The sequence below is a fragment of the Schistocerca serialis genome, chromosome 5 (genome assembly GCF_023864345.2).
Source record: "Schistocerca serialis cubense isolate TAMUIC-IGC-003099 chromosome 5, iqSchSeri2.2, whole genome shotgun sequence".
Taxonomy (NCBI): Eukaryota; Metazoa; Arthropoda; class Insecta; order Orthoptera; family Acrididae; genus Schistocerca; species Schistocerca serialis.
In genome coordinates this window covers 556,394,185-556,538,363 of record NC_064642.1, presented here as the reverse complement: position 1 = coordinate 556,538,363, position 144,179 = coordinate 556,394,185, and the positions used below count along the sequence as shown (strand labels likewise).

Here is a 144,179-nt window from a genome sequence, read left to right as displayed (position 1 = left end):
AAACGTAGGATTGCCTTTCCTTAATCTTTCTTCTAAGATAAGTCGTAGGGTCAGTATTGCCTCACGTGTTCCAACATTTCTACGGAATCCAAACTGACCTTCCCCAAGGTCGGCTTCTATCAGTTTTTTCATTCTTCTGTAAAGAATTCGCGTTAGTATTTTGCAGCTGTGACTTATTAAACTGGTAGTTCTGTAATTTTCACATCTATCAACACCTGCTTTCTTTGGGACTGGAATAATTATATTCTTCTTGAAGTCTGAGGGTATTTCGCCTGTCGCATACATCTTGCTCACCAGATGGTAGAGTTTTGTCAGGACTGGCTCTCCCAAGGCTGTCAGCAGTTCTAATGGAATGTTGTCTACTCCCGGGGCCTTGTTTCGACTCAGGTCTTTCAGTGCTCTGTCAAACTCTTCACGCAGTATCATATCTCCCATTTCATCTTCATCTACATCCTCTTCCATTTCCATAATATTGTCCTCAAGTACATCGCTCTTTTATAGACCCTCTATATACTCCTTCCACCTTTCTGCTTTCCCTTCTTTGCTTAGAACTGGGTTTCCATCAAAGCTCTTGATATTCATGCAAGTGGTTCTCCTTTCTCCAAAGGTCTCTTTAATTTTCCTGTAGGCAGTATCTATCTTACCCCTAGTGAGATAAGCCTCTACATCCCAACATTTGTCCTCTAGCCATCCCTGCTTAACCATTTTGCACTTCCTGTCGATCTCATTTTTGAGACGTTTGTATTCCTTTTTGCCTGCTTCATTTACTGCATTTTTATATTTTCTCCTTTCATCAATTAAATTCAATATTTCTTCTGTTACCCAAGGGTTTCTACTAGCCCTCGTCTTTTTACCTATTTGGTCCTCTGCTGCCTTCACTATTTCATCCCTCAAAGTTACCCATTCTTCTTCTACCGTATTTCTTTCCCCCATTCCTGTCAGTTGTTCCCTTATGCTCTCCCTGAAACTCTGTAAAACCTCTGGTTCTTTCAGTTTATCCAGGTCCCATCTCCTTAAATTCCCACCTTTTTGCAGTTTCTTCAGTTTTAATCTACAGTTCATAACCAATAGATTGTGGTCAGAGACCACATCTGCCCCTGGAAATGTCTTACAATTTAAAACCTGGTTCCTAAATCTCTGTCTTACCATTATATAATCTATCTGATACCTTTTAGTATCTCCAGGGTTCTTCCATGTATACAACCTTCTTTCATGATTCTTAAACCAAGTGTTAGCTATCATTAAGTTATGCTCTGTGCAAAATTCTACCAGACGGCTTCCTTTTCCATTTCTTAGCCCCAATCCATATTCACCTACTATGTTTCCTTCTCTCCCTTTTCCTACGCTTGAATTCCAGTCACCCATGACTATTAAATTTTCGTCTCCCTTCACTATTTGAATAATTTCTTTTATCTCCTCATACATTTCATTAATTTCTTCATCAACTTCAGAGTTAGTTGGCATATAAACTTGTACTACTGTAGTAGGCGTGGGCTTCGTGTCTATCTTGGCCACAATAATGCGTTCACTATGCTGTTTGTAGTAGCTTACCCGTACTCCTATTTTTTTATTCATTATTAAACCTACTCCTGCATTACCCCTATTTGATTTTGTATTTATAACCCTGTATTCACCTGACCAAAAGTCTTGTTCCTCCTGCCACCGAATTTCACTAATTCCCACTATATCTAACTTTAACCTATCCATTTCCCTTTTTAAATTTTCTAACCTACCTGCCCGATTAAGGGATCTGACATTCCACGCTCCGATCCGTAGAACGCCAGTTTTCTTTCTCCTGATAACAACGTCCTCCTGAGTAGTCCCCGCCCGGAGATCCGAATGGGGGACTATTTTACCTCCGGAATATTTTACCCAAGAGGACGCCATCATCATTTAATCATACAGTAAAGTTGCATGCCCTCGGGAAAAATTACGGCTGTTTTGGTTAGTGTTACAAGGCCAGATCAGTCAATCATCCAGACTGTTACCCTTGCAACTACTGAAAAAGCTGCTGCCCCTCTTCAGGAACGACACGTTTGTCTGGCCTCTCAACAGATACCCCTCCGTTGTGGTTGCATCTACGGTACGGCTATCTGTATCGTTGAAGCACGCAAGCCTCCCCACCAACGCCAAGGTCTGTGGTTCATGGAGGGGGATAATAAAATTAAAGAAATAATTTCTTCATATCAGATGGTCCAAATGGCTCTGAGCACTATGGGACTCAACATCTTAAGTCATCAGTCCCCTAGAACTTTGAACTACTTAAACCTAACTAACCTAAGGACATCACACATCCATGCCCGAGGCAGGATTAGAACCTGAGACCGTAGCAGTCGCGCGGTTCCGGACTGAAGCGCATAGAAACGCTCGGTCACCGCGGCCGGCTTTCTTGATACAAAGAGAATAAAATCATACATTATAAAAGCAAGAGTTTACGTGCCCTGGGTAAAAATGTTACTATTTACACAGAAAATGTCGAAACGGTACTATCACCGCAATTAATATTCCTCATATGTCACACATTACAATTTTCACGATGTGTCATTAGTCACTGTGTTAGATCTGAGACGGTAGTTGCAGCATGATTTTACTTGTTGGGTCTGAACAGGTTTACAACTTCCATGACGGCTTGGGAACGAAAAATTCCGATCTATTGGGTGAGTTTGCGAAAGGCCGCGTTGCTGCTGCCAAGAAACTATTATGACTTACAGAGCTGCGTAACAGGCGCACGAAAAACTCTGAGGTTCCTGTTCCTGAGTCACTAATGGAGTATACGTGTTTCAAAGTCCGTTGTGTTGTAGGCGTCCTGCTATCTAATGGCTGAAGCCATTGTAAACAGTTTTGTAGCGGTAAAGTTCAGTGGCCGTAACCTCTGTGATGTAATGTATGTGTGTTACTACCAGGTGGCTTCCATTTCTGTCCATGAGTTTGGACAGAAATGTCTACACATATAGCGTCATAAACGAAGACAGTCTCAGGCCAAATAAAGAGGCTTAAGTCAATGAAAATGATTTTTTCGTTTGTAAAGGACAGTACACGAAATCACAACAACAAGTTGTAACAAAAATATAATACTGCAATCTTAATTGAAGAGTCCGCAGTGAAATGTCGTTCAGCGAAAGGATTTTGAATGTTTAGCTATTAACTCTGGTGTCACAAACAAGGCACGCACCGCTGCTTCAGTTTCATCTGAACTTCAGCAGATGTGAGCTGTTACTTTTTCAGCACCGATTTCAGCTCTCTCAGTACTTCAGGCCTCATTAATCCCCTATAAGTATCATAATTTGATGTGTCCTGTTCATTATGTGTACTAATAACATCACTATAAGTTAAGCAGATTCTTTTGTTTCTATACAGGGCTATTACAAATGGTTGAAGCGATTTCATAAATTCACTGTAGCTTCATTCATTGACATATGGTCACGAAACACTACAGATACGTAGAAAAACTCAAAGTTTTGTTCGGCTGAAGCCGCACTGCATGTTTCTGCCGCCAGAGCGCTCGAGAGCGCAGTGAGACAAAATGGCGACAGGAGCCGAGAAAGTGTATGTCGTGCTTGAAATGCACTCACATGAGTCAGTCATAACAGTGCAACGACACTTCAGGACGAAGTTCAGATCCACCAACTGCTGACTCCATTCGGCGATGGTATGCGCAGTTTAAAGCTTCTGGATGCCTCTGTAAGGGGAAATCAACGGGTCGGCCTGCAGTGAGCGAAGAAACGGTTGAACGCGTGCGGGCAAGTTTCACGCGTAGCCCGCGGAAGTCGACGAACAAAGCAAGCAGAGAGCTAAACGTACCACAGCCGACGGTTTGGAAAATCTTACGGAAAAGGCTAAAGCAGAAGCCTTACCGTTTACAATTGCTACACGCCCTGACACCCGATGACAAAGTCAAACGCTTTGAATTTTCGGCGCGGTTGCAACAGCTCATGGAAGAGGATGCGTTCAGTGCGAAACTTGTTTTCAGTGATGAAGCAACATTTTTTCTTAATGGTGAAGTGAACAGACACAATGTGCGAATCTGGGCGGTAGACAATCCTCACGCATTCGTGCAGCAAATTCGCAATTCACCAAAAGTTAACGTGTTTTGTGCAACCTCACGGTTTAAATTTTACGGCCCCTTTTTCTTCTTCAGAAAAAACGTTACAGGACACGTGTATCTGGACATGCTGGAAAATTGGCTCATGCCACAACTGGAGACCGACAGCGCCGACTTCATCTTTCAAAAAGATGGTACTCCACAGCACTTCCATCATGATGTTCGGCATTTCCTAAACAGGAGATTGGAAAACCGATGGATCGGTCGTGGTGGAGATCATGATCAGCAATTCATGTCATGGCCTCCACGTTCTCCCGACTTAACCCCATGTGATTTCTTTCTGTGGGGTTATGTGAAAGATTCAGTGTTTAAACCTCCTCTACCAAGAAACGTGCCAGAACTGCGAACTCGCATCAACGATGCTTTCGAACTCATTGATGGGGACAGGCTACGCCAAGTGTGGGAGGAACTTGATTATCGGCTTGATGTCTGCCGAATCACTAAAGGGGCACATGTCGAACATTTGTGAATGCCTAATAAAACTTTTTGAGTTTTTGTATGTGTGTGCAAAGCATTGTGAAAATATCTCAAATAATAAAGTTATTGTAGAGCTGTGAAATCGCTTCAATCATTTGTAATAACCCTGCAGTTCACATGAAAAATACTCTAATTCCAATTTTTTTTTAAATTTAGATTTCGTTCAGTAATTTTTCGGTTACCACTATCACTTTATTTCGATAGAGATATGTGAGTACAAAGAGCTGAAGGAAACTGACAATCGTTACGAAACCTAAGCTAAAAAATGCGTGTAAAAAAAATTAATGATTTTTTAACATTAACTTAGCGCAAACAGGTAACTGCAAAAATTAATATGCATAATATATAAACTTATTTTTCATATTCACAGAAAGCGAAATGTTGCATTTTAAGACATATCAATCAAAACAATTAAATCAAAATGTTGTTGTTTTTCCGCAGTTGCTTGCAGTATTGTTAGCGGTATTATACAATGTATTTCAAAAACGAAGCCGAAAAATGCCTTCTTCTGGTACGTATGCAGACGTGGCGACGAAAAATTTCGGGGAACCGCCCATTCATTAGTCAGTGGACACTGAAGCACCATTTCTGCTTCATATTTGAAAATCTATGGGTACATAAAAACAGCATCGGAATTGTTTTATCGTGTTCCTCAGCCATTGTATCAAGACTGGTTTAGGCTTCTTACGGTAGGACATACCTGACACCTTGCCCCATTTTGCCGTAAAGCCAGTGTTCTCTAATTCTAAATATGATCATTGGTTAATCCGTAATTATTACAAAAGATGCAAAGAAAGCTGCTGATATGAAGTTCTTTATTGCCGTGACCTAGTGTATGTACACTTGGTTGCTAGTTACGACAGAACTAAGCCGCCATCTTCAGGTGTACGGAGTACAGACTACGCCATCATTCTGCGTGCCATCGTAACTGCGGGCAACTTGGAGTACTTAGGTGGCAGGTAGCCCAAACACATGCGGCACTTCTTTATGTGCTACGCTTGTATGACTCTGTCTTGCCATGAAGACACAGCTGTATTTTTTAATGGTCCATTCTCTCTTCATTATGAGTCCGTTATGATGGCACGAATACAAACGTGCGGTTTATCGCACAGCGTCATTTCATAACCTGTACTGTTTGGATCCGCAGATGGCGGTTTATTCCTGTCGCGACTAGCAATCCAGTGTACATACACGCGGTCAAGGCACCAAAAATCTTCGTATCAAGAGTTTTTTTTTTTTTTTTGTTATTTAACTGATTGATCGCTCTCCAGCCGACAATGTGAGGCACTTATATTATGAAAGAGTTACGCGCAGTTACTGAAACGTTAGATCATAAATGAACATAATTTTGTACAGCGCGGGACGCCATCTTCCATAATTCTGCTAAACTGTTCAACTCTTTACAAGTTCAGCGCTTCCGACAAATATCTTTTGCAAGCTGGCTCTGGTTCTGAAAGAAATGGTTCTACCCAACAGTAACAGATAACGGAAGTATGTAACTCATTTACGTACTCTCCAGCTACGCTAATGGCCATTAAAATTGCTACACCAAGAAGAAATACAGATGATAAACGTGTATTCATTGGACAAATATATTATACCAGAACTGACATGTGATTACATTTTCACGCAATTTGCGTGCATAGATCCTGAGAAATCAGTACCCAGAACAACCACCTCTTGCCGTAATAACGGCCTTGATACGCCTGGGCATTGAGTCAAACGGAGCTTGGATGGCGTGTACAGGTACAGTTGCCCATGCAGCTTCAACGCGATACCACAGTTCATCAAGAGTAGTGGCTGGCCTATTGTGACGAGCCAGTTGCTCGGCCACCATTGACCAGACGTTTTCAGTTGGTGAGAGATCTGGAGAATGTGCTTGTCAGGGCAGCAGTGGAACATTTTCTGTATCCAGAAAGGCCCGTACAGGGCCTACAACATGCGGTCGTGCATTATCATGCTGAAATGTAGGGTTTCGCAGGGATCGAATGGAGGGTAGAGCCACGGGTCGTAACACATCTGAAATATAACGTCCACTGTTCAAAGTGCCGTCAATGCGAACAAGAAGTGACCGAGACGTGTAACCAATGGCACCCCATACCATCATCCCGCCGGGTGTTAGGCCAGTATGGGGATGACGAATACACGCTTCCAATGTGCGTTCACCGTGATGTCGCCAAACACGGATGCGACCATCATGATGCAGTAAACAGAATCTGGATTCATCCGAAAAAATGACGTTTTGCCATTCGTGCACCCAGGTTCGTCGTTGAGTACACCATCGCAGGCGCTCCTATGATGCAGCGTCAAGGGTAACCGCAGCCATGGTCTCCGAGCTGATAGTCCTTGCTGCTGCAAACGTCGTCGAACTGTTCGTGCAGATGGTTGTTGTCTTGCAAACGTCCCCATCTGTTGACTCAGGGATCGAGACGTGGCTGCACCATCCGTTACAGCCATGCGGATAAGATGCCTGTCGTCTCGACTGCTAGTGATACGAGGCCGTTGGGATCCAGCACGGCGTTCCGTATTACCCTCCTGAACCCACCGATTCCATATTCTGCTAACAGTCACTGAATCTCGACCAACGCGAACAGCAACGTCGCGATACGATAGACCACAATCGCGACAGGCTACAGTCCGACCTATATCAAAGTCCGAAACGTGATGGTACGCATTTCTCCTCCTTACACGAGACATCACAACAACGTTTCACCAGGCAACGCCGGTCAACTGCTGTTTGTGTATGAGAAATCGGTTTGAAACTTTCGTCATGTCAGCACGTTGTAGGTGTCGCCACCGGCGCCAACCTTGTGTGAATGCTCTGAAGAGCTAATCATTTGCATATCACAGCATCTTCTTCCTGTCGGTTAAATTTCGCGTCTGTAGCACGTCATCGTCGTGGTGTAGCAATTGTAATGGCCAGTAGTGTACATATGTTGCCTTTCGGTAGCGTGTAGCGGAAGCGGAGTGGTAGCCTGGTGCTATAAATTTTTGCTGACCTTGCTAAGTTCACTACTGATACATCAAACAATTCACAAAACGATCGTTATGTTCTATAGAGCTGCTCAGGCGTTCTAATTGCGAAAATCAAATGTAAAATCGGACACATATTCATTTCGAGACTTGCGAGTCACTGACATCGCACCATATTTTCAAGATGTACTTCATTATTTCATGGTATCTTCGTACGTTCTGCAAATACCGTTACTTATTTATCTCGACGACATTGGAAGCGGGCAAACGCAGAGCCGATTATTATCATAGGGGAGAAGGTCACGATAAAACAAACATTATAAGCTTTGGAATGTACGTCTTTTCTGGTGTGTCTTCTCCATACAGCTATTCCTAGAGGAAGAGTGATGTAGTTATACATATGCGCCAAGCGATCGATAAGAATCAGTAACATGCTCGCGGATATTCCTATCGTCAGACGGCTAATTGCGACCGCGTTACGAAAATCGCTCAAGGGTTAACACAGTTAATGTACGTGATGAAGAACGCATAACTACGCAAACAGCAGCCTCGCAAATATCATGAAGAGGTGCTGCTTTCGTTATAAAAACAAAAGAAGTATGATCACCAGAAGTATACTGCAGTGCCAACTTAGTATTCTCCATTTTAAAAATAGCATTAACATTTTTTCTTTCTTTTCCAGGTTCGTTTATGGAGCTGCTTTTCCTTGTCTGAGTTGACGTCACCCCTGTTGGTAAGCTTACCTTAAAGCCCACTGCAGACCTATAGCAAAGATTTTGCCAGGAAAACGAGTTGGAAGACGCGTTAAAATCATTCCACAACCGAAACAGTCTGGGAAAACATTCAGACAGTTACACTGTTACTTTCTTAGCATTTGTGTGTAATAAGTGTGTATACGACCATGAAATTTTGTACCATGTTTTACATGAAATTAACATATTGTGTAGTTTCTTATATAATTTTTTTATTTGCTTTAAAATTTTAATCTTCAAAAAATAATATGTGTACCGTTCTGTAAGTATAGCATAAAAGTCATGCAAAATTCCAAGCTTTTTGTCCCATATGTCAGCTTACACCGAGACTTTCTAAATTTACTCTTGAGACATTTATGGAGTTTATAGAAATAAACTACAAAAGTTCATGGTTCAAGCATTCAAAGATTCTGAGCAAAAAGTACATAAACTATACAAAACATAATTTTTAGGAAATACAATTTAAAGTTCAAACTAAACTTTCTTCTTATCACATCTTCAGAAGGCCCCAGATTTGTACTCAGGGTCCTTTTTCTCTTGAAGCCTTCGCATATGGTTTCTCGTTTTCTGCGTTCTTTTCTTTACCAGATCTTCAACTGACTTTTTACCTGCAGAGAGGTGCTGTAAATATATATTTGCTCAAGATGATCATGAGTGAAATCTGCTGCCTTACAACCCATTGTCTCTCATATCTTCATCCTCTCTACGTTCCCATCATTAAATACAAGAACTACATCATAAGTTGCCATTATGACAATTGTAGCAAATTAAAATGTGATTTTAGGGCATCGTTTCGATATGATTGAATTTAGAGACTCGTTTGGATTCTGGGTTTTGCCATGAACACGCTTTTTTAGAAGTTCAGGGTCGGCCAGAAACCATTAAGCAACAGCGTTTGTCACCCCAGTTCTTACAGAATTCTACCAGTGTTTTAAAATAGTATTTTTCTCCCGAGGTAACTTCTTTTGAATGTTATCGTATCCACACAGGATTTTGTTTAACTCCGTAGTTGCTATTCATTTAAAAGACCGCAACCAGCCAACGCGGCCCCTCCCGCCGGAGGTTCGAGTCCTCCCTCGGGCATGGGTGTGTGTGTGCTGTTGTTGCTAGTATAAGTTAGTTTAAGTAATGTGTAAGTCTAGGAACCGATGACCTTAGCAGTTTGGTCCCTTAGACATTCACACACATTTGAACATTTTGCAACCAGTCACAAGCATTTGCAGATTCTCTCAACAATCTTCAACTCCATTTAAGGCGAGAACTGGAGAACGACGCCCCCTCTTTTTTACTACCATCGGTATCCCCAGTGTCTCCCCCTCCACCACCACCAACATACAAAGAGACAACAAGGCAAATCTCCTATTATAATTTTAATCACTAAACAAAGGTGACCAGACGTCCTCATTTTCTGGGACAGTCGTCAATTCAACAGACGCATGACAGATGATATGCAGGGACAAAAACGAAAAGCGGAAACGAGGGAGTTATGGTATCAAGTCGCAGCGTGGACGCAAACCAACGAACGAGCGCCGTTCCAGCGTTCGACAGATGAATGTTTGTTTCCGTTTTGTACTCAGTAGCGGCTGCTTTAGTTTTGAGGTAGGTGGAGGCAGTATGTTTACTTTCGTCAGAGTAAATAAGGACTTAATAAGTAACTGTTCCGTACGCTTTTGAAAAAAAGAACTTGGTGTTTTATTTTTTTCTCTTTTTCAATTTTTCCTCAGTAGTTGTTTAATTTTTTCGCTGTTTGATTTGAATTAACCTTTCTCGCCATTTGCTACCCCATAAATTTTGCAGCTCTATGCAACCGCCTGTTCTTGCCCACTGGGTAGAAAGGGCCCTGGTAGTCGCTAACTTGCCTCGATCAGGCGCACAGGCTGTATGCAGCAACCGAGAGCGTAATTTTAAAGATTATCCTTTCGTTGTTATTGTCAGACCGAAGGCTGGTTTGATGAAGCTCTTCACGCTAACTTATCCCGAACAAGCTTCTTCATCTCTGCATCACTGCAACTTCACCTTTCAGTAGCAAACTGGTAATTTCTTGATGCCTCAGAGTACGTCCTACCAACCGAGCCCTTCTTTTAGTCAGGCTGAGCCGTAATCTATTCCCCATTTCGGTCCATACCTCTTCATTAGTTCATCTGTCCAACCATCTAATTCCCAATAGTCTTCTATAGCACCAAATTTCAAAAGCTTCTATTCCCTCCTTGTCTGAATTTTAGTTGTCAACGTTTCACTTATACAAAAGGCTACACCCTAGACACATACCTTCAGAAAAGACTCCTACTATGCCAGACACGATGTGGCGAAAATTTCAAAAATCGTCCTTGTGCTCGAACCTATGTCATTGTGTACTGCGACACCGTAGTTAGAGATGTACGTAATGCGTGTGCTATCTTTCACTTACTATTACCCGGTAGTCAAGCTACTGAACATCACATTGATTTATGTGACTGCAGGTTTCGCTGGTATTCCAGTGATGAAATCTTCTGGGGTTGATCTTCAAGCGAAGATTGGGCACGAAACTCATCGAATCGTGGCGGTAAGACGACGCCATCACTCAGTTGACCACCCGAGAAGGTCTCATCATCTCGTCGATGTTTCCTTGTGAACATAACTCCCCATCTGGTCACCTATGTTGCTCATTACTCACGAGAACCAGTTTCCTTTCTCGATCAATTTCATCCCACAGACTTTTTGAGAATAGTATTTCACATGTGTTGGGAAGCAAGGGGGTGATTACCACCTTTATTGGGACTACCAGACAAACAGTGAAAATTGGTGAATTACTTAAAAGTGCCTCAGCCCAGAAAGCGAGAAATTTAGGGTAAATAATAAGTACAAAAAAAAAAAGGAAGTTGTAAGAAATTAATTATATTACTCCACATTTTTCACATGAACTTAATACTTGATTTATATAATAATTTACTGTATCAGTGTCGCTTATTCAGATGTGAATAATCCACTAACAACTTCGTCATGGTATGTAGCAATTGAGTTATACAGTCTCAAAGTTATACAGTCTGAATATCATGAAGCCGTACAAAACATGTTAAAGTCGTAACGTAGTAAAAAAGACATTATTTTCTTCGTCAGTTACATCGACGCTATATAACAGGTATAAATGAACGTTATGAAGCTGAATTCACGGTTTGTACACGTTCTCTGTATGGTGTACTTGACTGACATGTGTAGAAACTGTGAATCCAGGTGCACGAGATTTATTTGAGGCGCTGAGAACCATAACTAAGGCACACTATCATTGATTTTGAGACTGTGGCATGTATGCATGGTCATGACATCTGCTGAGCTTAGGGTGAACCAGCTTTATCAGCATTACCACTACACTGTATCCATGAGCATTTGTGAAAAGCTGTGTCTCCCATTTCTCTGACATTCAATTCCATATGCGCCCAAAGCACACAATTTTACTGCTGTAGGAACGCCCACTGGCTACACTGACGCCCATTTCTTCATAAAAGCTGGAAATCTGGAAGTTCTTGAAGGAATGCCCCACCAGAACCTCATGTTCCATGGTTTCAGCATCCCAGTATGTAAAATGGACACTGAGGATTTCACAACTCTTAAGAGGTCTATCTGAATACCAAAATTGATGCTCTTGGTGACAGTGGACATTTCCGAATGTCATAGTGATGAATTTGCAACAGAATGCCATAAACTGTCGTTCGAAGTAACATATTTTTCATTGGAGTCGTGGGAAGCCACGGCTGAACGCCACACCGAGGGAGACCACGATTTGTTACTTCTCCACGATTTGTAGATACGATGCAAAATCTAGTGTCGAAATACGTAGAGGGAAGACGAATACCGAACTTGAAACACAAAAAGTCAAGAAAACTACTAGATCAAGATTGAAACACAAAGAGTTAACAAAACTACTACAATTGGTTCAAATGGCTCTGAGCACTATGGGACTTAACTGCTGAGATCATCAGTCCCCTAGAACTTAGAACTACTTAAACCTAACTATCTTAGGGACATCACACCCATCCATGCCCCAGGCAGGATTCGAACCTGCGACCGTAGCGGTCGCGCGGTTCCAAACTGAAGCGCCTAGAACCGCTCGGCCACCCCTGCAGGCAAACTACTACACTTCATGCCCAAAGTGAACAGACCGTTCTATCTGAGCCTCAAGCCAGAGATGATAACGAGGGCCATCAAGTGTGTATGTGGTACTTTTAGTATCCGTTCTTTACGTTCTGAGGTTCGAATCCTCCCTCGGGCATGGCTGTGTGTGTTTGTCCTTAGGATAATTTAGGTAGAGTAGTGTGTAAGCTTAGGGGCTGATGATCTAGCAGTTAAGTCCCATAAGATTTCACACACTTTTTTTTTTACGTTTTGAGTCTACTTTCACATTAATTACGTACTGCACAACAGCCAACAAGAAGCTGCTGTCACCAGCCTTTATATGAAAATGTTGTGAATTTTTATTTGTAGTACTGTTCGTCCCCGGTAGCTGAGTGGTCAGCGCGACAGAATGTCGATCCTAAGGGCCCGCGTTCGATTCCCGGCTAGGCCGGAGATTTTCTCCGCTCAGATACTGGGTGTTATGTTGCCCTAACAATTATCATTTCATCCCCATCGACGCTCAAGTCGTCGAAGTGGCTTCAAATCGAAAGACTTGCACGCGGCGAACGGTCTACCCGACGGGAGGCCCTAGTCACATGACATTTACATGAACAGTAATAATACTTAATATTAATTAAAATTTTACAACATAAAGTGAGTAGGTACATTTATTTATAGGCAATGTAGGCTGTTGAGACGTGGGTAAAACGCAAGTCATATCTATGAGACCTATGGTTTTCCTATAAATTTGATTTTTTCAGACATCTATTTTCCTCAAAACATTGTGCTTTGGGCCCTTATGGTTCTCAGCTCCTCATTTCTGTCCGTTACATACCGACCACCACTTGAAAAAGATTTAAGAGTTGAAATCAGAATTGCAGAAATTGTAGTAAATAATGCAGTCCATGGCCAAAATGCACTCCTTTTTTTAAAGGAAATACAACATAGTTGGTAACTGGAACGTTTTATTTCAATGAACAAGAGAAACTATTTCCATTCGCAAGCCCGTGAATGCCCCTATTGACTGCGGAGTTTTCTGTATTGTTAGGAGGAATTGCGAGACGCCTAGAAGGATGCTGCCGGCAGTTGGAGGCATTGTGGAGAGGCGCGGCCGGTTGTTTTTCAGCAGGCGGCTGCAGGGGTACGGCTTCGTGTCGCCGTGTGGTGCGGAGCGGCCTTGGCTGTGTTTTGCGCGACAGCGGCGGGGGCTGCCCTGGTCTCTGGCCCGCCAGCCTTCCACCTGCGGCGAGGCCACTGCCAAGGAGACCGCACCTCTCGGCACCGCCGAGTCACGAACTCCCAGTCCTCATGCTCTGCTCATCCTTTTGCTCTGCTCACACCAAATTCCACACTACGCTATGTACTACTGCACGTTTCTTCCTAAGTCAGTGGGTCCCACTTTCCGCAGAAGGTAAACTACGTCCCTTCGCGTACAGACCCGCACGATTATAAGGGTTATTGTTGTCTTCTTCGGTACGAAGACTGCTATCATACAGCTACTCTGTTCAAAATGGCTCTGAGCACTATGGGACTTAACATCTGAGGTCATCATTTCCCTAGAACTACTTAAACCTAACTAACCCAAGGACATCACACACATCCATGCCCGAGGCAGGATTCGAACCTGCGACCGCAGCGGTCTCGCGGTTCCAGACTGAAGCGCCTAGAACCACTCGGTCACACCGGCCGGCAGCTACTTTGTCCTCTGCGTTACTACTGCAAGCTACGAACGGCGTTCAATAAGTAAACCAAGACCTATTTTTCTCGGCCAATTTCGCTTGGAAAAACGCGGAATTTGTTGTCGGACATCGTGAAATACTCCTGCTTCAGCCCGTATAACTTTATAAAGTTACGCTATATGGCGGCGCTATAATTAACCTTCAAAATGGCGTCTGTAATATGCGTACATTCCAATCAGAGTTCTGTCAGTGAGTATCTTTTGGAGGAAAACCAGAGCATCGCAGATGTTCATAGGCGCTTGCAGAAAAATTATGGAGACCTGGCGGTCAACAAAAGCACGGTGAGTCGTTGAATGAGGTGTCTGTCATCATCGCAACAAGGTAGCGCAAACCTTCCGCATTCCGAAACTTCCTGGCAGATTAAAACTGTGTGCCGGACCGAGACTCGAACTCGGGACCTTTGCCTTTCGCGGGCAAGTGCTGTACCGACTGAGCTACCCAAGCATCACTCAAGCCCCGTCCTTCCGCATTCCAGAGCGGCCGCAGAGAGCTGCTACACCTGCAATTCTGGAGCGTGCGGACACTCTCATTCGATATGATCGACGAATTGCAGTCTCGCTGCACAACTGGACGTCTCTGTTGGTAGTGCTGACACTCGTCCACCACTTGGGGTTCTCGAAGTAGTGTGACCGCTGGGTTACTCCTCACCTGACAGAAGACCATGAAGAGTATCTCTGCGGAATTGCTTACGCGTTACGAGGCTGATCGTGACAATTTTTTTGTCGAACATCGTCAAATTCGATGAAATGGGTTCCTTAATTCGAACTGGAAACAAAACGGCAATCCATGGAGAGGCGCCACACCACCTCTCTGACGAAGAAAGAGTCCAAAGCTGCACCCTCAGCCGGCAAAGTCGCGGTGACGGTCTTTGGGACTCTGAAGGGGTCATTCTGTTGGCGTCCTGCCTCACGGTGCAACGATTATCTCTAAAGTGTATTGTGCTACTCTCAAGAAACTGAAGAAACGACTTGATCGTGTTCGTCGCCAGATAAATGAAAATAAACTTCTCCTTCTCCGTGACAACGCATGGCCTCACACAAGTCTGCGCAGCCAAGAGCAGCTCGCAAAACTTCATTCGACCATTCTTCCTCAACCACCCTACCGCTCGGGTCTCGCTCCTTCCGACTTCCATCTCTTTGGCGCAATTAAGCAGCGAGAAGCAGGTGGTCGGTTGGTTGATCTGGGGGAGGGGTCAAACAGCGAGGTCATCATCGGTCCCATCGGAGTACGGAAACATCGGCAAGGAAATCGGCCATGCTCTTTCAGAGAAACCATCCTCTCATTTGCCTGAAGCGATATAGGGAAATCACGGCAAACCTACATCAGGATGACCGGACGCCGGTTTGAAGTGTCGTGCTCCCGAATGTGAGTCCAGTGTGCTGACTACAGCGCCACTTCGCTCGACGGGGAGCAGTACGTGGATGATGGGGACAATGTTGACACAGCAAGACATTGGCTCCGAAATCGACCATTAGAGTGGTACCATGCAGGCATACAGGCCCTCCTGATGAGGTGCCGTAAGGCCGTCGCATTGAGCAGATATTATGTTCAAAAACAGGGTTTTGTAACCAAAAGAATGGGGATAACATGGTGTATGGGAATCCTGAATAAAACCACCTGCCCCCCCCCCCCCCACACACACACACACTCTTCTCGCCCTTAGGTAGTTGACGAGCCCTTGATGCCTCACCATGTGATCCATTTACTAATGGTTTCTTTAGTCATATAGTGCTAAAGATACTTTCTCCCCAATTCCATACAGTACCTAATTACTTGAGAAACGATCTGCCCATCTAATCTCCAGCATTCTGCAGTAGCACAGCTTTTCAAAAGCTTCTATTATCTTCTTATCTGAACTGTTTATCGTCTTCGTTTCAAATCCTTATGTGAGTAGACTTCGAGAGCTTTCTGGAAAGATTGTCTCATAACACTTCAACTTTTATTAGCTGATAAAATATAGGAAGGTAGGGCAGAAGGTGTGTTACTGTGAACAGTTCAGTGACCGGGTTGTTCTAATCAGAATCGACAGCAGACCAACATCGACAACGATAGTTCAGGTATACATGCCGACGTTGCAAGCTGAAGATGAACAGATAGAGAAAGTGTATGAGGATATTGAAAGGGTAATGCAGTATGTAAAGGGGGACGAAAATCTAATAGTCATGGGCGACTGGAATGCAGTTGTAGGGGAAGGAGCAGAAGAAAAGGTTACAGGAGAAAATGGGCTTGGGACAAGGAATGAAAGAGGAGAAAGACTAATTGAGTTCTGTAACAAGTTTCAGCTAGTAATAGCGAATACCCTGTTCAAGAATCACAAGAGGAGGAGGTATATTTGGAAAAGGCCGGGAGATACGGGAAGATTTCAATTAGATTACATCATGGTCAGACAGAGATTCCGAAATCAGATACTGGACTGTAAGGCGTACCCAGGAGCAGATATAGACTCAGATCACAATATAGTAGTGATGAAGAGTAGGCTGAAGTTCAAGACATTAGTCAGGAAGAATCAATACGCAAAGAAGTGGGATACGGAGGTACTAAGGAATGACGAGATACGTTTGAAGTTCTCTAACGCTGTAGATACAGCAGTAAGGAATAGCGCAGTAGGCAGTACAGATGAAAAGGAATGGACATCTCTAAAAAGGGCCATCACAGGAGTTGGGAAGGAAAACATAGGTAAAAAGAAGGTAGCTGCGAAGAAACCGTGGGTAACAGAAGAAATACTTCAGTTGATTGATGAAAGGAGGAAGTACAAACATGTTCCGGGAAAATCAGGAATACAGAAATACAAGTCGCTGAGGAATGAAATAAATAGGAAGTGCAGGGAAGCTAAGACGAAATGGCTGCAGGAAAAATGTGAAGACATCGAAAAATATATGATTTTCGGAAGGACATACTCAGCATACAGGAAAGTCAAAACAACCTTTGGTGACATTAAAAGCAACGGTGGTAACATTAAGAGTGCAACGGGAATTCCACTGTTAAATGCAGAGGAGAGAGCAGAAAGGTGGAAAGAATACATTGAAAGCCTCTATGAGGGTGAAGATTTGTCTGATGTGATAAAGAAGAAACAGGAGTCGATTTGGAAGAGATAGGGGATCCAGTATTAGAATCGGAATTTAAAAGAGTTTTGGAGGACTTACGGTCAAATAAGGCAGAAGGGATAGATAACAGTCCATCAGAATTTCTAAAATCATTGGGGGAAGTTGCAACAAAACGACTATTCACGTTGGTGTGTAGAATATATGAGTCTGGCGATATACCATCTGACTTTCGGAAAAGCATCATCCACACAATTCCGAAGATGGCAAGAGCTGACAAGTGCGAGAATTATCGCACAATCAGCTTAACAGCTCATGCATCGAAGCTGCTTACAAGAATAATATACAGAAGAATGGAAAAGAAAATTGAGAATGTGCTAGGTGACGATCAGTTTGGCTTTAGGAAAAGTAAAGGGACGAGAGAGGCAATTCTGACGTTACGGCTAATAATGGAAGCAAGGCTAAAGAAAAATCAAGACACTTTCATAGGATTTGTCGACCTGGAAAAAGCGTTCGACAATATAAAATGGTGCAAGCTGTTCGAGATTCTGAAAAAAGTAGGGGTAAGCTATAGGGAGAGACGGGTCATGTACAATATGTACAACAACCAAGAGGGAATAATAAGAGTGGACGATCAAGAACGAAGTGCTCGTATTAAGAAGGGTGTAAGACAAGGCTGTAGCCTTTCGCCCCTACTCTTCAATCTGTACATCGAGGAAGCAATGATGGAAATAAAAGAAAGGTTCAGGAGTGGAATTAAAATACAAGGTGAAAGGATATCAATGATACGATTCGCTGCTGACATTGCTATCCTGAGTGAAAGTGAAGAAGAATTAAATGATCTGCTGAACGGAATGAACAGTCTAATGAGTACACAGTATGGTTTGAGAGTAAATCGGAGAAAGACGAAGGTAATGAGAAGTAGTAGAAATGAGAACAGCGAGAAACTTAACATCAGGATTGATGGTCACGAAGTCAATGAAATTAAGGAATTCTGCTACCTAGGCAGTAAAATAACCAATGACAGATGGAGCAAGGATGACATCAAAAGCAGACTCGCTATGGCAAAAAAGGCATTTCTGGCCAAGAGAAGTCTACTAATATCAAATACCGGCCAGGAAGAAATTTCTGAGGATGTACGTCTGGAGTACAGCATTGTATGTTAGTGAAACGTGGACTGTGGGAAAACCGGAACAGAAGAGAATCGAAGAATTTGAGATGTGGTGCTATAGACGAATGTTGAAAATCAGGTGGATTGATAAGGTAAGGAATGAGGAGGTTCTACGCAGAATCGGAGAGGAAAGGAATATGTGGAAAACACTGATAAGGAGAAGGGACAGGATGATAGGACGTCTGCTAAGACATGGGGGAATGACTTCCATGGTACTAGAGGGAGCTGTAGAGGGCAAAAACTGTAGAGGAAGACAGAGATTGGAATACGTCAAGCAAATAATTGACGACGTAGGTTGCAAGTGCTACTCTGAGATGAAGAGGTTAGCACAGGAAAGGAATTCGTGGCGGGCCGCATCAAACCAGTCAGTAGACTGATGACCAAAAAAAAAAATTTCTCATTTTCTGAAAAGCTCTTCTTGGTATTACTAGTTCCTGTTTACTTTTAATACCCTCTCTACATCAGCGATCGTCAATTACTTCATTGCCGAAATAAAATAAAAAAAACCTCATTTCCTAAACTAAGCTGATTATTCGACTACATTCCATCACCCTTGTTTTACTTTTGTGAATGCCTATCATACAATCATATTTCAAGACACTCTCCATTCCGTTTAACCGTTCGTTCAAATCATTTGCTGTCTCTGAGAGGATTACAATGCCATCGAGAATGTAAAACATTTTATTTCTTCTCCCCGAACTTTAATTCCCTTTCAGAATTTCTTTTGCGGTTCGTCTAGTGCTTTCTCCACGTACAGATTGAATAACTTGATTGAATTTTCTCATTTTCACAGTACTGAAGGGTGATCTGTTTTAAACGTTAAAAACCATTCAACAGCCAAGATAGCATAAAATATTTCTTTATTTAAGACAACCGATTTCTACAGACTTGCTGTCATGTTCAGGTCTTAAAAATCTTTTTGTTTTAACGTGTTCATTTTACGCTTAACCTCACGCACAAGATGTTCAGGTGGCTAAACGTCAACACATTATAGAAGGTTTGTCATCACTGAAATATTTAAAAACGTAAAGCACCTCGTGCAAAAGCCCATGTCCATATACATATTCCTCGCAGTTGCTTATTACATCGTACAAACACGGTACACAATATCACGTCTGTTTGCAAATGCTGGGTATATTCTAAACCGTGGGAATCTACTTTAAAATGTGCTTGACTTAGCCACTTGACATCTTGTGCGTGATGTTCATCGTAAATTGAACGTGTGTTACAAAAAATGATTTATAAGACCTGAAGATGACAACAAAGTCTGTTGAAACCGGTTGTCTTCAATAACGAAATATTTTATGCGATCTTGGCTGCTGAATGATTTTTAGAGATTGAATAACATCGGGAATAGGCTGCAACCCTCACTCATCTCTTTCTCAGCTAGTGCCTTCCTTCCATGTTTATCGATTCTTTTAGGTATAATCTTGTTCGTGTAAAGTCTTGTAATACCTTTAGCTTCCGTATTTCATCGCTGACACTTTCGACGTTTAGTCTCCAGGCTCGCAGGTCGCGCACCGCCATGTGGTGGCTACAGGCGGTATTGCAGCCTTGACTAGTATGCATGCGCAAGCATATTTGAGCGGCTGTTGGTCTTCGTAGCCAACCGGTCAGTGTGTCAGACCGCTTTACGCAGGTACCAAGTTCAATTGTCCGTAATGATAAGGGTTTCTCATTGGTGGGCGAAACTGCACGGGCTGCAGTCAGCCTCGTGATACCAATGGAGAATGAGAAATAGCTGCTCCAGGGTCAGGAAATCTAAGGCCGGGAGAGTGGTGTGCTGGTCCCATGTGCCTTCATGCCACACCCAAAAGACGCCTTACGACAAAGGATGACTCGGCGAGAATTTGACGTCCCCTGGTCGTTTCCGTCTGACAGCGGAACTATTTTTTTTTTTTCTGACTTGATCGTCTGTGGGGAACGTTTGCGTAACAGTTCAACCAGCTTTTGAATTGTTTCTGATCATGCAGGCTTGAGTAGTCGTCTGTGCTTCAGTCAGAAACCAGTTCCAAGTTTGTTTCCGTATCGACTGCTTGCCAAAGAACCTCAATCATATAATCATGATTCGCTCGAGGATTTTATCCGAACATATGCAAGCCATGTCTGTGTCGATTAAAGTGAAAGGACTAATAAGAGTACGTTCGCAGCTCGTGGTCTTACGGTAGCGTTCTCGCTTCCTGTGCATGGGTCCTGGGTTCGAATCCCGGCGGGGTCAGGGATTTTTGCTTTCCTCGAGATGACTGGGTGTTGTGTTGCCTTCATCATCATCATTCATCCCCATTACGGTCGGAGGAAGGCAATAGTAAACCACCTTGCCTATTCGGCGGTGCGGGTCTCCCGCATCGTTCCCTACGCTCCCTATGGGACATCATCATCATCAATAAGAGTACGGGTGACGCAGCGTATGATCTTCGGCTGTCGAGGTATCACTGTATCTGCCTGCCGACAAAGACCCGGTCTTCAAGATAATCGACTCATTCAGAACACATTTCAGGAGAGGAATGAAGTTGTGGTTGTTTCTGTGTCTGGGAATAAACCCGCGCTTTGGTATTATCACTAGTTCAGCATTCCCTCCACAAAATATGCACGTCCATAAAAATATCTATCGCTTTCCTTACAAACGCAACATTTTCAGGCATCGTTGCGCTGCGTCTCGGATCTATAAACTTGTTATCCATTACGTTTACAGTTGATCTGGAATGTTCCTCCCATCTGAGGATTGTGTTACGACTCGGAACAACTCCGTATTGGCCGAGATTGAATTGTACGCGAAACATTCGCTGCGTAGCTGTAACGGACTCATCACTTCTAACGAAACTGTCATAGACGCACAGACGATGTTGCGTGTCCCACTGCTCCACTGTAACTGAAATGGAGTCTTGTGTGGTGAGGAATTATCCCCACCACGGTCTTCTCCCCGCGCAGCGCTCTCTGTACATAGTTCATAACCGTCTGTCTTCTCTGTGTCCCTCAGTACAAGGTGTCGTATCAAAGTACCAGGACTCTCAAAGTGTTCTGTAAGGGGTAAACTTATGGAACCCCTGCAAGAGGGCCGCCCGCAATGTCCTCTTTTGCCAATGGCATGCATGGGAAGCATGGCGTCAGCACATTGCTCTCCCAGCTGTTACCAGCTTTCCAGACCTTGGAATTGCTGCTTTTTTTTCAGGTAGTTTATTGACATCACGAGATTTATTGCACCCCGTTTCAATCCTCCCACCACGCAAAAATCTCTGGCGTTACTGGCAACTGATCCCGGATCCTCTGCATGGCAGGCAGACACGCTGACCGCTTAGCTACGTAGGTGGACACCGTGTCAATAATGAAGCATGTTTTTGTGAAGTCTCTCGAAAGCAAAAAGTACAATCCGTTTCTCACTGATTTTTAACTGGTTTCCGGGTCTGTTTTAACTGCGCTACATGAAGAAACTTCACACATTTTCACAGTGTATGCGAACGACAAAATAATTTTGTATGACTGGTGGATCAGAGAAAGCGAATGCTCAGTGAGATTAGAAACAAGACCTACTTTGGTTGAACATTTAGCACGCTAATTAATAAAAACGTGGGTAACTTCCAATGTTTTATCGTGTATCAATGTAACATTCGCACTGGAAGAAAAAAGTACCTTAAACATAACAGGGCGTAAGCTTATTTCAGTGTAGTCGCAACAATTGGTGAATGTGCTCAACTGCCAATGACTATTCGCTCAACGTGAGTTTGTTTACACTAGACTGAACTTTCGTTGAACGAAATACAGGACAAAGCATTGTACGAAAAGTCACCTTTATATTCAGCTCTGGACTCCAACTTGGAGCAAACAGCGACCGTATTCGAGTTTTGAAAGCGGGAATCAACAAACATGATTGCGCATCAGTCTTGGTCCACAGTTTTGGATCCAAATGTTGTTCTATATGACAACGGGGTACTTTTAACTCTGAAGCCCCCGTAATCAGCGAGTTAGTTCTTAAAATTTTCAGAATAGGCTTATTTCCTGGTTGCATTCCTTCACTAATACATTTTTTCACGTTGAAATGAAATGTCGTGTGGCTAGGGCCTCCCGTCGGGTAGACCTTTCGCATGGTACAAGTCTTCTGAGTTGACGCCACTTCGGCGACTTGCGTATCGATGGGGATGATATGATGACGATGAAGATAAGACAACACAGTCTCTGAGCGGAGAAAATCTCCGACCCAGCCGGGAATCGAACCCGGGCCCCTTTGCTCAGCATTCGGTCGCGCTGACCACTCAGCTATCGAGGCGGACTTCTCAAAATAATAACACCAGTTTAAGTGCCACCTAGACTGTTCACCAGCTGACAACTGTGTGTACTATTTTAATGGTGTATGTAATTTACTAAAGGCATATGTCTAGTAGACTACAGCCTACAACCATACATTTCCTTTTAAAATCAACGATCGTTGTACATTGTTATATGTTTTCTGCGTCTTAGTCGTACTGAAATTATAGCGAGTTTTACAACAGATGTGTTCCGCTTTTATTTACAAATATTGTCGGTGGTGGTTGATATCTGGTACTCTTTTAGATACACTCTGAGATCGACAGGTTTTTTCCACTTCGTTAGCAGAGGCTGGGGTGGAAAATCTTTGCATTTTCACCCTTCGCGATGTTTCTGCTTCTGGGTGCCCGCTTTCTTTTATGCTGCTTCTGTGTTCTTTGCACATCAGTTCACTTTTGTAAAACTTTACACAAGTTGTCTTCATAGAAATTCTCACTGTACTTTCACGTGTTTTGCCTGTTGCCGTTTTCATACGTACAGTACGTAGCATTGGCAGCCATCTTCGATAATGAGCCAGAGTATCTCATCATTCTGCGTACCATTATCGCTCTTCATACATGTGTTCCCATGTCAAACTTCGCTCTCTGCACTCATAGTTGCGTGCAAGACATGACAGTACTAGCCGTGACTACTTTTCTTATCTATGCCTGTGAAGTGTTTATGCTTAGATAAATGTAAAGTGCTGTAGGTTAATAAGTTTCAGTGTAAAGTACCAGCACCTATCGCCATGCGTGATGATATTACTGTACAGACAACACCACAAGGTAGCAATCTGAGGCTAAGTCTAGTGTTCTCTGCTCGGTTATTAATATAGACCTTGGACAGCAGAAGTCTTATCACGCCACTGTGAAGTTCTCATAAGGCTACTTCTGCACCTGTCGGTGAGTCCACGTCTAGAATAAACTGCTGGCGTTCTTCCTCATATGAAATACTGCTACAGTCTATAATTCACACAGTTGCAGGTATCGCTAAATGTTACAAGTACCATTAAACATTCAGCAAATTTGCTTAGTTAATTAAAGCATTTTAGTTGTCTGAAGAAGCATTACCAATAGGGAGAAAGTAGAAAGCTCTGAGGTATTTAGCGAGTCATGGAGCGCATATCGCATAGGCATATTAGACGCGTTGGGAGGGGGAGTATTCATTGCATTTGACAAACAAAATATTGTCCCTATTGAGATCTAAATTGAATGTGAGAGAGAAGTTACTTGCTGGAGTGGACAGGTCTAGGTGAAACGAAGTTGATCGTTGGATATTTTTACCGGACACTCGATTCCACTGCGACAGTTCCAGAGTCGCTGAAAGAAAGCGCGTAAATACCCAGACCATGCACTACTTGGGACGCTATGGATTCATTACGGAGTGGGAGAGGGGGTACAGACAGACGCTTTTGAGTATTATTTTTGAACGCGTTTCCCGAAAACTTTCTTGAGCAGTTAGTTCAACAGCCAGCACGCAGTGGAAATATTTTAAACCGTAGTTAGTGATCATGACGTCATGATAGGGTCTACGATTACGAAAGTTAATAAATCAGTCAAGAAGGCTAGGACAGTGTTTGTTAGAAAGAGCAGATTAGCAGTTGTTAGCATTTCAGACAATAAATCAACATCATTTATTTCCAGCATGATGGATGCAGAGGAATTATGGGCAAACTTTAAAGAGATTATATATCGTGCTCTGGACAAATATGTGCCCAATAGGTGGATCATGTCGTCAAAGACGTGAAAATCTCACGGTAAAAGATCCGGACTGTACAGAGGATGTTGCAGTGTTTTCCGACCAAGTAACTGAAGCGTAGCTTTCGTCTGAATAGCAGTGTCGGAGGCGGACGATATCGTGCAAAGGTATGATTCCATCCGGCAGCATTCCGCCATCCCTAGAGCAAACGACAGAGCTAACATAGGAAATATGCCACATCTCCTTCATCAAAGAAACCCAAAGTTGTTCATACCAGTTCCGGTAAGGTCACGATGATCTCCTTCTTCAAATGTTGGGCCCTTCTGCTCGTCAAGTTCCGCGAACGTGGAACCACAATCAGTGCGCAGCGCTATGAAGACATGCTACAGAAACTGCGACGCACCATAAAGCTGAAACGCCCAGAAATTCTGTCGGACGAAATCATCCTGTTGCACGACAATGCCCGCCCCCAAACTGCCAATCAGACGAAAGCTTCCTTGAGCTATTTGGATCGAAAACACTGCGACATCTCTATACAGCCTGAATCTCTCACTGTCTCATTTTCACATCTTTGACGACCCAGAAAAGACATTGATAGACGTCGGTTTCGGTCAAACGAGGGAATGCAAGAGAGCGTCCAGTTGTGCACTCTTCAGCGACCGATCGCGTTCTTTGAAACAGGAATTGATCGACTCCCAGTGGAACAAACGTCTTAACACGCGTGGTAATTATTTTTGAACGGAGCCATTCGGTGGTCCCGTTGTGGTGGGTGCTTGGTATTCATTTGACTGCCTCTTATACCTTTGTATGGAAGATGACTCTCTGGTAATCTCAGTTTTTTGAGAATCAGCTACCGTATATGTTGGAGCTGACACGTTGCTCGTCACCTCAGAAGGGACGGAAGGGAGACTTAGGAGTTTCAAGTCCTGTCGACGACGAGGCTATTAGAGACAAAGCTTAAGCTCGAACCGGGGAAGCAAGCCGAAAGAAATCGGTCTTGTTCTTCTTAAACGAACCATTCGAACATTCGCCGTAAACAGTTAAAATTGATGTTGATGTGGTCATCAGTCCTGAGACTGGTTTGATGCAGCTCTCCATGCTACCCTATCCTGTACAAGCTTCTTTATCTCCCAGTACTTCCTGCAACCTACATCCTTCTGATTCTGCTTAGTGTATTTATCTCTTGGTCTCCCTCTACGATTTTTACCCTCCACACTGCCCTCAAATGCTAAATTTGTGATCCCTTGATGCCTCAGAACATGCCCTACCAACCAGTCCCTTCTTCATGTCAAGTTGTGCCACAAACTCCTCTTCTCTTCAATTCTATTCAATACCTCCTCATTAGTTATGTGATCTACCCATCTAATCTTCAGCCTTCTTCTGTAGCACCACATTTCCAAAGCTTCTATTCTCTTCTTGTCCAAACTATTTATCGTCCATGTTTCACTTCCATACATGGCTACACTCCATACAAATACTTTCAGAAACGACTTCCTGACACTTAAACCTATACTCGATGTTAACAAATTCCTCTTCTTCAGAAACGCTTTTCTTGCCGTTGCCAGTCTACATTTTATATCCTCTCTACTTCGACCATCATCAGTTATTTTGCTCCCCAAAAGAACAAAACTCCTTTACTACTTTAAGTGTCTCATTTCCTAATCTAATTCTCTCGGCATCACCCGACTTAATTCGACTACATTCCATGATCCTCATTTTGGTTTTGTTGATGTTCATCTTATATCGTTGTTTCAAGACACTGTCCATTCCGTTCACCTGCTCTTCCAGGTCCTTTCATGTCTCTGACAGAATTACAAGGTCATTGGCGAACCTCAAAGTTTTTTTTTTTTTCTTCTCCATGGATTTTAATACCTACTCCGAATTTTTCTTTTGTTTCCTTTACTTCTTGCTCAATATACAGATTGAATAACATCGGGGAGAGGCTACAACCCTTTCTCACTCCCTTCGCAACCACTGCTTCCCTTTCATGTCCCTCGACTCTTACAACAGCCATCTGCTTTCTGTACAAATTGTAAATAGACTTTCGTTCCCTGTATTTTACCCCTGGCACCTTTAGAATTTGAAAGATATTCCAGTCAACATTGTCAAAAGCTTTCTCTAAGTCTACAAATGCTAGAAACGCAGGTTTGCCTTTCCTTAATCTTTCTTCTAAGATAAGGCGTAAGGTCAGTATCGCCTCACGTGTTCCAACATTTCTACGGAATCCAAACTGATCCTCCCCGTGGTCGACTTCTACCAGTTTTTCCATTCTTCTGTAAAGAATTCGCGTTAATATTTTGCAGCTGTGGCTTATTAAACTGATAGTTCGGTAATTTTCACATCTGTCAACACCTGCTTTCTTTGAGATTGGAATTATTATATTCTTCTTGAAGTCTGAGGGTAAACAACGGAAAACCACAATATGGATAGCAGGAAGAGGAGTTGAACCGCAATCCTCCAGAACTCGACCCCTGTGTCTTCACCACGGCGCCTACTAACGTAGTACGTCGCTCCCAGTTGAAATATCTAATCTACTTCTCAGTATTTCCGGAGTTCTTTCGCAACTGGCATCCGTTGAGTGGTGACGTCTACCGCGTCCCTAGCAACGCTTCCTTCCATGCACGGTACAATGACTTATCTGTGGTGTATCTATTTATACACTTACACGAAACCATAGTGAGTAAGTAATGCTAACTAAAAAACAATAGGTAGGTGCGAGTAGGACTGACACGCTGAAAGAATGGAAGGTCGTGTGGCTAAGGCCTCCCGTCGGGTAGAACGTTCGCCTGGTGCAGGTCTTTCAAGTTGACGCCAATTCGGCGACCGGCGCGTCGATGGGGATGAAATGATAATGATTAGTACAACACAACACCCAGTCCCTGAGTGGAGAAAATCTCCGACCCAGCCGGGAATCGAACCCGGGACGTTAGGATTGACATTCCGTCAGGCTGACCACTCAGCTACCGGGACCGGACACTCACACGCTGAAGGTTCGCTACAAACTTAATTATGTACAAGGATAGGAACTTAAATAGTGGCAACTATTTATTCACAACCGACACAAAAGAGTTACATGTTTTCACCTGTTACTGTCCTTCAAAGTAGTCACCGGCGTTGCGTAGAACCCGTTGCCAGCGATGTGGAAGGCGTAGTATACCGTTAGCAGAGCCTGGTCTGTTGATGGTACGAACGGAGCGGTCTAAAGTTTGGTGATTCTCGTGTACGACTGTGATGGTGTTATCCTAACGCATTACGTTCCTCCACGGCAGACCGTCAGTGCACAGTATTGCTGTTCGTTTTCGGAGTATCACCTGCAACCAGCTTTGCGAAAGAAGCGGCGACACTTTCTGCGCAGCCCACCCATCATTTTGCACGACAGTGCGCGGGCGCATGCAGCGCAAGCTGTGGCTGCTCTGTTAGGTCAATGGGACTGGGAAGTACTGTACCACCTACCATACTCTCCGGACTTAAGTCCTTGTGACTTTCATTTGATTCCGAAGATGAAGGAACCACTTCGTGGCGTTCGCTTCAGAACTGTTCCAGAGATTCGACAGGCAGTAGACCGCTCCATTCGCACCATCAACAGAACAGGCTGTGCTAACGATATACTACACCTTCCACATCGCTGGCAACGGGTTCTACACAACGCTGGTGATAACTTTGAAGGACAGTAACAGGTGAAAACATGTAACTCCTTTCTATCGGTTGTGAATAAATAGTTGCCACTATTTATTTAAGTTCCAACCCTCATATGTAGACAGCTCATCTATTTCGAGAATCGAGATTCTCAACCATTTTTGCCTTTATTCGACATTGATACTGGCAAGATATCGATCGTAGGGATTCCAAAATTTTCGAGAATGTTTTAATTTCAATAACATAAGTGACAAAGTCATGCACGAGGCAGCAGACCATTGTTATAATAATCAAGCAGTTCTCCATTCAGGGTGGATCGTAATGATAAAAATTAAACATCGGGCAAGGAATGACTTTATAGCCTATATGACGCGTTTCGGAATTTACCAGTCACCAGATATCCAGGAGCAATTACTGCATTTAGATTTGGCGTTTCAAGTTGTATGTGAAACAAACAATCCCAGACCGGTCTTTGCAACGGGAACCTTCGACTGCACTGATTTAGAAACTTGTTTTTTGCATCGCTAAGGAGCCTTAGGACTTAGATTCGACATAAATTTCAGCGTAATATAACTACCCAGACGAACGAACAGACAAAAAGATAAGAAATGGTAGAAAAAATTCGCGAGGTACAATTCCAAATTTACACTTTATTTTTTCCTTTTGTTATACTGTGGAACCTTCCTTTTTGCGATATTTCATGATTCTAGGACAACGGGAAGTACCCTATAGACTTTGATGAGTTTGCGGTTATTAAAATTTGTGACGTAAATGGCTGAATCTTTCGACTGCACTCACTTAGAATTTTACGTCTCCAAGGGACTAAAGACCCCAGTATGTGACATAAATTTCAGCTTGATACGTATAAACGTTCGTGAGAAAAAGGGTTTTTAACATTCAGACAGACGGACAACAAACGATCCCATAAGGGGCCTGTCTTTGCGGACTGAGGCACGGAACCCTAAAAATAGTGTCACTCATATTTATTCAGTTTTAAAGTTGTTAGCGGTTTTGTTCATGGATTATCTGCAGACAAGAATGCTGCGAAGTGAGCATTTGAGTAATATCGAATTGTGTCAGCCAGTTTGAGTAGACCTATACTCCGCATTTGTTTGATACCCTTCAGTACTTCCGCGATGCCCAAGTAACTGCTGCCGTAAATTGTTTTCTGTTGCTACGGATATCTTAGATGGTAAGACCAATGTTCGCTAAAGTCGAGGTTCCAGTTTCGAATCGCGGTCCGGCTGGAATTTCTCATGAAGTTTCAGGTTTATTTAGACCTGCTCGTAAGCGCTCCATAGATTGGAATCAGTTTCGTAGCAGCCGCTAACCGCTTAGTATCAGGGGATATCGAAATAAAAGAAAACAATGAGACGCTTTACGGAAGTTGTCCCGGAAGCTAATAGTGTATCGCGGAGCTTGTACACTACACTGGGCTGGCGGTTGCCGGCTCCTGCATCCTCATTAATTAATCGCAAGCCAAGCGCGTACCGCTGTAGCTGTCCGAAGTACAAACTGTTTTAGGGCTGCTGGTTCTGGTAACTGATGGATCGCCCAGGGCTTGAAGTTATTATTTAATTAGTAGCCAATAAATTAGTATTTCAGATCGCTTTACGGTGGTTGTTGATCAGTCGTTACAGTGATCTAGAAAAAACTATTAACTGCGAAGTCGTAGCGGGATATAATATTTGAGTCGTTAACTGGTGTTCTTCAATCAAATACAAATTATTATTTGTGGTTTGTGTTCACTATAGTGGCTTCAGTATGGTTAACTGCGGTGCTTCTCACTTTCAGATACTGTCTTGCTACACTCTTTCCCAAACACCAAAGCACTCAATATAAATTACCAGCAGTGGTAATATTTGACGCCCTGAAATACCCGTTAAACTGAGGAGCGTCGTAACAATTTGTTTCATTTTTCTTTATTTAGTTGGAAATTAGAACTAGCAAGTTGATAAGACATGTTCTCATAAGGTAAATTTTGAATAAATTTTCGTTGAATCGGTTTCAAGTGAATCAGACACAATTTATTCCACAAAGTTACTGTACAAGTTGCAGCCACACTTTAACTGAGCCAAAATGCTGCAACAGGAATTGTGGCTAGAGTAGAAGTGGTTGTTGTGTTGTTGTTGTGGTCTTCAGTCCTGAGACTGGTTTGATGCAGCACTCCATGCTATTCTATCCTGTGCAAGTTCGTTCATCTCCCAGTACCTACTGCAACCTACATCCTTCTGAATCTGCTTAGTGTATTCATCTCTTGGTGTCCCTCTACGATTTTTACCTTCCACGCTGCCCTCCAATACTCAACTGGTGATCCCTTGATGCCTCAGAACATGTCCTACCAACCGATCCCTTCTTCTAGTTAAGGTGCGCCACAAATTTCTCTTCTTCCTAATTCTATTCGATACCTCCTCATTAGTTACGTGATCTACCCATCTAATCTTCAGCATTCTTGTGTAGCACCACATTTCGAAAGCTTCTATTCTCTTCTAGTCCAAACTATTAATCGTCCACGTTTCACTTCCATACATGGCCACACTCCATACAAATACTTTCAGAAACGACTTCCTGACACTTAAATCTATACTCGATGTTAACACATTTCTTTTCTTCAGAAACGCTTTCCTTGCCATTGCCAGTCTACATTTTATATCCTACTTCGACCATCATCAATTATTTTGCACCGCAAATAGAAAAACTCATTTACTACTTTAAGTGTCTCATTTCCTAATCTAATTCCCTTAGCATCACCCGATTTAATTCGACCACATTTCATTATCCTCAATTTGCTTTTGTTGATGTTCATCTTATATCCTTCTTTCAAGACACTGTCCATCCCGTTCAGCTGCTCTTCCAGGTCCTGTCCTGTCTCTGACAGAATTACAGTGTCATCGGTGAAAGTTTTTATTTCTTCTCCATGGATTTTAATTCCTACTCCGAATTTTTCTTTTGTTTCGTTTACTGCTTGTTCAATATACAGATTGAATAACATCGGGGATAGGCTACAACCCTGTCTCACTCCCTTCCCAACCACTGCTTGCCTTTCATGCCCCTCGGCTCTTATAAGTGCCATCTGGTTTCTGTACAAATTGTAAATAGCATTTCACTCTCCGTATTTTACTCCTGCCACACTCAGAATTTGAAAGACAGTATTCCAGTAAACATTGTCAAAAGCTTTCTCTAACTCTACAAATGCCAGTAACGTAAGTTGGCCTTTCCTTAATCGATTTTCTAAGATAAGTCATAGGGTCAGTATTCCATCACGTGTTCCAACATTTCTACGGAATCCAAACTGATCTTCCCCGAGGTGGGTTTCTGCCAGTTTTTTGGTTACAAATTAAAATTTATAAATTTGTGGTAAGACATTATGGGACCAAACTGCTCAGGTCATCGGTCCCTAAGATTACACTACTGAATCTAACGGAAACTAACGTACTCTATGTACAACACACACACTCACTCCCGAGGGAGGAGTCGAACCTCCGTAGGGAGGAGCCGCGCGGACCGTGACAAGACGCCTCAGACCGGGCGGCAACCCCGCGCTGCGAGCTGGTTACAGAATATCATTTTACATTTATCATTTCATTTTTCTACAGTATTTCTATTGTTTTTGATTCAGATCCTAGGGGCTGATTCGTTGCATCAGACTGTCTTCTGTTGCCGACGGCTGGCGACTTGGAAAATCTGGTATCCGGTGTCGATTTCTACTACCCGGCACAGACATACGTCCCTCGGCCTCCAGAAATCCCCATCACGAACATGAAACATACAGACAGCCAAAACATACATTTGTAGTATTTCAGATGAACATCAAAACACACGAATAATTCTATTAATGTTTTCAATATTTATCTCAACGTGCCTTCCCATGTATCGCGCGGCGTAAAAGATCCCGCGTGATACAGTACTTATAAGTACTGTATCCTTACAGTCAGCGCTCTGTAAAACGTTAGTCACGTTTTGTGAAAAGACTGTCCAAGCGTTCCAGAGTACTGGAGAGTTTCAGCCATTTAGGGGGAGCGTCTGGGACGCTGTCCGATCATAATCTTCATCAATAACTGAAGAGAGCGGTACGGATACGAACACTAAGTGACCGGCGTATGCTGTTATTTCCGAAAAGGAGTCCTTGTTCACTTCCGCACCTGCACTGCTCTCCACTACGAATTATAACAGTGTTTGGAATTTTTATTATCAAGTGCCACCACGCTGCTTTACATGGCAGCAGATGGCGCATTGCACACGTCATGTTCAAAAACTGCGAAAACGGTGGACTTCATCATCTGAATAGTATTGTAATAGTCTAGGAAACGTGGCTTCATTGTCACGTTTTCTCAACGAAGTCGCATAATAAGCCAATGGTTGTAGACAGTATTACACTTGCAGCAATCCGAAAATCTCGCTCCGTTGTAAAAAACAGGGACGCTTAAAAATTACCTAAGATAGAATCAACTTCTGGTTACTCCAGTTCGACAACCCGACACGATTTCAGTCCATATTGTGTATCTTTCCTAAATGTACTACTACTACTACTACTACTACTACTACTATCGCTTGCGCCTTGTCCTGCGGCTACGCAGGGTCGGCCAAGGTTAATCGGAGTTGTCATGGAAAGTTTAAGGGGTGGCCGTAAGCCCTTCCTGCTGCCACCCCGGAGCCCCCAGGACAGAATGAGTGTACCACAACTGTCTGTGTCTAGTGGAATCCATGAAATAGTGGGAATGTGGTCAGATGTCTGCGAGCTGTGTAACTGAGGCGGAACGTGGGGCCCAGCCCGGTATTCACCTAGCGGGATGTGGAAAACCGCCTAAAAACCACATCCAGGCTGGCCGGCACATCGGCTCTCGTCGTCAGTCCGCCGGGCGGATTCGATCCGGGGTCGGTGCGCCTACCCGAGTCCAGGAAGCAGCACGTTAGCACTCGGCACTCGGCTCCCCTGGCGGGTGTATCTTCCATAAATATCTCTTCCCAAATATTCCCAACTGGGAACTGCGAACCCCTCTGTCGCCACTCACACTAGGGTATTTTGCTGGAAAGAACATAGTTCTACAACAGCCCTCTCAGCTCCCATGAGTAGCCAATGAAAGGTATAAAAAAAGGTACAGTTTCTATGAAGTTGCGCTCTTAATTTCTGTGTGGACAAAAGGAATTTTAGCAGTTTCTACAACATCACTAAGAGAAGGGACTGCTTATAGAGAAAAACTCGATTCCGAGTAAGAGAATACCTGTTAAATATTTACATGTGTGTTAGAATGTACACGGATAAATTACGATGGACGTCCAGTAAGTAATGCAGCACTTTTTTTTCTCGGCCAGTTTCGGTTGAAAAAACGTGAAATTCGTTGTGGGACATCGTGGAATATTCCCGTTTCAGCTCCTGTAGTATCATGATGTTCCAGAATGTGGCGTCGCTTTCAAAATGGCGTCTTTAACAGAGGTGCTTTTCAAACAGAGAGCTGTCATTGAATTCCTTTCGGCGGAAAACCAGGGCATCACAAATAATCATAGACGCTTGCAAAATGTCTACTGAGACCTGACTATGAACAAAAGCACGGTAAGTCGTTAGGCGAAGCGTCTGTCATCATCGCAACGAAGTAGCGCGAACCTGTCCGACCCTCCGTGTCCAGTCGGCCGCGCACAGCTGTGACACCTGCAATGTTGGAACGTGCGGACTCTCTCATTCGATATGATCGACGGTTCACAGTCGAACACCTCGCTGCACAACTGGACGTCTCTGTTGGTAGTGCCGACACACTGCTTCACCAGTTGAGGTACTTAAAGTTGTCTGCCTGGTGGGTTCCTCGCCGCTTAACAGAAGGCCGTGAAGAGCAAAGAAGGAATATCTGTGCACAAGTGCTTGCTCATTACGAGGCTGTCGAACATCGTCACGGGCGATGAAACATGGTTTAGTCACTTATAAACGGACACAGTACGGCAATCCATGGAGTGGCACTACGCCACCTCTCCTACGAAGGAAAACTTCAAAGCAGCACCCTCAGCCAGTAAAGATATGGACGACGATCTTCTGTGACTCTGAAGGAGTTATTCTGTTCAGTGTCCTCCCTCATGGTGGCAACGATCGCTTCTGAAGTGTATTGTGCTGCCCTCAGGAAACTGAAGGAACGGTATCAGCGTGTTCCTTGTCACAAAAATACAAACGAAGTTCTCCTTCTCCATGACAACAGATGAGTTCAAAAAATGGCTCTGAGCACTATGGGTGATAACATCTGAGGTCATTAGTCCCCTAGAACTTAGAACTACTTAAACCTAACCAACCTAAGGATATCACGCACATCCATGACCGAGGCAGGATTCGAACCTGCGACCGTAGCAGTCGCGCGGTTCCGGACTGCGCGCCTAGAACCGCTAGACCACCGCGGCCGGCCCGGCAGTCGAACCAAGGTCCTCTTCCCGTAGGTTAACCCTCGCAATACCGGTCGATTGAAGGGGGGGGGGTTGATTTGTACCCAGTTTTTGAAAAATATTGTAAATTAGTCAGTTTCTTTATACTCTATAATTTTGAAAATAAATAATGTTCATAATGAATTCTTCTACTTGATCCCATAAACGTTTTAAATTTTTCAGTTAAACTTAACCCAAAATTTTTTGTCTCAGTAGTAGATGTTCTTTTCCCCAGTGAACGTCATATTTAACATTTTGAGGTTAAGGGCCTTACATAACAGTATCTGTTTAAAAATAATATTGTGAGAATAAGTCAACAACAGTTAACGAAGTTTGCATTTTTAAAATCTTGTTTTGTGGTGAGAACAAAGTGACCCCCCCCCCTGTCTTGGTAATGCGCGTTGTGAGAACTGCGTTGATATGCTCGGGTTAAAAAAAAAAGGTTCAAATGGCTCTGAGCACTATGGGACTTAACATCTGAGGTCATCAGTCCCCTAGAACTTAGAACTACTTAAACCTAACTAACCTAAGTACATCACACACATCCATGCCCGAGGCAGGATTCGAAGCTGCGACCGTAGCAGCAACGCAGTTCCGGACTGAAGCGCCTAGAACCGCTCGGCCATAACGGCTGGCTGCTCGGGTTAAATGACGATTGTTGGGACACGGAGGGCTTCCGGTCATAACCGCGAAATCATGGCACAGGATAAATGCTGTGAAAGGATGAGATTGAGAGAGAGAGAGGTTGAAAAGGAAGGTGAAACAGGATGAAATGTATTCCTTACAGCAGATCCTTAACGCGTAAGCCTTTAATTTGTAATCGATAGATTTGTGATGCATAGCTGCTCTTGAGGAGTTCAGAGTCTCTTTTTCTTACTTTTCGACAACGTATTGGCCTTTTGTAGATACGTGCTACGTAACGATAAAAGGTGTTGTTAGATTGTTCTCAGAAGTGTTATACTATTTCGCTTGGTGTTAAGCACGGAATATGAATAGCTTTACAACATTATGTTTCGATGTGGCTTCGAATTCGGCTCCTCCACAACGCCAATCCTTCATTCAATTACTATTACAGTTCCCTCGGTCTGTGGCAGATACCCCAGAACACTCTGTATTGTCATTCTCATCTAAGCGCACTAATCAACGTTGATTGCAATAATAACCCACCTACAGGATGTCAACTTACATATAAATCAAAATGAAATTGAAGGTAGCAAATCTACGAAACTATTAAGGAATTTCAGTAGTTGAAAAATTGATATGGAGACGTCGCAAAAGTAACACGGAGCTTATGACCCACCTGTTGTCCAGCCGTGTCATCCGTTTAACACAATATGCTTCTGTACTGCCTGATCCTATTATCTGTTTCCTTCCTGACTTTTATACCTTGTTTTCACGGAGTCGGCATGTGAAACTGGATTTGGCAATGGTAGACGGTTGTGGATGCTCTTCCTGCCGTCCACTACTGCCCATCCCCTCCATACCCCTGAGGACAGAAATTGTGTACCCAGTCTGTTTTAGTCCAGTGTTACCCATGCGAAAGTGTGAGAACGTTTTCCCGAATCAAATGAAACTATGAGGTTTCAGAGACCATTTCAAGTCTCAAACATCTATGATGTATACAGGGTGTTTCCGTAAGACCGTTCAGAAATGAAACAGGGGGGAAACTGGGGTCGGAGAAGCCTGATTAAGGAGATATGGAAGTAAACTTGTCTACCGCTTTGTCTACCATTACCGTTTTCCAGCTTATTTACAACTAACACAATTACAAATTTACACATACTGTGATGTTTAGCCGGCCACTGTGGCCGAGCGGTTCTAAGCGTTTCAGTCCGGAGCCGCGCTGCTGCTACGGTCACATGTTCGAATCCTGCCCCGGGCATGAATGTGTGTGATGTCCTTAGATTAGTTAGGTTTAAGTAGTTCCAAGTCCAGGGCACTGATGACCTCATGTTAAGTTCCATAGTGCTTAGAGCCATTTGAACCATTTTTTGTGCATGTTTATTTACATGCACATTCTTTATTTCCTACAAGTAAACAAGGAGAACGAGCCTGATTCCTAGAAAGTCATGACGCAGGTTTTTTTTTTTTCATCATCAGTCTACTGACTGGTTTGATGCGGCCCGCCACGAATTCCTTCCCTACGTCCTCAATTATTTACTTGACGTATTCCAATCTCTGTCTTCCTCTACAGTGTTTGCCCTCTACAGCTCCCACTAGTACCATGGAAGTCATTCCCTCATGTCTTAGCAGGTGTCCTATCATCCTGTCCCTTCTCCTTATCAGTGTTTTCCACATATTCTTTTCCTCTCCGATTCTGCGTAGAACCTCCTCATTCCTCACGTTATCAGTCCACCTAATTTTCAACATTCGTCCATAGCACCTCATCTCAAATGCTTCGATTCTCTTCTGTTCCGATTTTCCCATAGTCCATGTTTCACTACCATACAATGCTGTACTCCAGACGTACATCCTCAGAAATTTCTTCCTCAAATTAAGGCCGGTATTTGATATTAGTAGACTTCTCTTGGCTAGAAATGCCTTTTTTGCCATAGCGAGTCTCCTTTTGATGTCCTCCATCATTGGTTATTTTACTGCCTAGGTAGCAGAATTCCTTAACTTCATTGACTTCGTGACCATCAATCCTGATGTTAAGTTTCTCGCTGTTCTCATTTCTACTACTTCTCATTACCTTCGTCTTTCTCCGATTTACTCTCAAACCATACTGTGTACTCATTAGGCTGTTCATTCCGTTCAGCAGATCATTTAATTCTTCTTCACTTTCACTCAGGATAGCAATGTCATCAGCGAATCGTATCATTGATATCCTTTCACCTTGTATTTTAATTCCACTCCTGAACCTTTCTTTTATTTCCATCATTGCTTCCTCGATGTACAGATTGAAGAGTAGGGGCGAAAGGCTACAGCCTTGTCTTACACCCTTCTTAATACGAGCACTTCGTTCTTGATCGTCCACTCTTATTATTCCCTCTTGGTTGTTGTACATATTGTATATGACCCGTCTCTCCCTATAGCTTACCCCTACTTTTTTCAGAATCTCGAACAGCTTGCACCATTTTATATTGTCGAACGCTTTTTCCAGGTCGACAAATCCTATGAAAGTGTCTTGATTTTTCTTTAGCCTTGCTTCCATTATTAGCCGTAACGTCAGAATTGCCTCTCTCGTCCTTTTACTTTTCCTAAAGCCAAACTGATCGTCACCTAGCGCATTCTCAGTTTTCTTTTCCATTCTTCTGTATATTATTCTTGTAAGCAGCTTCGATGCATGAGCTGTTAAGCTGATTGTGCGATAATTCTCGCACTTGTCAGCTCTTGCCGTCTTCGGAATTGTGTGGATGATGCTTTTCCGAAAGTCAGATGGTATATCGCCAGACTCATATATTCTAGACACCAACGTGAATAGTCGTTTTGTTGCCACTTCCGCCAATGATTTTAGAAATTCTGATGGAATGTTATCTATCTCTTCTGCCTTATTTGACCGTAAGTCCTCCAAAGCTCTTTTAAATTCCGATTCTAATACTGGAGCCCCTATCTCTTCTAAAGCGACTCCTGTTTCTTCTTCTATCACATCAGACAAATCTTCACCCTCATAGAGACTTTCAATGTATTCTTTCCACCTGTATGCTCTTTCCTCTGCATTTAACAGTGGAATTCCCGTTGCACTCTTAATGTTACCACCGTTGCTTTTAATGTCACCATAGGTTGTTTTGACTTTCCTGTATGCTGAGTCTGCCCTCCCGACAATCATATCTTTCTCGATGTCTTCACATTTTTCCTGCAGCCATTTCGTCTTAGCTTCCCTGCACTTCCTATTTATTTCATTCCTCAGCGACTTGTATTTCTGTATTCCTGATTTTCCCGGAACATGTTTGTACTTCCTCCTTTCATCAATCAACTGAAGTATTTCTTCTGTTACCCACGGTTTCTTCGCAGCTACCTTCTTTGTACCTATGTTTTCCTTCTCAACTTGTGTGATGGCTCTTTTTAGAGATGTCCATTCCTCTTCAACTGTACTGCCTACTGCGCTATTCCTTATTGCTGTATCTATAGCGTTAGATAACTTCAAACGTATCTCGTCATTCCTTAGTACTTCCGTATTCCACTTCTTTGCGTATTGATTCTTCCTGACTAATGTCTTGAACTTCAGCCTACTCTTCATCACTACTATATTGTGGTCTGAGTGTATATCTGCTCCTGGGTACGCCTTACAATCCAGTATCTGATTTCGGAATCTCTGTCTGACCATGATGTAATCTAATTGAAATCTTCCCGTATCTCCCGGCCTTTTCCAAGTATACCTCCTCCTCTTGTGATTCTTGGACAGGGTATTCGTTACTTGTCCATAAAGTGGCTTTACCGAGCGAGGTGACGCAGTGATTAGCACACTGGACTCTCATTTGGGTGGACGACGGTTCAATCCCGGGTCCGGCCATTCTTATTTATGTTTTCCGTGGTTTCCCTAAATCGCTTCAGGCAAATGCCGGAATGGTTTCTTATAAAGGACACGGCCGACTTCCTTCCCTCATCCGATGGGATCTCCCTATTTGGTCCCCTCCTTCAAATCAACCGATCGACTGTAACGTGGCTTTGTTGTATCGTATTTGCCTTGTCCCATGACAGAACGTGGTATGAATCAACGACAGACCCATTCATTACTCGGTGCTGTTCAGAGATGTACAGTACAATACGATGAAACAGTACCGGTACAGTTTCGCAGTACTGATACTCACCTTATGTACGGGGAAGTACGTTGCAATACTCTCGCTGCTGAAAGGCATCGTTCGTCACAGTGAGCGTTTATTTCTCTCGATAGACAAATTCGGGAGATTGGTTCATTGGAAAGAAGAAACGACGGACATGGCAACACGAGAACCACTTCTACATCCGATTTTCAAGAGGAGTTGCTAGAACGTGGCCGGCCGGAGTGGCTGAGCGGTTCTAGGCTCTACAGTCTGGAGCCGCGCGAACGCTACTGTCGCAGGTTCGAATCCTGCCTCGGGCATGGATGTGTGTGATGTCCTTAGGTTCAAAATGGTTCAAATGGCTCTGAGCACTATGGGACTCAACATCTATGGTCATAAGCCCCCTAGAACTCACAACTACTTAAACCTAACTAACCTAAGGACATCACACAACACCCAGTCATCACGAGGCAGAGAAAATCCCTGACCCCGACGGGAATCGAACCCGGGCGCGGGAAGCGAGAACGCTAGATGTCCTTAGGTTAGTTAGGTTTAAGTAGTTCTAAGTTCTAGGGGCTGATGACCTCAGATGTTGAGTCCCATAGTGCTCAGAGCCATTTGAACCATTTTTTTGCTGGAACGTGTTTCGTGATATTGCACGTGAAATGGGTGCTGCATATACCAGCGTGTGGCGAGTGATCCACAAACAACAATTACACCCTTATCACCCACAACGAGTACATGCAATGCCTGTGACTGACTTTGCACCGAGGGTCGCACTGTGTCAGAGTTTGTCCCAACAATGGATTGATCGTCCAGATTTCGTCCAAATCGTGCTGTTTACTGACGAGGCCAAGTTTGATCGTGATGGTATTTCGAACAGCAGGAATAGCCGTGTGTGGGATAAGGAAAACCCCCACGCTGTAGTAAGAGTCACACTATCAACTACATTTTGCTGTGAATATCTGGGCCGGAATTTGTAGGCGACAATCTTACTGGGCCATATCTTCTACCTGGCCATCTGAACAGCCACCTGTACTTCGTGCAAAGAGTTCTGCCTGAGTTGTTGGAGAACGTCCTCTTAGCTGTTCGTGAGAGGATGTGGATAAAACATGTCGGTGCGCGCCTTACTTCAGTGTCGACGCCCGCAACCATCTGAATGCTACAAAGGGTGGTTCATTGATAGTGACCGGCCCAAATATCTCACGAAATAAGCATTAAACGAAAAAACTACAAAGAACCAAACTCGTCTAGCTTGAAGGGGGAAACCAGATGGCGCTATGGTTGGCCCGCTAGATGGCACTGCCAAAGGTCAAACGGATATCAACTGCGTTTTTTAAACAGGAACCCACATTTTTATTACATATTCGTGTAGTATGTAAAGAAATATGAATGCTTTAGTTGGAACACTGTACGGACCACCATAGCGCGCCTCTAGGGTATTTCATGCAGTTGCGCCAAGGAACTGTGGCAGGGTGGTGTAGCGGTTTGTTCTTCCGCCCAATGAACAGGAGACCCCAGTTCGAATAGTGATCTTGGTACAAATTTTCATTCGTCGCTTCAGTCTGCATATATGCATTATAAAATTTTTCCTAATATTTGTAAACTATGTAATAGAGGCGAGACTCGGGTTCTAGCCAGGTATTCATCTACAGGGATATGGAGAAGCGCCTAAAAATCACACCCAGGCTGGCCAGCACGGGCGCGGATTTAATCCGGGGCCAGGGCGCCTCCACTAATCCCGGAAGCGGCGTGCTAATGCGTGCAGCCATCTGGGCGAGTTGACATGACACCGTTATCAAGTTCTTAAAATTAGTATGCCATTAGGCACCGCCAAAAATACCAAGCTAACAGCATATTAATTCTAAGAACTTGATAAAGAAATCATGTCGTTCTGAATCACGTTGTTTTAAATAAATCGTTCATTTGAACAACTGGTGCGTAATAATCTCTATACTGATAGAGTAAAATTATTGCACCATAACTTCACATCAGTTGCAAAACACTCCTAATTCAAAGCTTTAAGACATGTCTATTCTGAATCATGCTAGTCGAACTGAAATAGGAGCGTCGAGAGTAAACGAAACCATTACACTTGCCCGACGACCGATTCAAACTAATGGAAAATAAAATATTCTCCGCTGTTGAAATACCAGAATACCTTGGCCTGTCTGCAATCCACGCATTTCAAGGTTGTATCGAGCTTCTTCCAGAGTAAGTTGCGTAAGTTATTTTTGTATGATGCAGATGCTACAAGAATATTTGCATTTTTCGTCTCATTGGAAGTAAATTGAATAGACACACCTTCAAACAAAATAATTAATCGCACGACAAGTGCAGTAATTATTATGAAGTATTTTCCCTTGGATTAAAGCCATCCGCAGTAAACAAAATTGGACATCCTTACGACATTAACAGTTAGCATGACGGTACGAATTTATTGTTGATTCTATTTGATTTTTGCACTTTTGGGAAACGATTCCTCCGGAATGTTTCCATTTGGCAGCAAGCTATCTGCATACACCAAACATAAGTCAGTTAGGGACATAATTAACACATGACAGTACATAACAGAGATTTTCTGATTATCGTGTTCGCTCGATATATTCCTGTGCTCTAGCTACATCAACTTTGATAAATACCAAAAGGGAAGTATATTTTATTGGAAGTCAGCATTTGTGGATGTCAGACGATACGCGTGTTTGATTAGAAATAGGCTAACTGTGATTGGTTCATTCTTGGCTGCAAGAGGATCAATATTTCTAAAGTTATTTGCCAGTATAGTCATGCCGTTTTCATAGGTGTCTCCACATACAAGTGTTATCTGTTAATATCTTCAGTCCGATAGTAAGTTTTGACTCAAACATTTCTGCATATTACTGTAGGATACTCGGTAGCTAAAACTAATGTCCAGCAGTATAAATCGTTTTATTACTGATCTCTCTCTCTCTCTCTCTCTCACGCACACACACACACACACACACACACACACACAGATACATACACACACACACACATTTTTTAAACGGAGACCTGATAGCATAGACATAGACACAGTCTGAAAAAAAAACAGCTATTGGGTATTTTTTTATTATGAACCTCTTATAAGTGCTTCCAGAGTCATCCCAGAGTGTAAATTTCGTCTAAATGTCAAATCCTAGCAAGTAAAAATAAATATCCATCCAAAAAGGGGGCAAAGGAACCCTTTCGGTGTGAATTCCGGGTAAATGACGTCATACAGTGATAAGAACATATATGTTGCAATTTTTATGTAGTTATAAAATTTCGAAAGGACCATCACTAACGTTGGAAAACAGAGCAACACAGGCTTTTATTTCCATGGACAAATTTTCATGCAATTTAAGTTACGTGTGTTATGGCAGGAAATTTGTGAACTTGAGTCGTCCACAATGAGCTGCAGAGATCCGCACAGATAAAAATTTAATTTGTTCAGTCTGATGATGGGGATTCTGCTATTCCCATTTATTTCCAGGGCGACTAAAATTTGACGGTTAATATGGTGAGATGGTGAAAATTTTGATAGCTTCATGTACAAACATTCTGTTCAACTATCTTCTCTCTTATGAATGGAGACATTCCAAAGCACGTATGTTTATTATTGGATGGAAGATATGCACACTCCAGCTGAAGTCGTCCATATAAACATTAACATCAACGCTCAGAAGGCAGTCTTATCCGTTTGCATAAGAAATACATAATTATGTGTCACGTTCAGTGGGAAACAGCTCTATCCGAAGAAACATAATTTTTAAGTAGCTACGTAACTGTTTACTACAAAAAAGACCTCTTACCTGAAATGCAACGATTTTCGTCTTAACTACTGACATTTCGCAAGAATAAGTTTTAATTTTGTATACCTGTCGTGCACTACGGAGTAACGTGAGCAACAAAGAAAGCACATAACCCACCGTTATGGCATAAAGTTAAAAATTAATCTAAAACAGGTGCAGAACTCAGCTCGTACTCAGCACGTGAGCTAAGGTGCAGGGAGCTATTCGTATTTTCGCGATAAACGACGAAATAGGTCTTAAATTTCATGACAAATGACTCTGGATACATGTACTCTTAGGAAATATTCACTACATGATTCGGATCTCTTCCAGTCGATGCTTAATTCACCCGTACGTGTTTCGTGGTGCAGGAAGTTTACTGGGGGGGGGGGGGGGTCACTTACCCCTCCCTGCCTCTCGCTAGACACGTCCCCATCTGTAGACCTCATTTTATTAACCTTCACAGTATCAAGGGGGCAGGGGTACTTTATGTCCACATTTTGAAAATATTGTAATCTCATCAGTTACTATGTTTTAAAATTTTGAAAAAAAATATTTATTGTTTCTAATGAATTATTCTACGAGATTCCATATGTGTTTTGAAGTTTTCGTTTAAATTTAACCCAAAAATTTAGGTTTCAATAGCAGCTGTCACTTTCCCCAGTGAATTTCGTATTCCGTATTTCCAGGTTCAGGGCCTTACCTACACCTCAATATTTGTTTAAAAGTATTTGAGAGTGAAAGTCAACTAAATCTGATTAAAAAAAATTATGGTGGTCATGAAGTCGGGAGTACACGTTACTGGAAGTGCGTTGATGTTGCTAAGAGGTGCTAAAAGGTATTTTCAGACTCTGGGCATTATTTAAACATCAGTACCTCTTTAAAAAGTATGTTGTTAATGAAATTCAGCGACAATTAACTTATTTTGTTTTCAATATTCTTCGGGTGGTCATAAAGTACCATCTCGGTAATGCGTGTTGTAGAAAAAGCCTTGGTTTTGCGTGGGTTTAACCCTACAAGCGAAAACGATAGCCTTATGATAAGAACATAATTGTTTGATAGTCTTAAGCGAGTGGAAAAAGATGTATTAACTACTTTCGTCGGATTCCAAACTGATGGTTGCACTCGGGAGCTGTTAAGTGTTAACCGTCAAACAATCTTTCGAAGTGTTGCGTATCGAGCAGCTTCTGTTTCCAGAGATTGTTTGCGTGCGGAGGCGCGCTGTCAGTGCTGCCGCCGGCGGTGCGGAAAGAAAACAAGGCGGCATCTGAGCGTCCCCCTGGTGGGGGCAGGCGCGGCGTGTTGAGTAACAGCGACCACGACACGACGCCGCAGCGATCGCGTAGCCGCCACACTCCAGTCAGTCCGAACGAGGCTTCGGTTCAGGCACAGCCACATACACTAAAGTACTCGAGCGCTGGAATCTAGGTGTCGCAGCTTTCGCTCTGTCATTTGCTCGCTGTTGCGGCGGTAACGAGTTGAGTGGTCGCAGCTGTCCTGTCCACAGTGTACGACGGCTGGCGCAGGATTGCGGACACACCCACAGGCGTCTTCTTCACTGGCCGTTCGACGCTCTTATGAGGACATAGACGCGCTAGCTCACACGACCAGATGTAAGTGTCGCACGCTGAAAGCGCTCATGGTTGTAGATCTCGTTGCGGTGGTAGATAACTCGGTGTTTGCTCCACATACAGGCTCAAGGATAATTCTTGTGTTACTGGTATTGCTCGCCAAATAATGCAATCATCGGAGGTCGTGTTCACGTAGCCTTCATAATGAAAACTCAGATTTATCGATACCTGTTTCACTTTCACCTTAATATTTGTAAACGTACTAATAAACTTATGTCCTCTAAATAAAACGGTTGATATGTAGGTGGTCATGTTTCTTCAGTAAGTTTACATATACCATAAATTTTGCGTCGTATTAGAATGTTTTGCTCAATATATTTGGGAAAGACTTCTCAATATGTCTAGGGCGTATGTGAACCAATGAAAGAGTAGCTGCAGCTTACAAATCAGTGTATAGAATTACTTGTTTCAAATTTAAATCATGCTTATCAGTAAAAACAGGTTTAGCACACTTTTTTAAATTACTGCTATCTGTGGTCTTCGTAACATTTTTAAGCGTTTCCACTGAGTAAGATTCCTACATAACTTTCGGTTGGTAGCTTAGAGGTTACTTACTTTAGAATACTACGGACAGTTCCTTACTAATTCTACAATTATCCTGGGTCATTCGATATGATATGCCGACTAAAGAGGAAATCTAAAGACTAACTCTAAACTGGTAAAGGAGTCGGGGGCCCATTTTCGCAGGCTGCGTTTGTCGATGAAATCTGATTTTCTATTTCACCTGTTGGTTTTCTTGGATCTTGAAATTACAGTTCAGTGTTTCGGATGGCTTGCTCGTGAGACTAGAACTTCCCAACGTGCAGGTTAATGCGTAAAACACCTACAGAGAACCATTCGGTAGGAAGACAGTTTACCAGACTGCGTAGTCTTTGGTGTACACATCGCACATCACAGCGCTGGACTTTGCGGTTGAGACAGTATGCCTTGTTGAAAACTTCATACAAATTTAAACACTTCTACGACAAAATCACAGCAGTGATGACATGTGCCTGTCATTGACACTGGAATAGTTTAAAGTAGGTGTTTGGTAATATAATGGCAATTTGTAATACTACTTATGATGACGTGCCATTCCACTTGTATTTACTCGTTAGAAGTGTTATGGTCCTCGCGGAATAACGCGTTTTTGGCATTTGAATAGCTGCTAGTAGTAAATACAGCCCGAAGCGATGATCTAGAATGTGGCAACTTTCTGCACTGCAGCATATTAGTCTGTACTAGAAACTAGATATAGGAAACAGTCTGATTTTAAACCAGAAGCCTTATTTAAAGTGTCGCATTGAAAAATAATTCCAATTGTAACGATTGAACTAATAGTACAAAAGTCAGTTTACGAACTGACGGCTCGTAGCGAAATCGGAGCGCTGATCAGTGGGAATGTTAAAAAGCAGATGAAAACTAATGTGAAGCATAAAGGCTTAAATACTTACTAAGGAACTTGCTTTCCCTTGGACAGAAGCGTATTTCCGTGTCAATGATTTCCTTAATGACTTCCCTCGGTATCTCTTACTGACGTTATGCTTTGCCTGTCTAATCTTATCCTTCTTCATCGCAGTGGTTTCTAACGAACTAATATTCCGTATTTTAGATGAGATACGTATAAAATCTTCGGTAAGATTATTAGTGTGATACGTATATCGACTGTAGAGTGGATAAGTTACCACCTTTGTCGGTTGAAATGTAATGCGAAGTCCGTTTGCCGTCTTCTCCCTGCTGGTCAGAAGGGCAGTAAGGAAGTGTGGGTGTACAGTTACTGCTTATGCGGCAGTGGAATGAGCAGACTGTTAGCAGCGTCCTTGAGACCTGTCAGCGCTCTGGTTACCGCTAGCCTTAAACCTGACAGCTCTGCGTCTGTGGACTGAGGTCTGCACATACTATATGTAAAGACTCGCCGAACAGTCGTCCATTGGCCCAATGCGGTCAGAACACGATAGATGAAATCGAAGCAGCTGCAATGAAAGTATTGACCCAGAAGTTGAGGTGCCAAATAAATGAAACCATTTATCATATGCCAGATATGGTGCTTGGTGAACCACACCTTTATATTTAAATAGGAGTAAGTCATACATTATATTCAGATCGGGTAATTCGTGCTCATCTTTAGAATCTGACATTTACTGGCACCATACAGTGCAGTACTTCCTCCAGTATGAATTCATCATCATCTGTAGCATTGTTTAATAGTTTCACGGATAATACTGCCGGAAGATGGCTTTCGAGAGTGTACCGAGAATAACTATCGCTGCTTCTGCCACTGCAGAGATAACGAACTTCCGTGCTTGACTTCCTGTCGTTCGTGTAGGGCGTATCCGAGCTAGTTTCCTCGGTGTTGACGAGATGTGTATTCAAGCAGAAATAAGCTTCTTAATACAGCTCACACACTAGTTGCGATTTTCGCAGTAGACTTGAACGTCAGATTGCTGGAAGACGGTCATGATCTTCAATGAACCGACAGTCGCACTTAATCTTTGTCTTGACGGGACACGTGTCGCATATGAAGAAAACTTTAGAGGATCTAGTTCTAAAAGTATTTGTCATAGCAGTGAAGTAAGCCTGATTTTCTGTTCCATTCTTCGCAGAATCTCTTTAGGAAACGAGCTTCCCATTAATTTCAAGCCGGTCGTAGGTTCATTACGTTAACGATTTCCGGAATAATCTATTGTGGCACTTCACTGTTCTAAGATTTTGTCGCAAGTTAGGGCACGAAATAGACTATAATAAGGAATCCCGAAGCAGTGTTATTTTTTTTGCATTTCAGAAAGTTTGCTTGCATACTGTTAAGAGACTGTAAGCTATCTGTACACGTAAAGACAAACCATTGAGGAATATGCACCTGATGGGAGCCACCAGCAAATTGAATAGCAGGGTTACCTGATGATCAGTTGCCTTTGTCATACGAGCTGTGATAAAAACGTACAGGGAAGCCCATAGAAGAGTTGACGTTGAACGATAGATGGATGAAATGGGTGTAATAATAGCTGGTATGCCTTAATAATGTTCCGCGGATATACCCTATCGTCACATATATTTATATATAAATTAATAGAAATAATAGGAATTTTACGTATTAGCGCTTCGACTGAGGGTGTTCATGTATTGGGTACAGCATTCTTTTCCTAGAGTAGCAAAATTTTAATCCCCCTGTCCTACTGAGTTACCTGTTTCGCAGCTTTCCTGTGTTACTTCAGGTTAACTTCGCCACCCTTCCTTAAATCATAGCCTTAAATGTGTTGGGTGGTTACTTCCTTCCGCATTTTTAAGCCATTTCGAAGTTGTCAGAGGTATCGTGTTAAATGTGCGTGATTGGCGATTATTGACAAACGGAGCCGATGATTGTTGCAAAGAGCTTTTTTAAACTCCAGACGTGCTTGGAGTAAATACCGTGCGATGTTGCCGCCGGTCAGACTTGAATAATCAGCGGTTATGGCAACATCGGTGAATCGCCTGCGGTTTTCCTGTGCTCTTCCGAAACAGGAAGAGGCGTCGAGCAGCAGATGCAGGTGTCCGGTTCGTGCTCATCCTGCGCGTAGCTGCTGCGATGTGTCGTGGCTGGTGCGTACAGTCAGCTGGACGTAAACTCACTCGGTTAGGTTAAAAGCCGTCTCTCGAAAAGGTTTGGTCACGGACATTCTGCTTAAAGTGGGTAAGGCGACCGGCCACCAGATGCCACTTAGTGGCTGACACAAGTATGGTTTTGCGTTGGTGATAATCGACGTTATAGCCCACGATTTTAAACACTTTCAGAACAGTTTTCTACATAACTAAGTTATTGAAAGCCGTTGATCAACTGTCTCCAGATAATTTGTGACTGTATTGCACTAGGACTCGCAAAGTGCGCTGTTAGACCAGCTAAATCCTGCGTGGTTTCAGCTAAACGTACTCTGCGCCGAGAGTAGATACACCCTCCGTCAGTTGTAGTCACTGTTGATGCTGCCTCGGTTTCCAGCCGTATTTTACGAAACTCTTCCAGCAAGAATAGCAGAATCCAAAAACATAAACTAACGTTGGGAGCGTCTTACTAGTATAATTTTATTCAGTAACAAACTAAAATCCAGACAAGGTAATATTTTACTGCGTGCTCTTGTCAGAGGCAGTGGTATGTAGGCCGGTTACTGTAGGAGTAATAGGAATGAGTAGGAATGTTGTCTTAAAATGCTGACGACGCAAGACTCTGCGCAAATAGTATCGATCTGCCACAGTGGACTGTCACACGGCAGTGTCATGGATTCGTGATGCACGTTACGTGGACGGTTATCTGTGTCGTACACGTCCGTAGCAAGTAAAGTGAAATTAAATTGAGACTAATACGATGCGATGAGTAAAAGGAAACATTCAAAACATTTAGTAAACACTCGTGATCGTGATTCATAATTGCAGTTACTGTCACAACGTAATAACCTATGTACGTTCCCAATCGGTAGTAAGATCGGCAGGGGAAGGCGACCATTTGATACTTTACGATGTGAACAGCGCCGATGTTCGCTGAGAAATGATCAGACGATTTCTGATACACATCGAAATTGCCTGAGAGACTGAAATCTTCCGTTATTTTTAGTAAACTTTTCAAGTCGTCTGAAGTAAGATGTCATATTTATTATTCTTAAATCACTTGCATGAAGAGTAACAATTTGTAAAATAGCACTTACGTCTTCTCGCCTAAAAATTCGTTTCATAGTTATTTCAGTTTGAGAGTTTCTTCTATGGATCACTTTCGCAGGCATCGTGTCCGACCTGGAGAAACTCCCGCCACACTACTCGACGGGAGAAAGAGGGCAGTGTATTCTATCTAATAAATTACTGCCTTATATCACGCAAAATATTAGAGACCACTGACTTTTACTTCCGTGTATATACCCAAAGCTATCACCAGCCATTCTATCCCTTTGTGACAATTTTGAATTAATAAAGTTAAAATGTGTAAAACCGTTCGTTCTACTTAGGCTAATAAAAAGGTCTGATTCAAAACGGCGTGCTTCAGTCGCTAGGTCGTTTTACGTAGTAACGTATGAAGACGCCCAGAAAATTTGCCCGGAAATCAACAAAGAAACCATGATCTGTTGCGATGTCACTGGCCATAGTACCTGCTTAGATACAGAAAATTAGTCAGTGTGTATGTCTCCAGAAAAATGCACGCAGTTCCAATATGTTATATCAAATATTTTACTTGAAATAGTCATAGCTTAAAATACGTAGACTCACTGTTTAAGCCATAAGCTTCAGTCCCGAGGTGTCGTCCTAAACTGTCAATATTGGCTCCTAATAAAGTTTGACGACGATTGCTACAGCTTGTTAAGCTACGAAGATAGCACGGTATTGCAGCTTCAGTTTTCTGTTAAAATGTACCAGGGAAACGCGGATTTAGAAATAACCAGGTAATTAACTATTTTATAGTAACTAGGTCGTTTCGCCAAATTACTCAGGACAGTTGATACAATTAGGGAGCATAAAATACAATTCAAGCGAAAGTTAGCTTTCTGGAAAGTACTAGACTTAATAAGTAGTCAGTTTAAAGAAAACTACCTGCAGGGAACTCCATAACGAATACTAAAACCAACATGGATCAGGCTGTCAGATGCTAGATGTCACATCGCATTGCCGTGACAGGTTCAGTAGTGCCGGCAGTGTATTGGAATGGGTTTGGTAAAGATAAAAGGAGCAACATGAGCTGTAGTCTGATGAACATGTCTTTGCACGAAATGCATATTTAGTATATATTCCACCAGTCGTAATGACGATGAAACCATGTAAATACAACAGTTGAAAATGTTGTTCTTGGAATAAGTAGCAGAAACAGAAAAAAATTAAGATTGGTAACTGTTGTAACAAAAATATTTAATGAAGCACGTTGAGACGGAGAAACAATACGTACTAGTGTCTCAGGATGTTAATTGGATTTATGGTGTCGTTACTTCATAATTCTAAAGATACATGATGCAAATACCCAGAGCTTGTTGCAGTCGTGAGTTTACTTAAACCTAGATAAGTGCAAGATACAGCGTCCCCCTGGACTACGTCCCGCGTGATATCATCCGGACTATGCCCCGCATTTTCGTTAAGGGCTGGAGATATCGACTGCGCCCTCCTTGGCGCACGCCAGCTCCACGACCACAATCACCTTGTAGGCTAAGGTGGTTAGGCGTGGACAGACGGTGGCGGACAGCGTCCGCTGCGGCTACACGTGAGTGCCAATGATCGATAGTTTGCGATCGCCGTCACGTGACCCTGTTGCATGTGATCCTGGCGGATCAGGGCACTGACGTAGGCGGAGGTGCTACCTACGGAAACGTGCGGGAAGCGACCGGGCTTCCGACCTACGGCTCTGTGCGTTTACCGTGAAATTGGGTTAGTGGAGAGTTAAAGCCACGCGCTGGTCCGAAAGTGTAAACAGTAAACAAACGCGTTGCGCCGCAGACCTTGGCGGGAGCGGGAATTCTTTGCTGCTATAGAGCTGCTCTGACCAAATGACTTAAACATCGTACTACAGCGATTTTTTCAAGCTCCCGTCGTATTCAGAATCCTACAGTTACCTGAAACTGTGTACAATGGTTTTTCGAAAGATTCGTGGATAATGTGTAAGCATATTGTGCTGTTACGCGTCGCATATACAGTAAGGTATGTCCCAAGACAATCTGAGATGCAGATACAGCTAAATAAATGTGATCGGAAATTCCTTAGATTATCTTTTGCTACTGTAGCTATTTGAAAAATTCCTAAAATCTTCACCGTAAAGCTATCGTTTCACAAATTGAATGAAAGGGTTGTTAAAGTGGCTTGTTTTCGTACTGACATGTTTAGAGGTAATACAGGATGTTTTAAAAAGAATGTACGTATTAAAAAGTATTATTTGGTCCAAACTATCGAGCGCTGCACCTCGGCTCGGCTATTGGAGAAACAAATACATAATCTAGTTTACATTAATAGCCGCTAGATGCCAGTTGTCTTCTGTTTTGCTTGGTAACCGTCATACGTTTAAAATAGGTATCTGCAGCAGAAATCATTTTCTGTTCTCGAGTTTGCGAAGCGCAATTTCGTGATCACTGTGCAAAGACGTTTCCTGTTTCGGTACCAAATTGATCCTCCGAATGGTCTGAACATTCGGAGATGGTATCGACAGTTTCTAGATACAGGATGTTTATGTAAGTTCTGGCCGCCCTCGTGTTCCTGAACAAAATGTTGCACGAATTCACTGGTTTCCAACGTAGTCACCGGATTTACACCCTCGGACTGCTTCCTATGGGGTTTCGTTAAAGACAACGTTAATGTACCAACACTCCCGCAGAACCTGGAATAGTTGAAGAACCGGATCCGTACTTCCGTAACATCAGTGACTGACGTGCTTGCCTGAGTATGGGAGGAATTTGAGTATCGATGTGATATTAGTGTAGCTGATGGACATATTGAACATCCGTAATCTGAACTTGAGAGGTTCTTAAATATGTGTAAAGTTTCATATTCGCAAGTTTCACAGTTCCATAAATATATGCATTCGAAATACGTATATTTTTTGAAACACCCTGTATATTACTGACGCTAATTCTAACCACTGTTTCCTTACACAGTTATAAAAACTTTCGCACACAAATTTTGACGTATCTAGTTCAGCTTACTGACTTCACCAGATACCCCATTGGAACTAGATTCTGTATAGTCTGGACTTAAATAGTTCAGTCTCTAAAGTCGGTGTAATTCGCTAGGATTGTTTTACATCGTGGGTACTGTTAAACTTAATACAAATCTAGCATAAATGGAGACTGGTGAAAAACTAATTCTCCTCAGATACCGCGATTTACATCACGTAGTGATGAATTTACTGTCATCAGATCCCCCTGTCCCAATAGAAAGATATTAAATGGAACTCTGCAGGGACAAAACACTTAGAAGGGAAACTAATTGGCTGTCATTCTGGGCGACAGCGGTAGTTGAACAACTTTTTAACGAATGGAACATAGCTATATGGCACAGTTCGTCACAAAGAAAGTATTGAACTTCTACATAGAGGTAGTTCGGAACTGAAACAGCGAAAAAATGCAATATATAGTATCAGAAGTATACTTAAAAACAATGATTTACAGTCATATAAAATAAGACTTGATTTGTCTTGTTAAACTCGGCAACTGTTTCCTGCTGTGTAATTGCATACATGCGTTAATTTCTGCTGACACTGAGTAGACATCATACTCTCGTTGGCCATATGTCTCTAATGAAGACAAGTATTTTACTCATGATACCGTTTTATGCAGGGAACGCGTCTGTCAGCAAGAAAAGATACCTTTTGACACGAACATGAGATACTATTCTGACGATTAATTTTGTCGGACTAAACGGTATATAGGGAATCCTGGTTCTGGGGAGTGGGTTGGAAACAGCCGCCTGGCCATTAACGATGATGATTCGCAGATTTTGAAAACTAAGGATGAAATCATTAGATTTTAAGAGTCGTCACTTTCTCAGTGCCCATATTTGCTAGATTTTGAGTATGACACATTGACTGTTTAACATTTTCATCCTAAATTGTTTTAAATCTCCTACATCAAGCAGGGCAGACAGATCTGCTAAGTGATTAGAAGTGCCAGGACAGTAGTACACGAGGACACGTCATTCAGATGCGAAGGTGCACATGACAATTACAGCAGACACCTAACGCTAGAGAAAGTTTTCCACATGGCACAAGCAAGACGAGGACTGGTACTTCTTAGTACTCTTCCTAGTGTTCTTGTCAGGATGCTTTTCGCGTCTACGGACTAGAAAAAAGGATCTTCGTAGCCAGATAAGAATGTGAAACACACACACACACACACACACACACACACACACACACACACACACACACACATGCGTAGCGTAGGTTACCTTCTTCCGCAGCTAGTCACTCCCCCTTCCACTCAGAAATAGTGTGAGGAATGAGAAACCGTGTAGACGCATGCGTACAAGGTATGACCAGTCTTCGCAGTCCGTAGGTTCAAATGGTTCAAATGGCTCTGAGCACTATGGGACTTAACTTCTAAGGTCATCAGTCCCCTAGAACTTAGTTCTACTTCAACCTAGCCTAAGGACATCACACACATCCATGCCCAAGGCTGGATTCGAACCTGCGACCGTAGCGGTCGCGCGGTTCCAGACTATAGCGCCTAGAACCGCTCGGCCACCCCGGCCGGCAGTCCGTAGGTGAGATACCCGTTGGTGGCTGGCTGGTGAGTTTCGTAACTCATTTGCCACTGTAAGAGCCATCTAGCGGCAGTTTGGAGTGGCACCTGTAAAGTAATGCGGAATGGATTGTTTATGAATCAGCAAGAGTGAAAACAAGGGGAGGACTACACGCTCATGTGTACTAACGCAGGACCAGAGGCTTGCAAGTGAACTGTGTATAGTGGCAGCAGAATGTTCGTGCAGTCTGTCACAAACGCGCCTGCAGTCTCTGTAATTTCTTAGCAGTGATTTACGAAAAGACCGTGTTCTTCCCTCAAGGCGGCTCGCCCATGTTACTCCCTCTTACTCCTCCCCTACCTCTACTTGCTTCTATGACTGTATATTGTTCACAATCGGGCTCCCCTGGATTTCTCTCTGGTATCCTTCTGAGGATGACTCCTGTTCGGATACCTACAGGATGTAGGGAATGATACCCTTACAGTTCGGTATTCAGCTAAAAAACAATCAGGTTTCCTTAAAGGACTAACTTGGTTTCGCTTATTGTCGTAATAATAGATTGTTGATCGAACCTGGTTCTAACAAATTTAGGAGCAATCGCCGGCCGCTTTGGCCTAGACGTTCTAGGCGCTCCAGTCCGGAACTGCGCTGCTGCTACGGTCGCAGATTCAAATCCTGCCTCGGGCATGCATGTGATGTCCTTAGGTTAGTTAGGTTTAAGTAGTTCTAAGTTCTAGTGGACTGATGACATCAGATGTTAAATCTAAGTGCTTAGAGCCATTTGAACCATTTAGGAGCAATCATTTGAATTGCTCGTTTTCCTTTAATCAAACCTGGTGGGGATTCCAAACTTCAACGCAGCTCAGAGTACGTCACCCTAGTGTTATTAATGAGGTCTCCTTTACAGATCAGCTACACCCTTCTAGAAATCTCCCAGTAAGCAGCAGTCAGCATTATCTACAACCGACTTTAAATGGTCGTACGCCTAGGCATTAAATCCATATGAATAAAGCAGCGCAGCACTAGTGCTGCATTCGAACATTCCCTAAATGAGCATCTATCTCGGGGTGCTGTTACAGCCAGAAGTGCCTTACAGACATCGCGCTTACGCGACTCGGTGTTTGTTTCCGTGTTGGGAGGAGGAAATTTGAGCGGGCAGCGCGCAATGTAACAAGTTGGTGGCAGAAACTGAGAAGCCGGCCAGAGCAGAGGCGCCGTCGCGTCGCAGCGTACGGTTACAAAGCCGTTCACGCTGCCTTTCCTTTGTGGGTCGCCTCTTTGGCCAGCCGACACGCCGTGCTGCTTCGTATCTGGTGTCGGGCCAGCGGCAGCGCCCCGCCTGGCTCTTCACTTACGAGCAGTCTCAGCTTCCTCGTTTTCGGTATAGTGCGACGTACATAGTTTTGCAGATTCATAAAGCTCACTGCAGCACTGACTCTCTCCTCAAATAATGAAACTAATGTGAGGCGGATTTCACCAGTGTTCTTTAGTATTGGATGCAAACAACAAAAATTTGGAAATATTTAAATTGGTGCACTTCAGCTCTTAAGCTGTTGGAACAGCCTCAGTAACACACACCCAAAGAGCTTCAGCGTTGTACTAACAAGGGAACTTCCCTATCGCACCCCCCTCAGATTTAGTTATAAGTTGGCACAGTGGATAGGCCTTGAAAAACTAAACACAGATCAATCGAGAAAAAAGGAAATAGTTGTGTGGAACTATCAAAAAATAAGTAGTCCATGTGCAACATAAGCAACATCAAGGATACTGTGAAATCAGGAGCGCCGTGGTCCCGTGGTTAGCGTGAGCGGCTGCGGAGCGAGAGGACCTTGGTTCAAGTCTTCCCTCGAGTGAAAAGTTTATTTTCAGACAGATACACAGATTATCAAAGTTCAGGCACTCACACATAATAAACTTCGCTCTCCAAAATTCCAGGACATGTTCAGATTTGCTTGGACATATGCAGGATTTGACGGTCTACACAAGGAAAAATTTGAAAACGTTTGAAACATGTTTTGACAGAGCACAGGGAAAATTGTGTGACTGTGATCATTTCTTGCAGTTTGTGACAAATGTTTTCATCACTCTTTTGGGGAGTGATTATCACATCCACAAGAACCTAAATCGAACAACGTAGAAGAATCTTTCTACCCATTCGTCAAGTGTACAAATTAGGTGGGTCGACAACATATTCCTGTCATGTGACGCACATGCCGTCACTAGTGTCGTATAGAATATATCAGACGCGTTTTCCTGTGGATGAATCGGTTGACTTATGACCTTGCGATCAAATGTTTTCGGTTCCCATTGGAGAAGCACGTCCTTTCCTGTACTAATCGCACGGTTTTGCGGTGAGGTAGCAAAACACACACTGAACTTATTACAGTGAACAGGGACGTCAATGAACGGACAGATCATAACTTTGCGAAAATAAACTTTTCACTCGAGGGAAGACCTGAACCAAGGACCTCTCGTTCCGCAGCTGCTCACACTAAACACGGCACCACGGAGCTCCTGAGCTCATGCTATCCTTGATGTTGCTTATGTTGCGCATGGACGGCTCAGTTTGTATATTTTGCTCATTTTTTTCATAGTTCCACAACTTCTTCCTGTTTTCTCGATTGACCTGTTCAGTTTTTCAAGGCCTATCCTCTGTGCCAACTTATAACTAAATCTGAGGGGGGTGTGATGGGAAGGTTCCCTTGTAACCAATATAAAATGAAACACTTTAAGTTCGAAACGTCCAAACAAATTCGGCCCAAAAATAAGTGGCTGACTCAGAGTATAATTAGCTGCTGTTGCGTAAAGTGGCTGCACTCATAAAGAAAATTTGGAAGTTCTTAGCATTTCAAATTTTTCAGAGAGGTTAAGGCGACATAACTGGGAAACACAAATATCGTGATGTATTTTCGTAAGGCAGTGCAACGGCACTAAACATAAGCAGAACCGCTTACTGACGGGAAACAATACGATATACTAAACTCTAAGTGTTACTGCTAGTTTAATAAAGAAAATAAAGGGTGAAGTGACAAACGTTCTGCACGTGATGTGGTAAACAGTCACGAATTAATACCTTGAACGTGAGATAATCTGTGGAAAACGTATGGATCATAGAGTAGAGCTTGGTAAGAAATGGAAGTTTCTGAGGTTTCTTTTTTGAAGTTACTGGCTTTGGGGCTATGCCCATCCAGCCATCTCCATAGTAATGTCAATGACGACGATACGAATGTAAGTCCTGAAGGGAGAAAATCTCCGACCGGCCGGGTATCTAACCCGAGCATCTTCGCTTATCAGCCCGCCGCGCTAACCCGCAGATGTGGAGCGGGCTTCAGGTCGCGTATGGTGGTTTTAAATATGGCAGAGACAATACTTCCACACCTAAATAGCCGCGCAATCCGTCTGACGTCGCATCCGTGGGGCACACCGGCGGATAACCTGTCTTAGATCGCCGCAGATTTGCCCTTGGGACGTAATGAACATACTTCTGTCATGACAGTACAGGGAGGAATTAAACGCACCGGTTTAAACAGTCGACGACCGTAGTCAGTGTTATGCGGTCACTTCAGATCTGACTTTTACGTATTTCTTCAAAAACTCTGTTGGGTGCACGGCATGCTGAAACTTATGAAGCAGCACATACGTAACTAGTCGTATTTTATGGACCATATCCAAGAAACTTGAGGCGCCACGTTGACAAGAAAAATGTTAGCGTCTTAAACGCGTTGCTGAATGAAAGCTGTGAACGGCAGAACGATGTCAGTCGAGGATTGACATTGACTTCGTCTGGCACGAAGGTTGGCTGGCGCAAGGTCATCCGCAGGTTTTGTCCTTCGTAGTGCCTCAAACATTGTGATTCCGCCGACGTGACTTTAAACTGTTACTCGAGTACTCCCAATGCCGGTTCGCGTTCGGACAGGAATGCCAAAGCGTGCGTCTGTGGTTAAACGTCTTCACCGTTCACTTACTGCAAGCACTCCTTTCCACGAAAATACGCACTATTCTATCAAATCAATTTTGACTACCAGCCGTGCTTGCTGATACTGTTGTCAACTCTTTGTCAGGTACTCAAAGCAGAAACTAAAAAAGTATGCCTTATCACTTTCTCTAGAGATAGTCAATACTTCATTTTAATTAAGTATCCAGACGCAAACACTGTCATCCTAGGGTGCAATATTACTTGTACGTAGATGAATTTCATAGTTTGTATCTATATTTCACAAAAGTGATGTCGTTCCACAAAGACGGTGACCCACACTATTACCTCATAGGCAAGAGTACAAAGTTTTATCCAAAATAGCCAAACGCCTTTGCCACAAAGCACAGAAACGTTCTAGAGAAAACATTTTTTGTAATTGTCGTTAGTTGGTCCGTTAAACTGTTTAATTTTGTGTTCAGCTAATACGGATTCCACTGAAATGCATACATGTAGATGCTGTCTCCTTTAAACACTGTCTCCGTTTTCCACTGACCTCGGAGATGAACCGTCATCTCTTTCGCATTCGTCTCCGGTATTAGACATAATTTCAGTTGGATGTTTATCCGTATATTTCAGAAATTTTTCGTACAGTGCAAAACACGAAAGTACTCCTCATAAATATTCGCAAAAAATCAGTTCAGTTAAAATTCATACACGGGTTTGAAGTAATTAAGTTTTTAAATATCTGGACACTGTCAGAGAAATAACCCTAAAGCCCTTAAAGGAGTTTTCAGATCACTTCTCTCAAAGTCGCCTAACGGTGTGTAAGTGTACGTGCACTTCGTGTAGCCCTTAAACTTGAATTTCCTTTGCCAGTCACGAATGGATTGCGGGAATGACGTTTGATAGCAGGCGTCCCTGAGTGCTGGAGTTTCAAAAATTTTATCTTCATGGTCTTTCCGCGCCATACACGAAGGAGAAAGTAATATATTGACTTGTCTATGAACGTATGCACTAGGATCTTGAACAGTAAACCACACCGTGATCCAGAAAGCCTTCATTGCAGCGTCTGCCGCTAGGATTCCCTAAGCGTATCTACCGCTTTAGTGCTCATTAAATGAATCTATTTCTACTAATTCTGTAATAGTCTCATTTTAAATGTGTGCCACTAGCTGCAGATCGAATCACTTACACTTACATTACAGTGAATGAATGATCGGATGGCGTTGTTGGCTAGGAGGCCCCTTTCTGGGGAGTTCGGCCACCGTATTGCCTTTTCAGTTGACGCCGCTTCGGCGACTTGCGAGTCAATGATGAAAAGGGACACACAACACCCAGTTCCCTGCCGGGAATCGAACCCGGACCCCCTGCGTGGTAGGCGGTAATGCTACCGCTACGGAGGTGGACTTCATTACAGTATTTACTCCAGATAAAAAGTCCTTCCGTTTCGTACTGGGAGGCGTCATTGCATTGTAGCCGCGACCGAAATCTAAGAGCTATTGATGGACCCAGTTTGAATTAAGGTCGTGAGCCCTACTTGGACCAGCGAGGAAACGTTAAACATACCACTACTCCAAAACCAATAATTAATGCCCTCTAGCTATCCAGTGGCGTCCAATAAAATGAAAGGAGCTGACGAATGAACTGGAAAACGTAGTTAGCACACATCTCATATCTACTACCTGTAGTCAGTTGAAGATGTAGAGGACAGGGTTATTTAGTTTAAAAGTAAATATACACACAAAATAGCAGTAGAAAGGAACATATACTTCTTGGCTTCAATTAGAACTCGCGAAGTCTCTTTCGGTAACCGTCGCCTCTCGTTAGCTAATCGCTCCACTTTTGGATTGAGATCGGCCAGTTGGTCTACAAGAAAAACTAGTCATCCGAAGCAGTGGCGAGTACGGGCTGCATTAGAAAGCGTGACGGAAGCAGCTGAGAAATGCCTCGCAGAAGCACCGTTGCTGCGCGACTCTCGCTCCGAAGTCTAAACTGCATACCTCGTGTGTCTGGCATCCTGCCATCGCTGTATCGTTCTCTTCGGTAACATTCCACTGGTGTCAGTTCTTGTATTTCACACACCTGCAGTACTAAAAGCCTAGTAGTAGGCATGTTCTTGCTTTCTTCTGTTCTATCCCTAACTCTTCAATACAACCTATAGGTTCATCTTCGATCTCTCGTCGCTCATTCCACGATTGTGACGTTTTCAGGTATTTGCGTGTTCTAGATTCATGTGGTTAATTTAGCGCTTAAATACTGTTAAAATTATCTAGCTGAAAGGATCTCACGGCATACATCGGTTAGCGCATATAAGATACTAATGTCAAGAGAGCACTGGTGGTCCAACGTACCAGCGTAATTGTTTGTATGGGTCACCACCGAACGAAAACCTTACGTGCACCTGCAGGGTATGTCAGCTCTCTTCAGCGCAATTTTTAGCGAATTTGAGAGAATAAACGCTTTACAAACAAATCTTTCTTTTACAGTTTGCGTTTGCTTCGCACAGTTCTGCTTTCTACATCTACATTTATACTCCGCAAGCCACCCAACGGTGTGTGGCGGAGGGCACTTTACGTGCCACTGTCATTACCTCCCTTTCCTCTTCCAGTCGCGTATGGTTCGCGGGAAGAACGACTGTCTGAAAGCCTCCGTGCGCGCTCTAATCTCTCTAATTTTACATTCGTGATCTCCTCGGGAGGTATAAGTAGGGGGAAGCAATATATTCGATACCTCATCCAGAAACGCACCCTCTCGAAACCTGGCGAGCAATCTACACCGCAATGCAGAGCGCCTCTCTTGCAGAGTCTGCCACTTGAGTTTATTAAACATCTCCGTAACGCTATCACGGTTACCAAATAACCCTGTGACGAAACGCGCCGCTCTTCTTTGGATCTTCTCTATCTCCTCCGTCAAACCGATCTGGTACGGATCCCACACTGATGAGCAATACTCAAGTATAGGTCGAACGAGTGTTTCGTAAGCCACCTCCTTTGTTGATGGACCACATTTTCCAAGCACTCTCCCAATGAACCTCAACCTGGTACCCGCCTTACCAACAATTAATTTTATATGATCATTCCACTTCAAATCGCTCCGCACGCATACTCCCAGATATTATACAGAAGTAACTGCTACCAGTGTTTGTTCCGCGATCATATAATCATACAATAAAGGATCCTTCTTTCTATGTATTCGCAATACATTACATTTGTCTGTTAAGGGACAGTTGCCACTCCCTGCACCAAGTGCCTATCCGCTGGAGACCTTCCTGCATTTCGCTACAATTTTCTAATGCTGCAACTTCTCTGTATACTACAGCATCATCCGCGAAAAGCCGCATGGAACTTCCGACACTATCTACTAGGTCACACTATCTACTAGTTCAGCGCTGTGACTGCAATACTAAACTTTCCTGATACTGGCAGTTAAAACCTACTACTCTCCTGGCTTCGGGAAATGAACCGGTAGCACTTGAACTCGTGGATTTAGTGTGCCGTGTGCTTACAGAGTTGGGTGATAGACAAGCCAGAACATGGTCCCAATGTATCTCCCTTCGTATCACTCTTGACAGGAGCCTGGAGTATTTTATCCAGTCAGATCCATGTCGATAGCAATGCCGACAGATAGGGCTAAGTGGCTCATTGCAGTTAAGTCTGAAGCGGATCGCAGTTGAACAGATTACACTGAGGAGATAAAGCGTAGAAACACGGCGAAAATCTTCCACACTCTTCATCTGACAAGGTACGTGGGAATGCTGCAGAAATGTTCCTCTGTATGTAACCCTTACCACAGCACTGATGCAGGAAGTGGAAAACGTCCAAAGAAAGCACGTGAGCTTCACGGTAATACAAAACTAAAGTGGTAGACGCTAAAAGACAGTTGTGAACCAAGGCTAGCGAAAAGAGCATGAAACTAAAATCAGATTAGAGCTCACGTGGGACATGAAGTCGTTCTTCCTGCTGCGTCGCCCGAACAACACAGCCGGGATAAACGCACGACAGGCGCAAAGGTGATAAATGGTGCCATTGCTGTAGACAGTCGCCACTTGCGCGAGTTCAACCAGCACCACGGGCCAATTGCAGGCCGAGTACAACCCGCCAGTGACCGGACGACGGACAGAACCCTACTCGGAAGATGGAACACCAGCTCTCGCCCACTTAGCGATCACCATCCAGGCCTGAGACAGGGCAAGCCGTATAGTGAACTCTTAAAAGCGAACACAGTTGTAAATTGCATTTGCTGTGTATCGTGAAGTGTACTTACTATTATTTGTACGGTCATTGAGAGCCCTTTTTGTGTTAAATTACATGCAGTGTTGCAGATTATTCGACAGGTCACAAAGATATACAAACTTTTGACTCGTTTGTATGACTTTGTAACTAATTTGTTCGAGTGTTGCAGAACCTTCGTTCTCCTGTCCTGTTACCTGACCGAGGCATAGCTGTCTAATAGTGAAATGGAGAAATTATTAGCGGTGCACGGCACCAGAAATCGTTTAACGAACTCACAAACTGGGCTTAAGGCGGCAGTGGCAACTAGGCCTCCACAGCAGTAGTGACAAGGATTTACAAAACTTCCTGCATACCATTCCAATGTGGAAAGAGACTGGCACGGACATCTGACAGTGTACCCTCTGCCAGTTACCTACAGAATATAGATGTGCAGGTAGGGATGGAAAAATTCATAGTCCATCGTATCCGGTACCGAACTTCATATACGATCACCCGAAAAAGTGTTAGGCGTCGTGACTCTACCTGGAAATTACGAAATGGAACCGTTTACCGTGGGGATTTACGAAAGCGTTCCGGATTGCGCTCGTGTATCGTCTACAGGCAAGGCGCGACCTCGACAAGCAGTGAGATACCAGCGGAGCGGAACTGACCGACGAGAGCGCGTGAAGGCCGTCCGATGCGATGGCCGTAGTTAAAACGACGGGACGGGAAGGGAAACACCGGCGCGCGCGTCATGCGCCCGCGCTCGGCGACGATCGCCAGCGTTCGGCAGTCTCCGGCGGCGGCGCTGTATATGGCGACGTCCCGGATGTGGAACCGGTTGCTGGCGGCGCGGCCGTGGGCGGCCGGCCGGCCGGTTGCTCTCGCTTTCTGGTGCAGCCCGGACCGCAAAGCCCCTAGTTTTCCCTGTCGACCGCGCCGCGGTCGACCTGGCCCTCGCGCCGATACTCTACCATCGATTTTTTTAGCTGTTACGAAATACCTTAAGCGGGACATGGCTAGCACGGGCGCTCTGCCGGGTGGCGTGGCCTGTCAGTATAAACACACCGCTTATCCACTTAACCCGTCAGCGCAATGCGGCTTACGCAGTTCAGTTGCGGCTTGCGTTACACGCTTCGTCCAATCTAGCAGTTGCAGCTGCACTCTCAACAAATTCTTTTCGCACATGGACTTTCGTCAGAATTTTCAGACAGTTGCAGTTAACTCCCAGTGTTAACTATTTTATTACACAAACATTATTTCAGTGCTTTTTATTGAAAGTTTTATCCTGGACTCTTAACACGTTACTAACGGATTACATGAGCCTTGTTATGACGGGCATAGGTTCTTTACGTACTGTGCCCTAAGTTTTTTGTTAGTTGTAAATGAACTCTTTCGTACGGGCAGTTACAAACCACAGCCAGTTTCGCACCACGAGAATGAACAAAATACAGATGCCAGTATCAAACTACCTAAAGTCTAGAGGGAAAAAGTATTCATAGCGGTCAGGTAGAATCACAGCTCTCAATTTAAAAAAGTTACCTCTACTTCCATGCTGAAACTCGTTTACCATGTTTCCGAACCAGAAACGAGTATGATGCTAGAATAAAATGGGTAGGTAAACAGGTTGAGACACAGCATCGCAAAAAATGCAGTATTTCTGCATTAAATATCTCTACTTAAAGGGCGGCCCGCAGTTTCTAGACTCGTTTCTGTGGAGAGAGGCAAAAGAACTGGTAGTTAATTAGTTCAGGGGGTAGATAGAAAAAGCTTTAACCCTAAATTAAGAGTATGTTCACATTTCAGTGAGTTTCGTATGCATCACTTGCTAGTAATGAGATAAATGTGCACTTCCACAAGGTACTGTCCAATAACCTTACCATGTTTCTGGTTTGTTACTCGAATGTAACCAGACATAACATGCATGAATTCCATCTTGAATACGATTCCCCTAAACAAACTTCGAAGAGAAGCAGATTTGTCACACCGCTGGTAAGGAGCTTAAAATGGATTTGGAACATATCCCCCTTAATTTTCTCCACATTCAGGCAAAAACGTCGGCTCTGCACTTCAGTTGTGATGCCCAAATAGAAAGATTATTAAATATGATGGCCAGACGTCAAGTGTTGAACCTTGATCACACACACTTCAAGCTGATGAGAGCTCGATATACCGTTAATGGGCCAAGAACAAATCTGCATTACGTGCTGAAACGAGAGTATAAGAAAACTCGTTGCTATGGCTAATATTCCTAATCTTCTGATCGGAATTAGGAGTTGCAGCGCAACAAGAAAAACGACTAACGGCTTTCATCCAATCCCTTCTAAAGTATCACCAAAAGTTGGGCATTGTAGAGACACCTATGGGTGTAAGACGATTAAAAAGTGTTATTTCATCATTGTTCCTCTTTCGGCAAAGGCTGTACATGGAATGCAGAATAGTGGACTACATTTGAGTCTTCAGTCTTCATTTAAAGCACAGGACTACAAAGACAAGGTACTATACGATTCACATGGTCCCACATAAATTTACTTTAAAATTGAATGACGTGTAATAGATGTATGGAGGAAACTTCTTACGACTCAGAAAAATCATTACATCATGAGATGGTTTGTCCCTCTCACAATTTCTTAACTCTAGAGTATAAGCCCTGTTGTAAACTTCCATGCGAAAATCCCGTAAGAACTTCTGCACCTTCCGCGCTACCGCCGTAGAAGTCCAGTATTTGATAGGTTTTGTACTAGAACCTTCCATTACATTCAAAAAATAGTGAACTAGTTACGAGCATCTGTGGTAGCGCTTTTTTTGTTGTACCAGTTACGATTAATTTTCCGATTTTTCGAAAGGGATCTGTAGTACCGTTGAAGAGTTAGTTCTACATACTAAACAAGGTAGATGTATCAACTGTCATTTCAAATCTGTAGGTCAAAACAAGTGTCCGCTTCGCCAGAAAAATGTTTACTTGCTGTCTGTAAATTCACTTCAGCTGTGCGTTTCCTGGGTCGCACACAGAAGTGATGCTGTCAAAATTACCGTCAGGAGAAAAGAGCTTATTTTCAGTACTAACACTGCACGTAGCAACTGTGAGGAAAAGTCTAAAAATGAAGTGCATGTTTTCAGCATTAAGAATCAGTTCTTTTCTGATGACAGCATTTCCTCCTTTAATAAGAAGTAAGGAATGTAGACATTATTTTTGGAAGGGGATTTCTCAGCCTAGTCTCTTTACAGTTATGTTGCATCCAAGTTTATTTTTTAATCACTAAGAGAAATATTATCAAGCTCTCTAAAAGACGGCTGTCTCGAAGATGACCTCATAAAATACCCGATACAAATTTCTTCATATTTATGGAAAGACTAAGTGGCAGGAAGTCAGGTCGAGACATTACTACGGAGAGCAGTTAACGCAATTTGGTGCCTATACCAGTAGGTGAATGTGCTGGCACATTAAAAAGTAAAAGCTGTGTTTTCATCAAACGGGTCTGCGTTGACCGCTTCATGTCGAAGTAGTCCAATATCTCACTAGTGTCATGTGCTCTTGTTTTTCCTTCCTGTAAGCAGTTTTAATAGGATGTTACTTCCGTTAGTCAAAGCCGTGACTTTCAGCCTGTGGGACTTGGTTCGCCTGTCATCGAAAGCAATGCACTGTACAGTGTTGCTTTTGTTCTGGGGTGTAATGAATCCAGGTATGGTGATGGTGACAAGTCGACGTAAATGTCGATCGGATTTCGCTTGAACTGGACCCAAAACTACTTCGAAACAGAAAGCAGCAACATGGTCTGCCGATCAATTGAGCCGATACTTCGCAAACTTAGACGCTTCGAGAGAATAATTTTGTGGACTTAGATTTCTTCAGTAACGTTATTAGCGAGTGCTGGTAGATCCCGACAAACTCATGTTGGATGACGTTTAAATTCTCCAGCCATTATGTCTAATTTTTGGTGAATGGTCAGTACAAATAGCAGCTAGTTCAACTTTTATTTCGTTGATGTTATCTACAAAAAGGCAAAAGCCAAATGCTGAACAATATACACTTACATATTCAGCAAGCTACTACATAGCATTTCGGGGTACATCGTTTAAAATCATATATATTGCACTTTCGTGTATTGACCGGAGGGGGGGGGGGGGAGGAGGAGGAAATGACGTGTATGGCCCTGAACACGCCCCAATCTCTAATCATATTCTCACGATCCCTACGCGAGATAAACTGGTGGCAGCATACTGATAACGTGTATTTGAGGAAGATACGGCTATCTAGATTTGCTCAACAGGGTTTCACGAGAACGTAGTGCTTCTCCCAAGGATTTCCATTTGTTTACCGGCCATTTGTTAAACTTCACTGTGGGCTAGGATTATACCGGCTATAGTCGTGGTAGCGAGTCCGTGAGTTCGTTAGCTATTGTTATGAGAAGTTGATATGGAATCCATACACTGGTCAATAATCCAGTAGAGTTCGCACAAGCGTCTTGCTAATTTACAGGTTCTGCACATTTTACCGAAACTCATGTAGCAACTCCAAAGAATTCCAGTCGCCTTCCCTAATATCAGGAAGTTATCGTTCCGTTTCATACGTTTTTTATATTACTCACATACTTTAACGCTAGGGTAGGATCGGAATGTTAATCACTGATCCTGTAATCGGATAAAATCGTCTTCTCCGTTTCAAGCGCTCTGATCTATTAACGTTTAAACAAAGCAAAGCTCAGCGTTGTGACCCTGATACACCAACCGGGACGGACTGACTTACCGCCGTGTTATCCTCAGCCTATGGCGTCATTTGATAACGTTATGGAAGGACGTGGGATCAACACACCGCCCTCCCGACCCTTCTAGGCTTAGGAGACCTTGGAGCTGTTACTCCTCATTAAAGCAACTCCTCAATGGGCATCACGAGACTGGATGCACCCCGTACCAATCCTCCCACCAAGGTAGTCCCTGCATGTGTGTCGCTAAATTTTCTTACTATCGTCAAGAGGATACTTTCTCTGTAGCATCGTTCGCGGACAACTTTATAGTGCTACTGATGCTAACTGAATCACTTCAATGTATCCAGAAAATCTTCGGACGGGTTTGATGTAACACGTTACGAATTCCCTTCTGCGCCAACCTCGTGAGTAGTGCTTGCACCCAACTTTTTATTTGTTGAATATGTTCCAGTTTAGCTTGTACTCTCTACAGCTACCTCTAATACGATGGAAGTTACTCGACGTCTTAAGGCTTGTCGTTTCATCCTGTCCTCCTCGACAGTGCTGCCATATGTTCCTTCAAGATACGGAGCACCTCTTCGTTACGTCTTACCGTCGACCTAATTGCCGACATCCTTCCTTGCCGTAACTCAAATGCTTATGTTCTCTTCTTTCCCGGTTTCCTAACAATCCACGATTCAGCCATGCTTTTCTCCAAAAGCACCATTTTTAAGATTCTATTCTCAAATTAAAACCTATGTTTGACAAGACTTCTCTTCGCTGGGAATGCCCTCTTGGCCAGAAATGTCCTCTTCGCTTGTGATAGTCTAATTTACATCTAGTTTGTGGTTGGTTCGTGCGTCACCTTACTTTGCTTCCGAGAGAGAATCCCTTCATTCTACGTCGTGGTCACGAGTATTGACAGATTTACTACTAATCTCTCTCATAAACTATTTCCTGTTAGTTCAGTCGTTCTTGGGTTAAATGTCTGTACTTCGTCACTAAACTGTTCATTCCATTTAACATATTTCGTAATTCTTGACTTCATTTTACTCTGGATTTTAATCCGACGTTTGAAGCTTTATTCCCAGCATTACTTCATCGCTGTACAGATCGAACACTAAAGAAGACGACGTCCCTGTTTTAAACCTTTCTTACCCTGAGCAAGGTTGTTGTACTGTGCGCGGCAAATTAGTGGCCTGGAGAACGGAGTTACAGGCTGCAAAGAAACACGGTAGGGAAAAGGAAATAAACTACTAACGTGACTACAGCAGATGTTTAGTGGCAAGGTGGTCACTCTTGGCACTTCGATTTTGATCAGCAAGCTGCTGAAGGCGGATCGAAGCTAGACTGCTGGAATTGCTGAAGTCTCATCCAAAATGTTCTGCAATTGTTGATAAAGAGGGTTGTTGCTCTGCACCTTAGATTTGAGGGCTCCCCACACAAAGCAGCTGCACGCCGACAGATCAGGTGACCTGGGCAGCCAGTTAAGGTCGCGAACACGTGACCTCAGGTAAGTCAGGCGTGAAGATCGTGTAAACGTGCTCAGTATCGGCCGGCAATATGGACAGCTGCTCCAACCCGCTGGAAGTAACTGTCTTTTCCTCTTCCGTTACTGCTGCCACTCATCGGGCCACTTCAATCTGCCCCATCCCGTACATACTGTGTATTACTACTTTTCCCTGCAGCTTTCACGAAATTCTCAATTCCAAACATCTTCCATTATTTCATATTGCCGGACGCTTTTCCTTGTTCGACAAAGCCTATGGTGTTCCCTCCTCAGCACTATCTCCATTACAAAGCGCTACGTCAGAACGGCCTCCGGTTCCTTTAGTGTTAATAATGCCAACCAGATTGTCCAGTAACCGGTCCTAAATTTTCTTCCCCGTCCTTCACATTCTCATTAAATTGAAGGCGTGAACAGTTAGTCTGGTGGTACAATAATTACTTGCCCTTGATATCTTCAGAATTGTGTGGATATTTTTAGGACAGTAGGCCTTTGTCTTGTCTCACAAATTCTACAAACCGACTCCGGATAATCGTTAAACGTGTGAAGTCGTATATTCCACTGGGACAATGACTTCAATCAAGTTTCTTTGTAACACGGGAGCGTGCAGTATTATGTACTGGGTTTTAGTAGTCACACTCCTCGGAAAAGACATAATTGCGTAGGTAGGCCGTCAGATCGTATCTTCGTTGGAAGTCGGCTTTCGGAAATACAGGGTGTTTCGAAATGAAAATGCGGGTTTAAGGCTTGGTATGATTTATTACAGTCAGCTTAAAATTATAAATAATACAGCAAATTAGTTTTGGTTGTATACTTGTGCGCAAAGGGACGAGTGTCGAACGACGAAGTGACTGCAGAATGTGTCGAACGATCGCGTTCCTCACGCGTAGCCACAAGAAACTGTCGGCGGACTAGTCGTGAATTAGCAATTCGTGACGCATGTGTGGTGGCTCACAAGGAGAGGGTTACAACTGCGTACTTCCGGTTTGGAGTTGTTAAAAGCTCTAGAACCTGCACGCAACGGCTTACGTGCCGACTTTGCGAACGAAACGTTGCTGCACGACTATCTGGATCGAGTAGTCTTCAGTGATAAACATTTCGCCTAAATGGAATAGTAATGCACATTATATGTGCATCTGGGGTCATCAAACCCCGTGAAATAGATGAAATGACTCTCCTAAAGTGTTCTACGTGCGATATCGTGGTGGAGAGTTGATGGGTATTTCCTTCTCCGTAAAGTAACTTTAACTGTCTCCCTTCCCTAAGTTCAGAAAAGCTAAACCATGACACTTCATTTGGCAGCAAGATGGTGCACCGTCTCTTTGGCTTAACTCAGTAAGTCAATGGTTAAAAGACGTTACATCAGACGGCTAGATTGATCGCAAGGGACCGGATGCCACAGCTTGTTTCACATGACCTCCACATTCACAGACCATACGATGCCACGCGATTTTTACTTCAGAGGGTTCATAAGTATCGTGGGTATGTACACTACTAGCAATTAAAATTGCTACACGAAGAAATGCAAATGATAAGCGGGTATTCATTGGACAAATATATTACACTAGAACTGACATGTGATAACATTTTCACGCAATTTGGGTTCATAGATCCTGAGAAATCAGTACCCAGAACCACCACCTCTGGCCGTAATAACGGCCTTGATACGCCTGGCCATTGAGTGAAACAGAGCTTGGATGGCGTGCACTAGTACAGCTGCCCATGCAGCTTCAACACGATACCACAGTTCATCAAGAGTAGTGACTGGCGTATTGTGACGAGCCAGTTGCTCGGGCACCATTGACCAGACGTTTTCAATTGGTGAGAGATCTGGAGAATGTGCTGGCCAGGGCAGCAGAACATTTTCTGTATCCAGAAAGGCCCGTACAGGACCTGCAACATGCGGTCGTGCATTATCCTGGTGAAATGTAGGGTTTCGCAGGGATCGAATGAAGGGCAGAGCCACGGGTCGTAAAACATCTGAAATACAACGTCCACTGTTGAAAGTGCCGTCAGTGCGAAGAAGAGGTGACCGAAACGTGTAACCAATCGCACCCCATACCATCACGCCGGGTGATGCGTCAGTATGGCGATGACGAATACACGCTTCCAATGATGCGTTCACCGCGATGTCGCCAAATGCGGATGCGACAATCATGATGCTATAAACAGAACTTGGATTCATCCGAAAAAATTAAGTTTTGCCATTCGTGCACCCAGGTTCGTCGATGAGTACACCATCGCAGGCGCTCCTGTCTGTGATGCAGCGTCAAGGGTAACCTCAGCCACGGTCTGAGCTGATAGTCCATGCTGCTGCAAACGTCGTCGATCTGTTCGTGCAGATAGTTGTTGTCTTGCAAACGTCCCCATCCGTTGACTCAGAGATCGAGACGTGGCTGCACGATCCGTTACAGCAGTGCGGATAAGATGCCTGTCATCTAGACTGCTAGTGATACGAGGCCATTGGGATGCAGCACGGCGTTCCGTATTAGCCTCCTGAACCCACCGATACCAAATTCTGCTTGGATCTCGACCAACGCGAGCAGCAATGTCGCGGTACGATAAACCGCAATTGCGGTAGGCTACAATCCGACCTTCATCAAAGTCGGACGCGTGATGGTACGCATTTCTCCTCCTTACACGAGGCATCACAACGACGTTTCACCACGCAACGCCGTTCAACTGCTGTTTGTGTATGAGATATCGGTTGGAAATTTTCCTCATGTCAGCACGTTGTAGGTATAGCCACCGGCGCCAACCTTGCGTGAATGGTGTGAAAAGGTAACCATTTGCACGTCGCAGCATATTATTCCTGTCAGTTAAATTTCGCGTCTGTAGCACTTAATGTTCGTGGTGTAGAAATTTTAATGGCTAGTAGTGTACCACTTAATCTACCCGACTTCAGAAATAATTTTCGCAACAATTACATCAGTTCAAGTTCGGGAAGAACTCGCCTGTGATTCCATTTGACGAATGGTAATTATACTGAAGACTTGTAAAAAAAAAAAAACGGTTGGAGTTGGTCTCTAATTCGATGTGTTACTGATTGTAGCAGGTTGAGTGCAATAAATGCTAAGAGTACATAGCCTTCAAACCTGTAGTCTTTCTCAAATACCCTATACAGTGTGCTCCACGTTATGCTGGCGAAAGCTTAGTACCCTAGCTTAATTTTAGGCAGACAGCGGGACAGGGGAACGCGCGTGGGCTCGGGTTTGGCTGGGAGCATGCGCGGGTCCGCCATCGGCCGTGCCGTGTCCTTGGGTAGGCCGCAGCGCGCTGCCTCGCCTCCCTGCGTCAGATGCGGTAATCACACAGCGGCCTCATTGTAAACACGGCACAATGCCGCGTGCTGTCCCGGTCGTAACACCGACCGCATGCCGGCCGTACTCCTTCACATGCCACGCGGTGCTTAAGCAGTCTTACGTATTCCGGCTGCCTGCGCATTTGCCGCGTAACTGCCTCTGTGGGTGGTCTGGAAACGAAGTCTATGGGCCGAAGTGTAGGTGTCTTCAGTTAACGGCAATGTATGGTAGTTAAAACGAGACTGCCCATTAGCATTACAGTAAGACTTTATCCATGCTGTCAACAGCAGCTGTAAACTGTAGAGCAAACCAAAGACTGCGATTCATTGGCAGAACACCTAGAAGGTGCAACAGGTCTACACCACGCTTGTCCGTCCTGCTCTGGAGTACTGGTGTGCGGTGTGGGATCCGCATCAGATGGGACTGACGGATGACATCGAAAAAGTACAAATAAGGGCAGCTCGTTTTGTTTTGTCGCGAAATGGGGAAAATGTCAGACATGATACGTGAATTGGAGTGGCAATCATTAAAACAAAGGCGTTTTTCGTTGCGACGGGATCTTCTCATGAAATTTCGATTACCAGTTTTCTCTTCCGATTGCGGAAACGTTGCAACCCACCTACATAGGGACAATTTATCACAATACAATAAATCAATGCTCACACAGAAAAAGTTCTGCTCTTTTTTTCCCGCGTGCCGTTCAAGGTGGAACGGTAGAGACGGCTTGAAGGTGGTTCATTGAACCGTCTGCCAGGCACATTATTGTGAATAGCAGAGTAATCACGTCAATGTAGAAACTCAAATTTTCTTCCTCCGTTCTTATATTTTGTGATACTTCCATTATGAGTACCCGGTGTTGTCCGCGTATGTATTCCTATTTTATTTGTTCCTGTCCTCCCCCCCCTTCTCTGACCGTCCTCTTCCTCCATCTCTCCCCCCCCCCCCCTCCCCGGCCCCCCTTGCTCCTTTACGTTATCACGCTCGCGCCAATAGGACTCAGGAGGAGACAGGTAGTTCTCACGCCTATAGTATTTAGTTCCATATTATAATTCTGTATCAAATTTGCAATCGTTCCAATGATGAGCTTTTTTACACGTCGTTTTACTCACAATCGCACATGTCAAATATTTTTGACATATAACACGTTCCGTTCACGTCTTAGTTTCGCGCTGCATCATGTTAACGCCGCTCATTCTTTCTGACGTATTTCCTGAAGCATGTGCTTCACAATGACATAATTTTGTAGCTACACACAGTAGTATTTTGCCTGTATGCCAGATACGATGAGAACAGTTAGGACTGAGTAATTAAGCAAAATGTAGTCTTCCATGCGGCAGTTCTACTGCATGAAGAGCGAATAAGTAGTAAGCGATGAACTTTCATTTTGTTTGTATTCAGCAAGACAGTTTCTTAAAGCATTTGAAACTGTGAAATTCCTTGCTGGTGTCTCTAAGGTATCACATTGCCAAATATTTAGTGACGAAAGTATGGCTCTTCGCGCGTTATGACATACGCTGCTTTCTCGCCCCCAACCCTTTTGTAGGATTAGCGGTTCTTACCTACATGGATTATCTGCAGGCAGTAAGTGATACCAGTACAAGGTTTTCTTGAAATCGGTCCAGTGGTTTAGGAAGAGAATTGGGACGCACGTACATTTTTATAAAGTGTGTGGCTTTAGCAAGTAGTAATTTCGCCTCCTGCAGTACCATGAACGTACACAACTCTCTTCGTGACTGCCTGACGGACCATTTACCACAATCAGTAGCCCAAATTTTAGTTGAATGCCCCTTTTGGCTCTGCGTGCTAAGTACAGACTCCCCCGCACTTCACCTTTGATGTTGGCTGACGATTCTCGGACGGTCGACCTGGTTCTCGGTTTCTTCCGAGAAAGTGGTTTTTATTCTGTTTTAAGGATTTTAATCTCGCTGGTGTTGGGGCATCTCCCACTGTAAGCCGTGTTTGGATATTCCTGACTCCCCTCCCTGCCAGAGATCCTCTTTTCTTCCCCTTCTACTCTGTTTTTATCATTTTTTAGGATTTGTTAGTCTCCTTTTCCCATACGCACTCCTACATCCTAGCGGTTGCACCTTTTAAGTCGCAGGTGATCTTGCTTCTTCTGCTTCAGAGGTAGGATATTTCCTGCCTCTAGCATAGCGTTGGGTTCGCTCTCTTGCCGACTTCCCTCATTTTTTTACCATTAACATGACTGCCCTTTTACATTTTTAGCCTTTTTCCTTTTATCGTTCTGACTTTTCTGAGATGTCACTCTGAATGGACCACATTTGAAAAAAGGGACTGATGACCTTTCTGTTTGGTCCCTTCAACCCCATCCATCCAACCAACCATTTACCACGTTCGGCTCGTCGAAAAACCGTGTAGCAGTTAGATACGTCACCTTAGTTCGTTCAGTCGGACTGCATCGATGAGACGGTGGCAAATGTCTTTCCGACCGCTGCCAGAGTGGAACAGACATTGCGATAGCTATCCAGGGTCTTCGAAGGGTCTTCCAGCGTCTCAAGCACCATCCTTCAAAGAAAATTTATCTTCAAGGCAGCTTCACGCTAAGGCTTGCTATCTAATTAAACACAATATGGGAGAATGCAAGTGGCGTTACGTCTCCCCCTTGGGAGCGTACGCCGCCTCATCACAGGTATGGTCCAAAGTTCATAGTTGACTACGCTGCTATGGATAAAACGACGTCCTCCATGATACTCCTGACGGTGCTTCTGTTCTTTCTGAACATTTTACGTCTGTACTCTGCAGACTGTGAAACGAATGGCAGAGGGTACATGCCATTGCATCAGTTAAGAGGGTTTTCTCACGTTCCACTCAGAGGAGACACTGGACAAATGTCTGTACACTGTAATTAATCTGATACTGTCCCCATACCTACGGTAGCTTCACGTAGGGGTTGTATTGCATTCCTGGATTCATAATTTGGGGCTGATTCTTGAAACTTAAAGTAGTCTTTCTCGCAAAAACTCAGTGTGTGAAAATCGTTCTTTCAGCAACTCTGACTCCCATGGGTCAAACCTGTTAACATTCGTGCTTCTCTGTATACGTTAAGTACCCCCCGCTAGTATTTGTTATGAATCTCCTGTGTAGGCGGATGACTTTCCTCTAGTATTCCACTTACATACGAGTCTGCTACCTACTTTACCCATAAGAGAGCCTGAGATATCGTACATTTCGTCTGTATCAAGTTACACACAGGTCTTTCGCACGAGTTCAGATGGCAGTTGTGCTCCACTGATTAATTTAGATATGTTGCTCTTCACCATCTTGCATTTTCACTTCACACTCCCCCGACTTCCCTACTCTAGTGAATAAACTTGCTGTTAGAACAATTTGTGTTGTAGCCTAACGGTGGCAAGGGCCTGCCCAGAAGACACGATTTATGAAGTAGACTAGCTCTCGATCGGTAAGTGTAGGGATAACTGCCCAATAGTACATTCGACAAAGACATTACCATTTCATTATTCTTGACTCCGGAAGTTTTTCACCCTATTTAATGATTCCTTTCAATGTGCGCCGTGCTTTGGCGACACTTTGATTAAAATGGTAGAGTATTTACTTCAGAAACGGAGATGTTTACGTGGGTTCCTTCACGTTGTTTTGACACCACTTAGCATAAAAGTTCAGATTTTTCCTCTCTTAATTTGCTAGTATTACTCAGTGGAAATATGGTAACATTAAGAGCTTTATATTGACGGAGCCATCCATTATCCACGTTGACGCTACGTCTCGTAAGAACCATGATGATCTTCCATTCTATTGTAATTTCTGGTGCTTGTGCTATCAAATCCTTTTTCTGGAATTTTGTCTACGGGTACTTCGAGCCGGAAAAACCTTCAGGTCCATTTCCCAGCTGACGTTACGTCCGTTTGGATTATCTCTGGTCAGAATTAAGAAGCTGAGGCTTCATACTCTGTGCATTGTTTCTGGTGATAAAAGAAAAAATGGTAAAATCGTACAAATTTGGTCTGCGTAGACGAAAACGTATGAAATATGCAGTCCTACCATCTTCGATACGCGGTTGTTTGATGTGCTTGTTGTAGTCATTCCAAAAGGCTAGCTATTTATTTAGTTAAATGAGTTTCCTTAACCTTCTCCGTGAGGTTTTACCCAGTCACGTTTAGAAAGATTTGGAAGAGGCTCATGAAGCATTTACAAGCTAGGGATAATCGCCTTAGCTCATTTAAAGCATAACTTCTCTCACACGAGAACTAAGTAATGCGTTTAGTTCGACTGAACAGAAATATGAAATAGTCAGCGAATAACACACAAGTGGATGACTGAGGCGAAGAGTTCATAGTCCTCTGATACGCTCCGCAGATGCAAATCTGAAACTTCGATGTCAGCTATTCATGTTACCGCTCGCTGTACAGGATTATTACAAATGATTGAAGCGATTTCACAGCTCTACAATAACTTTATTATTTGAGATTTTCACAATGATTTGCACAAACATACAAAAACTCAAAGGTTTTTAGGCATTCACAAATGTTAGATACGTGCCTCTTTAGTGATTCAGCAGACATCAAGCCGATAATCAAGTTCCTCCCACACTCGGCGCAGCATGTCCCCATCAATGAGTTCGAAAGCATTGTTGATGCGAGCTCGCAGTTCTGGCACGTTTCTTGGCAGAGAAGGTTTAAACACTGAATCTTTCACATCACTATGCGTGAAACTTGCCCGCACGCGTTCAACCGTTTCTTCGCTCACTGCAGGCCGACCCGTTGATTTCCCCTTACAGAGGCATCCAGAGGCTTTAAACTGCGCATACCATCGCCGAATGGAGCTATCAATTGTTGGATCTTTGTTGAACTTCGTCCTGAAGTGTCGTTGCACTGTTATGACTGACTGCTGTGAGTGCATTTCAAGCACGACATCCGTTTTCTCGGCTCCTGTCGCCATTTTCTCTCACTGCGCTCCCGAGCGCTCTGGCGGCAGAAACCTGAAGTGTGGCTTCAGCCGAACAAAACTTTGAGTTTTTCTACGTATCTGTAGTGTGTCGTGACCATGTCAATGAATGGAGCTACAGTGAATTTATGAAATCGCTTCAATAATTTGTAATAGCCCTGTAGTTCATAAAGGTTGGCATATAGCCAAAAATAGCTTTCCTATTTGTGGTCGAGTACTCACGATGTACATAAGTTGTTATAGATAACCAATAGTCCGATCATTTTTGAACTGTGTAAAATTTGTAGCGCTCAGATCTCGAGGTCCAGTACTGATATGACTGACATCTTCCACAGGTTCGGACGCCAAAAGATATACATGCATATAGTCTTAATGTGGTAAACAAAACATCATCGCTTATTTTCACGAAACACAGCATACTGATGAAGCCGAAGACCAAAATATATGTGAACCGTTAGCAGGCAGTAAACTCATTTTGTTAGAAGACAGTCGTAAAATTCCCATTTATTAGACAGATACAGAGGATGAACATTAGGAGAAGGTCAGATGCTTAGAAATACAGACCAGCTATAATTTCAGGCCACTGACCATGGTGATTATTCGAATAACATTGTGATGTGCTGTTAAGAGGGTGGGGATTGGGGGGGGGGGGAGCTTCGTCACTTCTTATTTACGGTACAGAAATCCACTGTTATGTATGTAAAACGGAAAGAATAACAGCGGAATTTGGTATGAGGTAAAGCTCAGGTACCTACATTCAGAAAGTTCTATCTAGTGTGTCCGATAGTTCTTGGCGGTTTGTCAGAACATCGGAAACGATTACTGGCCCATATAATAGACTTCCAGACAGCGATCAACCGCACCCCATCTCCTGAGAACAGCATACTAATGTACGTAGGCACTGGTATTCTTTCCCTTCTTAAAATGAAGGGAAGTCAGTCTTCAGCTTCGATGTCATAAAATCTGAGGAAAGAAGTGCAACTAAACCTTTCTAGAAAGGTAGGTGTTCAATTTGCTGATAGATCAAACAAAAATTTCCTATGGAAAACTACAGAACCATCACAATCAGCAGGATTATATTTTTCTGCGTCGGAGCATACACAGACGAGCATGTAATAACGTGGACAGCATAAAATTTCCTCTTGTATCATTAGCCTTGTCCAGTTTTATGTGCCATAAAGGGTTCTCACTTCCTGCGCCAATGTCTTTTCGTAATGAAACTTGAAGACTTAAGTTTATGTATATATTTGTCTTCCTCCTAAAACTTATACCTTCCACTGAATTCTCTAGCAGCACTGGTAACTTCAATGTCACTCTCTCCTGTTTCTTCTCCAGAGTTCTCCCAGTGCCAATTACGCAAAAATTATTCAGCTCATCAGTACACCTAACCTTTACCAGCCTACTATAGTCTTCAACGCTTAAATTAGCTTTCCGCGCCTCTCCAAACGCCGTAATACCCATCTGTATACGGCTGTACTGGTTTTTCACCAAGACAACTACGGCGCTATGTTCTTAAGCGAGGATTACTAGTTCCGGCAGGGTTAGCCTGCTTACTATGCCATAGTTGCTTCTCCCTTGAGCATTTTCTCTTAAAAGGTAGAACTCATTTACTTTCTCCACTACGTGGTTCCCGGTTTTGCTCATAGCGGATTTCCGCTGTTCATTGCTTGAGCTCGTCTTTCACGCACAATAGGTAGTTGGTAACATTAGACACCTCTTTTTCAGAGCTCAGTAACGTCATCCGCAAATCTTACCGTTGATATCATTTCACCCTGAATTTTAATCCACTATTGATCATTTATCTCCGTCAATACTTTTTCGACGTATAGGTTGAACAGTAGGGGTGAAATACTATCCCCGTCTTCAACCATTTCTAATCAGAACACTTAGTTCATGTTCTTCTAGTCTTATTACTCTCTTGGTTCTTTTACAGGTTATATATCACCCGTCTGTTTCTCCAGGTCGACAAATAATTAGAACGTGTCTAGATCGCGAGCGAGGTGTTGCAGTGGTTGGCTCACTAGACTCGTATTCGGGAGGACGACGGTTCAAACCCGCTTCTGGCCATCCTGATTAAAGTTTCCCGTTATTTTCCTAAATAGCTTCAGGCAACTGCTGGAACGGTTCTTTCGAAAGTGCACTGCCGGCTTCCTTACCCATCCTTCTCTGACGATGGGAACTAGCTGTTCCGTCCTCTGCCTTACGTCAATCAACTATGTCTAGATTTTTCTTGTCTTGTTGCCACTACGAGCCGCAGACGTCAGAACTGCCTCTAGTGTCATTACCTTTCCAAAGACCAAACTGATAATGTAATAAACCCTTAATTATCCTTTTCATTCTTCTGTATATGATCTTGGCAGAAACTTGCATGTATAACCTGCTGAGCTGATAGTGAGAATTCTCGCATTTCTCCGAACTTCCTGTCTACGGAATTTTGTGGATCTGAAAATCTGGTGTTATATCGCCAGTCTCATATTCTATGGACCAACCTGAACAGGTGTTTCCGTGCAGTTTCCCCCAGCAATTCTAGAAATCTTAAATTATTTTAATCCTACACCTTTAATTCCATTTCTGAAATTAATTTCCACTTCCTTCAAAGCTTTAAAGTTCAGGTGTAATAGTGAACGCCGTTTAACAGTTTTTAGTCCTGGCCAAGACTTTTCCGGATGCTCCAAGGCAAGTTACGTTGGTGGTTGCCCACACTACGTTTAGTCGTATGTCAGACGAGTAGTACAGTGACTTACGCACTCGGCAGATTTTTTCGTGAAACACTCGCCAGAGCGAGGAAGTAGAGGCAGTGCAGAGCGGGTCGCAGCTAATTGGAGGTTGCCCGTGGCGCTCGCAGCCCGCGTTGGCCGCTGTAGGCCGAAGCCCGCGAAGCACGCTCGCTTGCCGGGCTTCCTCCACTGGCGTCACCACAGCACACGGCGCCAGCTGTTACAGACGCTGTCGGTACTGCCAACCTACCCAACAACTCCTATAACGCATGGAAGCCAAATACATTCCGCCCAGTGTAGCCTTGAAAGCATCGTAGTCAAGCGTATTTGAAGACGCGAATAATTGAAGGGGTAACATACTTTGCGAGTAGTTTTATGGATGGGAGGCAGTAGTCAGAGGCTTAGCGTTTTACCTAAAGTTTAGTCTCGTGCTGGGGATGAGAGGCTACAAAGACAGTTTCAAATTCAAATAAAATCTGAAAGCCTATCTCATCGGTATCAGAGCAACTGCCTCATCAGTTCGGCTTACTGAGATCGTTTAAATTTCAAACCGCCAAATGACACACTTAACGTGTCACTGACGTCGATTATTTTAATAAGACAGTAAGATACATCAGTGTTTTGATCACTTTGTCGATGGTTAGCATAGTGCTACTGCATTTTTAGGAGCGAGCGAGCATGACCGCTCCCACCCCATCTCCTTGCATCTACGCCTGCGTAATAGGCTTCACACAACAGATACTAAAATTTGTAAAGCCACGAAAAGTCCATTTTTTAGTTAAGTCAAAGCGGGTTGTTAAATTCCTCTGAACGAAGAGACCTCAACAAACTAGTTACATGAACATGAAACGCTGAATATAGAATCCGTAATATCTGTGTGATCAGCAGTTGTTAATTACGAGCGACTTGAACGTGAAAAATGGCGTGAGCCATTGCGTGAAGTTTTTCATTCAACAGCGAATAATTTGTTGTGGCGTAGATGAAAGTGCCTAAGCTTTATAAAAGTAAAGCACACGACTTAATTTCGTGTGATTAAGCCTAAAGTTAATCCTTTCTTTTAGACTTAGATGCTATAAAAGTATAGATACGAATGAGGCATATCTCAAAGACCCATTATCTTTACAAAAGATGCTGATCAGGACATTACAGCGTCGTAAGTTCTTTGCTTGCCAACAAGATGGCATATTCTGCCTCCCCCCACCCCTAGTGCTAAAGCCAGTCTACAACCGAAACTTGTAACATCTCAGCCCCATAACATTACGGAGAATTTCCTTAACTGTAGGTAACTGGTTCCACATGGTATACCAATGTTATTCGAGCAGTTACAACTTTGATGTTCCACATCATCGTGGAATTGCAGATGGCTGTGCGCCCTATCCGTGGCACGAATTGGCGCAACTGAAGAACTGCTGTCCTTACGGGTTCTGATTACTGCATCCGATTGGAAACTTGGCTAAGAGAACAGTCCTGAGACTGTTTTCGGCTTCATCAAACGCCTAGTACAAGAACTTGATACTGATCACTGGAACTTTCACGACTTTCCTGAGGCCTAGGCTCCTCTCGGGCATGGGGAAAACGGTCACTACATCGACGGCCGTTTGCACCTGTTCGAAATGTTTTTAATTTCCAGTGAAGACGTAAAAAAATGAAAATAATTCATGTACTGATCAAGAAATGCCCCTAAACTTCGTCGTGAGTACCTGCCACATTGTTTGGCAAAACTGTTGCCTAGACTAATTACGGAAAATTGCGTAAACGTTAAATAATTTTTGGGAACTGCTGCTCTTTAAGCCAACGGCTGCCCTCGCTTCATTCATCCAAAAGTAAATGTATATCGTTGGTTTTCCTGTCAGCCACTAAATACTCAAATAGTTATGAACGATAAATTTCTGTAACCATGTAGGCTGCTATGAGTATTAACAATACGCCTGTAGTTCAATCTCAGCTGTACAGAAATTGCCAAGTTGTCTGTAACAGAGCATTTTATAAATGATGGCTGTATATCTGCGATAGGTCTAGAGCTCAAATAACTCCCAGTAGCATATCTGGTTAGGCAAATCAACTACGTCCTTCAGAGACGTTCATTAAGCAGCAGGCCCAGAGGATTGCAAAGTTAAGAAGGAATTTAATGTTATTTCTCAATGGCAAAAACTGCAATTAGCGCTGAACTCGATTAGTTCTGCATCAATTTTACATCGTCACAAATAAGAGGATCAGGAAGAAAACTTGCATGTTACTCCACAACATACTTGCAGCGAGTATGCCCCTGCGTTTGAGACGCACATCATTTTCCACATCAGCCAATGTCCATCCATTACAATAAAGTTTCACGGACGAAAATAACTTCATATTCCCCTGTTCTGCTTGCATTTTGTTCCTCTATCACACAGCTGAAGTTTCCTCTTCACACATTCTATACATCCCAAAACCAGATGGCCCAGCGTCCAACGTAAACGCAGGAATTGGTGTATTCAGCTACAGAAATCCGACGAAGAGCATAAAGCGACTACTTCAGCTACGTAACGAGCATAAATAAACCTAAACTGTAAAGTGAGAGCGCCCACCGAACTAAGGATTGGAAAATTTCTCCGTAAAGTTTTAGCGGGTAACGTCTGCACATATCGCCATGGAAGTAAGGAAACGAGTGCTTCGGTTCGAAATTTAAGTGTTTTTTTTTTGCAAATAATTCTTGGGTTAATCAGCTGAAAGAAATGTGGGGTATTTGACATGAAATGGAATTATGCCTCTTAAAACACGAGCGCACGAGCGTTTGGAAGTAGTAACTAGCTTCACGTGTTGAAAGAATTTTTGCATGTTACAGCATCTTCTTCGAGCGGAGTCCCGAACTATGCCTACTACGTGTAACACGAACGTCTATGCGCCCAGGGCACCGTAAGGAATACATAGTCACTTTTACGTTGTGGAACTACGCGGAAAACCGCACGGTCTGAACACGACGTGTCAACTCGTAGACAAACAAGCGGTCCTTGGGAGGAGTCTCTAAAATTATCTTTGCGGTCAAGGCCGTCGCGCCGGGCAGAGCGGTCCAAAGGCGTTCGGCAGGGGCTGAGCGGCTACCCGCAGCGCACACGCACAAGGACGACCGGCCACGCCTGCTATTCCGCCTATAGCACCAGCGCTCTCCACTTTCTGCTCAACTGTGCGACTGCGCCGGGGAAAGGAAAGGCACACAGCAACTCGCCAAGGAACGCGGTGCTGTCCCGTTAAAGCTAGTTATCGCACATTAACAACTCGAAAGAGGAAGTAGCTAGCGATCAACGCTACAAGTGTTTCCGTGGCAACTTCAATCTGTTGCAGTGAGATATATTCTTAAAATTGTTGTGGACTTAGTCTTCCGATAATGTGACAGATTTGTTACAGGCGTCACATAGTGGAAACAAACTCCCTAAGCATGTCAGGTCAGCATCTGTAATCAAGAGTAGAGCATGGCCCAAATCTACTGGATTCCGTAACACGCCCACGAATGGCCAAACACCGCTCTTGGCTTCATTCTACATGATGGCGTAACATGTTTGAAAAGTGGTACTGTTTCCATTTGAAGACTGTTGGTCTCACTGGTTTTCACGTTGGTGGCATATGGCGCTTGGGACCTGCAAATGACTCTTTCCTGCCTACGTGGCCAGCTCATGCTACTTCCCAGTTATATCAGCTATTACCTTCATACTACGCTGAATGGGGACATATGAAATACTATTGTGACGGCTATATAGCTGCTGCACTAAGGAGTCACGAGCCGTGTCCGACTGGACCGCCAATTACTCGCTTTGCACGAGGGAATCCATAGCGGCCGTGCGCACGCGAGGGTGGGTCTGTTTCCCACGAACACCTGCGACTCAGAGCCCGCCCACCACTGTTTACAGCCGGACAATGGCGGGCAAATACTGCTCCACACTGCCGTCTCCCTACAACGGGTGCGTCGTGGCTAGCAAACCCACCGTACAGGTATACTGTAAGTTATATATGGCTGGGTGTTTTTGCAAGCTCAAGTCTTTCCTGAAAGTTTTACTGATTTCCTGGGAGCAGCTCCTTCTCATTTGCATTGTCCAGCCATGCAGATAAAGGTTCCCGAAATTACCTTAAATAGTAAAAGGCGAATACCAGGATGGTTTCTTTCGAAAGGGCACTGGAGATTGTCCTCCCTAGTATCGCAGAGAGGACGTTAAATGTTAATCTTGCTTCTCTATACATGCTGAACTGCTAGGAGAATGTGTTCACTCAAGATTATATCCAAGAATTGCTCTTCAGTGGAGAGAAGACAACGTAGGAAATGGACACTGATAAGCCAAAACATAGTAATTGCCCACTGCGAGGTTGAATGGTGGTGGTGGTGGTGGTGGTGGTGGTGGTGGTGGTGGTGGTGGTGGTGGTGGTGGGGTACGGGCATGTGACACAGCAGAGAAAACACTCAAGAGGAAGACAGACGAATGGGAAGTCATTACAGCAAAGATACGGGCCGAAAATACGGAAATGCACCGATATAAGCGGTCTAGACAGAGGGCACATTGTTGGGGCGCAGTGGCAGGAAACGAGAATGTCTGAAATGGCGGCGCTTGTCAACTGTTGACGTGCTATGGAAACAGGCCAAAGAATGGTGAAATAACGAGTAGGGCACATATTGGACCACCACGTCTCATCACAAAACGTGGTTGGAGGATCCCCCGCTGTGTAGCGGTATATGGCAGATCCACGACAAAGTAAAATGCTGGTACAGGCACAAGTGTTTCGGAGCACACCGTTCAAAGGTCATTGTTGAATATGCAGCTCCACACGACCGCAACGTGTTCCTGCGTTCACCCAGCATCGTCAGTTTCGGTCGCAGTGGGCATAGTTTTGACCGTGGATCAACAGAAACGTGTCGCCTGTCGAATAGCATTTTTGTTACACCAGATAAGACGATTGGGCTCATTACACGGCGTCATCCAGGCGAATGGCTACACGAAATGTGCATCACGCCACATGTGGAGACCGGTGAGGGCGAATTACGCAATGAGTACACTGAACTGAGTTTCGATGGGATCTGTGGTGGTAATCGAAGGCATGTTAACAGTGAACTACGTGAGCATTACTGTGCAGCACATGCATAGTTTCATGCTTGAAGTCTCCCCCTATGGCGAGGACATCTTCCAGCGGGATAACTCAGTGTTCAAAAGTTAGAATCGTGCTACAGTGGTTCGCAGGGCATTATAGTGAACTCAAATCGTCTTGACCAACACATCCGCCTGATCTGTACCACTGTAACATACCGAGCGCCAGGTGCGTGCCCGTAAACAACCAACCCTCAATTTACGGGAATTACTTGACCTGTGCATAGGTATGTGGTGCCACGTACTTCTGAAAGGTATTGTCAAATCCATGCCAAGCAGAATCGCTCCTGTATTGTTCGCATAAAGCACCAATGTATGGAAACTCTGAGAAATTAAGCACCTTCAAACGCCTTCCAACGGCTTGGACGGCTTACTCTAGCCCCTCTCGTCGCAAGGAGATAAGCTGCGTATTGGGCACCGTCGTTGGTCAGTCATATAAGTGGAGACCCCGGACCGCTCTGCGCCTATTGTGACGAACCAGATAGTGCACCATTTTCTGGCTTAATGCCGTTTAGGTTTTAATGTATGTTTGCCGTCTTAATTACCGGATTTTAGCAGATACAAAACGAGCTGTAGATTGCTTTATACATTCTAGTCGGCAAGGGACATTTAATTTTCAAACGTTTGAGCAAACTCAATGGAGGGATGTCGTTTTTAGGTTCCGAGTATTACAGACGTCAAATTCATTCCATAATTGACCTTGAGTTACTACAGGAGCGCTTACGTCCTCAGCACGAAAGAAGAAACAAACATCCTACCTGCCCATCAGCAGGATTTGTGCCTGCTAGAAGCAAATTGGCACAAACATTGTGTCAAGCAGAATTTGCTGGAATTCAAAAACCTCAACGTGACACCAAAATTCGCAAAACGCCAGTTCGGTCACACGTTAGTTGATAGACGGCACAGTAACTGTTAGTTGAAAGATTCCTTTTCAAACGGCCCAGAGTATAATTTGAAGAAAAGAGATAACTCGGTTCCAAATAGGCCACGACATTAATGTTCGCGTATAAATGAAGCAAAATTGAAACGGCCGGTGGTATATTCATACATTGTACAAAACCATTTAAAAAAGTTCTGACCATTGTTGTGGTACGCCGATCGTTGGCGCGAAGCGTGTTACAGCGCTCCACTTGAATAAAACAGCGAGGGCCATTAAACGCCTCCCCAGCTTAGATGTAAACACGGCAGCGTCGAAGAAACCAGCCGGTGTTTCGGGCGTCGTGACACTACTTTGCTGCGCAGTTGCAACGGCGCATCGCCAGTGCCCGCGTGTCGACCGCAACGCCATCGTGCGCCGCGGCCTCCAAACTAGCCTCACTCGGCGCGTTCCCTCTCGCCTATTCAAGTCCCCAGCCCGTGGGTGGCGACGTGTGACTCACAGCTCCCTCGGGTTTTCCTTCAGTCAGTGGTATGCTAGTTTCTTCACGACACTCATATTTGGTACCTTGCAAGTACTTCGTATTCCACGTGCTCATGTATTAGGCATGCAGTGCAGCAGGTAACAAAGGGGTAACGCCGCAACTTTGCGTAACCGTGAGGAGAAAAGCAGATGCCGTAGCACAGCAGAAATGTCCGTGATACAAGCCAGATAGTATTTAGCACCCATGTAACGCGTTAAAATACTTCATATATTGAAGAGGCGCGTTCTAGGAAAGCGGAAGTGTTAACATAAAAACGTAACTTTCAGCATGTATGTGAACACCCAGCCAGCAACATAAACGTACAGAAACAAAGGTACGTAACTTAACATACAAATTTTCGACAGTCAATCCTCTTGCATCATGTCACGTTGAAGTTCCGTACGCTCAACAAGGTAGACTTACATCTTAATATCGTGTCGGACGTGAAGCGCAACAACTTGGCAGAACATAAACTCAACAAATCGTTGAAGTTCCCTGTAGAAATACTGAGCCGTCCTCCCTCTACAGCCGCCCATAAGAGTGTTGCCGGCGTAGGACGTTCCGCACGCACTGGAGTCACGATTGCGCCCCATAAATTTCTCTCGAATTTTCAACGTTCTCCAAATCAATCGCGACCAGTGGTGGCCCGATGTCATGGGCATTGTCATCGATTAACATTCCATTGTTGGGAAACGAAATCCATGAAAGGCTGCAAATTTCAAAGTAGCCTAACATTACCATTTCGGTTCAGTTGGACCAGAGGACAGTACATTCTGTAAACGCCGCCCACATCATTCTGGAGCTACCTCCAGCTTACACGGTGCCTTGTTGACAACTTGGGCCCACAGTTCCGTGGGGGTGTGCGCGCCACACTCTAATCCTACCATCGGCTCTTACCAACTCACATCTATATTCACCTGACATGTGGACTCACCTTAAAAGACCACTGTTTTCCAAAAGTCTATGGTCCAACTGATATGGTCACGAACCTTGTAGACGTTCGGCAGCTGACGTCGTGCTCTCGCAAAGGCAGTAAGACAGGGCGTCTGCTGCCATAGTCCACTAACGTCAAATATCGCCGCACTGCCATAATGAAGACGTTCGTCGTACGTCCCACATTGAATTCTACGGTTATTTCACAAACGCCAGTTGCTCTCGGTCGTTAAGTGAAGGCCGTCAGCCACTGCGTTGTCCTTCCGGAGGGGCAATGCCTGAAATTTGGTGTTCTCAGCGCACTCAAGACACTGGATCTCGCAATACTGTATTTCCTAAAGATTTCCGAAATGGAGTGTTCCATCCGTTTAGCTCAAACTACCATTCCGCCTTAAAGGTTTGTTAATAACATTCGTGCTACCATAATCACTTAGGAAACCTTTTCAACTAAGTAAAAACGACAGCTTTTCCTATGCACCACCCTTCTAAACGTTCTGTTCGCGATACTACCGCCATATGTATGTCAATCACAATGCCATGTGTTTTCACCTCAGTGTAAAAAGCCGTATGCAGGAGCATCATGTTTGTTACCTGGGTTCCAATAAACATAGATGGTTCACTTTAGTCAACAAACACAGTAGTAAGACTGTAGTTATTCGAAGAGAACGATCCATAGTTACTAATCTTGCTCTAGATTTTGATTATTGCGTCTTAACAGGGACATATAGCATTCTTAGTCCAGAAAGAGTATGCGAATATGCCAGTACAGTGTGCATGCTCCTGTAGCGCCTGTGGTTGGACGTGAAGGGTATGAAGTTTATCGTCCCAGAATTTATTTACCGCTACCGAGTTCATTCCGTCGTACTCCCTGCCTACGTATTTCGGCGTCGCTTCAGTTCCTGGGTTTAACGAGTGATCAAAAGCAGATAAGTAGCTCTCATCAGAGGTGCTAATTTGATTAGATTCTCTTCGCCATGAATTGTTTACTTTCTTGTGCAATATTGGATGTTAGTACATTGAAGTATCTCAAATCTAAGCGTTACCCTAAATTCAGGACGTAATGATCTGATCACTCACTTTTCGGCGTGAAGAATCGCTCACTGTGTACCAATAAACTCGGGTATAATCCACTTTCAGAAGCATCGTGCGGAATGGCGCGATGTTTAACGCGCCATATTGATACTCGGAAGGACGCTGGGGCAAATCTTCTTCCTGGAATTCGTACTAAGGATTTCTGTGGTGTCTAACTCGTTTCAGCATCATTGTAGTTATGTGAAGGGGCACGCCTAATTTCCTTTCATGAATGTGCAGAGAAAACTGACACCTAGGTTTAGAGCATTACGAAAATGTTTCAATCAGAATTTACTTAGCTTGCAGAAAAATGTTCTCGCATGTAACTCTGAGAAGGGCTATTAGCTGTAGCTTTCCTTTATGATACACATCAATTTTTAAAACACTGTATTTGATCTGGGAAACTATCTAGAGGATATGGTATATGAATGGCAAAATACTGCACTATCTAAAGGTCGCTTGATGATCATAAGCGTGACAAACTTCACTGCAGACCCTGCGGTGTTCCACTTCGTCGGCTACCGCTAACAAGTGTCACCGAATAGAGATATTATGCAGCCTGACCTTGGAAACACAGGACTTGATACTGCTTCCATGTGTGAATAAAGCAGTCGCTATAAATCCTTCACCTTACATTTAACCTAATGATAGGTATGTAGGTGAACAAACAGGGCAGTCAGTCATCACAAAGGAAAGAGCCCATATTCATCTCTTTAACTGCAGTGTATTTTGGATTAAAGATTAACGAGGAACAGCAAATGCATTTTAAGCACCGAAATCGGGAAGAGAGCGGACTGTCCAGTATAAAATTCACATTTTTACTAAGCACTAATCACAAAACGTCAGGAAAATGTTAAGTGAAGCACTTGTAACGGAGAAGAGATCCTAGCAATGAGGTGCAGCGGTGGAGTCTGAAGGCGCGTTACCTACCCTACAGGCGGCGGCTGGCGGTTGTCCACCAAGTCCTCCGTGATGGACGCGGGCGTTACTTGATGACTGTTCCAGGACACTGGCAATAAGGCGGAGTTGGGTTGCAGAGTCTTATTTAAAGACTCGATCCCAACAAGAGAACAGCAGATTCAGCGTTGGCACTGTTCCGTTGTCATCTTAAGAGGTTGTTGCTGCAAAAGCCATGTCAGACCAGCTAGTTCTGAGGAAACTCTCCAGATCTGTTACTTCGCCATTACCTGCATAGTCGTAACTTCAAACTACCTCCAAGGAATGCATCCCAGCGTCCTGGCGTCATTGAAACCAATGCGCTTCTGTCACTGCTGTCCCGGTGCCTACCAATAAGTTCAGTTGGAAAGGTCAGTTGAAAAGTAACCTGCTTCAAAGCAACTCTTTAACAGAGGAATAGTGCTATGTAATTAGTCTTTTCGTCTTGGGGACACAATACAAAAGCAGGCAGGTTTTTATTCCAACTCGTACCTTAATTCCCTAAAACGTAGTATCACAGTCTCTCGAAAATCACCAGTCTTCTTGGTTGTGTGTTAGACACGACACTCACGAATCTCTCTGTCAACGCAGTTATCTTCCCACTCATGAGTATGTAGAGCTCTTTGAATGACACTTCACACAGCCGAAGGGTTCATCATACTGACATGCCACGTAAGCTTAGTTATGACGTACCCCTACCTCAAAGACTAGCCGATGATGCATGTTACCTTTAATAGCGGGGACTATAATAAAATCTAAAGCCTTTACTCAGCTCGCTCGCTTTGGGAACGAGTGCTGACGTGGTACCACTTAGTGCACTAACTTCGATTGGCCCTCGGCTTCACAGCACCCCTGAACCGATGCGTAGTACGACCACTTTCACTTCTTGAACGTACACAGTTCATTCATTTCTAATCGAGCGAGGTGGCGTAGTGGTTAGCACACTGGACTCGCATTCGGGAGGACGACGGTTCAATACCACGTCCGGCCATCCTGATTTAGGTTTTCCGTGATTTCCCTAAATCGCTCGAGGCGAATGCCGGGATAGTTCCTTTCAAAGGGCACGGCCGACTTCCCCAATCCAATGAGACTGGTGACCTCGCTGTCTGGTCTCCTCCCCAAAACAACCCAACCAACTCATTCATTTCCTTTTTAATGCATCTTAATGTTTCACGCGAATCCCTCTATTTTATTTACTGATAAAAATAGTGGCGAGCGTGAAGGCCTCTCACAGCCTATAATACTCTGCACAAACAGGAGTCTAGCATTACGATGCGCCCCTTCCCTCACCCTCCCTTTTTCCTTATAGATCTATACCTTCGCCAATAGTAATACTGAACGTATCGCTTCTGATCAGACTGGTGAAAGCGAAACATAAATTAACCGGGAGAACACTATTAAGGAATTAGACTAGATTGCCGCAATCATTCACCACATGGCAATAGCATTTTGATTTTTTGCAGTACGTTAAGCTTAAAATTCACATCTCTAAAAACAGTTAAATGAAACCCTCAAATTCTCAAGAAAATAGACGTGGAAGTTTCCAGACTACGTTCAATTCCGTAAACGTAGTTTTCAATGGGCCACTTGCTTCTATGTGTAATGCTCGCTTGTCGTATGGACACCCCCAGGGAACTTCACAAAAATTGTCAATTTTTAACAAAGGCGCATTATCTAGATTTTCCGTAAAGTATGAAAAAATAAAGATGAAAAAGTTCGGAAGTGCTCAAAACCGATATTTTCGTTATTTTTTAAGATATTTCAGTTCAGTTCGAATAATTAAATGATTCAATGATTTATCAGATTTATGCTGATTAACATCTATCATTTATTATGAAAAATGCGTTTCATTTGTACAGATAAATTTAAAACTGGGGCAACCACAACTAAATTACTTACGTGATTGCTTCATACTTAAAGTGAACTGTTTTACAAAAAACAGGTGTTAAAATTATTAAAATAAAACTGAATGAAAAGTTGACTGGTCCGCCGTATTTGTTCAGATCACTTACAAACGCACAAGAGTACTTATGCAACTTCTAAGTTGCATCTTCTGGTGTAGATATAAATGCTATGTCGTAAGTTACATAATGCGGCAGTGTAACAGTAACAATGGACGTGGTTAAGTAAAGATTTAATCATTTGTTAATAAAAACCATCGTCAACGACTTTCATCACTGACGATAGTCTTGGTTGACGATTTTTTTATCAACTGGGGAATTCGGAAATCTTTACGTGACCGTGCCAATTCTTATACTGCGGCATTCTGTAACTCTGGACATGGCATTTACGTTCACGCCAGGAGATGCAACTTGAACATTGCGAACCAGTTCTGTGGTTGTATAAATGACCTGAACAAATAGTTACAGCGGATCATTGAGCATAATTGCATTTGAGTTGTTTCAACACAGCGTTTTAAAAAAGTCCATGTTCCATTGTAAATGAAACACTGTCCATGGAATTATTCCGTTGCAAATATGAATCACTTCCTCATCGTCGTCGAAATGTCTTCCACGAACGGCATATTTAATGTACCTAACATCAGCTAGCTGCAATATGTCGGGTGTGACAGCCATGCATGGTCTTCACGACCGCTGCCAATCGTAGAGTTCCGCCGAATCGCCTTGTGATAACCTCACCCTCCGTGCCCGGCGACTAACTGTACTTCTGTCGACAGCAGATGCTCCATAGACTGTACACAAGCGTTTGTGAATATTCCCCACAGTTTCTTTCTCTGGAGTGAGAGATTCAATTATGGGACGTTGCTTATAGCATACATAACATACAGATGTTGTTTTGAAACTGTCCTGCACCTCGCTATCTGTCAGAAGTGACGGAAACTAGACGTGCTCAGTCGGGAGACCTCAAATACATAAGTAACGTTTCACATTCGTAGCAGTTCTCGGCCGAGAAAAAAATGGGGTTTATTACTTTCTGGGCAACCCTCGTAGATTCAGCTAATTAGTGATGGCCGGAAAAATATTGGAATTTCAACGAACTGCTTTGTCATAGTGACAGAAGTTCTGAACCCCATGGTCCATTAATGAAGTCATACCTGGACCTCTGATCCTTAACCCTGTGGCGCATAGCGTCCACTACAGTGGACAGCCGCTAATGGTCGCTTTTTGACATTTTAAATCAGTCCTCAGGCTCCAAGTGCACACAGTTAACTGCAGTGGACACTCCCTACTGGCGTTGCCCTGCATGCATTTGTAGCCCCATAACCGATTGAAAACGCCAGAGAACTCACCATTAAGTTTTCCAGTGCAGTGAAATTAATGCACCACAGCGTTAAATAACAACCACAATTTAGCATTGAAAAAGATGAATGCACGGATTTAAACGGTGAGGCAGGTTAGCTTGATCCATTAACCGACAAAGCGCTGGCCGGGCCAGTGGGCAGAGTGAGAATCCGCGGTGCAGAAAGGCACGGGGCACAGCAGCTGGGCGCGAGGAATGGGGGTGCGGGCGAAACCGTGTCCGTCCGTCCGTCCGTCCGCGCTGCGGTGCGGTGCTGCAACGCGCGCACAGGCTGGCTGGCTGGCTGGCGGAACGGAATGCCTCGCCGGCCGGGCCTCGCCTGCACTGTTGGGATGGTCGTTACCTCAGCCAGCCCACGCCGGCCTAGGATCGGCGCAGGGAGCTTTCTAGCTCCGGGGGTGTCGCAGTGGGGCAAGAAATACCTCGTGCCTGCCTGCCTGCCTCCCGCCCAGACGTCTGGCGCTATGCGGCGCTCTCTTAGAACACTTCACCGGGACATCCGTTACGCGAAAGTACGAGGCGTGCAAATTATCAGGGAAAGCCACACGGTCACCAAACTATCGTGTACTCCTTGCGTGTTCATTGGTCATTACGACCTCTCGCAGTGATACGGAACGATACATTTCAGTAACAGTAAATGTTTTGAGTGAGAAATGCAACATGCCGGCTATTTATGATGGTCTTAAGCTTGACTTGGTTGTTTAAACATGTTAAACACACGGGGTCCTAGAATGTCAAATTTCCCAAAAACCTCGGCAACAGACCTAACGACATGGATCAATGCCGGTAATGTCTACATGCAGTCGAGATGTGAAGACGGCCTAGTTCGGCCGAAATCGGTAATAAAGATACGCAATTCTGCTCATGACTGTCATCCTCCCCTCAGTACAACAGTAGCTATGGACTCGGAACTTGTTACAATGAGCAGTACACAAATACTGAAAACTCTTAAACGGCCGGCCGAAGTGGCCGTGCGGCTATAGGTGCTCCAGTCTGGAACTGCGAGACCGCTACGGTCGCAGGTTCGCATCCTGCCTCGGGCATGGATGCGTGTGATGTCCTTAGGTTAGTTAGGTTTAACTAGTTCTAAGTTCTAGGGGACTAATGACCTGAGGAGTCCCATAGAGCTCAGAGCCATTTGAACCATCTTAAAAACGTTCCACCTTGCGTATCTTTCTGCACCAGATCCTCTTTCCCGTATATCCGGCTTTTATTTTGGATGGCGAGTGAGAAATGGCTGGTAAATATACAATTAATAGTAACACTTTCAGTCGCTTGTTAAATGCTATTGATTAAAATACAACAAATTTCTGTGATACGTTGCACAGTCATCAAGCCCATCCATTCGCAGAAACTGGACCTGTAACTAATTCCTATACTGTCATAACAGCAATTAAAATCAAACTAAAAGTCCAGACTTGATCATGCATGAAGTAACCGCTACACAACTGACATGGATTACGGTCAAAGTGCTGTAACCCTGCTAGCAGCTGCCTGTAGCGGGAATTTTGTGCATGAGCAGGTCTACAGGCACGGTTCCTTATGCCCAATTGTCAGTGTAGAGAAATTCCTTACAGGTCCGGTGTTTGCCAATAGACGGGTCTGAGGGACGCTGTGTAACAAAGCGGTCGCGTTTGTATTACTTCAGTAAAACACACGGCTGCCTGTGTTAAAATTCTCAAATCTTCTCTCACTAGTAAATTTGGAGTCAGGTGCTCACACGCAGTCTTTCTTAAATTTCCCACCACAGTGAGAGTTTGGTATTAGCCCTATTCCATTCATGTCGCCATGACGATTCATAATCCCTATGACCGTGCTTCCATTAGTAATTGTTACTCTGTATGAATTTTCCAGTTTTCTAAACTGGACAAGAATAAAAAAATTGACAATTGTGTACAGATCATGCAGATCATTTTCAATAAAACTGTGCAGATTCCTAGGCGGCAAGCAACGCCATCTCTCAACCGTGTGATAGAACACTCTACTATTACTTCAACTACAAATTGTTAAAACCAGGAAATGGAAATCTGCTACTGAAACACTTGCTGGGGCTATTGCTACACTTAAAGGAAAAATAATTTGTTGGTCCAGAGGCACATCTCCAGTAGGGGTACAAATTAAAATCCCCACACCGCAGTAGCATATCATTCTGCCAGACGAGCGAAAACAAAATAGCGCTGATACTTTCACCTTTCAGCATCTGTAAACTGAGAAATAGCAAGTGCAGTGTCCACTTCACCACAGGGCTGCGCAATTTTATTACGGATCCTCTACCGCAGTGCAAAGATAAGACTCGGATTTAATGGGTACCGTGACTGTAGACACTAAGCAGCAAGCAAAATCATAGTTACCTGACTTTCTACGGTGATTAAGTTTTCCTACTGAATCCCCAGTTTCGTGAGAATAAGAACAGAACTGAAAGACCATGGTTTTTCTTGATTATTGACGTACACACTTGGTGCGCAAATATGAAGTTTAATTTCAGAAAGAAATCAGACTGATCATGGAAAAGTGTCACAGCCCTTGAATGGTGCAACTAGAATCTGCGCACATTCAGCATTTGGGTTTGCACTTAACGTGTGAAGTGGAAAAGCTCATCTCACCAGGTAAGTAGTGTACAGGCGACGGGTTTGTCTGCATTTAAGTCAGACGACGGGCAAGCTTTAAGCAGCCTGTGAGACTTAGTTGCTTCCTCCGACCGTAACCTGAAATGTAATTGATAACGTGCTTCGACATACGTGTTAGGCGGAATGGCATGCTTCACAAAATCGGAATACTCTCCATGTCACGCTGACCTGCATAAAACGTAAGTCATTCAGAAGTCGTTTCTTAGTGACAGACAGGAATTTATCTTAGGTGTTATTACAAAGCACGCTCTAGGCGTTTTCACTTAAAGCTTCACCTAGTCATCGTCCACCTGTTGGAGTCGGCTTGTTCTGCGGCGAAACTGTAATAACTATAGGTTATTCTCCGATTACTTTGTCGAGAGGTACGACTGCTGCCAGTGGTAACCTGTGGTATCATTGGGCTCTATGCTAGTCGATACGGTTTCGGTTGTCAGCATTCTCAGCTTATCAGTGGACTACTCGGCTTGTAGACTAGTCTGCTGGAATATTTGGTTCGGTGTTCCCCAGTTCACAGCAGCAAGGTATGGTGACGACTCAGTAAGAAGACACGGTGTTCGGGGCGTCAGTTGCACTTAACGTAACTCTGAATTTTTGCACTGCCACCTTTTTAAGGTGCTTGCACGGTGGTTGTAGTCGAAGATGCACTCCGCCGTAGCGCAGAGATCGCACCACCTGTCACTGAGCAACGGCGTGTGGTGCGCCACAACAGCGAAACTGGTTGTATCGTATGCCACATCGAAAGGCTTCACGGAATACTTGTCTCTTGGTACTGCTACATGTGACTCAAAAATATTGTACTTGCAGAGAAACCGTCCACCGTAAGCGCTGGTTTAACAGAACAGTACCTACAGGCAGTCACTATTAAATATATATGAATATGGAACTGGTGATGAAGTACGTGAATGAATGGCCAAAGTATTATTTATAACGGATGTTACTAGTCGGTAAGGTCAACTGCTGTGAAGTGCGCCAATAGGAAAATTCTTAGACATTAAAAAACTTTATTTGGCGGAGGAAATGGTACAAAAACATGACGCGTCATTAATAAGCAGATCATGGCGTTTTACTTCATCCTTCACATTTTCTACTTCGACTGCTTGCCTATCAATGCACCCGTGTTTCCACTACTTACACAGGGTCTTTCGAACCTATTGACCACTGCACCACGGCTCGCCTGTCCAAGTTATTCATAGCCACTAGATGTAGATCTGCTTGCTTGGTTACCGTCACAGGTTGCAAAATGGCTACTCTGCAGCAGAAATAATTTTCTGCTTCCGAGTTTTGCGAAATGTAATTCGGTGATAGCAACGCAAAGACGTTCCAGGTTTGAGGTAGCAAACTGATCCTCAGAATGGATAGGACATCTATAGTTCAGGATATGTACGTAAAGGAAAGTGAACTGGTGGCCCTCATGGTCAAGACTACAATATCGAACGAATTCAAACCGCTTTCCAGCGTAGTCGTACGAAATCAACTCATCGTGCCAGTCGAGAATTAAAACTGCCCACAATAATAATTTGGAGTGTTCTCAGTAGTCAGTCGGTTCTAAAGCCAAAAGTTAGATATCAAATGCTCGACGTCATGGGTACAAACGCAAACGTATATTTCCTGAACAGCTTCAGAATTCTATTGGCAGGAGAATTTCCGCCAAAGCATCGTGTTAAATGAAGGGACTTTCCACCTTACTGGGGAAGTAAACAAAATTTCGACTTGGGAGACTACAGAACCAACCTGCATACACACTGAACACGTAAGAGATTGCATGGGGGCTTAATGAAATACAATGCAAATAATTTTAATTTTAGTCGCTGTCTGTCCGGTTACGAAGTCTCGTAACCGGTTGGCCCTGAGTAGTATTAGTAAGCAATCTGACTGCATAGAATAACAAAGAATGAAAGGAAACTTCCGTTAACACAATTAAGTCCCCAGCAACTATAAAAGCTACGAAACAACTACGAACAACAAAGCACAAGTGTAACTGTTCTGTGTGTGGAAGTGTGATTCAACGTACACATCTGGCACTGTTCTTCCTCAATAATACAAGATATTTTAAATACCATTCACACTGAATTAATTAAATAAAACTGAAATACTATAGTTGCACATAGAAACCCGAATTACAGTCTAATACATGAACACAAGCCAGATGCCTTGTTGACTGAACCTGTGACCAAGAGGCAATGTTAGTTAGGAAATTTAAAAAAATGTTTTTTACCTTCATATATATTGACTAAAAATACTCTGATCATTACAACATCTCCATTCGAACATCTGCTGTCTAGCCCATCAAAACAACTGCACACGACATGGCCTCAAATAATACAGCTATCAATATCCTCTCAGCAAAGCACTAACCACCACAACTTCTGAACAAGCACTGCCAATGGAGGCGGCTGAATAATGCTGTTTGGCGCAATCTCTGGCGCTGTGACTCAGTGTAGCAACCTTTCAAGAATCACCCAGACTGTCTTTTGTGCGATTTGCTGTCCATCTGTTTACAGGCCATTCTTCGGTTAAAACACGGTTAATGGTCAGTTGTAAGTTACAAAGCTGGGTATTGCCGAGGCTGAACGAGGAGAATGTCATGTCTTTCAATAAGACGGGCACCCTGTCCCTGAAGTCGTAAAGTGCGTGAATATCTAAATGCATCTCTACAGAGCAGTAGAACTGTCTAACAGCCGACGACTTAGCAGTTCCAATCTGGCTTCCGCGGTCAGAGCAATTCACGCCCTGTGGTTACTTCTTGTGGCGTTGCACGAAGGACAACGTTAATACACTAGCACTACCACAGAACATGGAAGAGGTGAAAAACCGGATCCGTGCTGCCATAATGTGATAATGGACAAGTTTACAACAATGTTTCGGTTCAGGCATGCTAGCCTGTTCGAATTTAGATTCCAGCTGAGCTTTCACCTCCACTTGACTCCAACGTTCCTTTTACATTAAGGTGTACATTTGTGTGTTCTGGGATATTCGTTCTGGCGTCCTTAGAATATGTTTATGCCATTTCTTTCTTACCGTAATATGGGAAGAATTTGAGTATTGACGAGATACAGTTAGTGTCGCTGGTGGTTGACATACTGAACATATGTAACCTAAGCTCGAAAGATTCGTATGCTTCCCAAGTTTGTGTCTTATAAAATTAATAAATTAGTGCGTTAAAAATACATACTTTTTTCTCCAACACTTTGTATAATGAAAATATATTTTCAGCTTCCATGCACATTGTACCCTTTCTCTTCGTCCACATATTAAAACATTCTTCGTTGTGAGATGCCTAGTTCCTGTTATGGAAGACCAGCCATGTAGCGATAACATATAATAATGTAACAACCGTTATTCTGATATTTTGTTGGCAATTAGTTTCGCGTTTCACTCAAATCAATTTCAGGCCAGTTGCACGAATGACAAAGTACCACTCTTGCATGTATAAGACAAGGCACCAACATTCTTATGATACCGTACGTATCTGACCTTCACAAGCATGTGTGCTCTTCGCAGCATACAAGCTCATGAAGTTCGGGTATCTGCAGGACCAGATAGGAATATTGGTGCCTTGTCTTCGACATATGAGTGGCACTTCGTGTCAATCGTGCAACTGGCCTGAAACCGAAGTGGGTGGAACGTGCAAGCCGGTTGCTAATGAAAACAAAAGCAACAGCTGTTGGTACAGTATTATTGTGTACCTTTGACCAACCGCTGTCTAAAGCTCCTGAATCGAAGATGCAGTTAAATTTATGTGCCAGTAAAGTCCCTTAAAAATTCTCATCATTCATGCGAAGAGACTCCTAATAAATGGTTCACATGGCTCTGAGCACTATGGGACTTCTGAGGTCATCAGTCACCTAGAACTTAGAACTACTTTAACCTAACTAACCTAAGGACATCACACACATCCATGCCCGAGGCAGGATTCGGACCTGCGACCGTTGCAGTCGCGCGGTTCCTGACTGTAGCGCCTAGAACCTCTCGGCCACTCCGACCGGCGAATCCTAATATTAGTGATTAAAATTGTTCTGGTTATTATGCCGCGTAATTACTAAAAACGATTATTATTATTATTAACTAAAACAGACGTTTCGGCCGAATTGCAACGGCCTTCCTCAGGGTAAGACTGCAGTTGTGCCCTGAGGCAGGCCGTTTCAATTCGGCCGAAACGTCGGTTTTAGTTTATTATTGTTCGTTTTTAGTAAACACGCGGAGCAACACCCAGAAGAGTTTTAATCACTATGACACCGGCCGCGGAAGCCTACGTTTTTAAATCTTAATATTGCCTGTGTAACGTAACGAAATGAGATCGGTTGCATTAAGTGTATTGACTTCAGCAGTGTCTCGTAGCCAGCCTGGAACAGTGGGGACAAACTGGGTAGCTGGAGAACCGTGCTAGGCGGCAGGCGGTTTCCTTTTAGTGCGCGGGACGGCGCTGTGAGGTAATAACGTTAGGGTGACCGTCGCAGAGCGACCTGCAGGAAATCGGGACGGAAGGAGCAGCGCAGTGCCACGCGGGGCCATGCCGTTCCCGCTGTGGCAACGGCGGGCGCCGGAGAGAGCGGCGTATTGCATAACGCAGCAGCGCCGCAGCCGCCGCCGCCGATTTACAACATAAACACGGCCGGGCTTTATTCAGCAGCGGCCTGGCGCCGGTTACACGCTCGTTAATCACTTTCGTCGTCGCTGGCCGCGCGGAAAGGCACGGCTTTCGCGCCGGCCTCAGCTTTTTGTGCGCTCCTCTAGGACGCCACGCTGTCTCCCCATTGGATGCGGTCGGCGGGTAGCGGGCCGTTAGACACCCGCTAAAAACCCCTTCCTCCGTGCCCGAGTTGCAGGAAAATGTGAAGCCTGTCCTGAGTGACAAGGAGTGACTGCTAAGAAATCAGTTCAAAAGTTTGCTCGTCGTGGGTCATCCTCGGTCGGACGCAGATTATTCAAGCAATGCTTTTCCTTTGTCGTAGTTCGCTGGGTTAAGTGGGCAGATCTTCTGAGAAGAAATCTGTACAAGGATGTGGATCAACTTTCACGTGAAATTATCACATAATATATGTCTTGCTGATGATCTTTCAGAATTGGTGTGAATTGTAAGCCAAGACACTTGCAATTATTTTCAAGTTCAATTCAATTTTGTTTATTCAATTGTGTACATTGTCACTGTGTTGCCGATAACTAAATTGAGTACACACTCAAAGGCCAAATAAACTGTCGTTGGTCATCCATCCGCCGCACTAAAATCTCCCGTAAACCATACGTCTACATGCTGTCAACATATTCAGCAAACCAGTGTGAAGTGAATAGCGCAGAGTACTATGCATGGTACCATACGTCAGAGTTGCTTCCTGTTAAAGTATGGAGCACAGGAACAATTTGCTGTAATTAGTCACATCGTTCCATAGCAGGAATGTTAAATGGGCAGATACGACATGGCCATTGGAAGCAAAAGGTATAGTAGAGATAAGGTTCCAATATGATTGCTTTAAGAGCTAAGAGCATTTGCTCATCTTACCTACTGTGAAGTACAGCTCTTACGGTATGTATTTTAGAGCCCATCTTTAATAAGACCATTTCTTAATTTAAATGGTCTTCTCTGTAATCCCTGAACGTTGACCATTCCTCCTGAGACTCTCTTCATACAGGGATTAAGCATTAGTGTATTCACTTTAACACTTGCTCCAGAAATTTTGCAGATGGGAATTCACGGGATAATGTGGTCCATGAATCAAATGTGACCATCGCCATTTTTATATCTGTTGTTAGTCCTAATTTGTATAGGTCTCACTCAATTCAGCGTGTCCTTAAGATGAGATGTAAAAGTGATTTGCAACCAGTGTCCTTTCTAGATTGACAGCGTTTACTTGATATCTCGCCAATCGACACACATCTGACACCTATCTGACCTAAAACTGAGCCTATGTGATGATTAAATTTCATATCTGTAGAATTTCAGTACCCTGTATGGAGTGGCACTACTCAGCTGAAACAGTTTTGCGAAGTATCGTGTGCATTTAAAAGGTTCTGACGTGTTTCGTCTTTGAACGAGATGGGCTGTAATCGTTCAGTTAAGCATACAACTAAAGATTTCCCTTGTCCATTCCAAATGTAGAGCGCGTGCTCTTTCTGATATATTTTGAAATATTGGCTTAAAGACACTGATACATTGTCTAAGACTTAAGTACTTCCCACGCACGGGTTCCTGGGTTCGATTCCCGGCGGGGTCAGGGATTTTCTCTGCCTCGTGATGACTGGGTGTTGTGATGTCCTTAGCTTAGTTAGGTTTAAGTAGTTCTAAGTTCTAGGGGACTGATGACCATAGATGTTAAGTCCCATAGTGCTCAGAGCCATTTGAACCACTTAAGTACTGTTTAAGTTGACTCATTTCTTATTCAACAGTAACAGTAATTGCAACCTAAACATAAAAAATTGTAAACCTACAAAAAACAGAGCAGCGTGACTGGGAGGCTGTTCTCATCGCTTTCAAACACGAGTAAAAACAATGTAACCAGTCAGTAACATCGATGTTCCCTCACTTCAGTGAGAGTGTAAGTTTGACAATCCAGAAGCACGTGTTAACTTTAAGTGAAGATAGTTCCTGTTGGGGTAAATCTATCTTCAGTTAATTTGTTAGATACGGTTCTGTCAAGTTTCCATGAAATAAGTTTGAACAGACGACGTCTTAGGCGTCATTGCATTAAATCCTTTTCTTCGTTGTTCCGTTGCTGAACGTCGGTTACATATTTGTTGTACACATTATGTTAGTGCAATGTTTTGGTAATCGTAATCTGATACTTAATGATGCAAGCATGCATGACGTTAAAGAAATCCCACCGGAACTCCGGCAGAGTTTCCTACTCGCATGTGTGTCTAGAGCGGCAAAGGCGAATATTCCAAAAACATGGGGAAATCCTGACACTGGCGGATCAGCTGCAGGAATCTCGTAGCACAGACAGGGTCCGCCCCGTAGACATGCGCCCTCAAGTGGCCTTGTGCGGGAACAACTTCAGTACGTAGAGGCCGTGTCTGCGCGAGATCGGAATCCGTTATAAAAACGGGAAAGTCTGGAGCAGGGCAGCTAGACTGGCCTTGTAGGAGTTGGCGCCCTAGACGAGTAATCAGGCATAGAGCAATGCGAGGGAATCTATTAGCATACGCACTTGCGCCTTGAGAATATGATCCGGAAACCAGTGGGCGATCTATTCAATATTGATTACGCGTGTGATAAGATGTTCTCAACAGCTCAGCCACTGGGGCAGCAGGTTGTCGAGCCTCGCGGTTGTAAACTGAAAAGCGATCAGTGCCTGTGCTGGGGCAGTGGCTTTTAGTCCAAGAACGCTTAAACTGCCGTACAGAAAGAAGAAATTAGCCAATTAGTACTTTTGTGCATAGTGTTGTATTTATGTAGACTTGGTTCCCATGTATTACGTTTGTCATTAAATTTCCAATGACAATATGTTCACGCATTTAATGGAAAATAAACTAACCAGACGTGTCCACGCAATGCGTTGCCACTGATTTAAAAAGAGCTCTGTACACGGATTATCAAAATCTCAATCTTTGGGAACAGCCTGCATGTGCTCTTTGTGGTCTAGCTCAGTAACCAGTAGGGACCTGCCTTATCGAAGTTAGCGGACTGACTATACCCTGGTCGTTGAAATAGTGTAGCTTTTCCAGAGCGGTGGCTGAGCCGAACTTAAGCTTAGCTGCTACGGTATTGGGATACGGCAGTGCTAAAACAAAAGTCGTATGATAAGCTTGGCTGCGAGACAAGATAGCTAAGATCAGCCATCTTGTTGGAATGTCTGTCCTTCCTGCCCAATGACGTCTCTACTCCTGATGTTTAGTGTAGATGAGGTGAAACCTGGTGCAGGCAGCTAGCCTACCCTACTCCTTATTTAGTGGACCGCCACGCTTAAGGTCCGCATCGGAAGAACGGGCCTGTCACATTACTTCACTTCGTAACCCTGCGGAGAGGTAGGAAGTTTAATTAGGAACATAGAACAGTTTCGTTGATGAGCAGCTTCAGAACTTTTCCCCCTACCCAGCAAATACGGACTACGAAAACTATCACCAGTATTCTGAGGGGTGTTAGTTGAGTCGAGTGGAACTGCACAAGCGTGGATTAGCTATGTTATGCGTGCGGGTGGAAGAGCACTGGAGAAGGTTACTTCATACGTCCAGCAATCTCGCTAACTTCATCACCAGGCGCTTAAGTAGACGAGTCGCGGGACGACAAGAAGTCAGATAGTCCTTAATGATTACCCAGCAGCGATGTCGCCAGCATCTGGGCCATGAGTCTGGTGAGGGGTCCACGTAAAGCAGTGTACTGGAGTGTGGCACGAACACGATGTGACTGGTAATGGTCGGAACTGATTATCAGTCCAGTGGGTCTGCCCCAGTAGTGGGCAGCGCAGTATCATCACGTATCACGCGGCTGATCAGGTTTCGCGGCGCCGCTCCCCGCGGATGCCCTGGCAACAGCAACAGTCAGTAACAGTAAAAGTAACAGAATCCGAACCGGTTCCCGCAGGCGGCGCGGCCGGCCGCTAAACGGCCTTGACACGAGAGAAATGAAACAGCCTTGCCTCGCCGCGGCTCGCCGGTCCCCTTCTAAGCTGTACCAGGAGCGGCCAACCGCGCGTTTCCACCGCGCCGGTCCGATCGCGCGCAGATTGTGCCGCCCGAGCTGCCAACAGGGGCGCAGCCGGGCTCACGGGGCTTCTGGTTCGTTCCGTAAACGACTGGGCCCGTGTTCATAAATCAAGACTCGATCAAGCAAAGTAAATGACCACAGTGAATCTTCTCCGTACATAGATGAAGAATCCTGTCTGTGCTGAACAAAGTACCACCAAACTACACGAAAAAACGGGTAGGGAACACCGCTTGTGACGCTCTTCGAAGAGCGATCCAGCGGTCTTCTGCTATAAAAATCCACATCTGTACTATGGGCAAACTTTGGAGGGTATGGGCTGGTTCTTGATGAACCACTGTAATTTAGCTCTTCCTGCGGCAGTTGAGAATGGTGTGCGAAATAAACCATTATTGGTAAGTCAATGTCTGCGCTAGAACATCTTGCTATCTTATCTTTTGAGGATAAGATACCTGAACGTCTATTGCAGGCCGTCGGCTCCTACCCGTGACGTCAGAGATCCCAGACGCCGCTACTTCACCGCTACGGAATGTGGTGACAATGACGTCACACATTCTACACGCAGACGAGAAAAACCGCATTAAGCAGAACGCAATCTAAACAATTAGAACATGAAATTAAATGGACAACGGCGGGAACCGAGGGATTTTGGGCGGGGGCCAAACACCACCTCCAATATGAAATAGGGAATGTTGCTATCAATGGGCCACCTAAATAACATGTGTAATAAATATCTTCGGATATTGCATTCCAAATTTTCTTCAGAGTGTAAGTTGAAAAGGATCCTTTGGATTCACTGTAGTGCACACAGAAATCACTGTTAATGAAATATGTGAGATAAATTAATCGGCCCAGTCAAAGAACTGCAATTATCAACTGGGCCAAGCAGTTTCCGTGATCGGGCTACATCGTAACAGTTGATACTACACACATCTAAGTGTGAATACGTAACACTTGATTTTTCGACTCTCTTGTTGGCAAGTGAAACAGAGTAACATGCATTTTAAACAAAGGACACTAAAAATAAAGTCCTCGTCAAATGTTGACATTTGGTCAAATGTCAAGTTGGACTACCAGAAAAACTACAATGAAATGTTAGTTTAATCTGCTTCATAGTGGCCCCCTTGGGTCTAACATTGGACAAAATTCGAGGTGGCCCATTAAAAGCAACTCACACTGCCCAGCTAAAGCTAGTTTCCGTGGATAGCACGTTCTTTATATTGTAAATATGACAAGAGATGCAAATTGCTTATACTTCAAATCTTTGTCGCAGAAAACTGATCAGCATTACCATATCAATGACACTTCAGTTATTATGTCATTTAAAAAAAAGTAGTACAAACCTCAACTTTCTTCACTGTTGGTTTGTGCATTCGTGGAACAGGCTGCTAAACGCTCATGTTTGCCAATGTCCACAGAGAAACAGAGCCGGTTCATCGATGACAACCTTACCATTACCCAAACGAAAGTCCAGTAAGCCACCATTACACTATAAAACTAACTTCAAAGCCGACATTAAACAGTGGGGCGACGCCAGTCCCACACAACGTCCATTCCAAAAACGAAGGGCAACCATTACGACACGTAACGCAAGTTGCCCGCGGAGTTAAAGCCGACGACCGATGCCGCACTTGAAGGTGAACCTGGAAATAAAAGTACGGGTAAGCGATGTATTCGTTCACTTTCCCAGTAGCACCTCAAACCTCTTGGGGCTCCACGATCGCTTACTAAGAAATAAACATTTTGCCTCACAGGTCGATGGTAGGCGGAATGTGTCAAATGCCGCGAACGCTGAGTTGTAGTGGTGGTGTGGGCGTGACAGTCGGCCAGAGCATGTTTTCCTTGGAATGGTGGGAGTAAGTGTCCTGTGATGCCTCGGCTGTGTCCCGACCACCACGGGTTAACCCTTAGTGAAACATGCTGAATCGCAAAAAACGATTTTACTGAAGTTTGTCTGAAGATCGCAGATTGAAAAAAATATTAGATCGCGTCAACCGCGCCTTCCACACATTGGTTGGAAATTAGGACTATCTAACAATTTCCGCAGCGTGTGATGGTCTACATCTGCTTGATTACTTCATTCATAATAAAATCCCTGGCAGGATTCAATGAACCACCTTCAAGCGGTCTCCCTACCCTTGCACTTCAAACGTCCCCTTTGGAAAATTGTTAATGACTGTGCTGGTAAACTTCTACGTTATTTGATAGACACCTGAGTAAAACTCAACTTACTCACAGTTCTCTTATTCTGATCACTAAACTGACAAACTATTTTTAGCCCAATGCGATCTGACTTTAAATAGTCCCTACAAAAAAATGGCCCTGACTAACAACCTATACCTTTCACGAATCCCTTATCTCACAATCTTAGTTACTCGAACTACTGCAATACAGCCAGCGCCAACACAGCCAGCTAAATAAATTTCAACTACTGAAGGCACTAACTACTGATAGGCATAGTTCGCAATGATTTTGATGGAGAACAATGTATTTACCTTAAAATTTTCAAAAGTCGTCATATATATCTCAATACGTGACATCCATCTTTACAAATTTCCTTTCCCCGCCGGACACACGTCCAGATCGTCCGCTTATAGTAACCTTTCAAAACACACACACACACACTCTCTCTCTCTCTCTCTCTCTCTCTCTCTCTCTCTCTCTCTCTCTCTCCGCCCCCACAGAACACTACGCAAGCGAATATTCCAACCAGCCACAGACTGGACACGGCACAGACAGTGATTTTCGTATAGACTGCTATGTGGCGCTACCAACATAAAAACCTAAACAGCCTACTTACACACTCTCGAATGGCCCGCGGGAAAACGAGCACTCACATTTTTCTTTGCGAGCCCGGATTTATTTTATATTTTCTCCCTATGTAGGTGGGTGCCAACAATGTTTTCGCAATCGGAGGAGGAAAACTGGTGATCGAAATTTCATTAGAAGATCCCGCCGCAACGAAATACGCCTTTATTTTAATTATAGCCACTCCAATTCACGTATCAGGTCTGTGGCACTCTGCTATTTCGCGATAATATGAAAGAGCTGCCCTTCTTCGAACTTTTTAGACATCATCCGTCAGTGTCACCTGATGCCGATCCGAAACCGCACAGCAGTACTCCAGAACGGGACGGACAAGCGTGGTGTAAGCAGTCTCTTCAGTAGACCTGTTGTACCTTCTAAGTGTTATGCCAATGAATCGGTCTTTAGTTTGCTCTACCCACATTATATGTGATCGTTCCAATTTAGGTTATTTGTGATTGTAATCCCTAAGTACTAGTACTTCGCAACCTTGAGATTTGGTTGACTTACCGCGTAATCGAAATTCAAAGAATCAGCCATAACCAATAGTGAGGCGAAAGTAGTCGGCCTCATATTGTGCCTAACAATAATATACCGCTCATATAGTGTAAAATATCCAGACATGGAGCATTGCAAACACCTCTCCATCGCGTTTAACGCCGTTTAGAAGTACTGTTACGTTGTATAAAACATACTCAGCACCACACTGGTTAGAAACGACACAAGACAACTAAAGTTATCACTTATCTATAACGTGACGGTCACATGAAAGACATCTCGGGCAGCTGTTTGGTTACTAATAATAGACAAAATTAAATCGCGAGTGACTGAGGATATCGCAGAGGTGTAGGAAACTATGCATGCCTTACTCGTCAACAAATATGGCAAAACCATGAAGCGTCAAGAATATTAGAGCACTTGCTTTCATTGTGAACGCAAATGGTCACTGAGACTGGTTTCTAATTATTCTAATCGAGCTCGTCGCTTGCACCGATGTTGCGGTGTGTGGCGCCACAGGGCGCAACTCGTTCAGCGGACGTCGGCTGGCGCGCCATGTGCTCCGCAACAGGTCTGGCAGGCGGTCAGCCAGAGGCGCGAATATCTGCCGCTTTCGTCAGCGCTCGCGCGCTTGCGCGCCGGCAGATGAGACGTTACGAAATACCCCGCTAGCCGCCCCGCTGCCAGCGGCGCCCAGTTCGCTCTGCGGCGTCCTCACCGGCGTTAATCACCGCCTGCTTACTGCGGCCACGCTGGATTGCTTTTAAACTGGGTTCGTTCTCTCTCTCTCTCTCTCTCTCTCTCTCTCTCTCTCTCTCTCTCTCTCTCTCCCCCTCTTATCCAAGGAGATTATCCCCATATCATGGTCCATTTTATTTACTGATACGCCAATGTAAATTTCGTTAAATGAAACCATGTATAGGATGGTTGTAATTAAAGTGTAGCTACTCGCACAGGTCCAGTGTGGGCTGAAATTATGGCACGGCAGCGAAACTCTAATGCGTAACCGCTAAACCGGTTTACGCTGGAAAGAAAAAATAGTGTTGGCCAGCAGGTGCGAATCTGGTGCCGTATAGCATCCAATCGACGGCCCCGCTGCTCATACTGAACGAATTCTGCAACAATATCAACACTACGGATTTCTCACTTGTTCCATCTTTTCTGACCGTGTCCTGTTATGTCCGTTACATACAGGAACTCTTCCATACGTCTTTCTTTCCATCACAACTCCAGATTTGCACATGGACGCCGAAATGGGCGTAACTTTCTCCACCGTAAATGTTCCGCACCAGCGTATTAGAATATCTGAGAAGTTCCTCTGCCATACTGAAATTACAGTTCCCGCTGTACTTCTGGAAGTAGCTGTACTTTGTTTGTAACCTTTGCCCTCATGTAGAACTCTGGCAATATTGCAGCGGTTGGAAATGTGTATTTCCCTGTTAACTTAAATAGGTTATAAATTTCGAAACGTTCCTTCGTCTCGTCCGCAAATCTGTCTAGCTGCTAATCTATGCACGTTTGATGATGCATTAATGTGAACATTAACACTCACGGGCAGATGTGGACGAGTTCTCTGCGGCGTTAAACACACTTTCCATTCCCTAATCATAAGGATAAAGCCAGTTGGTTATGACCCACTGGAGAGCCAGGGGTTTCATAGGCAATTGCTAGAAGAGCAGGTATTGGGGCAAAGGAAATACGGGTTCAGAGTATGTAAGAGATGTCCACTGGAACCATTTCTCACAACCGAGGGAAATGTACCGGAAATCTTGGTCACAACCGGTGGATAAGAAACATTTCGAGATCCAACCACAAGAGTAGAAAAATACACAGTAAACGGATTACTGCAGCTGACTGGAAGCAACTTCAGCCAGTAATCACGTCCAGGGTGAAACAGGATAACAGTTCAGCCAGTAGGGCAAGTGACCAATTCATTAAATTTCAGAGGAAACCATTCTTGCACCCAAATTGGAGTAACCACTCTTTGATAGACTGTCACCTCAAGTCAGCTAACTGCTCCCTGCTCCGATCAACCTCCTGCTGCAAAAGTGAACAGTGACGCTAAACTAAAAAAAACTAGATGACTGCGAGTAATTCCACACCTGCAGCCATGAACTCACTTCAGGATTTTAAATTTTTGGTATTGGAGAAGTAATGCAACGAATGACTAATTCCAAACTTAAAAAATGGTAAACACTTACAGTTCATCTGCCACAGAAGGCACAAGACTTAACTCATGCACTAGCAGGATGGCTGGCTGCTGTCAACCTCCCCTCCCCAGTCATAGGATGTCGGAACAGGCTCCGCCGTCCTGAATAACAAAATGCATGATCCTATGTCTACTAGGCCAAGAATACCGAAGGAACTTCAACACTGGTGACGCAGAGCAGCTTTCTCCCTCTTCACCAATGTTAAGGAAAAGTGCGCTACACGTTTGCCTCTGCAAAACACGTAACAACGTAAGTGGTAAGCCTGCCTATAGCGATTAAGCGTATTGGAGTAATCCAGTGGTGGGTACAAATCGGAACAGATACATAAAACGGATGTGGAAGGTGAACTGAAGGAATTCATAGGGACAATTGTGAAGTGTAGCGCATCTACAAAGACGGCGAAAAGAGTTGGTGGTACTCTGGAGTAGTAGTACTACGATTCATAAAATAATCGTATACGCCTGCTGAAAACAAGAGGTAGTTCTAAAATGCTAATTATCACCACGAAGAAAATTATGTAATTTCGGTTTGTTTGAAATAAAAGCCCGTAGCACGTCACTACAGGGCCCGAAATAAAACACCGCAGACTACTGATAAATCGGAGTATTCCGCGGTAATGAGTTTCTGGCAGCAACGGAAATACAGCAGCTGTCGTGTCGATCTGATCACTTAAACTGCTGTCAGGACTGCGTGACAGCTGCCAGATTTACACTGCTGCAGGGAATGTATTACCGCAGAGTACTCAAATTTATCAATGGTCAGAGTTACTTTGTTTCGGGTTCTGGCAACGTGTTATAGTACTACGACGCGGGGTTCCCGGTGCATAGTGACAATGCAAATCAGTAAGTACAAACAAATTAAATACGAGCCGCCTTAAAAGGTGATAACCTGCCTGTCGTAGGTTAGAGTAACTAAGGCAAATATTTAAAAGTTTGTATAATGCATCAGCTGCGACCTTCTGGGAGGGTAACCACTAAGTCCTGAAAGGTATGCACTGATTCCGATGAGAATGACTAAAAGAAATGGCAGTCTCATTATATGGCACAGTTTCAGGCACTCGTTATTGTGAAACTGAAAATGAGGTTGGAGCAAATAAGGAGACGCGGTTTCTATACCGAAATTACAGTAAACCACAACTTTTAAAGAGACAAAATATGCTTAAGAGCCGCTGTAAATAGGCTTGGAATATTAGTGAACTAAGTAGAGGGTACTGGCTATTCGGGGTTTTGAGTTGTACACAGGTGCTGAAGTTAACTTCTTAAACTTAAAAGCACATTTCACATTGAAGCATGGAAGTTTCCGCATAACTAACATCGCCATACCGAAGTACAGGATGCAAAATGAAGAATAAGTGTGTCCCTGCCTGTCTAGAGATTTGCTAGGACTCTTTCTCTTCCAGTGCACATTAGTGGCCCCAGTGCAAAATTGTGGAGGCACATGCACTAGTGAAAGGCTGTACCGTGTATGGATGTAGTGAAGCTGCTATCTTGCGAAAACATGTGTTCAGTACATTAACTGAAAAATAAGTGTAGGATTAGTGCATGTTTAGAGTTGAACTTACATAATACACACTGGGCAGGTTTTACCAACAAACTAATTACTTTAAGGTCGCCAAATGTGAAAGGAATGTCTCCAGTTCGATGATGGATTTGCCAGAACGCGGAAATAGTTTCTTAAATTTCTCAATCCGTGAAGCTTAAGACTGTCTTGCGAACACGTAAGAATGGTGGATTCATAAGTGTGCAGTGTCTAAGACTAAGGTGTTTGTAACCTAGTGCACGTCCGTATTGAGTAGAAATAATTTCAATCGAAAAAAAGAACGTAACATTGTGCAAATACGTTCTTCTTAACCTAGAAAAGCTCTTACGGTGATAGTTTGACAGTGACGACAGAGGGAACTACATCATTAAGTTACTGAATGAGCGAGCAGGCACGCCATTAGGAATCCAGAAAATACTAAGAGGGCATACTTACCGGTAGTTACCATGCCAGGTAGACATCTTGGTAAAGTTAGTATTACCTTTTCTGATTTGTCCATAAACTTCATACACATAATTACAAAATCGGATTGCACGTAGACTCTTTTGTTCCAACGCAGATCTCAATGTTCACGAGATCTGCATCGTCGCCAAAGGCTAGATCCGCGTACCTGGAAAAAGAGGTCCTACTTTCATAGAGTAAATTGTCGCTGCTTTAACGCACGATAAGCTAGAGTGAGCTTGCATACTGCTACATCTATCGCAAGAATAAATCGTAGGCCGCTGATTTCGTATGGTTCATTTCAGGAGGCACTGCATGCGTAACAATGCAGACTCCTATAGCCACGCAATGTCGAGGGCGCTTCCGTGTCCCCACCCTAAGCGAAGCATTGCTCCATCGCGGGTAGCGATGGCTTCCTTCCTCGGTGGGTGAGAATAAACACTACTGTACATGCTAGTGAAACGGTTCTTGGCAGGTACGACCAACCCCGTATTGACGCAGGAAAGGTTAAACGGCCACACGTAGCTACGAAGTACCAGCGTGTAGCAAAGAGCGTACGCCTCTTCATACCTACGCTATGTCTGCAAGCTCCATTACTATCACTACGATAATTTACATGTTGATTGCTATCTGGCATGTTTCTCAGCCCCGTCTACACCGAATAACGCTGAATTGGGCACAAGTGACAGAACTGATAAGTTGGTTTTGGATTCTAAAAATTAGAAACGTTACCGTGATGAAACGAAAGCTCCCTAGACTGACACAAAGCTACAATGAATATTTAAAGTTTGTATAACAGAACAGTAACAGTTCAGATTTTTAGAAACTTGTAATTTTATTGTGTAAGCAGAGAAACTAAAACTTACGTTGTCGTGTGTTGAAGCAACACCACTGTTTTGCTTCACTATAGCACAATGTACGGTATTGAGAGGCGAAATAGAATTCGACTAAATTTTAGCGACTGAGATGGTTATTTATGAATTACACACACACACACACCTACAGAGCAGGACTTGACACACACGAAGAAAATGTCAGATGGTTCAGGATTTTATATAAATGTTTACACCTTCCTTATTCAATGTATCATCTATCGTCATACCATTTCCTATGCTCTTCGCGAAATGTGTTTAACAAGAGTTCAGTTAATTATAAAGAAAAGTGAATCTGCGATGCCATCCTCGAAGATGTGGCTTCTTGTTAAGCTTGTACACGTTCAACCTTTTGAGTCCCAACAATACGAAAACAAATTTAACATGAAATATTATGACGAAAGTTATATTCTTCATAAGTGTAAGCAACAACTAAAAGAAATTGGCGAATAGTAAAAAAATTGTTCTAAGAATGCGGTTTCATTTTGGAACCGCAGGGACATCGTCTTCAAGCACCCATCATTTCATGTGATCAATTCTGCAAGGACCGATAATGCCTAAAACAGAGGAGTCGTAAATTAGCAAAACTGGACTTACTGATATGAAGTTCTATCAAATCTGCGTTTTGCCCCAGTGATCCGTTTGAAACCAATCATGAAAGCAGTCCTGCGAGCACCAATTTCCGTTACAATAACTGTAGACGTGCTTCCTTTCGCTGTCAATGATCTCAATATGGCCGCTAAAAAAACTTAACACTTCCCACTTAAGTCTCGGCGTCGACTGTTGACTTAGAAGCTAGTACTGTACCATTGCCTCAGTGTACCACTAGCTGTCTGTCTTGCAGCAGCATCGATGATTCTATGCTGCAGGCACTGACACTTAAAAAGTAGTTTTAGGCAGAAACCGAGCGTTAACTTTAGCTGTCGGCAACTGGATTGAAGGTAAAAGCACAGTGTTCAAATGTAGTTGGTAAGATCATTCGGGAACTTGCAGGTACGATTCGGCGGTGTTCAGTAAATTCCCTCCTTAACAACAGTGCACAAAATACGAGGGTGTCGGGGAGCGAAGCCGGAAGCTACCAACACCGTACCACGAGCGACAGAGACGAGCCTGGGAGTTAAGTATTCGTTGGGCTGCCGGCAGCTGGCTGTTGCGTGAGGATGGGGCTGATGCGGCGCGGTTATCGCATCCGCGAGCCGGCTTTAAGGCGTCAGCCGAACTGCGTGTGAAAGTGAGCTGAGGTGCATTCCTGGGCGGTTGCGCCGCGGTGGCGGCGGCGGCCTTGCCCGGGTCGGGTCCCGTTACCCGCAGACCGCCGGCCTGTCTGCGCAAGGCCGAGGGTGCGCGCCGTGGCCAATTGCCGCTGCACCGCCGTCAGCCGGGTTACTGTCACACGCCGGACACTGCCGGCTTCATCACGTGCTACGCGGAGACGCGCGCTGAGCGTGTGAGTGACAACAAGAAGTGCGGGTGTCTCACTCCCCCTGACCACTCCATTCGTGAAGCCCATGGCGTGTCTCCTTGCCTGTTTGCAAGTGCTTGCAGCGGAGTCTAGTTTAAAGAGCACAAATGAGCTGTGGAATCGCGTAATCTTTCCGATACATTCTAGTGTAATATAAGAGAAACGTGAAGTGTACATTTCTGTAATGAGCTTTCCGTTAGTGCAATAATAAAAAACTTCGTTGTTCATATAGCTAGTACAAAATCAACGTTGCGTAACCTAAAGACAAATTTGCATACGTGCAATAGGCTATTATACCGTTGAAAATGGGTGTTCCTGAAAAGCATAGACCTTGGTGAAAAGTTTCTTCAGGTCGTTTCCAAAATGCCATCGAACTGTAGTCTATTAACTTACGAGCGAACAGCCGTCACAGTGGAGAAGTAATTTTTTGCGGGAGAACCCTGCAACTGGCTTACAAAAGCACCCAAAGTGAGCTGCCGGTTACGTGTCCAGCACTTCGGCGTGCAGTGACCCACCTAGATTCTGTTCGTGGGTTCTTTAATAGCGTCAGCCAGTTGACTTGGTATATTTACAGACAGTTATTCAGAAGTGGTGGATAATTGCTCTACGTTGGAAGGATATATAGACTACAAAGAGTAAAGAGTTACATCATCTCTAACGTAATTACAGACCCGAAAAACTGTTGGCTATGTTTAGAGTCCCACAGGGATGCAAGTTGCACGAAAGCCAGTCTTACCACAATATGACGTTCCAGAAAGTAACGTGAAAATAAGCCACAAGCTCCACTCGAACGGCTACGAAAGTGCGCTCACAATTTGGTATCCATACAAGCCAATATAGAGCTATAAAAAATCGGTGATACGACAGACTTCGACATGAATCAAAAACATCGTCCTGACCTTACGAAAATTGCTTATTCCAATCAAACTGAGCGCCATTCTCCTTGGCATATGGTTGCTTGGCACAAGGTAGAAAGAACTGACGTAACGGACAGGTGATGCAAATTAGTCATAAAAGTAAGGAAATTGAGCAAAGTGGGAAGTTCACTTAACAAGATGGTAAGTCACGGATGGTGCCCTGTATACGTGTAGACTTCGTATACACAGACGCCGTCAAGCCCGCTTATTTTTCAGCCTTAGCACAACTGTCGTGCTTCACAAAAATTAATACTTCTTACTCCTTAAATATATTTGACGGAAAGAATAGAGCCATCAAGTGAATATTAACTATTGAAGATGCTTCAGAGTAAGTTGTCCATGTGGTTACTTCATTAAACTATCAGTTTTTCCGAACAGTCACAGCGCTGGGGGCAGAACCAGTTACTAAATAGGGAATACGAAAGTAAAACATGAAAAATATTTACTTACCAAAGTGGTTACGAAGGCTTTATGTAACACTTCACTATCATGCAGGTGGTACTCCTTTAGCAAATACATACCTTAAAGAGCCTCTGCCAGAAAGGCAGTTATAATTTTATGTTAACAGATAAGCACTTCTGTAACATACCGAGAACGTGATTATTACTTCCTGAAGCGTCTTAACAATTTTTAGCCTGCTTTAGTTCTGTTTTAAATTCCGAAATGAATGTCCTAAATAAGACACTGAGATAATACAAATTTCATTTATTGCGTAGTAAGATACTAGTTTCACCATTAATGTCGACACAGGGAGTAGTGAACTTAAGAAACATGCCTCTGTATAAACGTTACATGACGTGCAGTTTAGAAACTGTTTATTAATGTAATTTCGGAAGAGAATTTTCCACGGGGAAAAATAATTCGTTTGGGTCTCATTCAGACGTAGCTGTAAGGGCCTGTCTAAACTGGTTTCCTGAACGTGCCGCACCAAAGCTTCCTTTCAATCAGCAGTGAAATAAGGGTTTTTAAAGTCTTTCGCCAGCATTTGCCGCATCTGACTCTCAAAGACTACTTAATCTCCCTCACGTAAATAGCGTTTTTAGGTAGTGAAGAATGTGAACGAATGCCGGGGTCGTTTCTTGGGAATGGGTGTTGTCGATTTTCTTCTTCCAACGTATACCTTAAGATTCTGCTTTCAACAAAGTTAAATTCTTACTTGATCGTTCGTAACATACGGCAACTGATCGAAGGAAGACTTCGCCAACAGAATACATCAAAGTGCAATGGTACCAAAAAGTAATGCCGACATTTCACTAAGTAGATGATTTTCTACGCACTTACTGTCAACGTACATACAGGAAACGTGAGTCCAAGTAAGTCTAAGCTAGGGCAGATGTTGGACAAATGCTTAGTGTTCCTGTATAAATTTTGCTGATAACTTCGCCAGATGTATTGTCATTCAACAAGTTCTGCGTTCACATATTGATCCCATTACTCAAACGAAGGGCTTCGTCCTTAAAAACGCACTACTACATAAAGTTGAACAAAAATTTCATACTGTTGGACAATGTGACATTCTTAGCGAAATTCGAACCAAAACTTTCGAACTGTTCTTATGAGGTGTATTTCTTCTTTTCTTGGACATCATCAATAAGTGTTGATTCATTAGCATTTTCGTACCAACATTTCTGTAAATGGGATGTCCTTTAAGTGTCACAAGACAACTGCATGTTCAGAGCTGCAGCCATTTAGACTACTTCGAAATTTCTCTTACTACCTATACAATAAAATTTATTAATCTTTAACACCTTCAAAAAATCTTCGGTTCTAGAGTTGTCTGAACTGCTTATGGCCCATCGTCTTCTTCCATAAGACTAACACAAGACAGATACCTTGACAGGACTTCCAACGCTTAAATTTCTGCTAAATGCTAACAAGCGTTTCTTCTTCTGAAACGTTTTTCATTCCTAGTTGGCGTTTATAATTTTCGCTTCATCAATCTGGTATTTTTACACCCAAATGGCAAACTCTCCTAATTTGTTTCGACTCCTAAACTGATTGGCTCAGTAGGGCCTGATCTAATTACTAATTCTATTACCCTGGCTATCTTAAAACTTTATTTCTAGACGTTACTCATTTCAACTGCCCTTCAGTCGTCTGCCGTCTGAGACATGACGATATTGTAATTTTCAGATATTTTTCTTCTCCTTAAACTTTAAAGAAAAAATCGTAGAGGAATTAGTTCCCCTTACTCTTCGCTTAATGTACAGATCGAGAAAAGGGGTGGATGAAATGCAACCTTCTCATTCCCTTTTCAGCTGTTCCTTCCTTTCTTCCCATATCCTTACTGTTAAAACTAAAGTTAGGTTTTTGTACAAGTTGGGGGACAATTCCTCGCTTCTTGCATGTTGCCCGCAGTACATTCAGAAATAGTGCATTCCAGTCAACATTGTCTGGATCTCTCGAAATCCACAACTATTACATAGGTGTACCTTTCTTCAGTGCGTATTCCGAACACGTCGTAGGGTCAATATATTCTCATGTGTTCCTAAATTTTCTCCGGAATAGTTGATCTACTCATCATTAGAGCGCGCAAGGGCTGCAACTAACATCCGAGAAACCCGCGGCAGAATCACGGTTTGTGGGTCTTCGAGCTTGGTTCCTCTGTAAACTATGAACGTGGGATGAAATGAAATATTCTTGGTTTAGCCAGAATCAACCAGCGACCATTTGTATATCCGTTCGAACGTCTTACTGTGCCCATGTCACAGTATAATTAGCAAGATTTGAACGTCGAATCAGTTGGCGCCCGGACACATTTGATAATCGATTAATTCCTTTCGCAACAGATTGTAATTTGCACCACTCAATGGTCAGCTAATGGCACTATTCCTATGTACACCGTTCGGATTTTACGTGCCAAAAAACTTTTTCAGGGAGATGACACGAGCCACTTGTATTCTTCAAACTTCTGCGAATCTGTTAAAATTTTCTAAGAACGTAGACAAATACGTGTACTTAATGGTCGTTCTGTGAAGGCTTAAACCGTTTGCATGATGTAATCAGCACGGTTCGAAAGACCATAAATGAACCTATACCTGATCGTGCGTCACCAGTCAACAAAGATGTAAGTTTGTTGCCAAGCTCTGGCGGTCTACCGTCAATCATGGTGGTGTTCGTAACCAGAACGAAAAAAGCTATCGTGGCACCAAAAAAGGCAAATGTTGTGAGCAGAGTTAGAAGTGAAAAAGGAACTAGGTTTAAGACTTAACAGCTTAAGATGCTTGAAGTCAAAGTAAGTTGACATACGTGCGGTTTTTGTAAGACAATTCTATTCCCCCCAGAACAGTGACACCCTCTTACCCCTGTTAAACATACAGGGTGTTTCAAAAATGACCGGTATATTTGAAACGGCAATAAAAACTAAACGAGCAGCGATAGAAATACACCGTTTGTTGCAATATGCTTGGGACAACAGTACATTTTCAGGCGGACAAACTTTCGAAATTACAGTAGTTACAATTTTCAACAACAGATGGCGCTGCGGTCTGGGAAACTCTATAGTACGATATTTTCCACATATCCACCATGCGTAGCAATAATATGGCGTAGTCTCTGAATGAAATTACCCGAAACCTTTGACAACGTGTCTGGCGGAATGGCTTCACATGCAGATGAGATGTACTGCTTCAGCTGTTCAATTGTTTCTGGATTCTGGCGGTACACCTGGTCTTTCAAGTGTCCCCACAGAAAGAAGTCACAGGGGTTCATGTCTGGCGAATAGGGAGGCCAATCCACGCCGCCTCCTGTATGTTTCGGATAGCCCAAAGCAATCACACGATCATCGAAATATTCATTCAGGAAATTAAAGACGTCGGCCGTGCGATGTGGCCGGGCACCATCTTGCATAAACCACGAAGTGTTCGCAGTGTCGTCTAAGGCAGTTTGTACCGCCACAAATTCACGAAGAATGTCCAGATAGCGTGATGCAGTAATCGTTTCAGATCTGAAAAATGGGCCAATGATTCCTTTGGAAAAAATGGCGGCCCAGACTTTTTGAGGATGCAGGGACGATGGGACTGAAACATGGGGCTTTTCGGTTCCCCATATGCGCCAGTTCTGGTTATTGACGAAGCCGTCCAGGTAAAAATAAGCTTCGTCAGTAAACCAAATGCTGCCCACATGCATATCGCCGTCATCAATCCTGTGCACTATATCGTTAGCGAATGTCTCTCGTGCAGCAATGGTAGCGGCGCTGAGGGGTTGCCGCGTTTGAATGTTGTATGGATAGAGGTGTAAACTCTGGCGCATGAGACGATACGTGGACGTTGGCGTCATTTGGACTGCAGCCGCAACACGGCGAACGGAAACCCGAGGCCACTGTTGGATCACCTGCTGCACTAGCTGCGCGTTGCCCTCTGTGGTTGCCGTACGCGGTCGCCCTACCTTTCCAGCACTTTCATCCGTCACGTTCCCAGTCCGTTGAAATTTTTCAAACAGATCCTTTATTGTATCGCTTTTCGGTCCTTTGGTTACATTAAACCTCCGTTGAAAGCTTCGTCCTGTTGCAACAACACTGTGTTCTAGGCGGTGGAATTCCAACACCAGAAAAATCCTCTGTTCTAAGGAATAAACCATGTTGTCTACAGCACACTTGCACGTTGTGAACAGCACACGCTTACAGCAGAAAGACGACGTACAGAATGGCGCACCCACAGACTGCGTTGTCTTCTATATCTTTCACATCACTTGCAGCGCCATCTGTTGTTGAAAATTGTAACTACTGTAATTTCGAAAGTTTGTCCGCCTGAAAATGTACTGTTGTCCCAAGCATATTGCAACAAACGGTGTATTTCTATCGCTGCTCGTTTAGTTTTTATTGCCGTTTCAAATATACCGGTCATTTTTGAAACACCCTGTATGATGAGCGGTGCGAGAACACACATTTCTGCTTCTACTGCACTCAGAAGTTTGTGGCGTCTCACTCTCACTGCAGCATAATCTGGCAACGTGACTCGTATATACGGACACTAAGGCAGCCCTCCATCTCGATGGAGATGTGCCCGCTACCTCGCAGATATTGATTTCAGTGTTAAGAGTGGCGAAGTTTTGTGAACTGTCAGGCCTCATCCCGAAATTTGATGGGAAAGGAGGCACTGCTCCATATGTGGGGACCATGATACCAGCTTGTTGAAATATCGTGAGGGCGCTGATGACCACGATGCTGAGTGCGCCTCTCACTTAAAATCATCAGTTACTCAGTGGAGCATTCTTTGTGCTGTTACATTTTTGCACGCTCTTCGAGAACACCCTGTATATTGCTACTTAACACGATGCATTACACGTGGCACGGGTATGGATACTGAAGAGCAAAAAAACGCAAATATGTCCACTTGTTTTGGTTTACACAGTCTCCGAAGCTACCAGATAGTCGAAAAGCTAGTTCCCTTCCTTCGCACCCCTAACTCTGCCCAAGACACATCCGCCTTTTTTTTACCACGGTACGAGCATTTTTCATTCTGGTCTCACTACTGGCCGAAGCGATTGTTTCGCGTTCCTGCGTTCAGCAGACTGTCACAGTCGCTGTGACAGCTGTCTACAGTTGGGCCGTGCTTCGCTCGAGACGCGGTTGGTGTCGCGAGCGGCACGCCGGCTGTGGGCGACGGCGCGCTCTGGCGATGCTGTAAGTGGAACGAGTGCAGCGGCGCAGCTGCAGGCGAAGCGAGAGCGAGAGCGCGGGTTGCGCAAGCGGACAGGTACAGTTAAGCCGCCAGGCCAGCCACTCACAGCCCGCTCCGCCGCGGCTAAGCATACACTCGCCCACTGCCTGCCGACCGGCCAGTTACCCGCGTACTCTGCTCTCCGCGACTGTCCATAGATTCCACTCCCACGCCGAAAAAAACTTCGTTAATATACACTACAATCTTTGAAATTCGAAGCTCGACAGATTTTATGGTTAATCGAACCAATCCGCTCCCTTTGAAAGAACCTCCATAAACATAACATACAGTTTCTGGCGCACATTACACGAAACGAATGGCATTACATGCTGCCCACACACAATAAATTACGCAAAGTCAGTCTAGCTAAAGACTTTGCTGAGTCCCGTAACTTACCTGCAAGTGTAACAGCCATCTAGCAGCCGTTCGAAAACAGGGCAAGTCGGACTGTCCGGTATAATCTGCTCCCTTTCGTGAAACATTGTAGCTGTGTGCGGAAGTAGACTTCCCAGGTCCTTTGAGCGCGCAGGTAAGCTGGTTGACTGTTGTAAGCGGCCAGCAGGTAGCTCGAAGACTGCAGCGACCAGATACAGGTCTATCCCAGCCAAGGACCTCAGCTCGCGCGAAACTTGTGTACTTAGATACTGCTGAATAGCCCCAGTAAAGTAATACGGAATGAAGTGCTTCTATATCAAAAAGGGTGTTCAAAAATGGCTCTGAGCACTATGCGACTTAACTTCTGAGGTCATCAGTCGCCTAGAACTTAGAACTAATTAAACCTAAGTAACCTAAGGACATCACAAACATCCATGCCCGAGGTAGGATTCGAACCTGCAACCGTAGCGGTAGCCCGGTTCCAGACTGTAGCGCCTAGAACCGCACGGCCACTACGTCCGGCAAAAAAGTCTTCGGTCCAATTAGTGTCACTGGAAACAAGGGGAGCACAGTGTGCCCTCTCGCACTATTTGCTCAAAACTTAAATGTACTATCGCAGGACCAGATACTTCCAAGCGAACTGCTTACAGACTTCGTAATTATGATCGAAAGGAAATGCACTTTGAATGCTATTGGACATTGAAATTTATCGTTAGTGAAAGTTAAGAATGTGTGCCAAACAGGGACTGGAACACGGTACGTCTTTGACGATATGTTCTTCGTGTAATTACCGTACCTTCTGATGAAGTCACCCTTAGAGGTGACGAAACCTGGTCAAGGTATATAGAAAATCTATGCAACCGATTGGCAGATTTTTACATATTTTACATGTTTTTCAAAATTCTTGAACGGTCGAAGTGTTAGCCTTGCCCATCCGGTTACGGTCCCTGGCACTGAAATTTCGGAACCACCAACCACCACGCACACTAGTGACCCAGTGCCCCTGCCCCTTTACCTTCAGTAATTGCAGTTATTCGCCGATTACCGTAAGAGTTACTTCGTGCATATAATCATTATGCTGCCCCGTCCTAGGTTAGAATTCTGTGATCATCTTGTCGGACATGCCTGACAGAATGCAACATTTTTGATCCTGCAGCCTTAAGCGATTACGATCTGAAAAATAGAGGCGACATACGTATAATCAGGGCGAGAAGGCCCAATGATCCCTTCAGTGCAAGTGTACCAACACGCTCGAACTCTTACGGGAATCAGCAATTTCCTGCGAGTGACAAGGTGAATAGGCAGGAGTACTGTATGGATAATTAGGAAATTTGTGTGTCGAGGACCGTGTCCAGATGACCGAAGCGGTAAGGGCCATCGGTCATAAAAACAAAGAAATCCGGGTTAGTCCCGATCCGGCATAAGTTTCCATCTTTATCCGTTCACGTATTTCAGTGCCCAGTACCACCTAATGTCATTTCCTCTGGGTCATCATATAACATTCTTCAGGACGTGGCGGAAAAACACACCATATGTACAACTTACTTAAAATTTAGTTCGTTCAGATCTTTCCAGCAATCTCTTCATACGACAGATCATGGGTCGAACTGTAAAGTACTAACGTTCAATTACGTGTTTTTGAAATTCGTATTTGCGTGTGGTGTGTTGAAAAGTGGCAAAAATATTAACTTCCTTTTACAGGTGGAGCTATTAATTTCTATTTTGTAAAGTACTGCCAGTGCTTCGAAAGTACAATAACCTGAATCCTATTTTTCGTTTCTAACCCTTACTTACATTTCCTCTTCATTTGTTACCCATTTCTTTCGTGAAATCTAACTACACTCGAAATTTTTGAAGGCTTTAGAACGTCCAATTATCCAGTCTACTGCATAAAGGTTTCGTGTTTGCTAAGCAACCCAGCGACGAAATTTGCCTTTCCGTTGGATCTTAGCTCTTCCTTCTCAAAGCAGCTTCAGAATGGTGTCAGATCCTTACCGCAATACTGACAAATAGGATGAACGCGTCTGATAAGCAGCTTTTTTCGTGGACGAATTAAATCTCCTAAATTACATTCTAATGACTTCCAGCCTGGCATATGCTTCGCAGTATTTTAACGTAGAGGTTTCCAGGGATCCATGAATTGTACGGTGATGTATCTTGCCGCCTACTGACGTACACGCCGGAGATAAACTGCCACTACATTCACGAATAGCTATGCGGAGCTTCACATGTTGTCCAGTGGAGCACAAATGTGCGAACAGCGCTGTACCTCAACCTGAGAGTACTCTCGAAGTTGAATTAGTCTGTCGATTTGGTTCCGTCAAGACGACAAACGGTAACACAAAAAATTCTTTCGTGGTGATACCACTCCATTGCTTACGATGTTCGTAATTGCGTTTGATACATTGGAGCTAGCAATTTTCATCCTATCCACTTTTCAGTGTTGAGTTCCTAATGAACTATGCGACGACATTTCGAACACGATCTTCTCAAGGTTTCAGCAAATTCAATGACTCATTTTACTTAAAATACTGGTACTCTGTACGTCAGACCTTCCTGTTGGTTTCGTAGTTCGAAACCAGTGTCTTTAACCTAACATTAGTTCCTGGTGACGACGCTATATAAATACTGCGGTTCCTTCTGGAGGTCTGCATTAGTATTTCTGGATAATAAGAAACGAAACGAAGAACTGGAAAGACTTGGGGGGATTCGAATGTCCATCTTCTTCCATCCTTAAGGAAGTCACAGAAATTAGCAATAGAAATCAAAAGCAATGTACGTGGTATCCCAGGAAGAATGGCCAGAAGTCAGGAATGAGGAACGACCATTCAAAGGAAAGTCTAGTAAACATACGCTCTGAAACGCATACTTTTCAAGCGCCGAGTACTACTTTGTTTCCGATACTGTGAACCACACCTCCTGCTGAAATAGTGCTTGTCTCTTGAAGTATGCATTTCAGAGCGCATGTTTACTACACTACTTCTATTAGAATGACAGTTGCTGTCACATAGTTGATAATTCCGCCCAGGATACCCTCACGAGGCATATTATAATTCAGACCTTCGTTGAAGGTATTTAAGTATGCGTGATCGTGAAAAGCTAAGCACAATCTTGAAAAACAAAATTCAAATAATACATTGAACTATGAAACACATTTACTGGTAACATCGTTACAAACAAGAATGGAACACATGTAGATTGCAGCTCTCACGAAAACTGAAACTAGCAACGAGATAATTCAGCGTTCTCTAAACTTTCTGCTTCATAATATGCAACGCGGGAATATTTACTGTTATTTCATAAATTTAGTAACGTGCCACAGATAAAGTAGTCCGTCAGAAAATTGGTCCTCCGCGCGCTGAAACTTTAACCTGGGGGCTAAAAATCCGCAGAAAGCCGATACTCTGTGTTATAAATTACTCAATGATGTATTTGGTAAACATTCAGAACTTGTCTTAAGAGATCGGGGAGCGAACCTTCGTTAAATGCTAAACTAAAAAACTGAATCCGTTCAGAAAACGCTTATGTGGGTAAATGCGGGCTGCCGGTGTAAGCTAGTTCACGTATTTCACTAGTGTCCAGAAGCTCTCCAGCACTACGGAACGTGTCTTGAAAGTCTTGCAAATGCAGCCTGGAGAGTCAAATGGCAGATTTGCCAATTGAGCTGTAAGCGGAGAGGCAATTGGATTATCTGCGATAAGGTTCGTTGGCCCTTCTCGTTGCCAACTGAAGCAGAATCGGTGGAGAGCTTGTCAGAGCAGTGACAGATAACCGTTAGGGTTATCTCGACAGCAGGCAGGCGAAGGTCTGCCATTGAATCACTTTTACGTTCATACAGTGGTCTTCCAAGAACGGCTGCTAGTTTTATCTCCCGCCAGCTTTGTAGCCTTCCACCGACGTTACGCTGCTGATTAATCATTTTGGGGTTGCCTGGTCATTTGAATTTTCGCCAAAATTCAGTTCATTTATATTCAGCACATGAACAGTTTAAATGCTTATATAGAAATATTAAGTGTTAAAGTACCACACGCAGAGGAGCAGATCAAAAATGGGCTGAGTACCAGGAAAGTGATTTTAACCCCAACCTTGATTTTACTTCGTTGAGTTAAGAACAAATAAACAGGACTCGATAGAATATTTTAGTTACTGCCGCTCGTCCAGAGACGGAAAAGTGTGAAATCGTTGCTGCTGTCGACTATGGGTTCTCGCATCAAATAGTAAAAGCAGCAGCGTCAAAGACGTCTAAAAGGCCAAGATTAACTCTAACCCATTAAAAGTTTAATAAGGAGTGCTAATGAAATGAAATTTCTCGCACAGGTGCCAAGTGAGCAAATAACTATAGTTTTGTGATTCTTCGACTTCTCCCGGCGTATTTATTGCTCGAACAGTCCACGGGTGTACTGCCGCTCGACATTATGGAACGGCAGTACACCCGTAGACTGTTCGAACTAACGGTTTGGTCATTCTTATGACAGCATGTTGACTGAAAGTAGACTTCCGCGTATTTAGTCACAGATGTGCTGTTGAATAAACGGCTCTCCAGTTTCCAAACGTGCGCAGTAATCACCGTACCATAGGAAATGTAAGATAAAAGTATCCTAGTGCTCCGGGAAGTTTCCATGGAGAGAGCAGACGAGCTACTTATCAGATAAAAATTGGGGTCTTGCGTGATACTTCAGTGACATGACGTTGTTTGTTCGCTCACGTATGGACTTCATTAGACATCCGTTACGTGCCTGCATACAGAAATTGTGCAAAAATATTTCCCGAACAGAAAAGTATTTCGCAAGCTGGTACCTCTAAATCTTGTTCGCTGCACCCAATATCTCAGTGACGGTATAAATAGTGCACAAAATATGTTAATTCTTCGCTGGGGGTAGGTGGAAACTGCTGCATGGGCAGGGGTGAAAAATTCTGGAAAACCCCCCGAGAACTACTGCTTCGCATGCAAAGTGTTATGGGAAATACTCTTTACTGATGGCTTGATGGCACTGGATGAACTTAGAACAGTTTACCGGTTTCAACCCTAATACCAGAAATAAGATGGAGTAATCGGAAACTGACCCGAGACTACTGACGTCACTGGTATTACTTGTCCGAACACGGTCGCTGACTGCTTTAAAAGGGAAGAAAAACAAATCATAGCTAGTACCATGATAAACTTCAAACGGTACGAGGACTGGATTGATAGAACTCTGAACTGCTACAGCCTTATTAACTTGGAATCGCGTTACTGTGATCAAGCCAGAACCGTCAAACGAGAGTGAATGACAAATTTCAGTATTGCCGCCAGTGTTCGGTATCTGCGGGCAGGCATTTTTCCTTCACTGTGTTCAGTTCTGAAGGTCCATTGGAGACGAATGAGGTGAATAGGACGAGGGCAATTGAGAATTTTTAATTACTGTGCTGGTAAACCCCGTATGTTTGATTTTCAAACAGCTGAGCAGACATTTCTCTCTTTACTTATTCTGATCATCACTAAACTGACACACAATATTTTTAGCGCAACGCAATCTGACTTTCAATAATATCTACAAAAGAGTGGCCCTGACTAACAATAACCTAAACGTTTCGAGTCACTTACCTTACAAAAATCTTCGTTACTCGAACTACTGCAATACAGCGAGCGCTAATACTGCCAGCTAAATAAAGGATTATAACTACTGAAGGCAGTAACTACCGGTAGGTATAGTTAGCAAATGAAAGATTTTGATAGAAAACACCGTACTTACATGGTTTTTCTGACGGACACGTCCAGATCGTCCTCTCTCAAAACTGTCATCTCTCTCTTCAGACATCCACCGCTGTTGGCGGCTCACCTCAAACTGCGCAACGCTACGCGCTGTGTTGACATCACACTACAATAGCAAAGTCTCCAACAATGCAAACCAGCCACGGACTTCACACAGCAGAATCAGATTTTCATATAGATCGCGACGTGGCGTTACCAACATAAAAACCTTAGATAGTGAATAGACAAGCAGTCGTCAATGTTCAGAAATAGATGTGACATGCTTGATGCTGCATTCCGCAGGGCGAAATTGATTGTAGAGCTCTTTCCGGCGTCGCTAATTATAACGAACGAAATGCTCCTGCACATTTTTGTATAGGAAAAATGCAGTGAAGTAATGCCACTTCAGGTACTTTCCAGCGTGCTTGGCAGGTGTTACCACTGGGAGATATCTTTTAAAGCCTTCCGTGTCGTCCTTTACGGCTGCGGCTGTTGCGACGCCTCCGCAGATGGCAGTGACGTCAGATTGGAGTTTCGGGGGTGGGGAGGGGGGGTGAGGCACCGCGCCGCTGCACCGCTGAAGAGTCCTTGCTCCGGTCTACTCTACGCCGCGGGCAGCGGCCGGACGCCATGTTGAGTGACGTCAGGCGGCCGTCCTTTCACTGTCCGCGGCGTTGCCTGGCAACGGGCCTGCCGTGGCGCGGCGGCGGTGGCGGCGCGGTGGTGGGGAGCGCGCGGCCCCTCTGCCTCCACACCTGCGGCAGCAGCCAGTCACCGCCGGCCGCTCGTCGACGTCGGTTGACGGCTGGTTGCGCTCTTCGTGTGTCCCGTCGCGCGGCTCGCCGCTGTCCGCCGACTCGGCTGCTTCGCGCGCCTGACAACCACTGCTGCGCCCGCGCTCCCTTTCGCGACAACGCCGGAGCTGGGATACGTACGAAGGCACTGCGTTCCGTCCTACGGCGTCTAGTTCAGTAGACGCTGGTCTGTGCATGGAATTGGCACGCTGCTGCTCCAGCTGACAGTCGCCTTGCGAGCAGTTCACTAAACACGGTACATACCTCATTCATCTTCCTGATTCGTGTGCTTAATTTTTTGGTGCATAGAGGTTCTGTGACGCAACGTTTAAATTTTTTAGAAATTTATTCCCGAGTCTTCATCGGTTAAGCAACAACACTCCTAATACCATTGTCGTAACGCTGTACATAATCGCGGAACTTACTTTCCCCTGTGCTGGAACAGACAAGCTTCTCGTCACCGTAAAAATGTTGTCCGCGTCTATGGACTTGACTCGTTGTGTGCTCATCGGTACACTTGTCCTACTTCGTGTTAGTGCATAACATCGTTAGTACAGTACTCCTAAGAGCACTGTACGTGGTGCGGCGTGCTTTTCACTTTTTTGTGAGCCATCTGTTAGAGGATTGCGCGCGCCGTGGTGGGCCAGTAGCCGCGCTGTTACGTAACAGTGCTGCTAGCCTGGACTGTGATTCACGCCGCTATTGCTGCATGGCTGGCGACTCACGCTCTACATTTAAGCTGAATTTCTCTTCATTACCTACAGATCAACAGAAGTCTTACAGAAACTCGTCGAGAAGAGGTCTCAAACTTTTGTCACTCGTTTACTAAATGGAGAAATTCACGTTGATCGTGTCAGTGCAGCAGAAACGAGACATCAGTAAACTCATGTGGACAATGGGTCTGAACACACTATAGCTTTGTTGGTGACATGAGTCCGCTGTGGACGTGCGAAAACGACTTCAAAACATCGCTAGAGCTGTCAGCTGTTGCCACCGCGCAAATTTTGTTTTTAGAGACAATTGCACAAATAACCAGGACTTGATGAAACGAATGTTACACCATCTTGAACGCGTCTTGCTATCTGGCACGATACGTAATGTTACCGTTATCTTCGCATTGTGGTTGGAGACCTGCATTTACTCCCAGTCCTGTACCCAAGAGAAAGGCAGTAATACAGTCACGGCATTGTGCGAAGATAACTTCCGTAACTGTTGACTCTGTAAATTGTAATACGGGTCAGTAGGTTTCCATTCACTTTCGACTCAGCGAAGTAGTCCGTTAAACAGTCGGCTTCTTAAAGGTACTGAAACAGTAATTGCATTTGTAATGTTTGCCACTTCATTTTGCGAGCAAAACAGTGATTGGTTTAGAGTACTCCAGAGTGTCTAAATGTTCAGAGGTTAGCCAGCTGCAATGGATGAAAACCTGTACGCTATCGTACGAGAACGTTCGTACAAAATCGCTGAGAGGTTGCATTATATTGTTAAGCATCAAACTGAGAATGGTTTTAAAATTTCCAGTAGGATTGTAGATTTGTAGTGACAGCGTATCAAGCAAATGTAATAATGACTCCAAAACATTTTTTCAGACACAAGGACAGTTGTGCGTGTAGTTCCTTATCGGCCTTTATTTCTTTAATTTTCTGCTGACTTTATGGACAGCCAGAAAATTTAACAAAGATCAATGTTGGCATTACAATCAATCTTCCAGGAGTGTTACCTTTGCGTGTGGTTTCGCTAGTGTTAACCTTACTGCCTTAGTTTTCATTTAAGCAGTTTTGTTGGGCAAAGTGCTCAGTTCGACAAAGTTCGTAGTCTGAAATGGTAACTAACTATGCTCCGAACACGTTAGTAATCGGTAGCCCATTTCTACATTTGTTACCATTTTTGTTTGATTGCTTCTAGAATTACTAGGTTTTTAACCTCGTACGCATAAGCTGCAGTCTAGATTGCACTGGGCTGTGGACGTCCTGAGATCAGTTACCTGATGGTTTAAAACGTCAAATACGGTCGTTCAGGATATTTGGCATAAGGGACCAGTTACCAATCTGAGTATTTCAGAGTTTCGAACACGTCAGACCAGTAAATGAATCCAAAGCTGTCAACTAGTTGCAGCTAAAGGTGATTTTATTCGACCTCTTGGTCATAGTTTCGCCGCATGTAATCCCGTATTCTGAAATTCATGCAACTAAAATTTCACATTGAGAAAAAAAGACTTGTGTGGTTTATTTCTACATTGTAACTAATCCTACATGACAAGCCCTTACCATAGGGGCCAACATGTTTAATAATGTATACAATGAAGCGCACTAACAGCATATTTTCATGGAAAAAATATTGATAATTTTATTATTAGGTGTTTCCCAGTGTGAAATTTTACTTAAATTTGTTTCTGAAGTCTGGTTTACATCTGTCGAATACTTGGTCAAAGTTTCAAACTGGCTGACTGCTTTGCATTCATTTAATTATCGGAATTTTAGATCATAACATGAACAGTTAGATATATCACATAAAACACCATGAAATTTCATGGCTAAAGGAAACTACAAATATCCGTGCTGGAATGAAAAACAGTATCGTAATGGAGAAACAGCATTAATAGGAGGCATTACTTTCGAATTCGTCGGTTTGAGCCTGCTCGAGGTTACACGCCTGCTGGGCTGACACTAACCTCCGAAGCTAGGCACCGTCCTCAGATACGCGCTATGCAGTACAGGATTTGACAATTAAAATACAATGGATCATTAAGATATTTTAAATCAGCTCAACTAAACGATGAAAGTTTTTATGAAGACTGGAACCTCCGCCGGGGACCAGCCGCACATCACAACATTTCAGACGTAGAAAGATCGCCAGATACATGACATAAAAACGTGACACAGACATGTTACTCTCACATTTCGAAGTGTGGTAAAGCATGAAAATGGTTGACACCGCTATAGTGACACATAAGCGGAAAGCGACCATGTTGTCTTCTAAGTGTATGTGTGCGTTTTGTTCCTTCATCTGTCAGTGAACCGTTCATGCACGTTTTCCATGTATCCACCCTTCTGCGAGGTATTTTCATTTTTTACTCATTCACAGCGATAGTCGTGCTTTCGACATTCAAAGACAATCGTCAGACTCAATAGCCAGGATCTGATAAAGTGTTGCTGATTAACGTAGTCAAAAGTATTTTTTATTTTCTCTCCATTTCTGATGTTACAGCCCCGTTTCCATTATAATTGACCGGGCTGTTACGCCGAGGTCGGTTGATGAATTCTGTGTCAATTCCCAACCTTTCGTCTCCGACTGCGAGAGGCATCTTCAAGGGTGTCCGTAGCTCGATGGAAGGACCAACACACCCACTGGCTCAGCGAGTCAGTAGCGAGCCGGTGGGTGTGTTGGTCCTTCCATCGAGCTACGGACACCCTTGAAGATGCCTCTCGCAGTCGGAGACGAAAGGTTGGGAATTGACACAGAATTCGTCAACCGACCACGGCGTAACAGCCCAGTCAATTATAATGGACATATTTCCGGCCGCGAAAGTCTACATTTTAGTAGCCCCGTTTCCGCAACGCAAACAATGTTTTTCCCGAAATCTCCCGACACTAGTTTCTTCGCCCTATTGTGACTGACGTGCAGCACTAACGTGAAAGGCAGCAAAATATTGTACCACCATTGGACGTTAATGTCGCAAACACTTGCTATAGATTATGGGCGTGCGCAGCGCTAGTAAGCAGTGTCTCCTGCAGCGATGCTGACTGGTGTGTTTTCTGTCGGTTGCAGTGTGGCTCCTTGGAGATCGGCGAGGAGCGTCGTCGGCGCGTCAACATGATGGAGACCCTGAGCCAGGTCAGCGAGAACTCGACCGGCGGCAGCGGTAGCGGCGGCCAGCAGCGGCTGGCGGTGCTCAGCTACGAGCAGGTGCGCCGCCTCAACGACGTCATGGACGAGGTGGTGTCGATCCACGGGCGCGGCAACTTCCCCACGCTGGAGGTGCGCCTGCGCGACCTGGTGACGGTGGTGCGTGCCAAGCTGGAGGCGGAGACGGGCGTCCGCGTGCGCGACATCCGCCTCAACGGCGGCGCCGCGTCGCACGTGCTCGCCACCGAGTCGCAGCCCTACAACGACCTCGACCTCATCTTCGCCGTCGAGCTGTCGGGCGGGCGCAACTTCGACCGCGTCAAGACGGCCGTGCTGGGCTCGCTGTTCGACCTGCTGCCCGAGGGCGTCAGCCGCAAGCGCATCACCACGTGCAGCCTCAAGGAGGCGTACGTCTCCAAGATGGTGAAGGTGAACCACGACGGCGACCGCTGGTCTCTCATCTCGCTCGGCAACTCGCGCGGCCACAAGAACGTCGAGCTCAAGTTCGTGGACTCGATGCGGCGCCAGTTCGAGTTCTCCGTCGACTCGTTCCAGATCGTGCTCGACTCGCTGCTGCTCTTCTACGAGTGCAGCGAGCTGCCCATCGGCGAGAACTTCTACCCGACCGTCGTCGGCGAGTCCGTGTACGGCGACTTCCAGGAGGCGCTCTACCACCTGCACAAGAAGCTGATCGCGACCAGGCACCCGGAGGAGATCCGCGGCGGCGGCCTGCTCAAGTACTGCTACCTGCTCGTCAAGAACTACCGGCCGGCGCAGCCCGACTACATCAAGACGCTCGAGCGCTACATGTGCTCGCGCTTCTTCATAGACTTCTCGGACATCAACCAGCAGCGGGCCAAGCTCGAGAACTACCTGTGGAACCACTTCGTCGACGCGGACGAGGAGCAACTCAAGTACCAGTACCTGATGCTTCTGCACAGCGTCGTCGAGGAGTCGACCGTGTGCCTGATGGGCCACGAGCGGCGGCAGACGCTCGCCCTCATAGAGGAGCTGGCCTACCGCGTGCTCTTCGCCGAGCAGAGCCGGCTCCTGGCGGCGCACCACCAGGCGGCCGCCCCCGCGGCCACCGCCCCCGCCGCCCCCGCGCCCACCGCCACGCTGCTGTACACGACGGGGCACGGCCACGTGTTCTACGCGCCCGTCATCCCCACGTGCACGTGCGCGGGCGGCGCCGCCGCGGCGTGGATGGCCGCAGCTGCCGCCGCTTGCTCCTCGTGATGTTCGCGCTCGCGTTCGCAGCTGCGCGTTCGCGTCCACTGCCGCCCGGAGGCGGTCGCAGCCGCAGCGGCGGAGCTCTTCTGCAAACTGTGAACGCGGCGGCCGCCGTCCGCCCCCGCACTCCGCCGGCTAAGGAGGTGCCGGCCGCTTACCGCCTCGTACCCAGAAACTGTGCGACGGGAAGCTAAAAAAAAAAAGCCCATAAACTGTTTCACGAGTTAGTCGTGACCGTGACTACACGTCACGTTGCGGCACTGAACCTACTGTTGAGTCATAAAAAAAGAGAAAAATATTTTCTAATAGCATGAATGCACGAAAAATGACGAAAAAAGTGGACAAAACGGACTTAACAGGAAAAAACACTACGCTAAAAAATAATTGCGACCAAACCATTCCGAGATACACAACTCGTTTAAATTGATTTGGTGTGTGGCTGTGAAAAAAAGCTCCAAAAGAAATAAATGAAATTTCTGGTTGTGCTGTTTTGAATTACTAGGAGGATAAGTTTCAATTTTCTTTTTCATGAATAAGGTAGAATGCAGCCTGAAGTTACAATATGCAGTATGTTTAATGCTTTTATCTGGTAACTTGGTTGAAGATTTTTTGAAGTAATGGAAAGTTTTCTTGAAAAATTGTAGGTAAGAGGTTTGAAATCATAGTTTCTTGCAGATATTTTAGATTAGGTTTTGTATAGTAGTAGTAGCAGCAACAGCAGCAGACAAGCGTTGAGTATTCCAAAGTAAACGGAGTGATGATACGTTATGCCCCTTGATGCTCATGTTTGTTTCCGTATGAAATTACTTGTTGACAAAGGTTACTTACAGCGTCCGCGATCAGTTCAGGGACATAAAAAATTCAGCACGGACATTGCCAAGTTTTCTTTACCATCTCTCTTCTGCCAGTTACAATAGTGGAGACGTGAGTTTTTTTTGGTGAAAAGTCCATACTTGGGAATGCACAACTTTCGTCTGTTTACATAACCGCCTCTTTGTGTGGCTGTCACGATGGTTCCGTATTGCTCGGTTATACGTGCCAGTCGACCTCGCTGAGGCGAGCAAATTCGCTCGCGAGGAGAAAGGGAAACCGGCCTGTAAGGATGTAGGCTGTGCTTGCAGGAAGTGCACAATAGCTTCGCGATTGAGGATCCTTTTTTTTTTTAAAGGATGACTCCACGTGAAGTGACCCTACGAAGCCAGAGGCGGGACGTAATACGTTCGGTGCAACTTTGAACGGGTACTGTAGAGTGTGTTCAGAATTTCTTTAAAAAAATGTCGCAAGTAATATTTATGAATATAGTTCCATGAAATCACAAAAACAGCTGATGGTTTTTACAGACTACCTGAGTAATTTGGAAACATTTTAAATTTTTAAGAAAACATGAGAAACACGAATTTTTATCGTTTTAGAGTTAACGAACAATAGACATTAGAATTAATCTTAAGAAAGGTAGAGGCACACTCTCCGTTAGTTCGGTGTTCGGCAATTTTTTATTTCTTGCCCAAGTGTGAGCACTTTAAGCATAGATGAATTTAGATTTGCAAGTACTGTTTCGTAAGACTGTCAACGTTTGTCTCCACAGTGAAATTATGCCCAAACTGTGAGACTCGTATTTTTTTGAGCATTGCACATTAATTCTCCTAATTCGTTAGCACTTTTCTTGCGTGACTGGAAGTTTTAGGAACTTTTATTATGTATGTGTGATTGCTAGTTGCGTGGCTTTACCAGGAATGACAGAAAAATGTGCAGAATATTGCTTTTTTGTTGTTGATTATATTCCAAATATTAGATCTCAGTAACATTTCTTTATGACCGTCGGATAAGTTTTGAGAGTGATTAAGCATAAGATTTTTTCTTTGCATGACGTGAAGTTATAGGTTGTCGTTAGGTTTATTACGCATGGTATTGACTTTAAAGTAATAAAACTTTCAAACAGCATTTCTTATCACTAGTGATTAAGTAAAAAAAATTTAATTGTATCAATGTGTATATATCAATATTACCTATTTAAAGAGGAAAGGTGTATCTTCAAAGTTCGCTTGTAATGTGCTCTGGCTTCGAAGCCAGATGTGTTTAAACTGACACTGGCTCGTGATTTGCGCTAGCTCGCGACCCCTGTCCCCCTTTCAACGTATTACAAATGATTATATCGGGTGCCAAAGGTTTAAAAGATCTTGCTCAAAAGAACGTCAGTGAGAAAGAAATGAAGGAAATTAGTGTGCTGTACTGCCAATTGTCGTTACTCGTGACTGTTAATGTTCACACCATATCTGGAGCACATTGCACGGCTTTGTGAGCGTGTAACATTATTCAGTAGAGTAAGCACGTAGATTGGTAGAACTTCAGGCTGCAATCCCTCTAAAGTGGCATTTAGGCAGTATGGAATAGGCAATAAGAAGATAGTTATTTTAATTAAAAATTTCTTACAAGAGATGTATTTTGTTTGCAGATAGCAAAGAAATGTTTTGCCATACTGGTAATTTGCTTAACTATTAAGAGCCTTTGGCTATGAGAATACTATAGTATTTTGCTTAAAGGTTGAACTGTCTGATTTAAGAAAAGTTTTCATCTTCTGTATTAAGGTCCTTTTGGCAAGTGTACTTGTCTGTTGTTTCATAACATACTGGAACAATTTCGACTGACACTAATGTTACTCCCTGCATTCCCCAATGTCTGCTTAATTATTTTGTTACCAAATAATTTAGGTAAGCATGAACTTGGTGGGGAATTACATTTTGATGAAAAAAAGTTCATTAAAGTACATAAAAACCTGACACTTTGTTAGCATATTTATTGTTCACCTACCTGACTTCCTTTCCTCTCACATTGAATCTTACATGACTGAGTTTGAAGTGCAGTGCCCAATAAACAGGGATACTTACCAGAAATCCCAACAGACTTTAAAACTAGTCTTTTGAAATTACATTATGATGGCCATAAAGCATGAATCTAATTTTGAAGACATGAAAGTTCCTCACTAGAATTGTGGTAAGAAGCAACTGATGGTGGATAAAACAGGTGGATGGCTAAAACTGGTGAAGCCACTGGGCAAAGCCACTAAGCTATCTACAAAAAGCATGCTCTAAAATTGGCCATCAATGATGGTTTACTTTAAGACCGACGGTGTTGTAAGTTGTGTACTGAGAAGTGTGCGTATAGAGAAATGTTCTCAACCGCTGGGCGAGGATTACGTTGCGTAATAGCAGAGATAACGTCTTTCGAAATAACTCCGCCGTTGTCAAAGCGTTTCATGCTAATCATCCTGTTGCTTGGTAGCGAAGCTATCTGGACGTGTGTGGAACCACCATACTACGGGACAACGGAACACTTAAGGTAACATAGTAAATCTTTACACTTTGTCACCCACAGAAACAAGAAAATAAAGGTAGCAAGTAGCTCTTAAGATGCTCGTATTGAGGTTACTGGTGTTCAGTGAGCTTTTCTATCGGTGGGTTTGTAATTAAGTCCTTACGGTGGGATTGCGCATTACATCAAACTAATTTTTCATTAGCTGAATGTAACTAGGCGCAAGCCTGGGGAGGGAGCAAAAAGATAACGTTCACGTAAAAATGGTATTTCATTCTTCACTATCTTTCATTTAGGTCTGCTGTATATCAATTTCCAAATTACGGTTTCTACACAATGGCGTGTTTAACGAAATGTGTTCCTGATGTTGCTATTTAACATGTGTGACGCTAATGTCTGAACATAAGGCCTTCTAGATTCTACCAGCTTAAAAAAAAAAGTTGACGCCATATATAAAACTTCCAAATGACGAGGTAGTAGATGTGATACATTATGTTTTAGATGTGAATATGCTGAAGCAGTGTTGCACTTAACACTGAAGACTATTGCATGCTTCGAATTAAGGCATCCGGACGACTCATCTCTAAGCATCTTGAACACAGGTAGATCGGTACCACATCAAAATTCCACAGGAGAAAGTGATAATGAAGCCAGTAATGTAAATCAGTTCTGAGTAGATGATGCCTTGTAGATATCTTCAGATAACGATGTACTCTCATGTGATACGGAGAGATTGCGCAAGTGTTCTACTGTGTACGCTAAGACAAAGGTGGCAAGTCTCAAGAACTTGTGTATGAAACACTCCGATTTAACAGTTAAATAAAACTGCAGGAATTCTTGATTTCGTATTTGTTGGGAGTTTCGTAGCCATTGAAAGAAAGTAAAACATGGACAGCTTTCGAAGACATTATTTCCATTGGATCTTATCTAGTCCAGACATTTGTTAGTATTCCTAAACCACTTACATTGCCATGACGGAAAAAGGTGACGGACGGAAGGAAAGTATCTCCTCGATCACGGATACTTCCACTGTTCAAGCACATAATTTTCTCTTACCTTAATATGAATACGGCGTGCGCAGTCTCATGATATACACTGTTTCATTGCTCGTTTACGCTATGCCTAATGCAATCAAACTTAAAAATAAATCTTGCAAAACCTCAGATTTTTAACCAATCCTCAGTACGTTTTATGTAGACTCCCATTCAATCAGTTAAAATTATCTGTACAAAAGATAAGAATCCAGAACTTCATTGTGTGTATTATGGAAAAACTAATCTTTCTTCAAACCGTAATTACATTACTAAATACAGGGCCGTGTCAACATCTGTCATCGTGGTACACAATGGCAGAAACTATGAACGACTAATCTCAAGAGAATCGCAATTTGTTACTCTCCATATAGGTAATGAATCGGAGAATGAAAAGATTGGCATTTAGAGCCGAAGGTAAGTCTGAACTAGATAGTCATCTCAATCTATGCAAAAAGGTAGTTACAGGTTTCTGAATGTTAGCGTCTCTCAGCAAATTTATTATCCATTAAAATCTTGAACAGTCATGCCTTTTTTTCCCCCTTAGTATTCACTTAGTATGTTGCTACTTGAAAATACATTAAATAACTTGGGTGAAACTTTCGCCCATAAAGGAGTAAAGGATGCAGCTATAACACAGCGTGAAATACCTCACAGCAGAAAACTTGTGAAAAGGTTGAAGATTTTTTCCTTCATTGAAACATAACAGGTCACTAATAGAAATAATAGGGCATTGATATACCTGATAATGGTCAGTAGATGGCTAGATGCTCACCCTTACGACCACCACTGTTACCGTTTAGGTAACATGTCTAGGTTACGTATAATTACATTGTTCTTATGAAATCACTGAAAACCGACGTATTCTATCATGAGATACCTCAATAGATACACTAGGCAAGACGTATTATTTTCATATCCAATGCGAAGTGTAGGGAGACCAGCACAGATAAAAAATAATTTTATGCATAATATGTTCAACATACTTGTCGATTACTCACCATTTTCGTTGCAATCAGCGCACTTAGGTTCGGCTTTGTTATATTACAACCCGTCTTGTACTCCATATGAGGTTAAGTAACAGTGTATGTTACCTACAAGCTACTGAGTCTCGGTCTGCGCCAAAACTTTCACAGGATGACAATTATTGAACTATATGAAATAAAATCGTCATAACTCGTGAACAGGACCTTCAAACGCACGATTGGCCGCGGGGCGTAGTGGGATTTAGTATGCGCTGTATGGTTCGGTTTAGCTACGAAGCCCACTTTCATTTAGATGGGTCGTCGATTTGCAAAATTGGTGCATTTGGTGGGGGGCGGGTGAGAATCCGCATTTCGTGATAGTCACTTCTCCCTCAACGGGTGTATCTGTGGTGTGCAATTCCAGTCACGGAATAATCGGTGCGATGTACCTCAGTGGCATGGTGACTAACGAATGGTACGTGAAGGTTTTTGGAAGATTTCATCCACATTATTCAAAGTGACCATGATTTGGACAACATGTGGTTCATGCAAGACGGAGTTCGACCTCAACGAAGTAAGTGTGTGGTTGATGTCCTGGAGGAGCACATTGGGGGCTGTATTCTGGTTCCGTGGTACGCTGAGGCCTCCCGCATGGACCTTTATTGGCCGCTATATTCTCTGGATCTGAACACGTGCGACTCCTTTTTGTGAGTCTATATTAAAGACAAGGTGTACAGCGATAATTCAGAAACCATTGCTGAGCTGAAAACGGGCATTTAGTTAGACAGCACTGATGTTCAGTGGGTCATCAAGAATTTCGCTGTTCGTCTGCGCCACATCATCGCCAATGATGGCAGGCATATAGAAGACGTCATAACCTAAATCGGTATCTCTGTAGTGATGTTTACATGTTGAATAAAATGTGTGCACGCCGTAGTTTGTTACAAAGTTACTTCGTACCGTTCAATATTTCACACTGTAGGTGCCAGACAGCCACGTACTCAGTTCTAAAGTAAAAATTCTTTAATACTTGATATCGATGTCAGAACGTGGGTATCGAAGTGATACTAAGATCACCCGTTAAATAATCTCAGAGTTGTGATAATTTGAGCAACAGAGGTTGGAAATCAACTACCTTAAAGCACTGAAGTGGGAGTTTCCATTCGTGTACTTCGTGTGGCAGAAAGATATTTAGCAAAGAACTCCATATCATGGTGTGACGCAGTGGTGATGTATGAGCAATTTCCTGCAGCTATTCTTTCGTATAGTGTGCCAGAAGGCGTAAACGACAGACTCCAAGCACTCTCTCTCAAAACGGCGTGCAGAGTAATTCTCAGCGGTGGAGGTAACGGATACATACGTTTATTCAAAAGTGCTACTTCGAAAGCGACCACCAGTAAATGAATGTTTCCTAACCACTCAACACTACCGCCAGTTTCACTACTTTCAAACTTACAAAACGTTTTGAATATTTTCGATGTGGCACAAATGGAAAACAGTGCAATAAGAGTATGAGAGTTCATCTTAAGTCTTGAACCATGTACTTACAGATATCGACGTGGAACAAAATTGTATTTTTATCCTCACCCCTCAGATAATTAAGGCCGGGTAACGAATCTAAACAGACTTGGTAAGTCCCACAAAAGTGCACGCCTAAATATCTCCCAACGTAACGTCAGTACTTTTTGTAGGGATTTGCCAAATTAAACCCGGAACGAAGTGTAGACGGAAAAATTAGAAACTAAATTTTAATTTTTGATGCAACATTCCAAAAACTCGACTATACCTGATCTAAGGAAAATAGATTGGTTAAGGACGGGATAACAAAATTCAACACATTTAGATTCCTGAGTCCTTCACAATAGAACTAGTCTAATCCAGATCAGAGGTTATCACAGGTCAGATATACAATAAGGTAATGGTGGATGCGAAAAAATTTAGTGGCCAAATATACAGTACAGAAAATACCAAGGGCTCTCATAAAATGTGAACTTGTAAGGCAGACAAAAATGTGGCGTGCAGAGACTGAAAAACTCTCACAAATTGGCAAACTTTGTAAACGACTACTTCTCAGGTATCGCGGAGAAGGAGCAACAAAATCTTCCTGAAACACATGTCGCACCTACAACGAGGTAAATATTAAGTACAAAGTTTCCGCAACAGAGCTTGGAAGCTACTGTAGTAATGACTTAATGTTAGCAGGTAGAGATGAAGAGATGCTGTACCAGTCTGTCTTTCAGCGCACAGACAGCAAACACCACTGAAGAACGTAAGTCCTTTCGTTCAGATATTTTTCCAGTGTCTCAAGTGAGCACGAATTGTGCGTTATCTGACAATGGGTGATGTATCTGATGTATAAAACTAAAAGCCAGTTTCATTACTGTAAGCCATTCTCAGAAATAATAAGGAAAGGGTTGTCCGTTACCAGTACATGAATAACATTTTGAACGTAGCACTTTCCGCTTTCCAAAGTGGAAGGACGACAATATCAGCCATGACAATTCTCAAATAGGTCATTGTAGTTCTTGTGAAGAACGATTGTTACGGGTAAAATGTTAAGCTTTTGAGCAGTGGGTGTCCATGGCGTGAGCAGTGATACGCCGTGGTTTAGAAGTCACTGGATGCAAACGGTGTATGATCAAAAATCGTACAATAGTGATCATCGGAATGATTCATGCAGTTGAGGCTGGCCTTATATTCGCGTTAATGGAGTTTCCTCTGTCCGGTCATCGTAATTCAGGTTTTCCCAAGTCACGTAAGGCAAAGGACAGATTCTTTAGCAATGCCACGAATAATACTTCCCACCGTCGTAAAAAGTCACAGGGTGTAAACAACGTGCTGCAGAAGTACAGGGTAAGCCAGGACGAACATCACACACTTGCAGTCTATGAATCAGGGAAACAGCATCGAATTGACGTACGAAACCACCGGCAACTAAATTTAGTATGATCTGGTTTTCATCTGACGTCGACCGTTTGAATTTGGCGCGAACTTATATTAGGCTAAGCTGTTACCAAGACCCGTACGTTTGACATTCACATTCATAGGGTTCGCAAACTCTCAGAAATAAATATAGGGTGTTCAGAAAAAGTGTCTAGTACTTTGAGAGGTGGTAGTAGTCATCGAAAGAAGAAAAATAAGTTGACGAAACGTGGGTCCGAAAACGCTTACCTTCCGAAATAAACACCGGTTTATAGGAAGGGCTGCGCGACGCTTAGTTCCGGATATTAGCACAGTCGTTGTACAGGCGCTGCTTCAAATGTGTCGGCTGGATATTATGTCGTCTTACTCACAGTACTCTATCTACGATTAGGTAAGATAGGTGGCTCGAGTCTTGTTGTAGGCTACGTCAGGTTTCGTCGTGTTGTGTTTGTGTGCTTAATTGTGCAGTACTGTCAGCCCTTGCTACGTGTCGTGGTGTTTTACCTTCTTCCACACGGGGATTCACTTACTTGTTTACTGTTATTTCGCTTTTTGTGCGTACAGATGGTGTAGCACATTTACATTTTCTCTCCTCCACCACTTGTTAGCAATGGAAGTCTGTTACTGGATAAGTGAGATGTCGGATGTGATATTCTGGTAGGGTTTAGCAAGCGGACGTAAGTTGCGAGCCCGTGCCCTCTACGCGGAAAAATATTCACAGCACAGAGTGCTCTGTGATGAGCTTTTACGCAAGCTTTTGCAGCGTCTGGGGGACACAGGTACCCTTGCACCTCACAAGATGGACAGTGGAAGGCCCCACACAGTCCGCACGCCTGAAATGGAGGAGCATGTTCTACGTTGGCGGAAGAAACCCTTGGACAAGTGTGCGAGGATTAGCAGCAGCAGTAGCCTTGTCTCACTCTTATCTGGTGGCGCGTTCAAGCCCTAAGACCACAGGATCATAACTGCAGGCGGCGGTTCTGTCAATGGCTGTTGCAGAAGTGTGCCGTAGATCAACTGTTCACATCCAATATTTTGTTTACCATTGAAGCAGTGTTCACAAGAGATGATGGGCTAATTTCCACAACCAGCACGAAAGGGCGGATGTAAATCCCCAAGCAATTAACGAAAGAGGGATTCAACACCGTTTCTCAGGGCATACTTGGCGATAGACTAATAGGGCTATAAGTGCTACCGCAAAGGTTAACTGGGGCGCCTTATGTAGGCTTCCTTATTAATGTATTTCCGACATCGCTGGAGGCTATGCCTTTGCAGCAACTGCAGCAACTAATAGAAATGTTGTTCATGCGTGATGCCGCACCTGCGCACTTTCCTCACAATGTGCGCAAACATCTCACGCAGACATTTCAGCTCCACAGAATTGGTGGGAGGCGCCCTCACACCTTGGACTTCTCGTTCCTAAGACCTCAGCCCCCTAGACTTTTGATTACAGGGACACACCAGTCAGCGGTGAGCAGACACTATAGCAGGTGCCAGCAGGTACAACAACCGAGTGTACTTCGAAGGGTGCGTCATTCATTATGCCGGAGGACAAATTTGTGCACTGTCATGAATGGACGCCACGTTAAACGCCTTCTGTAAACATCTGTTTATCGCAGAGAGCATGCATTTCCGTACCCATGTTTAGTGGATTTACTTTTTTTGGTTCGACGAGTGCTACCATCTCTCAAAGTATTCGACACATTGTTTTGAACGCCCTGTATAAAATACACGCCACTCTCCAGTAATGCCCAAGAACACCTGTTGTCAAACGTCTCATAGACAAAGTGGAAAACTTTCCTGAAATTTATCACAGCGAAGAAAACCGGCAGAAGAGCTAAAGTCTCTCTGATTATTCATCACAATATTTTTTTAATAACCCTATCAGCATAACTGTCTGATGTCACAATTTCGAACTGCAATACGTAGCTCTGCTATTGTGATATCTTTTTAAAATGGAAGGATGAACGTTTGTGTTCGTACCGTGCCGATAACAGTTGCGGTCAGACGTAGCAAACTTTTGTAGAGAGGGAATACATGACATCGTTCTTAACGTATTCAGGTGTCCATAAATGGGATCGTATCTCGTCTAGTAATTAATGGCTACTATTGAAACAAGAAATTCGATCATGTGTGTGACAACTCCCTCAACTGCGTTTATGAGGAACTCAAGATGATGATAACCTGAGAGTCTAGAACGACTTGAAAATAACCTGGTCTTGAAACAGACCAAATCTAAATTTGTACTTGGTGACTGGTTTGTCGTAAAACCGTCTTAATAAAAAAAAAAAAAGGCCACAGTGAGGTGGAAATGCTACCATAGTCGATAAAATAACACCACCTTCCACGCCGTCAGTTGTGACTTGTAACAAGTGTTTTACTTCACACAGGTCACTGGGACCTACTAGAAGGTAATTCTTCACCAATACTGCCATCCCACCACGGGCATTTTGGTTTTGAGGATGATTACATAACCGAAACCACTCGTTAAATACAAACAGCTATTTGCATTGCTTTAAATTCAGTGTGTGATAATTCGTTGTTGCTGTTCTATAACCAAAATGAATAAAATAACTGAAAAGATGACAATTTTTGATGCTTGAAGGCGGAACACAATCATATTGATGACACACAAAGCACGAAATTCCAAACGAAACGGAACCTGAAATACCGGAGGATTCGCGTTCTTCAGGACATCGATTCAGATTTCCATTTGGCCATCTGTATAGTTCGTAGCATCGCTGAGAAGACCTGAGGACAGGCCAAAACCAGGAAATGCCATGTGGCTGCTAATCTCGAATGGAGTAAGTAGACCAATCGGTAGCAACCTGTCATACAATTCCGCTCGCGAGATTCAGATGCGGGGATTGAATTATTCTTCGGTGAGTCAGTAATTGTCATAGTAGAACCTAATATTTGCCATTCCGGAGGATGGCAAATAACATGTGCAGTTGCGGTAGAAACGATGAGATTACGCTGTAAAATTTCATCACGACTACGATCAACGGGTTATGTAACAGTGGAAAAGCATACATTCAAACTCCAGCTCCGTCATCATGAGTCACTTCTTTCAGAATCAACTGTCTCACGCAAGCTCATTGTCGGGATGAATATCTACCGCCACTACCAGCAACACCACGACCGTCACCGTAAAAGAAACTTTCTACCATCTTCTTAAACGTCGTCGTTGTCAGTCTGAAGATAATTTTATACACTTCTCCGCGTTGCTCTACCTTGTGCAAGCTTCATCTCCGAACAGCTACTGCAACCTACATATTGTTGAACCTGGCTATGTTGCACATCTGGTTTCCCTCTCCAATTTTTATCACCTACATTTTCGTAAAATGCTTAATTGATGATTCTTTGACGTCTGAGAATGTCTTATCAACCGACCCCTTCGTTTAATCAAATTTTCCACAAATTTCCGTTCTCCCAAATACAACTCACTACTTCATCAGTTACACCATCCGTCCATCTAATCTTCAGCAGTCTTTTGTAGCACTGCCTTTCAAAGGCTTCTATTCTCTTCCTGTGCGAAATGCTTATCGTCCACGTTTCATTTCCTGTAAGGCTACACTCAAGACACAAACTTTCAGAACATTCCCTGTAGCACTTCAAATTTTTAGTCGATGCTAACAAATTTCTGTTCTTCAGAAACGCTTAATCTGACATTGCCATTCAACATGACATACTCTCTATTTCGGTCATCGTCAATTACTTTACTGCAGAATTGTAAAACTCATTATTTTTTGTATCCCAACCTAAATCCCTCTGCATCGTCTGCTTTAGACTACATTCCATTACCCTTGTTTTGCTTTTGCTAATGTTCATCTTACATCCTCCTCTGAAGGCACTGTCCTTTTAGTTCAACTACTCTTCAAAGTCCCTTGCTGTCTCTGACGCATTACAGTGTCATCGGCAAACAACACTGTTTTAATTTTTTACTCCAAATTTCTCATCGGTTTCCCTTGCTGCTCGTTCGATATACAGATTGAATAACATCGGCGATAGGCTACAAGCCTGTCTCACTCCGTTCTCAACCGCCGCTTCCCTTTCTTAGGCCTCGACACTAACAACTGCCGTCTGTTTTCTGTACAGGTTGTAAGTAACGCTCCGGTCCCTGTATTTTACCCCTTCTATCTTCCAGTATTCCCTCGCGTTCTCCAAAACTGGAACTGAAGTTACCTGAAGTTGGCTTCTATCAGTTTTTCCGTTCTTCTGTAAACAACTCCGTGTCAAGAACCACGACCTAGTAAAGTGATAGTTGGGTGACATTCACATCTGTCAGCACCTGATATGTTTCAATTTGGAATTACTACAGTCCTTTGAAATGTCAAGATCTTTCCCCTGTGTCACACGTCTTCCACACCGGATGAAATAGTTTCGTCACGCATGACTCTCCCAAAGATATCAGTAGGTCTGAGGGAATGTCGCCGCTTCAGGGGCCTTGTTTCAGCGTAGCTTTTTCAGTGCCCTGCCAGATTATTCTCGCACTATCATATCTCCCATCTCACCTTCATCTACTTCTTCTTACCTTTCATTTCCCTTGTGTAGTCCATCCACATTTCCATTACATCTTTCTCCTCTTAACGTAGTTCTGATTTGCCGTGTCAGTTCTTGATATCATATAGCTGTCGCATCAGTGTATACTTGCATTCCAGTAAATGAAACAGTCAGCGTCATCATACAAAGACTAAAACAACAAGTAACAAA

At 43.8% G+C, this 144,179-nt stretch overlaps 1 protein-coding gene across 2 annotated transcripts; it reads left to right on the top strand.

The window, feature by feature from the left end:
- The first annotated feature begins 44,167 nt into the window (after positions 1-44,167).
- Positions 44,168-134,016, top strand: LOC126482370 (terminal nucleotidyltransferase 5C). Of its 2 annotated transcripts, none has more exons than XM_050106458.1 (2): positions 44,168-44,462; positions 129,929-134,016. In XM_050106458.1, exon 2 carries the CDS (start codon positions 129,974-129,976, stop codon positions 131,243-131,245), a length of 1,272 nt encoding a protein of 423 aa, XP_049962415.1. In that variant the 5' UTR covers positions 44,168-44,462; positions 129,929-129,973; the 3' UTR covers positions 131,246-134,016. The 2 variants fall into 2 exon arrangements, with proteins under 2 accessions (XP_049962415.1, XP_049962416.1); XM_050106459.1 differs by lacking the exon at positions 44,168-44,462 and adding an exon at positions 126,152-126,416.
- Positions 134,017-144,179: the final 10,163 nt, after the last annotated feature.

Excerpts from the sequence above, each read along its gene's own strand:
- LOC126482370 (XM_050106458.1), top strand. The coding sequence starts at position 129,974 with ATGATGGAGACCCTGAGCCAGGTCAGCGAGAACTCGACCGGCGGCAGC.